This window comes from Aulostomus chinensis, chromosome 11 (assembly GCF_037954235.1).
Source record: "Aulostomus chinensis isolate RoL2024-O1b breed Wild chromosome 11, RoL_Achi_v1.0, whole genome shotgun sequence".
Taxonomy (NCBI): Eukaryota; Metazoa; Chordata; class Actinopteri; order Syngnathiformes; family Aulostomidae; genus Aulostomus; species Aulostomus chinensis.
In genome coordinates this window covers 7,314,161-7,458,339 of record NC_141330.1, presented here as the reverse complement: position 1 = coordinate 7,458,339, position 144,179 = coordinate 7,314,161, and the positions used below count along the sequence as shown (strand labels likewise).

At 40.5% G+C, this 144,179-nt stretch overlaps 1 protein-coding gene across 3 annotated transcripts; it reads left to right on the top strand.

The window, feature by feature from the left end:
• Positions 1-35,336: 35,336 nt before the first annotated feature.
• grik3 (glutamate ionotropic receptor kainate type subunit 3) lies at positions 35,337-133,764 on the top strand. 3 transcript variants are annotated; one of them, XM_086218024.1, is made up of 17 exons: positions 35,337-36,181; positions 88,601-88,774; positions 88,981-89,238; positions 89,352-89,533; positions 91,677-91,730; positions 94,762-94,932; positions 96,733-96,876; positions 102,178-102,285; positions 104,388-104,501; positions 106,900-107,103; positions 112,727-112,950; positions 119,746-119,864; positions 123,322-123,539; positions 124,933-125,158; positions 125,411-125,661; positions 126,408-126,767; positions 133,571-133,764. In XM_086218024.1, the coding sequence occupies exons 1-17, from the start codon at positions 36,067-36,069 to the stop codon at positions 133,634-133,636; spliced, it is 2,988 nt and encodes a 995-aa protein (XP_086074150.1). In that variant the 5' UTR covers positions 35,337-36,066; the 3' UTR covers positions 133,637-133,764. The 3 variants fall into 3 exon arrangements, with proteins under 3 accessions (XP_086074150.1, XP_086074151.1, XP_086074152.1); XM_086218026.1 differs by lacking the exon at positions 35,337-36,181 and adding an exon at positions 38,318-38,369; XM_086218025.1 differs by lacking the exon at positions 133,571-133,764 and having other exon boundaries at positions 126,406-126,732.
• Positions 133,765-144,179: the final 10,415 nt, after the last annotated feature.

The following is a 144,179-nucleotide window of genomic DNA, read 5'->3' as shown; positions in this document are numbered from 1 at the left end:
GCATTTAAACCGCCTTTCAGCACGGACCCCACATCACTATTCCATTAGCAAGTAATAATTTCTGTTAAAATACACTTCCACCTTGAGTATAAGGACACAATTCCATTAATGTCATCGGCCTTTTCTTTCAATTATTTCATTTTTATGAATACATTGTTATAATTTTCATTTCAAGTACTGTTATTTTAATGTGCAGGGAGGGACACTGCTGTGTGTTTTCAGTGTGAAGGAGGCTCAGAGGAAAAGAGAACCGTTAAAGAAAATAATGAATACATGGAATTAAATGAAGTAACAAAGAATAACATTGTTCGTGTTACTCACGGCCGTCTTTGCAACAATATGAAACAGAGCCAAAATTAACCATGAGTAAATTAGCCTTGTAAGCACCTGCCTTTTAAGAAATTAGGAGTAGTTCCCGTCCTATCAGGAACTTATACCTACACTTGCAGTCTGACGCCGTCTGAAACTTTTTGCAGTCCATGAAAACACTTGGCTGCTTGATTTGATTTATGAGGAAACAAGGGAATGCTTTTTTGCTTTAATCTTTGTTTTTAGGATAAACAAGCGCCGTCAATTTTTTTTTTAGACCATCCCTCATGCTTCTCTTTTCACGTGGCTTCAGCATCAGCACACATACATTTGACCTGCTGATTTACTTTTTCACCGGATGTTGTATAATTTGGACACTAATCCAGGCGTGCTCTCAGTGGTGACAGTGATGTGCTTCAAGATCAGCAGGGTAGCACCCACCACCTGCTTTCTTATTAGCCTGATTGTTTGCTACCTGCCGACCATACCGGTGCAGAGTCTCTTGACTGTAATGGTTAGCAGGCTGCGTTGTTATCAGAGTCGATGGAAGATTTCATCCTGTGCAACTATTTTGTACTTCATCCTAACCCGTGAATGAAAGCAGTCCAGCAGGGCTGCAAACACAGAGGGTCCTCAAACAAAACAAGGTGAAACTGGATCAATTTTTTTGCTGACTGTCGTCTTATGACAATGGGGGGGCAGATCCGTTCAAACACATATTCCCAGTAGGTACGTTTGTCATGACCCATAATAATAATTGTTACAGGGTTCATTATATTCCGTTGTGACGCTCCAGTTATACAAAAAAAACAAACAGTGAACATCACGTATAGGAATAAAAGACATAAGAATCTTAAATGAAGACATATTTTTGTCAAAAAAAAAGGATATATAAAAGTTAATTTTGAAGAAGATTGTGATTTTGTCAGCTGGTCAGGCTGGGTGTCCTGTCCCCACAGGCACAATAGACACTGATTCTGGTTGTGTGAGTACAGGTGATGCCCTCCCACATGTTAGCCTGATAGGCTCTACACAAGCGGATTAAATACATATCTGTACTGGTGTTTAGTGGACAAACCTGACAAATACTCACAGAAGGTAGTAATGTTTTCATAGGCTGATGGATATATAATGATAATCATGTCAGAAAATGTATACTCATGAATTCATTCATCGTGGTGACTAGGGTGTTGCTGGACTTCTGTAGGTCTAATACTGTATGTCACAAACGTGATGGCTGAGATTCAGTGGATCTGTTGTGATAATGTCAAAAGTGTGGAGCGAGATTTTTTTTTTAAGCTGCTTCACTGGTTCTGTTTTTTCTACCTGCCCTCCAGCATGAACTCAGCCGTTCCTATGGAGGTTCTATCATTATAAATGCTTTGCGCCTGTTGGTTATGATGATTATTGGTTGCAGTGCTACGCTCATGTGATGCCTCCTGAATTCACCCAGTCCATTTTAGCCTTTTTTCAACCACAAAGCCTTTAGTCCTAATAGCCTCATTCCAAAACAACAGACATGAAGTAAGGTGTTTTAAAGGTCATGCTGATCATAGTTTTATCGAAGTACACAACCCAGGGATGTCAGCTTTGGTTAATTTTGTTTTCACAACCTGGACAGTTGGTGACCACAAAGTTGTTTGGTGGTGTTGCAGTGGGTGCAGCCCACAAAGCCCACAAAGCACACAGCTTTTTAGGCTTCAGGGCTCCATTGCAGCAGGTTGGCAGGTGTGAGTCACTTAGTGAGGCTGGACTGCATCTTCCAGTAACCATTAACAAAGTGACAAGTAGTTGTGATGTAGCTTTGGATTTTAAGATTTGTCCAACACTCGGTAATCGCAGCTAGCTTGTTTGCTCAGGCCAGCTTGAGTTGAGCTTATCCTTGTGTTCTTGTATAGTATTTCTGTGTGGTCAATCGCAATCAATGGCATTTCACGGGGACCCGGGTACCTAAATGGCTCTTTGAGTCCCTCGCCCTATAATTTCCTGATCTGCACCACATTGGTCAAATGGTGTTGTGACCTTTAACTGCAAACCAACCACAGATATGTGGTACATGGCAAAAGGCTAATGTGGTAAAATGTAGTCCTCTCACTAACACTATCACATTTCTGGATCAAATGGGTGCACACTTGGATTTAAACCTGCTTTGTTTTGGCAGGATTAGTTTTCATTAGATCAGGCAGCAAGCAGTGCCATTAAGCAGAATGTGTATGTCAAATTACCGCAAAGACACACTTATGCAACCAAACAAAAATATTCACTGCTTTTACATGATTGACAGTAAACTCAGGCAGTAAGAACTACATTTTTTTTAAATTAATTTATATATTTCTAGTCATAGAAAATCTAGTGAATTTGCCTTTTGACTGGCAGGATCACATAAAAATGTAAGATTGCATTGTTACATATTGTATGTAACATATGTATGTGTTTTGTTTTTTTTTTACTTACTGTAAATGCTGCCATATCAAGTACGTTGAACAGCTGCATTTGTGTCACAGATTATAATCTTGAAAAGGTTGCTGTGTTAATGTGTCAAATCGGCGTTTGAATGAGCAAGAAAAGAAAAAGGAAAGTGAAACCTCCTGGCTGTACATCCCATGTGGCCTACAGTATTTATCTGTTATTCAGTCCAAGTTTAACGAAAGAGGTGGTAATGCTGTGGCTATGCTGGGAGCTTGTCCATCCCTACTGTCCTTCTCTCCAGGCAAACCCGGAGGTGTCAGACCTCATCCTCTCCCTTCCTGCCGGAGGGGATATCACCAACTTTGATAAATGATGAATTCCTGAAGGATTGCCTCCAGTCAGTCAGCAGACTGAAAATAGCTCACAGTGCACATGACGAATGTTACCCTACGCGCACACTTCACTTGACCCGGGGAAAGATGGACAGCCTGCCTCGTTGTTATTTTTCCTCTACCTTTTTTAAACAACACGCTCGACTGTCAGTAATGCTAACAATTACCACGTCCACCCACCAAAGGAGTAGATTTTCAGGGGACAGATTTAATTCCTTTAACATACACTGGAATTGATTGTTAGTTTCAGAATCATTAATTAAAACACGCGACATTTCCTGGCAAGCTGCACATTGATGGAGAGCAGATCATTAGTGGGCCTTTGGGTCCTTTTAATATACTCTCTCGACAGTGGGCAATTCAGCAATGACTTGAGTAGGAGGACCCAAACCGCAAATCAACCTCGTTGACCTGTAATTTGCAGTGGGCTGGAAATCAGCTGCACTAAAACTAAGGAGGCAGCTCATGGTGATTTCCAGCTATTGCTTTTATATTATTGCTGTGGAATTGTAATGTTTATGCGTAGCACATGTCCTCTGATAATGTTGATATGATGCTTTGATATATTTCTGCTTATGACAAAAAGATTAAAGTGTAATGGGCAAAAAAAAGAAATCCTTAGGCTATTTAATTAAAGATCCTCGCTGCTGTTTATTTACCTTCATTATTCACTCGCCTGTCTTCCAGAAGTATGTTGATCTGTTATGACTGGCGAGTTGCACTGAGGGCCATGTTAATTCAATAACAATGATCGCCAATCCTGAAATCAATTATGTCCCTACTTCCCTACTTGTAAGTATTGACAGTTTGATGGATCTCATAACTTCAGGGAATTGCATGTAATTAAAATGAGTGAAAAGGACCAAGGTTTTGCATTGCAAATGACCTCATTTTCAGAGCTCATATTCCGGAACAGAGAAAGCAAAACACATGTCACCTTGAGCACATAAAACCATAGGCTAGTGGGATGTCACATTAATGTGATTGTCCCCACACATCATTGAAGGCCTGTGACCTTTATGAGACGAGTGATGGAGAAGATGACATTCTTTCTGACAGCACTATCATCAGACAGGGAAAGGAAAAAAAGAGGAAAAGAATATTTGCAATGAATCAATAGGTTTCTTATTCGAAAAGAGACGTCTCTATAGGTGGCAGCTCCCTTGTGACCCCCATGCTGAGGAGCAGCAAGACTTCAGGTCACAAATCAAATGAAGCTCAGATTGCATCTTCAACCAACATTGATTTCCCGGGTCAGTGGATGACCACAATTCAATGTTAGACCCCTGATTAAACATCGGCCACTTGTTCGACAAAGTAGTTGAGGTTATCTTGTGGTCGCCGGTGGTACCAGTGGGAATCCAAACCCTATTCTGAAGAGGTGGGATTCCTATTACAGTCTTTCTCAATTGCTTTGTCTCATTTCTCGAAACACTCCAAAAATCTCACTCCTATATCGGTTGTATTTGTTCATTTCAGTGTATGATTTCTAAAACAACAGCAGAAGACACTAAATACACTTTTAAACGCACAACACTTTAACATTCCAAGAATAAAACAGTCAATACTGTTTCAGGGGACAACACTGCTCTGTTACAAGTCTGCAAAAAGGTCACCTGAAACACTTCCATCAGGCTACAGAATGTTCAGAACATACAGCTGTTTTATTATTGTTTGAGCTGTGCCGGTCACCGTGTCTTGACAGAAATGTTTCAGGTCAGTTGACTCTGATTGTTTACTACACACAACATTTTGTCTCACTGCATGCACTGTGTATTGCCTTGTGCTTTTTTCTATTCTGTTATCCAGTCGGAGTAATTTTATGCTTTGTCTGCAATATGCAAAAATAATAATAAAAAAAAAGGATACACACAAACACACAAAATTTAACTTTCATCTTTGCCACAAATTGGCAGCCATAAGCAATTATTGACTTTTGCACCTTCACTTTGTCACGATTCCTTACAAAAAGCATTCTGTAAAGTTGATTTGCGGTACCGCCAAAAATATTGCCGTCATTTTCGATTGCGGTTTGAATGTCTCCCAGCCTGATGGAACACTTGGCTACTCCCAAATTTCTTGTACTTGCTGCTGGCTGAATCCTGCTGCTCTGCCTCCAGCATGAGGCTAATGTGCAGCTCACACGCAGATCATATTACAGATGGCATATTGAAGGCAAATGATATTACAATTATTGTTTTCCTATATATATATATATATATATATATATATATATATATATATATATATATATATATATATATATATAATCATTTTCAGTATGGTGTTATTTTCAAATATGTATTTACCTTCTCATCACTTTCTTTATTGCTTTAAATTTAATGCTGTTCATAACTAATTTGCCTGTTTTCCCTGCGGCGTGTTTGAGACTGTGGACCTTTTTTTTTTTTTTTTATTGGGCTCTGACTTATTGTTTACCTGGCAGGTAATTTATGGGGCACCACAAACATTCCCTGTCATGGATATTTATGGAATATAAAGGTTTGTCTGACAGAACTGAACCCATCATTGTGATGACTCAGCTGATGTAAGAAATGATGTCGTGAAGACTACAACAACAGAGAATTAGGCCATCAGTTTTTGGGTGACTGCACAGATCTTTATATAAATACAATTAATAGATGAAAAAAAAAAAACAAATGAAAATGTTTCAAGTCAAAAAGAGCAGCAAGTTGGAGACGTAGATGTAGATTTAACAACCAAGCCCAACAATTAACTATTCTAATTTGCTGTCAAATAAATTTGGAGACGCTGATGTCCACTTAGATCCATAATGGTATAACATAAACAATATATGATTTTATGGCACTAATAAATGATGAGGTGCAGGGTTAGAGTTTTATTAACTGACCGTCAATGACTCAAATGAAATTCCTCACGGATAAAGTTCTTTGAATTGAGCCGAACTGCGTAACTCGATCTCTCGTGACACAAGTTACATTCTGCAACTCCAAAATGACCCAGCAGAGTCCTGCATGTTCCAGTGGACAGTTGCCTTTGGCTGCATTTCTTCTCTTCTGGTAGTGACATTTCCATATTTTCAGCCCCCACATCAAGCTGGCACCGAGGACAAACTGACTAAACTTCATCATGGACCACAAAAAAGACAAATACACACCTAAATTGTCAGACATATTCATTTTAAATTGTAATTCTTGCACCCGTAAATCACAAGGCAAAGATGGATTGACCAACCCAATCTGCCCTTATTCAGTGTCATTATATACTCCTTCATATGTGATTCTTGGTCCAACGGATCAGTACATTCGTAAACACCAGAGATAATTGACCGGTTTTTGCAACCAAATTCAGGAGCATTTGCAATTTGTGACGCATTTCAATTGCAGCTTGTTCCTTACATCCAGTACCTCCAGGATGGCTGACTTCCCGGTGGATGGCGCACCGTGTAAACCCTCCACTGTCCTGGTGTTAGATTGTGTGCTGTTCCTCATTGATTTGCAGTTGAGTGTCTGGCTTGTTTTGATTATTTACAAATTGCACCTTTAACATGTTACAAAGTCCATTAATACTGCCCAACGTTGAACAACTCATGAAAAGACTTTTGGTCAATGTTACATCGTGAATTAGCCCTCTGTATTTTTTTCACCGGATCTGTCAAACCTGGTGTGCGTCCATGTCTTTGAAGCATGCAACTGGCAGTTAAGCTGAGCTTCTGGTCCATCCTGTTCCAAATAAAAGAGCCGTTCTGTCCTTTGAAGCCAAATGAAACATTAGTTAAAAGTATCGTGAATTCTTTGAGATCAACTTCATAACATTATTTGTACCTATCAACATCAAATGCTCATGGCAGCCTTGTCCAACTCCGCAGCAACGCAACAAGCACTAAAATACTGAGACATTGATTATATCAGTTCATAATATCGTTTTTCTCCCTCCCTTTTGATGAAGGATTAAACATGGTTAAACTCTGCTAGGAACAGAGGACCTTTGCACCATTTTGCAGTTTACAACCATGCCAGTGTCCAGTGCCATCCGGCAACTTGCTGAACACCCAAATAAAATGTGCAGTAAGGAGTTTTTCACTTCAAGGAGGATGTAAAAGGATGGGGTGCTCTGCAAGAGTGGATCTGGGGGAGCCAGCCGAGGCTGACTAATCAGAGGGTGCTTGGGAGAGCATTAAGACAGACGTGTGGAGGGGAAATGTGACACCTGGAAATTACACAATGTAATGGAATCAGCCAAGTGGTAAATGTAGCTTTTAAATAGGTTTTGTGTTCTCCATTAACTTGCCAGACACTGATTGGTCCTGACAGCAAGGGAAAGTGACGGTCAGCATGCTGCCCCCTCCCTCCAGTTGGCTACAGCCCCACTGGATTTGTGCATGGAAATGCATACACACAAGCGCACACACACACACACACACACACACACATGCACACACAGCTGCAGTTTTATCACTTCAGAGGACATTCCGTTTCCTCAGTACTTCCAAACGCTAGCCTTTCAACCTACAGTAACTCCAAACTTTTACACCAGGAAGAGAGAAAGTTTTTGAGCTCAGGATTGCTGGCAAGAGTTCTGATGTAATTATTTAAGAGGCTTGATGAAGAGATCAAATAACCATGAAAATTCAAGTTGTGAGGTTTTGAAAGAATTATGATCATTTGACTTGGAATTCGGGTACTCAGACTTGCCGGCTTGTGAGCATTTAATGTCCTTTTAATCTTTTTTTTTTTTTTTTTTTTTTTTTTACATGTGTTTGGAGGACCATCTTTGTCTTTTGTATTCTGCACAGAAAGTGGAAAAAAGCATGTTAATAGTTGTAGACCTGCTGAGACATTCATATCTCACGCCTGCAGAAGTCTGCAGGTGTTTGGTTTTGCTTGTTGTTATGAGCTGCTGTTTTTATTGACAAAAAAATACTCTTGTAAAATTACTGAAGAAAAAAGTCCATGGTACTTATTTTCATTTTTTTCTGAAAGTAAAAGATAAAAACTAGTCAAAAACAAAGGATATCGGCAAACCTCTGACATTTATTTTCAGTGGGAGTGGAATGGATGGAGGCTTTAATCACTGCAACTCTATTTTGATTAAGAGGAATTAAATCTGATTTGGGTCAAATATCAATTGCAATGTAAAACATAAAGAAGCTCAAGCATATGCAATACCAATACTTGAGTTTTTACTTCAGTGTATTTCTCAAAGTTGCGATATGAATTGGGCCACTGGGTTGTGTTTGCTTTGCCTTCTCTCAGTCTCTCAGAGCACTCACATGTTCGCCAACATGGGAAACAATGAACTGGCTCAATGGGGCCCACATGGTGACTATACACACACACACACACACACGCACACACACACACACCCTGCAGTCCTTTCCATGCAAATGAGAGAGGAAAAGAGAGGAGGGCTTAGCCGGGTATGTTCCGTATCTGCCTCCCTGCTTTTGCATTTCAAATGAATAAATGATAAAAGCCCACTTTTTAGTCAGTTGGTGACGGCCCTCTCTCACTCTCTATCCCTTTTCATTTATTGAGCTCACTCACTCTCCCCACCCCTCGTCCCATCCTTTCTCTCATTCTGAGTTTACTGTGACTTTCCCCTGACTGTGTCGTTAGTCTCCCTCTGAATATTAAGTTGAATTTGCATAATATGTAAAGCTCATATTAAAACGCTTATTTGACCGGTTGTTGAGATTGTTACTCTGGCGATTAGCTTCATTTATTTGAGGGCCCCTGAGATTTACAACTAGCCATCAAAGGCAACAGATAAATAAATATTGAAGGCGAATCTCTGTGAAGCCATCAAGGATATATGTGCAGAGCAGCCATTCTTGAAATTGAGGTTTTTACAGTGGTTCCCTGATGACAGGCAACAGCCACCCTCTCTACCAATGTTTGCACCTCTGCACTTTAGCTTGGCAGCTGCTGGTAAAATCTATAGTTGAATCGAAATAATGGGCCATTACTACTTCTGTCTCTGAAGAAGACTGGAGTGCCGTGATGCTAGAAAAGCGGGAGGGTTTGACTGAAACCATGCCCTGCCACATGGGATGTGGGGGTGGGAGAGAGTATGGTGAAGTCAAACACCAATTACCGTAGGCACTGAACTCCAGATAATGAGCAGTAAGTGAACAACAGTAACAAATTTGCTGCTTCTGATTCAGACATATTATACATAAAACAGATAAAATGGTACCTTTTATGGGAATGAAATCATTTGTAGATGAAGCTGAAAATGAACATTACTGTGTTGAGAAAAATAGGATGTCATCAAATTAATATTGTTGTTCATCACATTTACCGTCAGGTACAGTACAAGATGTAAAGTAGGGTTCAGGGGTAAAGCAAATTTTCGACCGGATGTACTTGTGCAAATAAAGTTAAACAGACTAAATCGGTGGAGCAACACAAGAAGGCGCTAATCAGGCAATAATTTAATTAGATTTTTGATAATTAGCATCGGGGATGTGTAAGGAATTACAATTTCAAATGTAGTAATCACTTCAGTTATTAATTCCGGCTACTTTGAAATGTCTGTTTTACTTAGAGTCAGAAGCACAGCTGAGGCAAAGGAAAAAAATAAATGCAAGTTGAACATATTTTACCTGAGTTTTAAAAAGGATATATCAACTTATCACCTCCACCAAGCTTTGTTTATCTGTCTGTGAGCAGGAGAACAGACAATGTTGACGATGGACTTCCATGAACTTTGGAGGGCTGATAGAACAGTTGAATCGATTTTTGGAATCGATCCATATCGGACCGCATCATAGCACATTGGCGAACATCTGTACTTTGACTTCTCAACCAAATTACTTTCTAAATGTGTAAATGAAGGGAGATACAGAGACTAGATGAAGACACAGATGGAGAATCAAGCTGTCACATACATTATTGTTGTGTATGCTGTTAGCTCGTTCACTGCCAACTTTAATACATTGTCATCAGACTGCCCTCTTAGTCAAACCAGGCAATCAACGTGGAAACAACGTGAGGTTGAAAACTCACCTGGTGTTCTGTTCAACACAATTTCTCAGAAAAACCAAAGTGTTCTTCAAACGTGTGGTTGTTTTTGTGGAATGAAATACATTTACATCAGTTTTAGTTGCTACCGCTGCTGCAAACGTGGCTCTTGGTGTGTCACAAAGGTGACGCTGAATCTTAGACGATGCAGTATTTTCAGATACTGAAACTTTGTGAGGTCTCATCATGGGATGCATCACCGATCTCTGATCCTCACGTGTGTACTCTGATGGAAATGTATGATAGCGTGAACCCCGGCTGCTGACCAGCATATTCATATTTCAACACAAATTCCATTTAGATCATGAGAACAAGCTAAATACTGCATTTTTAAAGTATTGACTGCAGAAGATTGATTGTCTTTTATTATTGATATCAACATGAATGCGCTAAGAATTCTACACCATTTGAGAGAACACATAATGATGAAATCACAACCCCCCCCCCCCCCCCCCAACACAACATATTTAATTTTTCAGACGGGTTTGCAACCAGAAAAAAAAAAAAAAATCTGGGACAAATTCATTCATTATTAATCTGGCTTTTATTTCCACAGTTTCTCATTTGATTATCTGCTTTCTGAAATAGCAGCGATCATTTGCCTTCATATGTTAATAATTTATACTGGTGTTCACATCCAGATGCTTGCACACTTGTGGTGTGGTGTAAGAGAGCAATTTTTCGTTTCCACAAATCCCAGTGAGTTACCATTAGACACATTTTTTATGGTGACAATTAAGAGCACATAAATACAGTAAGTTTTCTTGTTGGTGTTACATTCACGCAACATATTGAGGCATTTGTGATCATTTAGGGCGGGAAGAGTCTGACTCATCCTGATTAGAGACGATTCTGAAGAAGGAAGCCAAACTCTGACGCATTAGTCAAAGGCGTTTTGCTTTGCATTAAACCTAAGAGTGGTCTTGCTTTTCTGCAACCTACAGCATTTTATTTCTTTCCAACAACAAAAAAAAAGCACAACATCTATGGCCTTTCAAAACCCCAAACTCAGCACTCTGCTCGCCGTTTCAACTGTAGCTCATGTTGTCTTTCCACACTTTGCTATGTGAGTAGAAATTCTATTAGGCTCAACATTTACCATATTTAATCTTTAATGAGACTGGTTCTAATTTTATCACATTTCCCTTTTCCAAGCATCAGTCAGAATCGTCCATGCTTGTGAAAAATTCTGAAGCCGTGATGCGAGACGAGTCTTATCGGGGAAGACAGATGGGATTGTCGATAGTTGACAGACATGCAGATAACGGATTTAGTTTTATCTCCAGTCACTTCATAGGGTGAAAATCCTGACAGGCTGCATCTTCAAAGCCACAAAAGGCCAGAAATACTGACGGAGTGGCTGTGTTTATAACCTCAGTAACACCGTGGTCCAGCAATGACGCCAGGGGGCCAGAAAGGAACACACTGTTTTTCCTTCCTTGGTTTTTACATCTCTGATGTTGCCAAGGTGACAACATCACATTATTTTAAAAATCCAACAGAAAAAACAAAACAAAAACAGTACAGAAGTACTTTTGTTTCGGGAATTTCCTCTTTGTTTGCTTGAAATTGTTATTTTGATGCACTCAGATTTAGCTGCTACATGGTCATAAGTGGGAGGATTCTCCCTGTTGCTGAAGGCGATGTGTGGAAGTTGACATGACAGGCTTTTTGTTTGTGTTCATTATTCGCTCACATGCTGCAGCAGCCTTCAAGTAAATGCAGTCAGGTCAAAGCTATTGGTCTTAAGTGGCGAAGCTCAATCCATGTGACGTCTCTGCAGCTGCACTGACATCTCACAAGCTTCAGCAAAGCTGCTTTAAGTGTCTCTGTGACAGTTGGGTGACGGAGCCACATCTGACCACACAGCGTTAATGTGAACTGATCTTATCTCTGAGCGGCGCACTGACTCCTAATGTCAACAGTCATGCTTGTTTTTCATTAGCATCATGAATCGCTGCCTCAGTGCATCATTCAGTTGCTCCGATGACTCAGGTCAGCTATACTGAACATCCCCTCAACAAGTCCTGAATATCTAAAAGAATTTCACACACACACACACACACACACACACACACACAAGTGCGCGCACTCCTCCATCACACACCATATTGCCCTTAGACAAGGGAAATGTAGGAGAAGAATGGAATATTGACTTGCCATTGATAAATAATGAATAACTCTACCGGCAATTTGATTTGAATTGCAGAATGGCTGAACTATGAGCTTCTCAATGTTTAATGTGAACACTGTTTAACAGTGTTGATTGAGCAGAGACACAGAAAATGTCAGATAATTATTTCCAGCCATTGGCAGTGCCATTAATTTGACAGAGGGAACAAGGGATGGGAAAAGGTCTTTATGCTGTTTGTGCTCCTGTTCCCATTTTCATTAAAGTGAAATGGAGGGAATTTTTTGAAGGGATTCGTCTGCCCCCCCTTTTATCACCGCATAAATGTGACATACATTCACAATCTGGTGCAAATATTTCAAGTTTGTATCATGCAATATATTTATCATAGACTGATCAGCACAATCATTAAAACCACTGACAGCTGTTGTGTTGAGTGTCATCCGACAATCCCGCTGCCCTCATGAGGATTGCAATGCTCAGTTTCTACTGAGTCTGCGCGAAAGAGGAATTGATTTATTTTACTGGTCATTTTGAAGGCTGTTATTTGTGGTGCCGTTGAACTATACAGATAGGTGTACAGTATTGACTGAAATCGACACATTATTAGGGACAGCTCTTAATTGAAGCCTCACAACAGCACCACAAATTATAGCCTCCAAAATGATAGTTTAAATAATTATAATTCTCTCAAATGCATTCAATGAAAGCTAATTGTTATCCTCATGAAAGTAGGAGTTACTGCAGGGCTGTTGTATTATGCTCGATATGAGACCTGTCAGACGTTTAAATGCTATGGCTGATCTGTGTAGATACCAAGTTTTAATCTCTCTGAAATAAGTTGCAAGATTTCAAGTAGTTACATTTATTTGACTTCTTCTGTTATATGTACACAATAAATCATCATATCTTTATTATACAATAAATAAAATATTTTACACTCATATGGTAGTCAGACCCGTGTTGCTTGAATATAAAATGTGCTGTGTGTGCAGTCGTACTGCGGTTTGACAAATGCAGATGGAATATATATGATCCACATCAACATCCTACAGCAGAGAAACTGAATCCCAAATGGCCCTCAAGGTGTTGAAAGGCAGATGAATTGACTCGCAGAACAAACAAAAAAAAACCTGTTAGAAGAATTTCCCTACAATAAGAAAGTTCTTAATATTTGCTTGATTTCTGTCATCCAGTGCTTCCCCCTGCCCACTGACTGAATCCCCGTTCCAGGGAGGGAAGGAAGTGACAGGTTTGTTAGTGCCATTGTTGTGACTGAGCCACATCTACCTCAAAACACAGTGTAGTACAACCTGCCCCTAAAAATAACAGCAGACGGCTGATGAGCAGCGGGGAACCTTGGGCTCAATCTATGCACATCTGTCAGGGAGGTTTGAGGAAAAGCGTTCTGCATTATTAATTACACACCGCTTGGGGAGAAGCTGGAGGCCAAGCCTAGAGATGACATCTGTCAAAGAGCAGCACATCTTTCCAGCCTGGGCTAGTCCAGATTTGCAGGAGGGATGGGGAAGTGTGTTCACCAGAGGCTTCTTTTAGGTTGACCTTCAATTTCCTTAACCCTCTATTCATTACTCATTGTTCCTCATATTTTTTTAGGAGTCAGAGCGGTTCTATTCAGCCTTGTCAGACAATACACTTGAGGCTATTTTAGAACTCATTAGTTTAATTGGCAATAAACTGCAATTATTTTTGCAGCTGCAAACTGCATCTCTAAGCTATTCCAAACACTGTTGGACTAGCAAATGAAAAGAATGGCAATGCTTGTTTCTTCCTCTTGGTCCTGCGTTGTAAAGCGAGATAATAATTACAGCTGAGAAGGTAGGAAAGTTCATCTTAAAAGTTCTCCTGCTCCGATGGAGTCAATTTCTTTTCCTCTGCTTTAATAATGATACATTTGTGGGCTTGTCTGTGGCTTTCCATGACTCAATAAAAAAAAGATGAATAAATAATGAGCTCAATTGAAGGCAAGTGGTCGACATTCATGCTCCAGCTTCTTCTCCCTTACACAGAAACCTCCCTATTCCCTGCTCACATGCATTATTCATACATTTACAGAATGCAAGTATGTGTGGTTGGAACCCTCTATGATAAGGAATGGTGCACACAAGAACTTGAGTGTGCTGAAAACACACTTTTTTGTAATATGATTCTGGTGTTTATTGATTTTAAAATTCAAACAACATCTTGTCAGGCTAAGTCTAAGATAATTCAAATAATACATGCAGTCTAAGATAATTCAAATAATACATGCAGTCTAAGATAATTCAAATAATGCATGCAGTGTAGGGTCAGATAAAATACAGGAGCATGACTCAGACTTATGATTTCAATGTAAAATGACACTATTTTCATTACTGTCTTCCACAGTTACTGAGATATTTGGAGTTTCACTGTCTCCAAAACCAAATCAGCGACGTGAAAAACCAGAATGTATCGGACCCACAGAGCGCGCGTGTCACTCACAGCTCTTTCCTTCTCGGCGTATCTCAGCGAGCACTGGACCTTTGATTGACTGGTTTAACAGTGTGCTGTGTGGCACAATTGCCAAGCGGGAATGGTCTCCTCTCTGAGTCTAAAACATGCCACATGAGTCAGACAACCCGGCAGACAGACTGATCTTATGCATCGGACGTCAGGCTGCAAATTTCTTTGTCATTATTTAGAATGAAGGCAACAAAAACTGTGGGGCTGAAGCCCCTCGGCAGCCCCTAAGCTATGGCTATGCTTGTATGTCACCATGTGTAAAAGATAACGCAGCTACAGGCTGCACACAGCTCTCTCTGCTGCACATTAGCAAAGACTGGACTGAAATGGATGTGTTTGGATACCTAACAGGGGACACTTTGGAACAGATGTCTAGAGGAACCTAGCTTCTCTTTATTTGACACAGGCATCATTTTAATCGTAAGAATTAAGTGTCACTCACTTTGGATCCATATGGATTACATTTTGTCCCTCGAGCCTTCGTCAAGGTCAGAAATCATAGTAGGATCCAAGCGCTGAGTGTTATATAAGCCACACCCCCATTCACACATCTGATGGTAATTAGATAATCATGTGTCACCACAGGGGTGAGAAAAAAACATTAAGGGGCCTTCAGCGGATGGAGCATCAAACAGCATGCCAATGACTTCCAATTTATATTCAATGTTTGGGATAATAGGCTATATTTTAACAATTTAAACAAAGGCTACAAAATGACTTTTCAAATCTCACGATATGGGACACTGTGTCTCGGAAGAAGTTCTGAAAGAGCCTGGAGGACTTTTTTTTAATTTAATTCACCCAAATGGTGAACCATTCTGATCTAATTACTGGTCACTGATCCAGCACATGATCCATACTATCTCAAGCAGCTTAATACTTAGATTATCTCTCTAATGAAAATACATGGCCCTAACAAAACTGCATTAAAATACTCACATTCTTATGACATATTGACCATAATAGCAAATAACAAATAACAAATCCAGAAAACAATCGGCTTGATTTCTGAAGTGCACTTCCAATGATGAGTACCTCACTACAAAAATTCGACATGTAATCTTTAAAATAGCAAGGTTCAACATGAGACGCATGACTGTCATTTTGATAAATCATGTTAAAAAATTACATGTATATTAAGGTATAGATTTATAGATACACTGTATATGTAAGAGGTGGTTCCAACAAAATATTCGCGAACCTGGGAACTTTCTTGCTTTTTTTTTTCTAAAATGGAACGTAAATGTGAGATCACCTCGTCAGTCCAGATCAAAGCTAATTTGAGGCCAGTTAATGACCATCTAATCCAGCAGTATAATGTAGCACAAAGAACTACAAGGTCCTGTTCAAGACTGACGTGTCAGAGGTGGTGCAATTAACCTCAATGAATGTGTGGTGGACTACTGCATGAATGGTTTGTGTGTATGTACATCCTCCTGTGGATTTGTAACCCCCCCCCCCCCACCCCCATGCATGTGTGAGTATATCTCTCAGGCAATGAGACCTTGGACAGAGGAGTAATTGATTCAGAGAATCTTCAAATCAATTCTTGGACAGCTGGGGCCGAGGAGATTAGAAGTGAAGCACAAGCAGCCTGGAGTGCAGTCAGACAGGCCCCAGAGCAAACAGTAATCTCAGGATTATAGACCTGGGGGAGACGTACCTGTATTCTCTCATTTTGTTCGCGCTTGCTCTCCCAGCAGCGACAGTCTATCCACCGCTAACCACTTTCTCCCCCAAAAAATGCTGCACTGCACTTCTATCTATCAAGGAAGACAAGTAAAACTTTGCTGACATCAAAGTACGAATTCAGTAAGAGAATAAGATGGCAATTGGAAGTCGTTTAGAGTGACTGGTTTATGGTCAGATGACTTCTAACCTTTTTATCATCTGCATTTTCCTTAAATAAAGCCCACTGCAAAAGTAGCCAAGTCAGAAGCGAGTGCAGATTATCTGGCTGTGCAGCTCGAAGAAAACCACTTAACCTAATGAAGTAAATAAGTTAATGTGCTCAAAGGTCATTTGTATAATTGTTTTGGTTGGAGTGAGAGCGGACGAATGTTGCAGACCTTTGTCCTATCCTGTGGCCGGAATATATCTCATTGCCCTTCCAATTGATCAAATTAAATCACAAGAGTAAATCTGTCATCTTAATGGTGGAAAAATTGGCCTTCGAGGGAGGTGAGGTGGAGTAATTTTAAAAAGAGCTCGAGCACAGACACACAGCTATGGATGACACAGAATAAGCCCTCATAACTTGCTCTCTTTGCCATATTTGCAGTTTGATTTCTGACTGCTTTAAACTCTGGTGCAGCGCAGCCATGAAAAATACAGTATATAAACCTCTAATTAACTAAAGCTTGTGAGGTCAACTCGGTGCCTCTTTGTGTTCTAAAAATATGGATCTATGTGAGAAGGGAAGGAATTCCAAACCCATTATGCCACCTGCAATATTTTACAAAGTTTTAATTGTTTCTCTGGGGATTTTAATGAACAGTGCCACAGCTGAACATGTTAGTGAGGTATCGCACACTTGACAATCACTCACACTGAAATTAAACAGAAATGCTTTTCTCTCTCAAAGTTTAATATTTAGGGAATCCATGCTTTCTCTGGATATTAACATTTAGCTTCACATCCGCCTCAAATGAGGAATAAATACACCTTGACAATGAGTCTATTTAGTTCCCGACCGTCTTAATAGGCTGTTGGAAAACTGTTTACCACCAAGGCATCGCAGCATTTCTGGAATATTGAGATAACGTGCCTGCAAAAAAACCAAAAAAACAATCCAAATGCAGTACAAGTGAGCTAGCAAAAGGGCAGTTCCATAATGTAGTCTTCTGGGAAAAATGAGCCTGAGATTTAGCAGTCTGTTCATCAAACTGTTACCCATCCATTTGGCAGTGCAACACTGAAAACAGCTCTGTTTTTTAACTTGTTGGAGTGGTATTTTGGACGAGCTTTTGAGAACATTTCCAAACTTCAGCAGAAGTTGCAGGACTTGTACGAGCCTGTTGGCACTGACACAAGTAGATAATCAATCACACAGCTGATCACTGACAAGTAATTAACAAACATTTTTATAATGAAATTATTGTCCTAAACCATTAAAGAAAATACACATTATAGATATTCAGATTTTAGAATATAAAATATGCTAATTTTAATGTTTTGATTGTGAAAAACAGGTGTATGTCTAGAAGCTAAGCTACATTAGTTTAGGTGGCTAGTAAAAATGGCATGTTGGTGTGTCTTGCAGTTTGCCGTTGTTAGGATGTGTGTGCAAACATAAATTCAGTGTGTGTGTGTGTGTGTGTGTGTGTGTGTGTGATGTAGAAATAGAGGAACGGGAGGCGCCGGGGCCTGTGAGTGGGCACTGGCTGTACTGCACCACTGTATGTTCATTGATCCAAACAAGGGAGGGATGGGATCAGGATGAAAAATTAAAAGATGTGCAAGCTTTACACTTGTCAGAAGATGTAACATTTGCAGCAAATGTAACAAACTGGCAACAAAACACAGCCAGTGGGCACTGAAGGCAGCTGATGTCCAAAGTTATTCTTAGATATCTTCAAGTATCATAAGGGAATAGAGTTTGAATGAGTGTGTCATTGTCGCTGCTGGAGGAGCTCTATTACTCTCCACAAAGAACAATTTGTGGGGGTGAAATTCCTGCCTCACTTGCCTGTGGCAGTAAAAAAAAAAATCAATACCTCCAAAATAATACTGCTGTTCCGCCGAATCCACTCTGATTACTCCCACGGCACCAATAACTACTGCAAAACAAACTGTCCTTAGCCACCCTTCTTAGATTAGCTGCTACACGCTCCGTGATGACCCACATGTGAACAGTCACTCATTTTAGAAACATGAACCTGGAAACACACGGAACACATCCGACTCTTCTTCATGCCAAGCTGTTTCACAAACAGAATAAATGCAGCCGCTGATAGCTGAGGATTGTTCTCTCGCAGACGTCTGTCCTTTTTAACTCGGGTCCCCGTGCAGGACAAGTAGTTGGCCTCAACCTGAGCTCTTTCAGTCACGTTGTGGGAGACATGGGTTTAATCATGTACCTGGGTTTCATCACGTAGCTGTTGGTGAGGACTCACTAGTGGAATGTTGGAAGGCTTTGTGTTGGCTACGAGAGGCGTCAGTAGTTCAAACAATGCTGGGGACAAAAAAAAATCTTAACACTTTAAATGATCATCTTTTGCATAAAATGGACCTTTCATGAAAAAAAACGTACAATTTCAGTCACAGTAGCTTATTAAAAGTGAATAATTCTGTAATAAATTTTGAATTTTTTTCCCCTTTACCCCCCTACCCCTCGAGCTCCCTTTTTTTCCTCATTGGAAAGGAAATACAATTCAATCACTTGATTTAGTTTTTTAATTCATGTATTTATTTATAGTTCTTTCTTATGGCCACACATAAGTTAAATGGAGGAGACAAGTTTGATGGTTACAAGTTAAATCTTTTGTCATCATAATGACTACATTGAGGGAACAATTTATGTCTTGTGGCCACAAATTAATTAAATTGAGGGAACATATTGTATATTGTTGCATTAAAATAACCAAAGTGTTGGAAGAACTTAAATCTTGTGGCCTTGAAATACCTAATTTGTGAGAACAAGTTATATATCTTGACCACATACTAACTATAGTGAGGTAAGTCCTACCCTGTGACCTCAAAATAACTGAATGGAGGGTGCAATTTGTATTGCGGGCCTTAAATTAACAAACTGAGTTAACAAGTAATCTCATGGCCCCTTTTTTTCTTCCTCTCTTTGTGTCTATATACATTTTTTTTCTCTCAATGGCGGTTTAACAGTGAATTTTAGAATAGAATAGAATAGAATGCCTTTATTGTCATTGTACCAGGTACAATGAGATGCAACGCTGCTCCTTAGGATGTGCACATATAAAAATATACATAGACACATATTTACACTACTATACCTACTATAGGACTAATACTGACATAACTGTACATAGACTGCAAAGACATAAGGACGTATACTTATACATATAAGATATATACATAGACTGTACAACTGTAAACAGGCTTGTGCAAGTCCCACTGTGGATACATGTGGGAGTGGATAGCAGCTTTAAGTGATGCTGTGGTGCATCCAGGTGCACAGGCACATTATAGTACCAGATTCAAGGTGGCTGTGTCATCAACAGATTGAGGTGACATAGCATTTGCAGTGCAAACATGGCAGAACAGTCCTGGTGATAGTGCAAAACATGTAGAGGAATTTTAGATGGACTTTTCAGTTAAAAAGACCAAATCCTGCGAACACTGAAACAATAATTTGATTACTGAAAAATACTCCCTTTGTTGTTGTCAGCTTTTAAAATGCTAGCACGTGAAGTGCTTCCCACCACACGATTCCACGAGTTCCTTTTTATTCAAGCGGCCTCCTTTTCCAATTTCCATCGTAGGGACCACATTATCATGATTAGCAGGTGGCCCTAAATGTTGATTAATGTGATTTGATACAGAGAAATAATTCTGCCTGGTGCCTAATTTATAGCTGATCCAAAAGACAACGGACATTAATTATCGTCATTACTAATGCTTCTGGCATGAAATGCTCTCATTACCTATTCCCATCGAATTTAACACTAGGAAAGGCAGAGGGAGATGGAGAGAAAAAGAAAGACATTGACTTGGTGAACAAGAGAGAGAAAAATACAAATCAGAAAGACAAACAGTAAAAAGTCACAACGTAGATAGATTGATCAGTCAGGAACGATCGTCTGCCCAAATGATCCTCTAGTGTGAGGAGTTCTACATAATTAATCTGACTTTCCCCCGACTGGACTGGAAGCAGCCCAGTTTTGAACTGTAAATATCAAACAGGTTTGTTATATTCCACTGAAACACTCCCAGAACCCTGCAACAGCCAATGAGCGGGAGGTCAGTGGGAAGTGCCACCAAAAAGAAGTCTGTTAGCGTGGAGCGGCAGCTAGAACTAGCCCCCTTTGAGACAATCATGTCCATCAAATGCTGATTCCTCCTTCTAAGCCATGATTTTCGACAGTTATGTCTGTATTTTAGTGCACAAGGGAGATGGACATCAGTCCCCCTCCATGTTGTTTTGTTTGTCATATTAGCACCAAGATACTGGACGTCGGAGACTTCCACCTACCTAAGTCTTGGCATCTCTGACTGCCAGGTAGCTGCTTGAAGGGTGGTGTGAGCAGCCGCTGACAAACCCACACTTATGACAGCTGTCAGTGAGAAGCTTTAAAGTAAAGGCTCACAAACTGTAGATGGAGCAAAAGGAGAACTAGTCCAAGATTAAAGTTGTTCAAATTTGTCATTACATCAGTGGATGCCCCCCCTCTGGAAATCATTGTTCAGTATTGAAGTATTCAGTATTCATCAGAGTCCACTGAGTGAAATTCTGATTAGTTCCTCCCACCTTCAGGGTGCATTTGCATATGTTGCAACCTAAATCAGAGAGTGTGTGTCTACTCTTACTGGTCCTGTAAATGATAAACATCTCCTCTCACGCTGAACATCCAAGGATCTCGCCATACTTCTCTGCCTGTGAGCGAATAAACAAACCTTGGTAGGTATTGGGATGAGCCTGCTACTATCTTATTCTGGCTCTCTGCTGTAAAGTGCCCTCTAGAATATGACCTTGGTCAATCACACAGAATAAGTTTGGAATGTGAAAAAATACTTTGAGAAATCCCCTCACGTGCACCCGTCTGGCTATCCTGCAATGATCTGGTGGAGGCCGCCTCATTCTCGACATCACTTCGACAAATTTCAAACACAGACAACGTTCCTTTTTTTTCTCTGTGAAGCCATCAGTTCAGTAACCAACGGAGGACATATTTCAATCCTGTAGTACAAGACATTTTGCTCTGTTGAAGTGAGATCCTTAGGCAGACCTTAAAATCTTGCTCGCCTTGAGATGATAGAAGACGAGTGTGATGGTTCCCTCCAGCATTCAATGGGAAAACAATAAACAAGCCTGGAGGGAAGACGGTGAGATTGATAGGCATACACTTCTGATCACTCAACCAACGGAAGTTCACTTTCCCGCTTCTGTGCTTTATGCACATTTGTGTTTATGAAATTGCAATTGATTATTTCCATTACATGCACAGCTGGACCATGGTATTGTTGCAACTGATGTGCTACTCCGAGTCAACCTTCGTAAAATCCATTCAAGTCGTAAGTGGTGTAAAAACCAACTTCTTTTGTCCTACTATACTTTCATCTTATCCTGCTGTTCAACCTCAGCGTTAGTTGGTAAATGCTGAACACAAGTTCACCTCTGAACACAAGCTTGGGGTTTATGACATAAAAAACCAGCATTTCAAGCTGACACTGACTTGAAATTAGACTTCTCTGCCGGGGACAATCTTTCCCCATGACAGAATAAGGAGTTCAGTGAATGGAAAGGACTTTTAGGTCATGCTGCTGTAGGGGGTATTCCTTGATAAGATTCATGACTTGCCAGAGAGATCACATTTTATTGGAGCACCTTGGTAGTGGAGGTGTTATAGTAGAAGAACAAACAAATCTTTCAAACCAAATCCTCTAACTTTACACACTTGATCAGATTATTTTTGAATTGAAGTTACCATTTCAACCAAAAAGTGAATTCTTCCTCTCAAGTACTCACAAATGCATATCTTGATCTCATGAACAAGCTTTTGCACCACAGCTGAACCCTGAACTAGGCCATAGATAAGCCTAATTGTAAAATGACCCACTTCTCAATTCTGCCTCCATGGAAGAAAATAGTCCTGACTGAATTGTAATTAATTGCAGTGATTAAGCTGCCTAATCAATGCTTAATAATGTATTTATGATAGCCACATTCTTTCCATCACCATGACCATTTGCTAAGTAAGTATATTGTAGACATGGACTGCTCATCAGTTTTGGATTCTCTGGCTGGGAGTTCCTGTCGAAAAGATTGTGAATATGAAGAGCGAAGGAGAAACCGCTCAAATCAAGTGGAACATCTGACTGTTCTTGCAGCCCATTATTCTAAACACAGCAGGTTCAGAATACGGAAAATGTTTCAAGGTTGTTATGCCTACATTGCTCTGTTCTTATCATGAGATTTTGACTTCCATCAATTGTACTAAACATAATAAGCCTTAAGTCCCCTTTTGAGTGCTTCCCAACCATTATTGCAATTGTATTGCTCTTCATAAAGCGATTGATGCAATTTTGGTAAAACAGTGCTACCCCTCCAGAAAACTGCAAATAACATAGCTTAGAGCACTAAAGGCACAGTAGTAGTGTGCTGCCCTGCCAACAGCGTAATACTTTACCAGTGACAGGAGGGCAAAGCAAAAACCTCTTTACGGATAATACGTGAACCTATTTTGGCATGTAACTCCATCAGGTAGTGCACTGTTAATTACTACTGCAGCACCTTTGTTGGATTACTGTCTACTGCACATCATTTCTAGGTTCATGCACACGCTGTCAAACAGGCTCCAGATAATAAGTTGGTAATTAAATGCTCTTTCAGGGTTGTAACTAGAATGCAATATGAAGTAAATTAAATCACACAGTGCTCCTGGATTTATGTCCTGCTCGTGACAAGGCTAGAGGGGGTGAAGGTTATTCGATGGCCCTCTCACAGGGCAAAAAAAAAAAAAAAAAAGGTTTTACTTGGCTGAAATGTCTTGGAACTTTGAGGGTCCCAATTCGGATCACGTTTAAATATCGCACCATGGTTTTGCCAAGGCCTTATTCTGATAAATTCAGAGGAGACTCAGCTGGTTGTGGTGCTTGCTTTTTGTTAGTAGCCAAACTCAAACATCCCTTCATCTCTTGTCTGCACTCTATCTCAGCAGTAAATTACTTACTTTACTTCGGCCTAGTGTGGCAGTCTAATGGTGTGCCTACCAGCATAGGGGCCACTGGGATGGTTCCTGATGTTGACTTTGGCTTGGCTGGGTATTCACACAAACACTTGGCCTTCGCCAAATGAGGGTGCATGTCCCGGTCACGGCACTGGCACCTCCTCTGGTCAATCAGGTTGCATATTCAGAAAGAAGGGGGGCTGGAGTGATTGTGTGTTTTTACTAACACCATCCATGATATACAGTATGTATTATCCTGGTGTCAAGATTGCATTACCCTCTCATCATTTTGGCTCATGCATCTCTGTGTTGTTGGACCTGCTAGGTATGATAGCAGTCGAGATGAGCTCAAAAGGTCTTGATTTTTGGGTTGTGAGTTATTAATGTCTACTTCATGGCCTATGGAAAGATGAATGATTCTTCAGTAAATGTCCCAACATATCAAGAACGCTGCCTTTTATGCCTCTATTCACTGTCTGAGTTGTGAATCTCTGATATTCAAATGAGACTTATGCATTCTCTCTAGCCCTGAAGCAAAGGTGGATGAGTTTGAGTCCTGTGTGGAATGTCTGTTTAACACCCGTTCACATACCATTTGAAACCAAAAGCTCAGACTGTTGGTTTTTTTTTTGTGAGTTCTTGTTTTGTGTTCAGGATTTGTGAAGATCTTTGACACTGAACTTGTAATTAAGGGCAATAAATTAAAAGTAATTCAATTAGAAAGTCCTCATGGACCACCTTCATGTTCAACATGTCGAGTTCAGTTTATGTCACGACTAACAAAAAAAACTAACTTGCCAACAACACACACACACACACACACACACACACACACACACACACACACACACACAATCATGCACACAAGTATTGTCAGTTTGCTGAGGTAGGACTAAGGTGTTAATTGAAATTTCATTGACTGTACATAAATCCCTGGCCTCTAATCCCCATAATTCCACCATATTGTATTGTCATTAACCACTCAGTGGCTGGTAAATACAAATCCTTTCACCTTTCACTTTACAGTCGGTGGATAATTGCTGTATCCACTCCTCAGAAGCTTTCCCATGGGGAAGGAAACAGGCACATTCGCGCTTGACACTGTAATATGGAGCTACAGTAAACCGGAGCTCTCCTGGCAGTGGAAGGAAGGGCCTTGTTCAAGTCTGCCATCACTGACAAAGCCGACACAGTGGCTAATTAAACCTTTGCAACCTCCAAGTGCTGAAACACTTAAATGTCTTGTCTTTGAGATGAAGCTCCAATCTTTAAGGAAGCTCCCTAGAGCCACTACTCAGTGGTTTATTGAACAAAATGGAGGATACTGACTTCCAAACTTAGACTCCGCCAGTTTGAAAACAGAGAAAATGAAACAAAAAAAATACATTAAAATGTGTGGTGTAAGATATGTCATCATGTATGACATATCTCACACCACAAGTTAAAATGTGGAAGATATGTCATGATAGTATTTGAAAGACTGATCAGACCTCAGAAGATGCAGTTCCTTGTCAATAGTAATAAACTGCTTTCTATGTCGGTTCAAAGGATTTTGAATATTACCGCATAGAGACATGAACAGCATTGTGCTTGATTAGACAAAGTGTCTGACTTCAATAAAATTTACATTCTTGTCAGCTCACGCCCTCTTATTGACTATGTAAGTAAAGTAGACGCTTGCACACTCATTATTTCCCACACGGCCTTTAAGTGATGTCACCATGAACAATATAGGTTAATTAATTCCCGGGAGACTTGTACTGGTCCATGATGACTATCGTAAAGATGTTTATGTAGTCACAGTACACACGTTTTAAAAGCTCGGATATTAAAAAAAAAAAAACCTGAAGTGTCTGTGCATGCTTCATTGTTTTCTCACATAAACCTGAGCCAGGAGCATTACATCAGAATATTAGCGGTTGTGTTTGTTATGGTGAGATGTTGAGGCTTTTAAAAAAATAGACAGTTTTAGCCAGACTTGGACATATGCAACTTTTTTTCTGGCAACAAAATTGGGTATATTTTGAGAAGATGCTGGGACATTTGCAGCCATTGTTTCTGGCTGTTAGAAACAAAAATGAGTGTCTTTAGCGAAAAATCGGGACTTTTGCTGCCGTTGTTCCAGAAGCCAAAGTTTAGCGAGATGACGGACCATTTCCAAACACTCGTTTTGACAAAACGTCATAACAATTCTAGCTGCTGTTGCATTAATATAACCTGGTGTTATTCAGTCATGACACCTGCAGCATGCCTGTTCTTGTTTAGCTTGAATAGATATATAGGGATATAGATTAATGTACTCTTATTTTGAAAAATATGTTGTACTGAAGAAACTATCATAGAATATTGCATTTCCACTACAAATGAAAGGAATTTTCAGCCTTTTTGTTTGAGGTGGGTGCTGCAGGTGTTAAGCACACTACCCGCTTGTGTACAGAGACATTCATAGGATTACGCACAAAATAGTGCGCATAACTTTCCGTTAGGTTAAAGGCATCACATGAATGTTTCATCAGAATATGTTTTACAGGACATTAATATCCAAGGGGTTGTAAATTAGGCATATCATCCCATCATATCTGCATTTATGCACTGACTCTCAAACTAATCTTTAAAACACTTACATTTTGCATATCTGCAACATCATCATCATCATCATCATCATAACACCACAGTCCTATAATCAGTTCAAGATTACGTTCCAGTCCTATACAGAATCAATGCAAAACTTACACTGATTTGAAGGGAGCTTTTGATGCGCTCAAGCACACACAGATAACATCACATGCAGCGATCAACTGGATAGACTCTGTGGGAGACTGACTCCTGCAACTCAATATATGCAAATGTCAGCCAGGCACGGTTCACTTGTAGCTATTATCCATGTACAAGATCTTTGATTAAGACAGTACAGTGTTGTGTATATTGATTAAAAGAGCACATCTCCAAATGACCCCTGTCTCTCCTTGTTTTTTTTTCTTAACCTAGTCAGTGATTACTTCGGCTTGGTGTGCTTAATGTATACAATCATAACCAATCAAGTGTTTTTATTTATGCAGAAGACCAAATTAACTCGTAATCATCATCACCTAATAAATATTGATGTCTCGACGGAGTGTAATGTGAAAAACTCTCGAGTTCCTTACCCAAAACCTCATGTTGACTGCACCTTCATGGTTTCATCATCATGGTGTTACATCAGCTCCAACCCAAAGGTCTCTTTAATCCTCTCTGGAAAATTGGACTCATATCACTCAGGATGTTGGCTGATTAAGAATTTCTGTGGGGAGGAAACCACACCAAAAGGAGACTTGTTGAAATACCGCACATTTTTGAAGCTACGTCTTTACATTATGCACCCTGGGAGTATCTGATAAACTACTGAAATAAATGAGCTAGTAAAGTTTTGATAGCTGTACCTTCTGGCACAAGAGCTGCATGATGACAATGATTTACAGCCACAATGAGGACAAATGCAAAGTATTGTGTTTGTGAAGCAAAGAGCGCAAATAATTTCCAAAATGATGCATTCTGATTGCTCATCTGCAGTTAAAGATTCAGCACAAGTGGGATGATTCAGTCACAAAAGCTGATTGTGGGAATGTTAATGATACGCTGGCCTTTTTTCAGCTTCAGATGTGTCATTTGTTACATTTGTTTTACTGCAGCTTCTTTTGGCACAGCAAAATCTTGTCACGATAAGGGGGCGTGGCCTTCTGCTCACTCGCGAGAAAACTGCGGTTCTTTTGACTTTGTTGTGCTTTTGGCATATGTGATGTCACAATTTGGCAACTTTTTTTCTTCCAGTTTTTGATGACTTGTACCAGTTTAAGGGCGTGTGTTCTGCTGATCAGGATTTTTTTTTTCCTGAAAATTCTGACACCGTATGAATGCCACATAGCTCACATAGCCAGACTTCTCTCCACCAGCAGACAGACCTCTCACCACTCGGTTTCAGTACAGGAGAAACTGTTGCCACAATACAAGTGCCTCGCCACAGTACAGCAACTATTGGTCCATATCTATCAGTATATCTGGATATAATTTTTGTGATAGGAAAAGTGTCCCATACATCCATTCATGTTAGAACTTCCAATCACAATGCACACAGCTGGAGACAGTGTGTGTCACGGCCTGAGTTTGTCAAATCAAAGATATTCAGTGTTTATTTTTGCAACATTTTGGGTGATTGTCCTTTGTTGAAAGTGAGAAAACGTGTATTTCCTTGTATTGATTCTTAAAAATTTACCATACATTGTATTGATTCTTAAAAATTTACCATACATTGTACTGATTCTTAAAAATTTACCATACATTGTACTGATTCTTAAAAATTTACCATACATAGATATTGATGTGTTGGTTGTGCAGCTTGTTCTTTGACCCAAGTGTGACAAGAGGGACTTTGCGGACATGAAACTGTGAGTGACATGCTGCTGGTCGGTATATGGTTCACCTCACACTCATCTGCTTCGATGATGATGGACAGCACACACACACATTTATCTCCACAGGGAGAGATGTTCCAGGCATAGGCCGTACAAGACATAATGATCCACAGTGCCTGAGGAATATGTTACAGTAGGTTCACTCATTCAACTTGTCAGTGCTCCTCTGCTGTTCCCCTTCAAAAAAAAAAGAAAGAAAAAGACTTCGGCCCCCATACTGTTTTTCAGCTCCTGTAAGTATTTCACAGCCCTGCCACACATTACTTTTAAATTCCTTATCATACATAACACAAAGCACAATGCCTAACACATCAACAAACACCATGCAGCGAGTTTATCTCATAAGATTAATGTTTTCATGATTTCGAGAAGCTATAGCCCTCGTAGAAAATCCGTCTGAATGTAATCATTCAAGACTTCTGTGGAGATATTAATTCAGGAGAGCATGAGCACTTGGTAACATAATTAAAAGTTGTCCAGGGATAGGGACTGCTGCAGGGTGCAATTACCAACTGCCAATGTGCCAATGTGATAACGTTAAAGTCTGCAGATTATGTTTTTGTTCCTGCATTTTTACCCATTTCAAATGGGTGAGATGCTTTCTTTCACATTCATGTGTGTATGAATGTATAAGACTGGGACCGATTCACGTACAAAGACACGCGGCACTGCACTGTACACTGAAATGCCACCTGCACATTTGAGGACTCTCAGATCTTACCAGGTTATACAAAAAAGATAGGTAACCAAAGACATGTTGACCAGTTTAAACAGTTCATGAACCGTTCATCATAAGAATGCACGCACCACACAATTCAGTCAAGATGCAGGTATACGCATGTCACATGTGAAGTCATCAGCCGCACCTTTTGCACAGATACCAAGCAGCACCAGAAGGGATGTGGTATGCTGGATTATCATGGCATTCTCCTCAGTTCCCTCCCCCCCCGATCATGAACCTTGGCCAATCAGAGGAGGTACTATTGCAGCTCCCCACCACAGACACAGCCAGCTGAGTTCAAGCTGGAGGCATTAGTGACCTAACCAGTGTCTCCATGTTGCTAGGCAATGCAGTAGTCCTCTGCGCTAACTGGGTACCTCAGTCCAGTTGTTCAACAGTGTGCACCCAGCTGAATGAATGTGTATGTGCTCTTAAGCCAACTTGTGTCAAACAATAATTTGTTGAAGTCAAATGTAACCAACCTGAAGGTTTCTGTTGCCATGCAAAAACACAGCACAGATTTAATTTTCCCTTGAAATATTCAACAAGCTGCCTAACGCTGAAGTTAAATCAATGAAATACCCATGGAGGATAATTATGTACAACAGGAACTCAGTGCTTCCTGACGTGCAGACACCTGTGTTTTCACAATACACATTTAATATTGCTGGCTATTTTTTTAATGGGCCATTGATTTGGCAGATACAAACGGACACGAGGTGCAAACACATTCAAAATCATTTATAACGTATTTTTGAAGCCGCTAAGCTTGTCTGGGTTGGATGCCGTATATAATTAATTTCTCATTGTTTGTTTTAGACAGGGTCATTGAGGTTAATTGAGTCTTACTTCAAAATTCTGGCTTGGAGCCACACGTACAGTCTTTACGGTATATTCATTTTAATTAATATAAAAGGAGCAGGCAGCCAGCCTTGCCAAGCCTAATGATGGGCAAACGCTGTGTAAACAACAACAAAGGCTGGCCCTGATCAACTGCCTGCACAATATTAGCCAACACAGTGTCTAATCGTACTGTGGCTGTCACCACTGTTCCCTTGCCGTCGCTGATAGATAGGCCACTCGAGTGAACTGAGTGGGGAGTGAAGATAACCTCCGAAACAGAGCCTTCTGGGTATTGGCTGCTGGAGTATTTGCAAGGCATGTCATGATACTGGTCTCTCTCTCTCTCTCTCTCTCCCTCCCCCCTTACTTTGAAGCACCTAACTAACCCTACAAAGATAGTAAACACACTGAAGGTTGCTTTCCTGATGGCCTTTCCCAAGTTCTGAACAAAAAAAATCCATCATTAGCGGTCTGTTTTTTTGGTTCAGCAGATTCTCATTCCAACCTAATATGTTGAATTAAACTCAGCACAGTTACTGGTCCCAGTCTCAGGGTGAAAATGGGTGATTACGGCTGGGCTGCGAAGATCTGCGTGATCGTATGGACAATGAAGAATAACAGTGATGAGTTCATCTCACGCAAACGTTTGATAACATTTATATCTTGATAACTCTGTCACTGTTGTACTGAAATACCCAGAGCTGAAATCATGAGTTGTGCATTCAATTTGTCATTATTCCAATAAATAAGTGTTAAATCCGTTTCCAAGCACATTATCTCTGCTTTAGCTTCTAGTAGCCTACATATATAATAATATGGCATATGATTGTTGGTCAGGCAGAGCAAGTTTGTGTTTGTGTCATTGTGATTTTGGATATTAAATTCAAATTAGGTTCCAACACTGTGTTGCTATAAGAAAAAAAAATTGAATATAAATTTGATTGCGTCGCTAATGAAGACATTTTGTCGATACCAATATCAGCAACTGCTCAAAGCTAGATAAATGAAAGCAGGCAATGGTTCAATCGTGTCTATCCATGCGAATTCCATGTTGTACTATGATCAACCTACATAATTGAATGTCTTCTTATAGATAATAAAAAGAATAAAACCAGTGAAGAAAGTTCAAAAATTGGCTTCAGTCAAAGAGGACAGTCTGAGTGTAGGTCAGATCCTGGGGTGAATACGGCACGCATGGGATTCAGGAAAACCACAGAATATTAATCACTCCCTCATTGCACCATAGGTTCTCAACAGCAGGGTTTAAGTGTGATTTTGAATCCGCTTGACTTCCTTGACTTTAACTTCCCCTTGAACATCAAGGACCTGTTGGTTAAGGATTGTGCTGAGGTACTCAACGACCTTGGACTAAATTCCAGTTGGACCGTTGTTCTTTTCCTCTTGTATCATGGTAATTTGGACATCTGTCACATTTTTGAAGCGTTTCCTCACTTAAATTCCAAATGTAGAGATTCTGATCAAAAGGAACAGTTTTTAGGATTCAGTGGTGTCTACAGGTGAAGTTGCAGACTGTCAAAGATGACAATTCTTTTTGTAAAAGAAGGATAAACACACAACTTTGCCATCTCCCATTAGGACACAGTAGCATTTATTCTTTTATTGTCATCACCTGTTTTGATTTTGTTTTGACTCTTCATGCTTTTACTTCTTAGGTGACAAGCATTCACACTCCTTTGATGTTTCTTATTGCAAATGTGATCCCCATTAGTCAAAAATTTGTGTTCTTAAAATTTTTTTTATCTTCTAACTGATGCATTTGTGCAGCAAAAAAAATCAAGGTGCCTTTAAAAAAAGAACATGAAAATGCAAAAGGAATGAAAGTGTTTGGCTTGTTCATTCAGAGCCGCGTACAGAGTTATATTTAATCGATAAACCCACATGTTGGTCAGTGGGTCCATCTAAATCCTACACACTGGTCCTTTAAAGGTCAAGAAACGGAGTTTGCGGTCTGTCTTTTTTTTCTTTACACGTGTACAAACTGCCTCACAATTGTAAGCTGGCATCCCGTCGTTATTGAAGATAGATGTTGGGGATGATAAGGATGATAACACTAATAATTCAATTGATAAATCAGGATGGTCAGGAATCTATTATTACTCTGTGCCTTCCTCATCTATAACCAGTGGCTGAACCCCGCTAGCAGTCATTTCCCATCTCACCGACTGTCTGGATGACTGATCAGGGTTGTGATTGTCCCCCCGCCCCCCATCCCCCTCCCCATCACGCCACCGCCACATACGTCAGCAGGAGCGCATACATCTTGAGCAGTCTCTAACTCCAAACCAGAGCGGTCTAGAGCTCCAGTAAACGTTGCAATCAGGACCAGAATTGGGCCAATTTCTCATAACCTTGTCTGCACATGGCACCTTGCCTTGAATCATAAGACCGTGAGGCAGTGGCAAGTGTTCAATCTGTCAGCAAAGCAGCTGTATAGCCCCAGTACAGTTGAAGAGGCTAAATCGACATTTAATTATCTGTGCTGGATGGACATTGTAGACCTGATGTAATGGAGCTGCTACAAACCCTGTCATGGCAGCAGTTAAGAAGCTGCTCTGTCTTACTTTCGTATGTCTGTGTGGACTCACGGCAGCAGGTATTTTGAACAAAGCCTTTTGAAATTCAATGAAGGCCAGTCACAAAGTAAAGAAACATGAAACAGACAACGCAAGTATACTTTATTCCAGGCACAACAAAAACACAAATATGGAATATTTATTTCCAACTATCAAGCTTCTATTGTGTGAACCCTATTTTTGATTTGTCACCATCTTTTCTTCTCAGAGATCAATACAACTCCCTCATAGTTTGAAAAGTTGACTCTGTGGCCTTTTGATGAAACAATCATTTCTTCTTTTAACAAAGCTAAAGCTTCACCCTTCAAGAAAAAAGTGAACCCTGCCACAAAGACAGCAAGAAGACATGTAATTTATAACCACGTCAGACTTAGAGATGAGGTCCCATTGACCCATTGTTGCGGGGAGATGGTCGATCCTTGGCATTGCATTGAGAGTGATGGCACAGTTCTTGATATTTCTCTTGAAGGGAATGGCAAAATCAATTGTGAAAATGTTTCACACTTCATTTTTAAGGCTTAATCGAAGTGCAGCAATTTTTCCAAAATAATTATAAACAATCTAACATCTCGGATTGCACATTTTTTAGCCTGATCGGTGTATAAGCAAGCACTGAAAGGCACTGTGCGGGAATTGATTGTCTTCTTTCTCTTCTCCCAGAATCTCCCCCCCCAAAAAACAACAACAAAATGTGCTAATCAATCCAGTCAACTAAGTACACCGCTTGTCAATGTCTTTAGCTTTACAATGGAGACTTGATGTTTCTGGAGCCGATAGTTATGACCAACTTGCCAGACAAGGCATCGATTGCTGGGCTGTTGTAAATGCAACAGCAATCATTTCACAGGGGAGGAAAAATAGGCTTGAGTGCTGTTGTATATAGACGTGTGACTTGCTTAAATGTGTCCACTTTAATTACTTTTTCAATTTACTCAAAGTAGAGACTGGGATGGGTTATTTGAAGAGTTGTTTGATTTTTCTTTCATGTTGCCAGTCAGTGTTACTTCGGTTTCTGCTATTGGTCTCAGCACTTTAAAGTGAGTGTAACACTATTCAGATATGTAGCAGCTTTAGCAACTTGCTTCAATCCGGCTAAATTTAATGAGGACTTAAAGTGATAAATTGCGTCATGCTATGAGTAAAATAAAACAATTTAAAACTGCAGCATCAATGTGCATCATTTTCACGGTCCTTCCATTTACTTTTCATAGCTCAACGATCACACAAGACACTCCAACAATAACGTCAGATTTACTCGTTCTACTACTCACACTGATGTGTGTCTGTATCATTGAACCAGCTCTTACATTTGAGTTTGATGTGCACTTTGCCCAAGTAAAATTTCGAATAATTTTCTTTTTTTTTTTTTGAATTATTTTAATTGCTGTGATTATTTTACAAACCAAACCCATCACAAAAACAATTTTTCTCTGCAATTATGAGTCGAATGATCACCATAATACTTAGATATATTAAGATGTTGAAGATTCATCTCGTCATTTTCAAGTCTCTTGTCAGTTTGTCTCCCCCAAAATTCTTTATTTAAGGGATTCTTTTGCCCTTCTTTAGTTTTCTTGCTTTTTTATCTGCTGAGGTGGAAACGTTTCTCTGTGCTCACCTTAAATTTTGTACAGATACATTTTTTTTCAAAACAAAAAGAAATGGAAAATTAAACTAAGCATGCTAAAGAGGGTTAACTCAGCCAAACACTATCAAGAAAACTAGAAACTACATTGAGAATGATGTATGGAGCAAAGAGCAACTTGCCTTTTATCAGTTATGTATATGTAAAATGAGAATGGGTCAAAAGGTCGAAGAAAATGAATACAAAATTAAGTCGGGGCACATTTCCTGGGTGCGTCACAGTGGGGAGTTTCCCTGCTCCACTTCCCAGCTCAGGTGATTGAGAGCACAGACCACCATCTCTCTATAGAGGGCACCCACAGACCCGGAATGTCTTGTTTGCTGGAGCTGTGTACATTTTGTATTTGAAAGAGCAGCAAGTCAATGAATCTCGATAATGCGAGAGCTGGGCCACATAACTCACGTTGATAGTCCTTACATTGTGCCAAGAGGCGATAAATCTGCTGTGGGAGACATGAATATGCAGTGGCAGTCAGTCTGGCTTGTTCTTGCTTGCATGCTCCCCGATGCACAGTTTATTCCTCTCCCCCATTCCAAACAGAAAAATAAAACCAATGAGCCGCAGCACTATCTCATCAACAGTGTTCCACTGAGCGCAAAAAAATATAGCTTTGTGTTTTTGAAAATATGCTTAATAATTGCAAATCGTAAAAATGAAAAGGCAATTTGTGGAGCCGACTTATTAGGAACATAAAATGGGAAAAAAAATCAAGATATCTTTGTCAAATGGGCTTATTTAGGAAATAACAGAAACTCATCTATCATTCTAGCTATCTATCTTTCTAGCTATCAAGCTAGCTAGGATTTAAACCTTAAACTTGATTGATTGCTTATCATTTTCAACAAATGATTAATGAATAATACTTAAATATGTGTCATGAACATATAATTCCACACTTTCAGTCTGGCTTCATCCACTGCAGTAGTGAAAGAGACATGAGTAACCCCTCTGATTGTGTATGTATCATACAACCTGTATTTGAAGGCTCTTTGTAAGACTCGAACAATGGACAGCCAGATAGGCACCAGGCGGTTACAGGGGTCTAACATGCTCATTCACACAAAACAGACAGCCTGAAATATCAGCAATAAGAAGCCCTGCATTTCCAGCAGCCCAGTCTTCAGCTGATATTATGTCCCTCATGCTAATAAGTCATTTCATTCACAATAGTGGGCAGCCTGGAGTTTCCCCTCGTTTAGCTTGAGGCAATTATTAAAATGTCAAGTTCCATCTGAGTAAATATGGTGAAATCTGCATCTCCAAAATCACCAAAAATATGTAAAATCCCTGATCTCATCGCGTTAAATAGGAAGAGATTAAATGGAATCGTAATACAAGTCGAGTAAAATACAACAAGTGAAAGTGGACATTTGGATCCCTCTCACCTCCATAAAATACTTCTTGGACATAAGTTGACGACTATGCGTAACGACGCGTGCCTCTAGTGGCACCGCGGTGAGGGGGGTCGTCAGACGCACGCAGATGCGAGGCTTCCTGCACCACCTTGCCACCCTGCACAAAGTAGACGGTTTACAAAATGAACACTGTGTTAGAACGAGCCTCTTTGAATATATGAATAACCAGACTCGTGCCATCGCCGTGCGCAACTGGAGAGCAGCGTCGCGGAGCGGGGTTTTCCTCCTTGACTAAGTCGCTCTTTTTCATATGAACAATTTTCATGACTGGAGTGTGGAACCGGGATGATTAAAGCTTTTTTTGGAGTGTGTGAAGTGCGCACAGAGTCCTCAGCGCTCATCGTCTAACGCCTTTCTTTGTCTTACTGGCGACAGAATCTTTCGAGGCGACCCAAAGTTCCGCAGGCGCAGTTTTCCTCCACGGGGGTGCGGGAGTCCTGCTCGGCTGTTGGCGTGGTACCTGCTCGTAGACAGAGCGCCTCGGCGGTAGGAGGGGAGAGACACTCCTGTAGGCTAATTGTAACACCCTGCCTTCGCAGGTGTATCCGAGATCCGTCTGAGAGGAACTGGAGGCTTCAGCCTGATCGAACCGCGCTCGGACTTGTGAGTTAGAAAAAAAAACAAAAAACAAACCCAACGGAGAATGTTGCACCAAGTAGAATGAGAGCGGACTTGTCGCAGCCACCAAAAATCCATATGTGCATTTATGCTGCGAATTCAGTCTTGATGAGCAATTCTGAGTCGTCGTTGGAATTTTAAAAAAGTGGATCCCGCGACTTTACAACCATGCGAAATAATTGGCTGTCTCCCCGGAGTGCGATTTGGGAATACTGGACATCGCTGATGGCATGTCTCTTTTGGATTCAGTACTCTTACGGGATGCCTCATGTCATTCGAATAGGTGAGTTGTTCACATTTACATCTGCACTGTAACCTTGAAAGTTGCTCACCATTCAGCTCCGTTCCTCATCCGAGCGTCCACAGTGGCAGCCGTCAATTCTCGGATTATATGAGCAGATTCTTGTCATTTACCTTTAGCCTCATTTGGGTCGTGTGTGAATTTTCATTTAACACCAGCAAAAGGTAACAGGAGAGCAACAGGAGATCAGTGCAATAATGCGACCTATACAACTGAGGATGCCCTCTCCATGCAGCGAAATGCTGCGAGAGTGTGTGACCTCTATGCACTCCGCTTTGTTTATTCCATTTTCTGCAGCCAGCATGTTGAGTCACCAGCTATATTCAGGTTCACTGCCATGCCCTCTGGAAGTACATTGACAGTTTTTTTTTTTTTAAGTACAATCTACTAAAGACTTAATTGAAAGAAGAAATACATCTCAGTCAGAAAGTTTCTAACAATGCACTTCAATTTACTAAAGTGAAGTTTGATCTAATCAGAATCAGACATTTTTATTGATCTCCGAGGGGGAGATGGGTGCACCCATTCAAGTGTAGAAAATACATAAGTAATAGGTCGAATACAACTAAAGAAGTACACACACACACACAGACTAGGCTACAGAAAGTATTCTAAATGAAGTTGCCTTTTTCATATCATGTCCTTCCTCGTGAACTTCCACGTCCAGTGTGTGAGAGAGAAAAGCAGCCAGGTCTGCGCTGCCATTGTCTCCCTCCAATCACTCACTGAGGAACAATGTGAGAATTGTCATTCGCAGGCTGCCGAAGTGATGAAACATTTTGTGCCGCCAGCAGACAGGAACAGAATGAAGATCAATACGGTTTTTGTCGCGAGGCAAATCGTTTTTGACATTTGGCGGAGAGCCATGCAGGACAATTACTCAAAATGGCACTGGCCCACATTAACATACCACTACAAGAAGCCTGAGAGCACGCAGGGAGTGAGAGCATCTTAATGGCGTGGAGCTTTTTGCCTTCCAGGTCTAAATGAAAGTCGGCTAATGTTAAAGATTCCATATTCTTGCACTCTCAGTGGCCCAGCCAAGGCAGTATCAGCATATCACCAACATCTAAAACACAATTCTATGGAGTGAGTGTGCGGTCAACGCAAAAGCACATTAATTCACACTGAAGTTATTTGAGTTCAGTAGACTGAACTACATTTTATACATGGATCAGACTATTAAAAGAGCTTGAAGAAAAGCCCGCTGCATTCACTGCAGGGTAATGTTTCCTGCTGAGGATCATGTGCAGCTGTCAGATAGGCCAGTATGTCCGAGTGCTGCACTCTGAAGAGCCATGACTTCTCTGACATCGCTGTGGACCAACTTCAGGAACTAGATAAATCCTTAAAGCTCTTTCTACTGATCTGAATTGAAATCATTGGTCAAAGGGACAGTTTTCTTCTTTTTTTTTTAAGGAAACTGTGGCAGCAGCTCAAATGAAGACTTGAAAAAGACTTGACAGGCTTTGTTTTTTTCAGAAAAAAGTCAAAGTGCTGAGACAAATTTACCTTGAAATGTGGCACAGTCGCACTATTGCTTTTTATAGAATCTTATGATTGCTTGTAGTGCGGCAGCATTTTTTTTTTTTGCGGATTCTGACATGTAAGAGAAGGTTGCTGTATTTGGCTCAATGCCAAAAATACAAAAATCAAACGTCATCCCATCATTTATCATCTTTGTAATGGGTACGTGTGATTAAACTTTATTTCTATGTTGATTTTCAAAATCGAAGATGAAATTTGAAGTAATATTCTGTAGAATTCCTGTTTGATTTTGATTGCTTCATCTGGAGGTTGGTCAAATATACGTGTGTATTGTTTGAGAAATACTCTCCTGTGTTAGAGGGTGTTACTATTCAGTCTCTCGATTCGTGGAGGCCTTTTTTGAAGAGCGTCACTTGGACCTTGTTTCCCTTTTTGCTGTGATTTGGTACTTTATGTGCAAGTGCGTGTCATCCACCTTGCTAAAACCAGCAGAGGGCCCTCTTATAGTTAGTGTGCGGTGCTTGATGTTGTTCCTCAGCACTGGTTACTTACACAAACCAACCAGTGAAAATCCTCAAATCATCTAGGTGGGTGGTGGTATTTGAGCACGGCGCTCTCTGTGCTGTGTCTGGTCTCGGTTAGGTGGCCTGTGCCGTTCTCCAAGTACACCATCTGGGTAATGGTGAGCATCCAAGGTAGAGTTGTTGCCATTGATTTTACTGCTTTTACAGTGCATTGATCTAAGTTGAGGCCAGATGGTCGCTCTTTCTCATTCTGCAGATTCCATTTGTTGGAGAGAATAAAAGACAACGCATGGTGTATTTGTGCTTTTGTACACCGTGCTGCTCTTTAGCCTCCCTCAGCCTGCCTTTCGTAATTATTTCTTTTCTTCTGGCACATTTTGCAACTTCTCATGTAGAAACAGTTGATAATGCAGCGTTGTCACAATAAAGGCAAAGGATGTAGATTTCTCTCTCAGAAGATGTATTTCATGGAGCCACTGGAGATCATTTGAATGTTTGCCAACATGGAATTAAGAAGCATATTAAAGTGGCAGAGTGATCATTTCATGAATGTGATTATTCTGTAACCTGTGAGCAGCTCATTCATCACCTCCTTCTCCATCAGATGTTTAGTTTTGGATTATGATCAGATACAAAAATGTATTAATTACTATGTACATTTATATAATACGTTTACTGTTAATGATACAGTTATGAGAATATTATACAATGTACCTTTCATCTCTGGACTGATGAAACTAATTCATCATTTGTTGTCTCCTATTACTCAGTGAGGTTATTCAGTGCCTGACAGGGATTTATTGTTTAATCAATTACTTTATCTACCTAATACTTAGAGCACTTTATCAGTGCCAGTTAATCAATCTCCCTCATGATTTCATGTTGATTTCATTTCCTCAGCTTCTCGCTCTGCCCCTACAACACCTGGTCACATGCATTTTTCATTTAACTCCTCTAAAGGCTCGTGGCAGCCAGGACCCCAGACTTAATTACTGCATGTGAAACGGCACTAACATTTAAACGTAAGCCGACAAATGTGCAGCACTTGAAGCTGTTACACGGTGTGACCACTCAGAAGCTTTAGTGGGATAAACAGGGTTTGTGGTCACCACTTTGGTTGAAGTCTTCAAACACAGAGCCACTTCAGAGACTTGTCTTTATCCCCACACCAGCAGTAGCACACAGAGGGGGAGAGAGAGGGAGACAGACAGACAGGGACGGAGACAGAGAGAGAGAGAGAGGGGGGGACTGGGAAGTTTTCATGTGATTAACTCTTCTAGCGAGCTATAGCGAGTGCACTCACCGCTCACATGCGCTCCAGATCCTCTTCGTCGGGGTTTGTGCAGATGTCTCATCTGAAATGACTCTGGCAATATTTCAAGAGACTGCAAAAAGCTGTAGTGGTACTTTGCAATTCTACTTTTAACAGTCCAACACAAAGGGCTGCTTGGATGAGAATTACCAACAGGAGGATGGTTGGCAATGAGAAGGAAGAGGAGGACATGACAATAGCACCACGCCGAGATGTTGCATCGGAAGCTCGATGACATTAAGATGGCCATCAGTTGCTGAGTGGAAATCAAAATTTCATTTTCATTCAAATTTAATCTCTCCCCAGACAGCGAGAGGAAGCAGGGAGAAGCCTGCTGGTGGAGGCTTAGGGTCCCGGAGTTGTCGTTGTGAATATGAACAAACGCTGTTAGAGGTCACCGAAGAGTTGGATACATGGAGAAGCTCCTTTGATGTGCAATTCCATTATCTGTTATCAAAAGCAGAGATTGAAGGTGGAGGAATACAAGGGTTGTTTTACCTTCGCTAACACACTCCCCTTCATCCACTTGTATAAACATGGAGGGATAAACCAACTGCAAAGAAACACAGATCTATTTTCTGCCTCTCCCACTCGCCGGCATTTCTGTCTTTCACACACTCACACATTGGGACACACATACTATTTAAACTCCATCCACAACATTTTCCAAAACATATGGCTCGTCTCACCGGGCCTCTTGTACACAATCCAATTCCATTCTCTCTGTCAGCATACTCGTGGCTCGTCATTAGCTTCAATCTCACTGATGAGAAACGGCAGATGTTCATTTTGTCAAGCAGAGGGCCCGTCTCTGAATGTGCTTTCTTCTGTACTCATTTGTGATCCTGGTTCGTCATTCTAGAAAGGAACTTCCAGAGAAATATGTGCTCCAGGTGTGCCGTCGTCTGCATTATCGGATGAGCACAGCCTGTTTTTAAGTGAAGTCCAAATGCTCAAGAAGAAGTATTTCTCAGACAAGATTCAAGAAAAGCTCTAAAATGGGCTTCTGATCACTAACGTTAACAAGCTGTGTCCAAAAAAAAAAATGCAGGTACTTAGCTGCTTGCTCAGTCACACATAATGATGATCATCCAATAATCCAAGCCACTAGGGGCTAATAGGGAGGATCTACCAACCAGTAAGATAATCCTGTGACACAGCAGGGCCCTATCCAGCCCCAGATAACTTAGCCTAGCCACTGCTCGTACACCAGATGGTGTTTTCATATCACGCTACAAAGCGGCTTCTCTGCAGCGAAAGGTCTGCTGCAAGCATATGCTTCTGATGCCTATTGAAACAAATAAGGCCAAGACCATAAATTTAAGGTTTTTTTTTTCATTACATTATGAGGGAATCCCTCTGTTGTCATGTGCAGATTTGATGTGTTAAGTAAAATATTTCCTTTTCTCAATGTTTTTAATCATTTCAGGGGAAAAGCAGGCGCTTTAAAACATGGCACACATGTCCAAATATTATAAATGCTTTCAGATATTTCTAATTCATTCAATCCATTTGAAATGCAATTCACATCATGATGCAGACAGTAATGTACATATACTGCCAGAATCAGTGTGTAATGGCAGTGGTTTTGCAGAATGTATTTCAGATGCTTCATTTCCATAAACTCTTAAATGCAGGAATAAAATACATTAAATAGCACCATATTAATTTGCAACATTTCAAGATTTGTCTTGTACCGAACCCGTTTCAAGCTGCTCCCCATAGACAGCGTTCTGGGATGTGTTGTAAATGACCGTGCAGCATCTCGGTGAGCTGGAGAGATCTGAAGGATGGAAGCTGAAAGGATCTTTTAATCAAATCATGCAGGTAGAGGCGATGTCGACGTTTAAAGACGCATATAAAGAAGGATTTATGAAGATGGAAAATATTTCCAAACCCGAGCAAATGAGGCAGAAATATCTCATTGTGCATCAATGTATGAACCAGTCTTTTAAACAACTTCACACAAATGGACTTCGAAATGTCCATCAGAACAGTCTGATTGATTTGGTTCTCAATCTGCCTCTGTCCCCCTGCAGGCCTCTCTGGGACTAAATGTCATTACAGCAGGATGTGTACTATTTGGATTTGACAGTGTTTTGAAATTCATGGCTTGTCAATGTTGGCTATTTCCCTGTGAATGTTTCTGTACCAGGGCAATGAATCAAATTTCATGCTCTAGCCATTTGTCTTTATTACGTGCCCTTGTCCTTTCCATTTGACTCTCCCATTTCAGCCTCCTCGGGGCTCTGCTAGAAAAGTCAAATAGCATCAAAAAAAGAGTGCTTGATCACGGGGCATTTCTCTCTCAGGGTCACTCTAGTAATAGAACATAGTTAATTAGAACAATCTTGTTAGAGGTAATTTTGATTACTTTTTGCATTTTAGAACGAGGAGCAATTTGTCTTTCCTGACAAACTGTACATGTTGGCAAACCTCATATGCAGATATAGGTGCACAGAGCAGAAGAGACAGAGGGAAGGAGAAAAAGCGAGGGTGGATGCATGGATGAAGCTTTGGGACTCTTATTTAGCTTGTTAATTAGCTTGAACCTTTTGATCCCAATTTGAAAACCCACCACGTTGCGACGCTGCCGCCTTTTGTGTGTTGCCCCCAGCCAGATAAAACCGAGCTTTATTCTTATGCCTTTCAAACACTGGCATTCACTGGAGCCGTATTAGCACTGCTTTCCCACCCGGTGTTAGCATTGCTCTTATCTGCTCACTGATGCTCTGTGTGAACTTGGTCACCTCAGTTACATACAGTTATGCACATGGATTACAATTATAAAAACTTTCCTGATGTAGTGCAATCAGAGAATTTGGAAGTGGTGGTATCAGTTGCAATACACAGGTTTAAATCCTGTGTAACTTGGACGATGAATAGAGGGTGACACTGTCTCATTCTGCCCTTTTAATCAAGCACCCATTGTTATAAGTGCACTGCAAATGTCAGGTTGTGTGATTCCCTCAAATTGCTGTAGGGAGATGCGTGTGCGTGAGGGTGTGTTTGTGAGTGGAAGTGTGAGTGTGTGCATGACAAGGGGATGTATAGGGGGAGCTGGCATAGAATCCCTGGAGCGTAGGGGTAGAGCAGGAGTAACTAATCAACTGTGAGAGAGTAGGCTTGAGAAGACTCACCCTCTATTTCCCCCCAGAGAGAAAGAGAAGGAACAGATAAGACAAGCCTCTTCAGGCCAAAACCACTACAAATGAATGGCCATCACCAAAAATATCAAGGGGGAACCAAGATCCCTTCTTCTGCTTTCTTCCTCACGCATCGTTTTTTTTCTCTCCTTTTCATACCGGCACTAACAAATGCGACAACTACCGCAGGAAGTGCATACGACTAAGGAGGAGAAGAGGGGGGTTACCTCCCTAGCCCCTACGCTCATCCCTCCACTGATGGATAGCCAGGAGGGTAGAAGCCAATGTCAATTTAGTTAACACAGCCAATACCCAGAAGATTCCACTCAGCACTCGAGCTGTGTGCAGGCAAGACAATCTGGAATGGTCTCTCCTGTCTCTGCAAATGTTTTACTGGCTGCCGATCTACTGTCCAGGTTGCCCCCGGAGAGCACTGCGGTTAACCGCAAAATGTTCCCCCGTGACTCATCTGAAGACAGCTTGTCTGCATGTGACCAGTTTCAGATATATGGAACAAGACAGAGATTACACATTGACAGGGAAGGGAAGCGGAGGAGAGAGGTGGTGGGCGGCTTGAAGCTGGCAGTACATTTTAGTAAAGCTATTAGTGATGCTTGTATGAATTAGAGCCTTTAAAGACAGAAATGTTAGTGACTGTCCTGTTGGATTCCATCCTTTTTAGATGTGCTTGAAGAATTAGAGATGGCTGTCAACGTAACCACAGGTCATAGAGTTGGCAAGCCGGAAAGTGATTGGTGCTGATTAACGTGTCTATCATCTAAGCAGTGTCTTTTTTCCAAATCAATTATCCATCCTGGAGAGCACAAGCCTCTGGGTAATTCCACTACCTTTACTTTTAATGTTCAATCTTGTGTCATTGTCATTTTAAGTACAATGGCTTTATCCGATTTTATCATCTGTCATCAGTGGCTATACATGCATTGACCTTTGTATGGTAAAAAAAAAAAGAAAAAAAGTGTATGTGTATACAATTGCATATTTTAAATAACCCTGATTTATTATGATGCATTGTGAGAGCTTGAATCTTTGAAAAGATAGAATCAAAGCAATAAACAAAACAGCATTTTGCCAATATATCAACAGTACAGCATTTATGGAATCACTTGGATTCAGTTAAGGCGTTTGGTCTACACTTAGAAGAGGGAGCCAGAGTAAATTATTCAAAATCTCATTTGTTGCTGTAAAAAGGAATCTGTAAATGAACTTACACAACTCAGTGTGAGACTTTCTTAAGATGATATGATTCTCTGTTTTATTATGACTAATTGTGACTTTTGACGTTAGCTTTTATACCTCCATCCTCCACGTCTCTGGATGTAGGTCAGGATATTCGTGATACTCACTGCTGTTCGCCATATTTTGCATAATTTTTTTTTTTGCTGCAACGTCCTCCATTTTTTTCTAATGAAACCGAATCGTAATCCACACTTGATGATGGCAATTCCTTTACTGTCGGTTCACTTTTGAGGAAATGAAAAGGAGAGATGTGGGTGAGGGCGGAGAGAGAAGGAGGGAAGTGGCGGCGGGTATTGTGTCACTCAGAGTGAGAGAAGCATTGCATGGGGAGAGAAAACAGAATCAACTGCAGTTTGTTGATGAAAATATGAAGAAAAAAACCCCAAATATATGCGCATTCTGGTGAATATTTTCAACCCTATATCTCAGTATAGAATACTTGCATCACAACTATGTAGGAGATATTGTCTGGAATCTGGCAAGAACCATAGTGGTGGGATACTCTCACCACTCCCGGGATGGGGGTGGGGGTGCGGAATTTTAATGCATGGATGGGGCTTTACGGGTTAATGAGGACTTAAGTCTCTGGACTAATGTCTCTAGTGTTCCTTCACTGTCAATCTACAATGTTTGTCCCTCTTCATATGTTCATGTTATAGTTGTACTGTTGTCTCCTATTTTTATATTCCGTATTTATTAATTAATCTGTATATGAAGAGAGGTTCAAATCAAATGTCACGAGCCAGATCTTCAGGTGAATCAAATCTGGATGAACAAAGAAAAAAAATACTGTGTAACACAAACCTCCTTTTAAACCCCTCTATCTCAGAGTGTGGTTTCTACTCATCCAGGGAAATAAAGGAGAATTAATTCTGTGAAAGCGTCCAATTTTCTGAATAAAAGCAGGCAAACTTCGAGCAATGCTTCTAATTGCCTTTCACCAAAAGTGAACATAATACTATGAATTTCCCAGCGCCAAAACAGTTTGCAATCAGCGACTATTATCTAGTTTCATGAAAAGGATCAATTCAAGTCATGCTGCAATAATCGGATGCAAATTTAATGAAACATCTGCTGTGTGTTAAACCTATTATGTTCATTGTAAAGCAAGTATTATATGTCTCTTACTTGTCTTTCTATTCACAATTCCCTGATCATTGATATTAAATATAGCGTGGGTCATGACTAGTATGTCTGTCATTTAAGACAATTTTGTACCATAGTGTTTTTGTAGCTTCTGTGGCCACTCCTAAAAAAAAAAAGCTGTTATGACATGTCAAAACCTAGATTCTGGTCTTTTATGTGGGAGGGAGCACAGTTTATACTGTGTTAGAGTTGTCACACATCGTAGCGAGGCAGGAAGGAGGTTTCTAAATGTCACATATTCACTAAGAATGATGCAAAATCTACAATAACCACAAATTCTCTTCTGTTTCATTTGGATTCAAACAACCAAATTCCTGTTTACTCTTTTGTTGTGGAGTATCGGTTTTGCATTTACATCTTTTGTCAGCTTATTTGTTGCAACTTCTAAAAATCATAGCATTGATCTTGTTATAAAATAATTGGCATCATGCTGCTATCATGGATATAATGCTCGCTTAATGTCCTGCACTGCCTCCCTCAGTATCATTCACGTATGGATCGCCCGTCTGCTAGAGGGGTAATTGCTTCAAATGTGCTCCTACGAGAACAACACGCTATACAGGAAAAAAGAAAAATCTCTTAATGAAGGAATGTAGAACACTGTGGAAATGACAGTTAGGTGACCTTTTATTTAGTTAAAGAAAAGAAAATTATTTGTGCTATGTGATGATTTTTAGATGCCATTTAGTTTTGAGTTTATTTAGCTAAGTATGATTATTTGATTGGCCCACTTATGAGAATTATACAGTCTGAAGTCTGAGACACAGTGGATTTCTTTTGACATCTGTTGGCTGGTTGCAGCTTTCTTGCTGTAAATTGAGTCATCCTTTACATCACTACGTCTACTATTTTTAGCCAATGGTCAGATTTGGTTCTGGCATTTTACCATTTAGACTTCTCAGTTTTTCAAGGTTAAATAAATCACCAGTTTATTTAAGATAACCGTGATACTAAAGCTAACATTTGAAGCTCTCATTTAAAATAAAAGCCAGTTTTACACAGCCAACTCAAAGATGTAAAAAAAAAAAGAAAAAAGGAAATGATTCATTGTATGAATTCATCATTCTCTATTGTAAGATGTGCATACTTCCCTTGTACTCAGCATGGAAATCAGACATAAAATGGAGGGAGGCATTTAAAAGAGAGGATTTTTTTTCTTTTTATCGGGCCTTTAGGAGGCCAGGGGGCAATCAGTGGGATTTGTGAGCTGAGGAAGCCAGTCTATAATGATGGCGGGGCTCAAGCCCAGATAGATCAGAGAGTTTAAGTTTTATGACAATATTCTGCTTAAGCATGGGAGGTTACTGTGAGATGACAGGATGATCCTGGTGTGTGAACGTATGAGCTTTTCTGCATGCTACTTGTTAATGAGGGGAATCTCTCTAGCTGCTGTCGAACCCTAAAACCGTGGCCAGGAAAAGGTGTTATGTCCGACTCTGTGCTGTGACATTAATCTGTTTTCTTTCAATTATGCCTCATCTTCCTTTCCTTGATAGAAGACATGAAGTGTGTTGTTTTCAGAGGCTAAAAGATGAGTTTCGGTTTAGATTTTGTTAACCTCCTTTAACTAGGCAGACGCTATGCTAACATATGCTTATTGTGTTAATCCCTTGCAAAGATAAAATGAGAACTCCTTTCTCTCACCTTTCTCAACCCATACCTATTCTGTATTCCTAACACACTGTGCTACAAGACATACATTTTAATTTGCAAGCCAAATCACTGAGATCTAATGAGCTGCAGGCTGGAAAGCAATTGAGCCTCATTCAATCTGTTCCCTTCATGTTCCCAACCCCTATATGATTATTTAAGATATTAAAGAGCCTGATCAAACTGCTTTCACAAGTGTTTTCTTTTTTCCCCTGTTCTTTCTCCTCATTTTTACCCCCACGCATCATTTGATTGTACCCACGGGCAACCTATGCTTCTATCTAGTGCTTCCCTGGTCAACTGTGCACCTTGATTTGAGAGTCAAAGGCAGGGGGTGGGGGCGGGAAATAAACATCACATGGAAATAGGCCGGTGATTGCTTTCCTCCCCGCGTGGTGATGGAGGGCTTGAGTGATCGTGCCCCTCAAGCCCCTCCTTGGTGGTTGATTAGCTGTAGAACCCTGGAGCTCCAGAGTGACACACTGGCTCATCAGACCCCATTCAGCCTGCCAGGGACCCTCTTGATTGCACCGTGCTTCGTAATTGTACCCCATCCTGCTTTAGTGTCCAGTGTGCTGCCAACTATATGTCAAAGAATGCAAAATGTCATGCTCAACTTTTTCCTGTTACCTCTCACAACGTGCATATTGGAAAGGTTTCTGTATGTCATAGAAATCGACCAGGAGTTTCTATCACTGACAGTTTACCACATAAAGATGAAATTATTGTCAAATGCATCTTTCATGAATCTATTGCATACATGTAATTTCTCCTGCGCCTTAAAATATTTCAAAAGTCAGTGTTTGGTCACTGAAAAAAAACACATCAAATGATATGACAAATTGCGTGGATGTAAAATCAACAGGTTATGAAATATATGATGTGTGCTGTGTACTGCATCTTCCTCCCTCTCTTTTGCTCAGTTGCTGCAAACAGGCTCAGACTAATGTCTATTTTAGAAAGGCAATTGGAAAGGAATTGCTTATAATCACTGAGTCACTAGATCTCCATGAAAATGAAAGCTGTCAGGATAGAGAACTCTTGGGCCTGGGTTATTGATCCATAGGGGTGACACTCATCAAATCAAATCAAATCAAATCATATTATAGACTACGCTAATTATTTTTATGCGTCCACCTCCAAGGAGAGTTGCACTTCTTGAGATTTATAATGGATTTGTGATGCTCAAGCTATGATATCCTGGCTGAAGTGTGATGCCAGGTAGAAAACTACACATCATTTCTTAAAGAAAAGCAGAGGCAACCTGTCCAATGAGGCTAAAAATGGACATTTAGTCTTTGGCAGAAATGTGGCTGCACAGTCCTGAACAGTCGGATGTTGAGTTACAGCTCAGGTACGCAAGTAAGCGTGAAGTTACAGTTGTCCAGGCTTGATATGATATTCTCTGTAATTCTAAAAGGTAAACCTTTTCTGATGTTGTTTCTGTGTGGAAATTATCTATATAGAAGATTTGCAGTTCATTTTGGGATATCCAGGCTAAACTAAGCAGCGATGAGGTTTTACCAACTTGTTGCACTCTGATTAATGGAGAGAGATTAATGGCGTGATGTAATTCTGTGTCATCAGCAAAGGGATAATCTGGTACTGAGAGGGTAAAGAATAGGGTCAAGATTGGATCCCTGAGGTATGCTATACGTATGTAGTTAAAGTACATTTTGAACGAGCGCACCCGTTAGTCTCCGCTTTCCTGAGTGAAGTAGGTTGCGATGGCTTCCACAGAAGCAGGGTAAAAGTTCTTTGGACCACCAGATCTGGTATTGTATTTGCCTTTCTTTCCAAGCTGTGTTTGCGCGTGATAGGGCTGAGCAGCCACATTTCACCCGAGCAAGACGATTCAAATATAAAAGATAACCTCTGTGTTTTTAGATTAACTTCCTACTGTTGGGGATGTGTGCGTTTGCATTTAACTGCATTTTCTAAACAAACCAAAGACTGTGACAGGCCATAAGCATATTCATGTCCCCTCCTTGCCTCTGTACAAAGGCTTCCTGTCATCAAACTTTGGGATAAAATAGTGGTTTTTTTTCTGTGTTTATATCCAAGTTAAAGTATGTTTCCTCACATGTTTTTTTTTTTTTTTTTTGCTCCTCTACCTCTTTGTTGTTTTCTATCAGCATTTAGTCTTTTGCTTTATTCATCCAACACAGATTCACTTTCTTCTTGTTTACTAAAGACGAAAACAGGATTTTTTTCCTTCGGTGTTGCTTTGAAAGAGACTGCAGTGCCACAGCTTGCAAATATAATAGGACTCAGTGTCAGCCTTGCACAGGGATGATATATTCTACAGCGCTGGAGGAGACTTGTATTGGAAAGTACCCACCCCCATCATGTCCAGTGCAAGCATTTACATAAGTGAAGCATTGTGTCAGATGAGTGGCTTGTTATAACGTAACACATTAGTTCAGTCAAAAAATGAGTCAGGGGGAAGCCTCCGAGAAAATATTGCCTCTGTCAAGGGTCCCTGAAGAATGCTGTTACCAGGGCAGAGATGACATTTTGGTTTATACCACCTCTCTTTGGGTGTCAGTGTTATCTGTCTGAGCTAGAGTGCAACATGAGGATAATGAACATACTGTAAGCGATAGTATAGCTTTTTTTGGGCAAACTGGCTGGTGAATCACTCGCAGCATTTTATTTGATGTTGTCACCTCTTCCATAGCTTCATGTGGCACGGCTGAGCGTTGTGTGTGCAGTTTAATTGGCACCAGGAACCACAGCTTTGTAAGTGCAGGGTTCCTGGTGATTGAATCGCTTGACATCCGAGGCCTTTTCAGACTCAGCTTGTACCGCTTCCTGTCTGTGTGGGAAAGCATTATCAGAATCACTGTTACTGCTTTTAATATTTTTACTCTGCTCTTAATGGCGAATTTTCATATGGATTATAAGGCGCAGGGATGGTATGTAGTGAAAGCACAGCTCAGGAGTACAAACATAGTACATACAGAGAGCCTAGTTTAACCTTTAGCTACTTTTTGAGGGTGAAGCTGTCCCTTAAGCACTTCAGGGGTAAGAATAAACACTACACAAGGGAAACTTTCTGCAAGTTGCAGAGAACTAGGAGAATGCACACTTTCAGTTCTGATATGATTCCGATCTTGTGATACTGATTCACATACCAGAGCACAATGCTACATCACAAGGTTGTAGGAAACCATGCAGCACAAAGGCATTACATTTGAATATACTTCAATCATATTCCATGTATTCCAGTGTGTTGTTTTAATTGTATGTATGAGTCGTGACGTGTTGTTTTACATCCCGGTGGTTCACGATCCAACACGAGCTTTGGGATGGAATCAACACCATCATTTTTCAATCTGTGAATGCAGTCAGTTGATCTGTGAGTGATATCAATTCCAATACCAGCACCTGATTCCAATATTCACCTTGGGAGGGATTCAAGGCTGATTTTCAGAGCTGCAGAGACATGCTCTCGCAGCTCCCTGACAGACAGGGGGTCTCTGATCCTCCTGCAGGTGATGCAAAATCAGTCGTCTTTGAGAACAGCCAGAATGATTGTGTTAATGCAGAGTCTACAAACCTGTTGGCTCTGCTTGGAGAATTGCAGGGAGTCTAAGAGTGGATCTGGGACACTTTTGAGGTGGGACAGCACAAGACAGACTTAATAAAAGTCTTAATAACCACAGTTCAGGGAAACGGCCCATTAAGTTTAATGGTTCTTATTTTTTGGGGGGTGTTGGAGGTATGCGTCATGTCTCCAGTGACATCTTGCACTGAGCTTTTTCTGGTGTCCTAACACAACAATACTGATCATCACAAATTCAAATTTAAAATTAAAACATTGTTTTTATATTTGTGTAGACTGACTCGTTCAGTTAACTCACCGGTCTCATTCACAAACATAATGGATCTTGAAGGAGGCTTGTATCATGTCGCGTACACATGAGACAAACTCATGCAATTGTGCTTGCAACTTCTCAGTGCTCGGTTGACCGCACACAAATGGGAGCTTGTGGGATGGGAAAGGAGTTAGAAGCCACTCCCGTGTCACCCTCAAGTGAGCATCCGCTATAGACTCCCTCGGTAAACAACTCTAAATAGGCTCAGCTACTTGTGTCAAATTCTTCAGCATCGAAGAAGAGAAGAGACAAAATTATTTTCATATAAACATATTGAGCGGTTTAGACCTGCAATTCTGCTTGAACTGGTACAACCAGTCAGCAGGTCTCTCCTAACAGAAGACATGGTGCTGCCCTTCCACTCTCATTCAGTCCTACCTATGAAACGTGCCACCACTTATATGATTGCTTTCTCTATTAGTGTCCTGTTCTTGTAATTTCCTCAAAGGTCAGCACCATATCAACAACTTCGTTTGGCTACATTGCAAATTAACTGCGAAAAATTAACTTCCCCATTGTAAAAAAATCCACTTACATTACAGATTCCATTGAAATAACTTTTTTTTTATTATGCTGTAATAAATAATAGTAAATAAGCGCTATGAGATGTCGCTTACCATGATACTGTTGTGATATTTTCAGTTTTGTGCATCTTGAATCATCATGACATCACTGAAGGCTCCTGTTTTTAACCAGACCTCCAAACAGCTGTCATGCAGCTGTAGGAAGGTAATTTGAGTGAGCCATTTTAACCCCATAAAACTCAAATACATATGAAAAAAAAAAGAAAAAATTGCGTAAAAATCATGTCAATGATTAAAGCACAATACAACACAAGCATGCTGACAGGAAAGGCGTAGGCTGAAGTAATTTAGAAACACTCTGCTTGCACAAAGATGTTAACGTCTATTAATTTAGCACTGTCATTTGTTATTCTGGTTGTTTATAAATAGTTCTGTACTGTACATTAAATTCATGAAATTCAGGTTAAAAAAAATCTGTGCTGATCCTCACGTCTCACCTCTTTTTGTCATCGCTCATTATACATATCAATCATCTGATTCATTGAGTTCTGCGCACAAATCCACTATTATATTCTTACAAGTAGTCACATTTGTTTTTACAGTTGCACATTAGCTTTTGTTTTGCTTGTAGACATTCTGTCTACATTTTTCGTCAGCATAGAGAGTTCTTCTGTTGAAGTGTTTTAACTGCATACTGTCCTTTATTATACTTTTGAATTCTTCCTCTGATTTGTGTGTATAATTACAGTGTAGTTTATTATAGAAGTGATTCTCAGGATGAGTGTCAGAGTTCATACATTTTGGGATTCCATCCATCCATCCATTTTCTTGTTGCTTATTGCAGGGGGGCTGGAGCCTATCCCAGCAGCCTTCAGGTGAGAGGTGGGTTTCACCCTGGACAGGTCGCCAGTCCATCACAGGGCCAACACATATAGACAGACAACCATTCACACTCACAGTCACACCTACAGTCAGTTGAGAGTATCCAAGTAGCCTCATCCCCTCTTGATGTCTCTGGACTGTGGGAGGAAGCTGGAGTACCAGAGAGAACCCACACAGGCACAGGGAGAACATGGAGACTCCACACAGGAAGATCCCGTGCTGGAGCCGGGACTCGAACCCGGAACCTTCTTGCTGTGAGGCGACAGTGCCGACCACTGTCACTGCCATTTTGTGATTCATAAAGTCAAATATTTTTAACTTCCACCTTTCATAATTTTCATGTCAGATAATAATCCCAAAGTTCGATGATCAGGTTTCTCGGAATTCATTGTCATCTGTATCTGAGTCATCCAGCTTCGGTCATTATATGTATTCAAGTACTTCACAAACCAAGATAGCTGTCACCTGTCCTTCAATAACAGTTTATGCCAGTAACTGATGTATATGTCTGTCTGACTTCTGTTTCACTGGGTATTGATCTTGCTCTGTCAGTTCTCTTATCACAAGTGTGTCATAAGCAGTTTCAGGAGGCTCATTTAGAAGAGCCATCACTTGCCAGCTTTATATATTTTGTTCTTTTTTTAAAATGAGTTTGTATTTAATAATGTTACTGCAACACAAGAAAAAAAAAAACAGATTCCTCTGGAGATGTTGCCTGGTGCTCGATGGTATTAGCAGGCATTTGGTTGAAATATATTAAGGAAATGACAGAGTATCTCTTCAATGCCAAATAGGCTGCCCAAAATAAGCATGGATCTTATTTTCAGCATGTGTTGGCAGTATCAATAAAACCTGGAACAGATAAGCTCAGTAAAAGATGCTTCTTAACACGATGGAGGTTTTGGCTGCAGTCAACAGATTCAATCAGAGATGCTGAAATCTAACTAGTACAGTAAGAACCCCTTAATCTGAATAAACCTCTATATTTATGTTCTGTTTAACAAAAAAAATCTTTTTTTTTATTTACTCAGGCTGAGGGATGACACATAATGTGAAACATGAATGATAGAGTACAGTATGCAGTCTCTTGTCTTGCAAAGCTGCATACTTTCCTGGTAATGTGTCACAGCTAGAGACAGATACACTCACCTCAGTTCAAAGGCAGCCATGTCATTTTGTTGTCAAGCTGTAGCTGGGTGCCGGTGAGCATGCTTGTGCCTGCAAAGACATGGAAGTGTGTATTCTCTCAGAAAAAAAAAACAAAATCAGCACGGTGACAGAGAGGCTGTCAGTGGTGTGTGTGGTGCTCGGATCACTTAAGTGGAGCATCGTGATGCTGCTGCAAATCAAAGGCCAATTAATGATAGAGCCGGCGCAACGTTCGACAGAACCCGTGGAAGCTGGCGCTGTGGGGGGTTGCAGGGAATAAATTTGCCCAACAATAGGATGCCATCAAAGGATGTATCTCAAAGATATATCATTCACCCCGAATTAAAAACAGGAATGATTCAAACCTGTATCTTAGACACAAATTCACTTCTGCTAATGTAACGGTAGCTAGCGGTCACTGGATTAGCACATTTCCTTTTCCAGTTGGTCGACCTTTGAGATTATGATTCACACAGAAATTGAGCAGAATGATGTGTGAGCGTGGTTAGTGGCTGATGAGACGTCTTCAGCAGAGGCAGGATTTTAAAAAAATCAATGAAATTGAAGTCTTTGTTTATCCTCTTTCCTATACTTGTGTTTTTGAATTGTGTGCATCCAGGTTAATTGCCTTCTTGTGCACGCACACATATAGCCTCGTATGTAGAACTGAGAAAATATGCAAACGGGGGACTGCTCACGAAATATTCCTCCATAGTTTCACTGGTAGCAAAGAACTCTTCAGACGTTTTTTTTTGGGGGGGGGGGGGCAAGATGCACTAAACTGATGTCAATGAACTTGCATTAATGAAGGAAGAGTTGCTCCCATTATACCAGATAGGTTTATGTTTAGGCCAAAAAATTGCATTTTACACACCATAGAGCCTTAAGCCGATAGTCAATTAGCGGAGTTGCGTAATGCAGTTAAATCAAACTGATATGTTTGAATAAAAAATTGGCAAATCTGGTAATTTGGGAAAGATGGTGAGGGCCACAGCCCTCAGGCTTGTCGGAGCATTTGTAATTGTAGCGTCTCAGCAAATATGTGCTATGTTCCATATGCTCATGTTTTGCAGTGCCATTTCTATATAATAGCCATAGAAGCAGGTATTGGTTTATTGTGCTGTCCTTGCTCAAGGGCACGTTGAGAGTAGTTTTTGCAGTTGTCATGACTGCAGGGGATGATACAACTTTGTACACCTCATCTGCGGGCATGAAGCCATATGAATGCTGAGCAGCGCCCGTGGTGATTGTGCACCTCATGGTCTTGCTGCTTGCGTGCAAAAGGTCAATGTTGCATGTACAGTTAAACTCCCTAATGTTGCATAACTTCTCAAACTCTGTAGCAAAAAAAAAGAGAGGGGGAATCCATAGGGCTTGATGTTGGTATGTGAGCATTTTGACTAACTTGTCCGGAGGCCTGAAATACCAAACACTGAAGTTGTGTGCTCACTTGAGGTCAGGAAAAGATGTTGTCTTTGTTCTCTGCACTGAGTTGATAGTCACTGCTCGTGCTGCAGGCTGTTAACTCCTACATTTCAGATTTTTGCCCCTTGTTGCCTCCTTCACTCTGGCCACGTTTACGCCTCATGTTCAAGGCATCGCTCTTATACCTCAGCTTTCTGTATTTCGTGCATAAAGATGAGGAGGAGTATGGGGGGTGTATTGGTCTGCCACTTAACCAACAGTGGAGTCAAAGCACCAAAGCAACATGGGCATATAATTGACAGCTAGAACGCTCTCCCTAAACCAGCTTCTGTGTGATGCATCACGGCTAAGATATGAAACGCCAGCACGCCATGAAGCACAGGTCGCCGTTCTATGTTCTGGTTCTGCGTAAACAAGCAAAGCTGCATACTGGGTTCACTTTAAGGATGGTGTTGCAGAATTTCTGTGAAAATCGTACATCACCAAAACACACACCTTTTTTTTCTTTTGAAAAATGACCTTCAATTAAAATGCTGCCAAAGTTGTGTCAATGTATCTCTAAATATAATCGGTGGGAACTTTGCTGTCTCGTCACTGCTCTTTAATTAACAAAAGGATATGCATTACGTTCTCTCTCATATCACCTCATGGTTGTCATGCTCCTTGACAGAGTTTAATTGAAAAAGTTAATGATCAGCACTGATCATAGAGTGTGTTGATATGAAGTGAAACTTGCCCCAAAATTTAAACAACCCATTTTTATTCCAAACTTGTCAAAGACTGAAACTTGGTTGGTGGCTTTAGCTTAGGAAAAAAAAATTTAAAAAAATGACACCCTTCCAACCTCAGATATGCAGGACTGTTTGCAGAAGATGGATTGATTGGTTTTATAGCGGCAAATACAGAATCTTATTCAATATTTATTACCACACAAAATCCCTGACAAAGATCCCTCAGGTTAGCCCAGCCTCTTTCATAGCTTTCCTGTCAAGTATAGCAGACAGTCTAATGTGAGAGGGCAAGCACAGAGTAAACAGTGGACAGATTTTCGATGTTTCCCTATAATGGAGTAATTACGCGTCAGTGGAGGACTGCACTGTGCTGCTTTCAAATCCTCAGATTTAACAAAATCAAAAGGAATAAAAAAATAAGGTATAAAAATTTCATTACAAGCAGCCTTTTGCCACGTAGTTTGTTTAAGCACAAGTCAGTTCATTTCATCATCCCTGCAATTTTCCCAGGCATCCCTGATGTCGAACATTTCGCCTTCAGTTGAGTCTGTAACATTGTGGTACATGAATATCTTATAATAGGGTTTTTAACAGCTGATTGCAGTTCTGGGTTTCTCCCAGGTTGCCAAATATCTCATCAATAGTTGGCAAGTGATCCAGCCAAAATGGCAGTAAGTTCAAATTTATTAAAAAAAAGGGATGTGAGTGTATATATGGACTACAAACATTTGTCAGAAGTAAGATATTTTGTACCATATCTCTACATTAAAACCTTTGGCAGCTTCTATCTTAATGTTAGTTTTTAACAGTACGAATGACTTCTTTTTTTTAAATCCCACTTTTCAAAACAACCAGTTCATACTGTACAGTAAGTCACACAGACAAATAAAAAAGAGAGGTCAAATTAACAACCATCTACCTTTGGCGAATATACCATAAGTAAAAACAGTTTGTTTTATGATGGGCTGGTGAATAAAAAAATGATCTCAAGTAGCTTAATCCAACTCTGTGCGGGGCTTTAAAACTCAAGAGTAACATTTGAAACTCTAGTGTAAAACAGAAAGGCAGCCAATGAAGGGATGCTAAAATAGATGTGATGAGCAGCTTTTGGCTTTCTGACAGTATATTATTGTGTCAAAATGAGGTTTAGTCTAATGTGATTTGGATCAAACTAAAAAAGCGATTTGTATGTGGTTATGTTTTCCATTTGAATGTTTTATTTTGGAGCAAGCACCCCAGTTTGCTCACCCTGGTCTCCAGCTATAATAATCTTGTATTTATTGTCTCCATATTTTGTCATAAATCCATTTTTTGCTGCATCATCATTTTTGCATTCTGGTCTGTGTCAGCTTGGGAATATTTGAATGTCATTAGCAAACCCATACAGCTATAAATGCTTCACAACAAAAACCCTTAGTTGGGGTCAGGAAAACAAAATGTTCGGTTCAAATGAGCACGGTTGTGACGAAGATGCGGCAACTTTCTCCGTTCGGTAGCCTCAAACACGAGTCCCTTGCACCACAGTTGCTGATCTATGCACCCATCGCTCCATCCACCATCTTATATGGATCGCTCAACTTTTATTGATGTCTTGTAACCCCCTACTTTTGTTTCGCTATAAATATTTTGGATAGAAAACATAGCAATTACACTTCCAGAAAAAAAAAAAAAACATTTAAGGTAGGTGCTGGACTAGAAGATGATAGAATAAGAAACATCAAACCATTGTTTACAAGTTGTCATAATTGCTATGGCCACTAGATGGCATCTACCACTTCTAAATAGCCATTTATAAGGCAGGTTTTTTGTTTTTTTGCCACCTTGAATATGTGATTAAGCCTCTCTTTCTTTAGGGGTGGACAGGCTGGTTTTATCTCATTGCTATCCTCCATTCTTTACCTGTAGCGTTGTTACCAAAGATTTTTTTGTTTGTGACGCCTCTTCATTCTTGTAGTCGGCCCATATAAATTTTATTTACTGCGTGTTTCCCTTGTTTTTAGTTAAACTTATTTACCAAATGTTAGGGTTTTGAGGATAAAGGTTTTGGCTGCCAACCCAATGACTGATAACACCTGAGCCACCCAGAGTGTATGATTTTGATAGAGTATAAGATAAAAAACACTGGAGCAACAGCCCCTGAAAATAAGTAGCTCTATCATAAAGCAATTGTCAGGACTTTGGCCAAAATCAAACAGTGGAGTTAATAACCAAGTGGCACTTTTTCATCTGACTTTTTCTTTTCATTGGGAAGCACGCATTGGTAGGCATGGAATCATTCTGGTGTTCACAGTTTGTGGTGGCAGCTGTACTGAAAAAAGCATTATTAGATTTAATAGTATGTAGAGGAGAGAAAAGCAATGAATAAATAAGAGGTTATACAGTGGTGCAATTCAAATCAGCCTTGGATTCAATTTGTCGATAGAATGGTAATAGGAAGGCCGGAGAGAGGAGGCAGAAAATGGCGTGTGATTTCCCCCCTCTTGCTTGCATCACAACATGCTAATTTGTGTTTCATACTCTCCGAATGCAACCCAAACTACAATTTCTCCCCTTCAACTCTGTCATACAATTCGATATTCTATGAAGTACATCACTCATTTATAAATCTATTTTGTTTCATCAAATGCTGGTTTTGGAAATAATTACAAGAGCTGTACAGCTGTTTAGTAGTCTTTCACGAGATTCCGCTCAGCCCGAGTGGGAGCTCACTTTTCATTTTCATGATTCCTACGTAGCCTTGTTCTTCTCTTCAAAGACCACAAAAAAAAGTGTGTGAATAAGAGAAGCGCAGTGTAAATGGCCCTCCTAATGACTCTCCGCAGGACTACTCCTTGTATCTTTTATGAGCCAGACAGAAAGGCGCGCATCATTATACAGTGCCCATCTGAAATCCACCAGCAGCATGATGCTCAACAAAAAGAATCCCCTCCTGGCATATCGGGTGTAATGGGACACATTAGCGTATCGTTAGCCTGTTAGTGTGCCTGGAGGTCAGACACTGGCTGCCAAAATCCTGCTGCTGTCGAAAAAAGAAGTACTGGCTCTAGATGTGTGTTCGTTCGTTCGTTTGTGGATGGATTAAAAAAAATGTGCAGAAGCATCTCCACAAGATTTTGAATTTTCTGTTAGTTAGTATTTTGGGGAATATACTACAGGTGCTTTTTTTGTACATGAAATCAGTCAAAGCTTTGCAAAAATGAGTTTACAGAGCATAAGAGCTTTTTCAATTGAAGCTAATCATTTATATGAAGAGGGTAATGTGTGCGCGCATGCACTTTATAGATATTTATAGAGGGATCAAGAGAGAAGAGTGATTTTGATCCTAATGAAAGACTGATTATTTGTTTGAACTTAAGAAAACAGCCCAGTGAAGAGTTGTGCTGTGAAATTTCTCCACCTCTAACTTGTAGATTCCACCTGCGGACAGGAGGAATGGTGTTTACAACCTAAGTTTTGCTCATTTGTTCCATTTTTGTATTTTTTTTCTCCTTCACTTTAGTGTAGTTCAGAAACATGAACCCGTCTGTTTTTCATGTCCAAACCTGACCCGATTCTGATACAATTCAAGGTGAAGCACTGAGTTTGTGCAATCATGTCTAGAGTTTTAAAGAGACACACACATCCAAAAACAGGTAAAAACAAGGTGTCTTAGAGCCTCACACAGACGTCAAATGAATTATAAACAGAACAATGACACACCGCTGCACACCAACATTCTGCTACAGAAAACAAACAACTCTGTTCACAAAAAAAATTAAAAAAATCACCAAATTAGACAGATAAGCATTAATATTATGATGTATGCAGCAGCTGAAGCCGCATTGTGTTCATATTATGTCATTCCAAAAAAATCCCAGCAAGTTGCAATCCAATAGGAACACCTTTGTAATTTGGTCTTTACTCAGCTGTTATATTTTCAGTTAAAGTATTTGAAAGCTTGTCAAGTGGGGAAGCAGAGCTGACCTGACAGAACCTAAAATCAATTTTATTTTTTCCTGACTGTTTTAGCTCTACATGGAGTTTATACTTTAAGTGCTGGAGTGTTTTTGCTCTTTATCTCCCCATGAAATCTCTGTGTATGTAAATATTTTCTGATCTCTAAACTAATCATGATATTTAGAGGCTCTATGATTCAACTGAATTGTGCCAGTGAGTCCATTTAAAGCACCACAGATTACAATTAGATGGATGATGTATTGCGCTGATTATGAAATCAACTGCAATTGTAATACAGTAATCATCAATTATCAATGCACAGCTTGTGTTTTCTGTGCTACTCTTACCGCCATAGACACATTTGCACCTCACTGAAGGAATCATGGTGCACGAGTGACATTCATTTGTGAAGGAGCACAAAGGACTTGCATCACTGCTCTACAGGACAGTTTGACAGAAGATGGATGGAAACCACAGCAACAGATGGAGATGATGGCAGAGAAAAGGGAAAGATAGATGTTTTTGGTCAGGGAGGAGGTTAATATAGAGAATCAGAGAAAAAGTGATGAGGGCTGTGACTGCCTTAGGTGTCATCTGTCACTCATTCGATGGCACCGTGTTGATGGGACCGAGCCCCAAAATATCATCCAATTCAACTCACCTTCAAAATGATACGCGCCATCAGAGGCATGTACGCTGTATTATTGGAAAATCATTTTTGAATCGCAAAACAAATAGCCTGCTGGGTTCCATGATGGCGTTACGTGGTATAGAGCAGGAGATGCTTCAGTTTCCAAGAAATGATAAGCCATGATTCAATACATCACTGTGGAATCTAGTAAAATAGAATGGGGAATGGTAGGCTAACAAGTGCAAGGGCTAGTCAGCAAATAATGGGAAAGTCATCTGTGAGAGATGACCATAAATTAAAGGCACTTAAGGCGCTAATGATCAGCAAAGGCTTCCTAATGAGGATATGTGAAGGTGGGATCTCATCTCTTGGAGTCAAGTGCAGAGTTAAGATTCCAGCAGTATGCTAAAAGTCGTGAAGGGACACAGGCCCACTCATCACACTGTCAAGGTCATTAGAAGCTGTAATCAACTTTGCAAGCACTGTTTCAGGGAAAAACATAGTTGCTTCACTTAAAAGCAGCGATGGGAAACCATGTGCTCTGGTACAGCAGGTGATTACACTAATTAGTTCCTTCTGTCAGCTAGAAGGCATGCTAATCAGTGAAATCACCCTGTGTAGTGTTTGGTTGAATTAAAACCTGCACACTCCCGGCCTGTCCCTGTCACACGCTTGCTTATCCCTGTCTTATAATGGAGAATTGGACACAGTGAGCTAGCCAGTTTCCCTTTTGGCTGCTCCAATATCGATGTACTGATTGAAAATAAAGGCTGGCATTTTATGGTAATCTATACAACACATTACTACTAAACACATTCATTCTGTAATAGGTTAAAGCAAAAAGCATTGTTCAAATTGCAATTTTACATTTTTTCTCAAGACACTTTTTAGCCCAGATGGTGCTTTGCACCATGCTTTTGAGGCTAAAACTAAAAGCCAACCCATGTTGTTTTGTGCTCTCTAAAGGGTCAACCTGCACCGTCTGACTGCTTCGTGACCCACCTCTCAAGGTGTGAGGGACGTGGGTCAGACAACATGGAGATCTGACGAGATATGTCATAGCTTATTTGTGATGTGGGTGAAACAATGTATTTGATGAAGTGTTCGGTGGGTTAATCATCACACAGGTGCTGGGTGCTTTCAAATCCATTCAGTGGATGTTCACAACTGCTATCAAATTCTATTGTGTTGTCAAGTGGCATTCATGTGTGTAGTATTCAAATCGAATCAATGTTATTGTTGTAGGATTGGTAAGAGTAACGCAGTACAAAGAGCTCACAAAGGAATATTCATGGAACATAACATAGTTCAGAATCCTCTCGGCAGCACATTGTTACAACAGTTTTAGTGCTGTATTGTGACATTGTGTGTCCAGAACCTTAACACGAGAACAATAGCATGTAAAGTGTGCAAAATCATCCTGCAAGTTCAGAAAAGACTGTTAAGTATACACAAAAAAGTACTGTATGTCGAAAAAAAGTACACACTCGTGTATCCTGTGATGAGCAACACGTCTGATTGTGGCAGCCAGCTATAAGGGGTCATACCTACCTTTCCAGTGGTGGATAATAAAGGGATTCTCTCACTTGGTTGCTGTGTACTGGGAGAACAACAGTAAAGCATTGAAATGGTCTAAACAAGCGAAACCCATGGACTAACTTGGATTGAATGAGAAAGGAGTTATTACTTCTACATCTATTGTCAAAACCTTATGTGGAACTTGATTTGTGTAATAGCTCTTTTAATCAATAGTCATAGCTGTTGTAGCTTTCTGATTCCAGTTTTTGTTTCCCTCTTCTAACAATAATATGATAAAATTGTTCCTGTAATTTTTCAGGAAGTGAGTAAATGAGCAAAGTATGTACAATGTGGATTGAGTTTGCTCTTCCTTGGTTTTAGGGAGAGAACATTGTCTGGCCAGGAAAGAGCATGATACAACTGACACCCACAGTCTGAGTCCCTCTGGGTATTTGATTATCACTGTAGCAACCTGCCCGCTGATGGCCCCCATTACCTACAAGGCACACAAGTCAGACACATTGACAGGAAGTACAAGGCCACAGAAAAGGTGGAGAGGCTAGGAGGGGGTCTTGGACAACAATGGAACCATCTATGTGCATTCATGGACTGATTCATGTTTGGTCTGCTCCACTTCATACTGTACTTCCTTCCCATGTCTGCATGGAACCGAATTACTCATTTGAATTTAGGGCGTATTGGAAACGGATGAAATTTCTATCACACAGCTCGTTAGTGTCGTTAGACTACCACTAAAGTCTGTAATAAAAGGTGGTCAAGCTTCACAGAAACCAGAACTGAATTTTGCATCATGGGATTAAACTATAGTTTTCATAATATAACTATTTTTAACAATGTAAAAAAGCTTTAATGACTCATTAGCAGGTTTCACATCTGTGGTCAGTTGGTTTGCAATATTGTGCAAAATACACAGGACCATATTTTTTTTGGTGTGTATAAAAGATCGCCTCCTTCTGTTTTCTTGGCGGCTGCACGCTGGTGCAGTGGTTAGCACTGTGGCCTCACAGAAAGAAGGTTCCTGTTTCGAGTCCCAGCTCTTTCTGTGTGAAGTCTCCATGTTCTCCCTGTTCCTGCGTGGGTCCTCTCTGGGTACTTCAGCTTCCTCCCACTGTCCAAAGACATGCAGTTGGGGACGAGGCTGATTGATACTCTAAATTGACTGTAGGTGTGACTGTGAGTGTGAATGGTTGTTTGTCTCTATGTGTTGGCCCTGTGATGGACTGGCGACCTGTCCAGGGTGAACCCCGCCTCTCGCCTGTAGCAGCTGGGATAGGCTCCAGCCCCCCGTGACCCTAAATAGGAAGAAGCGGAAGAAAATGGAAGGATGGATGTTTTCTTGGCAGCCATGTCTTTCAGTGTAATAATGGTGTGCTCCACCATCAAAAAAAGTGCACGTCAGTATAGTTTTTTTTATAGCCCTAGTTATAGGGCACCTCCTGCTGAGGGTTTAGAAGGGTTATCATAATTCTCAATAGAAGTGGATGGACCCAGTAGCCCAGATTTAAAGTTGGACTTAAATTGAAAGGTATTATTGCAGACTTACTACCGTAGCTCTCACCAAGAAGCCAGACATCTCCAGCAGCACCTTGGTCAAAGTTCAGAGCAGTTCAACTTTTGTGCACCATAGAATCACCAGCTATGTTTCATTATTGACATGTTTATTGAAACCTTTATTGAAATGATGATGGTGTGATACTTTGACACACATTCTGTGTTTGGCATATTTTGGTTTCGATACAACTTCAGCACGATCTCAGTTATGACTGTCTTTGGTAGGGAAGTAGATTAAGATATGACACCTTGATTTGCACAGGGTCGCCCAGCACTGCCGTGACAAATCCCTCTTTTATTTCTTCTTATTAGTCTGCTGAGCAATCGTACCTGATTACAGATGAAAATCATCTTTGATAAGTGCACAAATTTCAAATGATCAAACTAATACATATTTTGTAGAATGTCGTTCTTCTGTTTCCTAAAGGAAAAAGCTTTTCCATCATCAATATTATTAATATTTCACAGCATAAAAGGCAAGTTGGCATCAGAGCGTATTGATTTATTTTTATTTAATGGTTGAAAGCACTCATTTTGATCTTCCCCAAGAGCACTCAAAACTTTGACCAAACAAAAACAAGTTGTATAAAAATAGTGCTGAATAGAACATATGTTCTTAAATTCCTTTTCATGTACACTTCAAGTTCATGTGACTATGACGAACATGATAGTTCTCCTTCTTTTGTGTGTGCATCAAGCAAAGGAAATAAAGATTCTATTGATTCTGGAGCTATTATGAATATTTTTCTAAAATTCAAAAGAAAAGGAGCGTTATCTGTCACAAAGATATCGGACTGACATTTTAAGGCCATTGTTGTGTGGATGCATGCTGTCAACGTCCAGGATGGTCTACTACTGTCAGGGCGTTGATGCCACAAACATACCAGACAGTTATTTCTCAACAAGATTACACATTTTTTCTTGGAATTACTCTTGACAGGTTTTACATTTACAACTATAGCTACAGTAGTGGTCATGCTATTTGAAGACCTGCATTATTCCAAGAACTACTGTCCACCAAGTTATAGACAGGAAGGAGTTGCAAACGCATCACCTATGACTTTTTTATGGGTCGGACTATTGTGGTGGTGGTGGGGTTTGGAGGGATGATGCTTGAGCAAGATAAAACAAAGGAAGGGAGCCTTGCCTCCCCTCCTCCCTCACCGAAGGAGGAGAGGTGCAGTGTGACCAGTAAAATGTGTCTTACAATAGTTTTTTTGTGATGAAAACAGCACACAGGAGGAGACAATTTTCACTACAATTATTGAGGTCAGAGGAAAGATCAAGGTCATTCACATTTATCATTTGACAGCATGATTAATCGTTTATCGGCCCGGCACAGATATTGCACTTCAGGTCACAGCATTGACATTCCCAGCCCAAAACAGAAAGATTCTCAATGGAGCTTAATCGTATGGAGAGCCTTCAGTGCGGAAAATCAATAAAACTTGGCCATAAATAAACAACTAGGTACACGCATTATTTCAACTTTAGCAAACACAGGAAAGACAGTTGTTTTCTTGAAAAAGCTAACAGTTCAAAGTCAACATCACGGCAGTCTACAGAGAAATAAAACTCCACTGGTAGTAAGAGAGTTGTACAAACTGAACTGCAGTAACGGCTCCTGTATCGGGTTCTCAAGAGAAGTCCCGACACCCTCCCACACCTGCCAGGGACAGGCCCTCTTTCGGCTGCCGATCTCCTCTTCCTCCTCCCACTGGCAGCAGGGCAGGCGGTAATTAATTTCCGCATTTTAACTGGAAGGCAAAACGCTAGTGTCCTGGGACTGAGGCACGCGCCACCAGCCTACACTCTGGATTCTAGGGATTAGGATAATTAGCCCCCGGAAGAGTGGGCAGACAGATGGAGAGAGGAGATGGTGGCACCTCGTGGTCGGGGGACGCTGATCCCCCCCTGTTTTCTTCTCTAGCTTATGGAGGGTAAAAAAGCTGTAAACAATAGTTTTCTAAATGAGAAACAGTAGAAATTAAGCACAAGCAGATTGCCAGAAACTTTAGCCTCAGGATAATCCATCTGATAGGCTTTTTTTTTTTTTAATGTGGCCCATACATACATTTGGCTCCAATTCAAAATCCTCAGCTGTTTAAAAAGATGTGCTAAGATGTGAACTTGCTGTAGAAAGGCAAGGAAGAATGAATGAAGGATTTGGGGATTGTGTGTTGTCCCTATTTATAATCACAATTTGTGTTATTTCTCAAAACGCGCGCTAGCATACGGGCCGGGGCTGAGCTTTTTGACAGTGGCTCCGCTCTCTGCTCTTCTCTGCCTCCAGGATCCCTCAGTCACTTAATGAAAAAGAGAGTGGACTTGTTGCAAGTTAGTGATGCAGAAACCAGATTAACTCAGCTGGGCTGCACTTGTCCAATGTCATGTACAACAAAAGCATGTGCGGGGTATGAAGGGAGAAAGAAAAAGGGATTGAGAAAGGGGAAGGAGGTTAATGCTAGCAAGGTAATGGGCCTATGGGGCATATGATGAGTTATATCAGCAGTAAAATCACTGTGACTAACTGCATTCCTCTCTTATACACTTTATTAGAAAGCCGTGTGTAAAACCAGAACCAAATTTCATTTTTAATGCTTTTCATATTTTTTGATTGGAGTAATTCTTTTGGAAAAAAATATAATTGTAAAACACTTGTAGATCAACCCATGAAGAGGCTGTTACTGTGCATCAAATTTGGCCTCTTGAGAAATTTTACCATGCACTGTATTCACTAGCTAGTAGGGCTGTGCGATATTGTGATACATATCGTAGTATGATGTAAAAATGTCTATCAAAGGATATTTATGTTTTTATTTACGTATGCTTTAATGATTTCTAGCGCTGGCTGACAGCTTCGGCCGTATCTCATATCACACATTTCACTCCCTCTCCTCATAAGAAGCACAAGGAAAAATAAGTGACAGTTACCTCAGGAGACTGCAGCACAGTGGTGCACTATGTCTCGGCTGGCATCTGACAGACCACAATAGGGGGTCTGCAATTGTGAAGATTCTTGACTGGGGAGGCAGGCTTGCAGAGACGGAGGGGAGCCTGCAGTCCAGTGGAGGCTTTTGACAGGTAGACGGTATGGATATACTTGTTCTTGTGCAGAGTGGGAGGAATCTTGAGTCAGGTGTCTCGTGCAGTCTGTGGTTGTAAAACTAATTCAGTTATTTGGACTGAACTTGGCCCCATCTTTCCTTTGTCTTTCTAATTGTAATAAATCCGTCCGGCTGTTCCAGCTTTGAAGGCTTCACTCTGCACGTTAAAATGCCAAACTATGGTTTTATTGTTCAGCAGTAATTGCAGCAACCTGCTACAGCCATTCTCTCCACCCTTCAACTGTGTTAGAAAGGCAGGGAATGAAACACTGTTTGAGGTCAGTGAAGGGCTTCTGTTCCAATTCTTTAGACTCACATAATTACAGTTAACACCAGAGTTAACAGCCTAACATGAACTAATTAATGTCCAAGTTAACTCTTAATCGGTTGACCTTTTGTTTGAATTCAATATACAAGTACTGTTTCAAAGTAGGGGGTGGCATGGCTCAGAGGTCGAGTGGCCGTCTAGTAGCAGAGGGGTCCGTGGTTCGATCCTCACTTCCCCAGTGACCATGTCCAAGTATCCTTGAGCAAGATACTGAGCCCCTAATTGCTCCTGATGGCCCTGCGACGGATTGGTGACCCGTCCCGGGTGAGCCCCGCCTCTCGCCGAATGTCAGCCGGGATTGGCTTCAGCCCCCTCCCCCCCACCTGTGACCCTTAACAGAAAATGGGTGGATGGATGCTTCAAAATAAAATAGATAGGTTTTGCACAATGTCTATTTAAAAAAAAAAAAAAAAAAACTTACAGCAAAAGTAATGAGTTAACTCAGGATTTTTCTCACATTGTTGTTTGATTTGTTCAGTGATGGGCTATCATCAGTTTGTAAATGTGAGATAAATGCTGAAACAAGCATTTTCCTCTCTTAATTTCATTTTGCGTGAATACTCTCAAAGGCAAATAAAATCTGCTGTTGGTGTCAAATTTCATACGGTAAGTTCACAAATAATTTTCAGGCTTAATGTGGGTCACCATAAAGCAACAAAGGTGGATGCTGAGTGAGCTTAATTGCCTTGTATCTGTTAAGGTCTGAAGGGGAAGAGGCTAAAAGCTTCCTTTCTGTGTATACTGCATCCATTGCAGTACTGAATCTTTTTCCGACCAGCTACTTCGACTGCCATCATCTTCGTGGATATTCTCACTTTGACTTCCTCTCCAGACACGTACAACATGGCTGATGCTGGCTGGCCTGAAAAGGACAATTACAACTTGCCCAACTGAGACAACGTCCTTGGGACACCTCTCTAATTTCTTTGCTGGTACATGGTTGGAAATTGTGTAGATAATTTGTCTTTTTTGTTAATCGGAGCAGGTCCAACAATGAGGGCTCCTTCTATAGGAATACCCGGATCACATTCACACCTTCAAGCGGCTCAGTACAATCACAGCCTACTCTGTTAGTCACTGACCTGCACCACAGCAGCTGGGCTTTAGGTTACATGTCTCAGGAGGTAGAGTGGCTGTCTAGTAACCGAGGGGCCGCGGGTGTGGTCCCTGTTTCCCCTTGAGTGTGTCTTATACTAAATCCTTGGATGCTCCTCATGAGTAGGTTGGAGCATATGAAGGGGTGAGTGAGGAAATGGTGCTTTGTGTGCCGTTTAGGTGGGTTTACGAATAGAGCCTTGCTCAAGGGCACCCCCCACACACACGCACACACACTTTCATTTATAATTAGCTTGACAGTTCATTGGAAACGTACACTTGTGTGTGTGTGTGAAGCTCTCCCTCTCCTACGTTCACTCAGCGGCTCACCTGTCGTTACAAATCCAGCCCCCAATCCATGACCTCGCCAGTGTGTTCAACACTCGTGGTTTGCCAGTGAGTCTTTGTCAGCAGTTCTTCATCTTCACTCAGCTCTCCTTCTCTCAGCCTTCCACACCCATCACCCAGCCGTTCCTTTCTTCACCCTCTTTGGCAAGTAAACCCCCTTTTCCTGCTGCCCAGCTGTCAGTGTTTGCTTTGGGTCCAATATTCCAACAATACGCTCCAGTTGAAACTTTGTTAGTTTCCTTTTTGGGGGTGGAACCTTTTTTTGTCTTAACGGCGACCGGCAGAAACCAGATAAACCCTGTAGACAATGCTCTGTACTGCGTAGCTTGAAAGAAGAATAATTATGTCCAAATTACCTGGTAAGCAATCATTTAATTCTCCTTGTCACATTGAATAAGGATTAATTTGCAGGCAAATATTACACAATGAATTATTGAATAACTCATCTCCCAAGCCAAATTAATCTTGAGGATTGATGGTGTGGATGTAACCTGTGATATGAGGAACATATTTCATGAGTCATTGGTGGCGTTCTACACATTCACAAGGGCATTGCCGAGTGATGACTTCATTTCCACCGACTGCCCCTGTTCTAATGCAGGTAACATAAACAAACTGGTGACACTGGTTCAGCAAAAGGCCAGATTATGATAACAAGTCATTCAGCTTTTTTAATTAACAGATTATGACAGTGAAACATTGCATTGAATGCGGTTACTCGTGAGCTGATTCCTTCAGACACCCAAAGTGATCGAGTGTGGCCCTTAAAAGTTGACAGCGAGGCTCCCTCTATGTTTAAGATCTGCGCTCAGCGATGCAAACGGCTGCATCAGAAAACTGTAAACTGATATTATGGACAAGGACGAGCAGTTTATTAAAGTCATCTCATCTTCCTTTCTTAATTTATTTTTTAACTAAGGTTTCATCAGGCCATCTCTGTCCTTGACTGCAATCAGTAAATGGATATAAATTATCTTACATTTGAAATTTCAAGTGCAGTTGGACCACTATTGCTGTATGAAAGTCCTAAAGGTAGCAGGAATGCGGCTGTTTCTCAATTCTCTAGTCTCTCCCTTTGCCACACTGTTTAATGTCTTAAGGCCAGGTGCTTCTTTTGTGGTCTTGATCCCTTTAGCACCCCTGAGATTTGCCAGCCGGAATAAGTAGTTTCCTACTGGCATATGTCTCTTGTTAATCTGTTTGGTTGGCCAGAGGAAAAAAAAAATACACTTATCATCCTACGATTGAGGCAAGGGCACATTCATGTTATCTTATGTGTTTTATATTTATTATAATTGAAGGAGATATGCAGCTTTCAGTCACTGCTGCCTGGATTTAGCCTGGAACTCAGACCACTGTGTGAGCTCATGTTTATTTGTTCTCACAGATGGTTGTAGCCCCCCCTCTGTTCAGACAGATTTCCATCTGACCTGGAAATGCACAGGCCAATTACAACTGTTTATCTGAGTATGGGTGGGATTTGATACAGTAACTAACAGAGTAGTGTCATTCAAGCATTTTTTGTAAACAAATAAAATGGCTGCTGATGTGGAGAAGAAGAGATAAACGACTGTAGATGAAGCTGTTGTTGATAAGGATGATGTGTCTGTGCTAAGTCACATGTTTTGCTGCCATGGTTAGTTGAAGGTCCATTTATCCTCTACACTTGGGAATTAAAAATTGACCTATAGGGTCCCAATTTGTCTGTAGTTGAGAATTGATTTGGGAATGCCAGGTTATCCTGGATTATGTTTTCCAGGGTACATACAGTAATCCATCTTTTGCATTCTTTAGTGTCCTATTTTTAGCCTGATGTTGGAAATACCACCAGACCCATTTCCATCACATTTACTAGATGGTGGAGGCATGTGCTTTATGGAGTACTGTTTGAGTTTTGTATTTTAGTACAAAGCTGCAATCTTTCCTTTCCTTTTCACTAAATGCACTGAAAAACCCCTCTCCTCAGTCTGTACATCTCATCTGCACATCTGCCCCACGAACCTCATCCTGCCACTGAAAAGCATTTGTCAAATCGTTACAAAAATTTTGTATGTGCTTTCCATGAACTGGACATGTTGCAGCCTGTGCACTTTAATGATGTAACAAAAACACACTTGGCTCGATAGGTAACAGCAGCTATAAAGGAAGCTTGTGGGGAGGGGAAGTACAGGATTACAATCACAACCTCGATTTGACATCGAGCCACCAGGCTTGTGGTGGCCAGACAGAAACTGCAGTGTGTGCTGTTATTTTTGAAACCTTATATTAGTGAAACACCTCATATGAAAAGCTGTTAGCCAGGTGTTTTTTGGTGGATAATGAACTTGTCAGCTCTAAGCTTTTAGAGTTTGTTGGCTTTGTCATTTTATGTTATTATTCAATTCAGCACCTTGGGCGCTCCTGTCCCCCAACTGATTTCCCAAGTCTATGCTCTGTTTCTTGTTTTGCTCCAGGAACACATTTTAGCTTTTCCCATTGGACACAAGCTATCGAGTTGCCTCTCATTCAAAATAAATAATGCGGTCCCATAATGCTTCTATTGGGTATTCCCACAAATGCTAGGCAGCCAAAATGCCATTGTAGCAAAAGGATTTTCTGTTTTTTTGCAACTGCCCATCAATGGTATTAGGCCTTAGAGATAAACACACTGAGACTCGACTGCACAAGAAGGTGAGGTTTGTATTGGCGATGGATTTGCCTCAGTCCCTTTTCACTTCATTTGAGATTTTGTGTTTTGTTTTTTTTTCCATTTGACAGAGGAAAATGCCATCAGTTCAGGTAGCACAGATTATGTTTGAAGTGGGTGGGATGCCTTCTTTATTCAAGCTTGTGTGGCCTTGTGTTACTTTTGAAGCAAATTCACTGGCAAAAAGAAATAAAGCCTCCTGATTATATGACAATAGCTGCCTCATCGTCACAAAATAAATGCACTGTGTTGTGAAAGCAACATGGTGCAGGATTTTCTTCTTAAACTTAATAGTTCAATCATCATTTAATGCTGCACTGAATTTGGAATCGTCAAAAGTCTTCATCTTTCATTACTCGCCCAAATTTCTAAATTCATTTCCTTTCACGATGTATTCGGCACAAAATTCTTGCTAGTTTGAAGAGCTGCTTTCAACCCCTTGACATGCCGCCAGTCCAGCTTCGGGCCATAAATAGACAAACAATAAGTCACGCTCACATTCCCACGTACGGGCAGTTGAGTCTCCAATTAACCTAACAGCATGTTTTTTGCATGTGGGAGGAAGCTGGAGTACCTTGAGAACTCACTCTAACATAGGAAACATGCAAACTCCACACAGTCCTGGCCCACCAGTGGATTCAAACCCAGAACCTCACTGTGTCAGAGAAATCCCATTTGTATTCATCTCATTCTTTCAGTCTCTGCCCAAAGCTTGTGTCCAAAGGTGAGGATTAGATCCTATGACAGGACGAGTGGTGCTAAGACTTGCCCCACATTGCTGCTGGTGTCACATGATCCAGTTTTGTACGCTCTATTTTACCCTCACTTGCATACAAGACCCAGAGATACTTGGAACTCCTTCAATTTATTATTTCTGTTTATTTCTGTCATCTTATGATAAAGGTGAACAAGTTGCGGGTAAAATGCGCAGCATGAGGTGCTAGCAGCTTAGCAAAACAATATAAAACACAGGATCATGAACTCATGTGCCAGCCAACATCTGGTGCTGTGCATCCTCATGCTATGCCAGTGATAAAGGGTTTCTTTCCTAATGGAGGATGTGCATGTATCAACAGGAACCGGGACTCTCTTTTCAAGTTGGCACCCACGTATGCTTTATTTCTAATGTGAGAACGCAAATTAAGTCTTTCCAAAAAGAGCTCTACATAAGCCCTTTGCAAGCAAGAAAAAGTAAACAAACAGAGAAACAAAAAGCAGCTGCCATCTTGATCTGGAAGTGTCCCCCATGAGAAGAGAGGATCCAGGGTTGATATTTACATGAGGTTGGTGTGAAAATGTTCTTTAGCCTTTAACGTCAACTGACACTGGATGTCCAAATCTAATTTGTGATGCCACTGGTAATCAACAGCTGTTAATGTTGGTGAAAAAAAGGCAAATTTATTGATTAGCTGGTGAAATGAAATGAGGAAAGATTTATCTTTTAAGCAGCTTTCTCTTTTATATTTGCTTTCAGTTCAACTGCTGGATTGACACAACGTAACAATATCCCCAAGGGCTCTAGACAGTCTTAAAGACCAGGCTAATAATCAAAAAAACAATCAAATGTTCTGACCAATCATTAATAGTGATTATTATAAGCTACAGACCTATTTACATGTATATTGATAATTTTGGCCTAAAAAATAGTGGCTTACAGTTCAAAGAGCGGAAACAACATTATTATGAGCAATGATGAGCAGCCGATGTGCACAGTTGAACAAGGTCAAATACTTAATAATGTGCCTCAAGTAGAAATCAAAGCAATAATAAGGCCATCTCTCTTATTTTTAAATATTATTATAGAATATTTTCAGCCTCAGTGACATCTTGACTGGTTGTTTTACCTCTATACTCAGTTTGAGTCACATTTATTTAAATTACTACAGAAAACACAAAGGTTCTTGAAAAAGAAAAATCCAACTCATAATTCGTGCATATGGCAAGAAGATCACGAGTCTGTCAGACAGGTCAGTATTTCTACTGGTGTTTTCAGGTGAATGATCAGACATGATTCGCAGCCTCGTCATACAGGAGATGAACACGTGTGTGTCTGCTGATCATCAGTACTCTACACGGAGCCACTCTAGTAGCGTGCCGTGTCCATGTCAGGGATCAAAGAACAGTGAAGACAATTTATGCTGTGCAGTGTGTGTGACCATCACTCAGAGGGCGAGGGGGAAATAGAGGTGATGTGAGAGCGAGTCACTACAAAAGTATGAGGAGGTTGCCAAGATGTCGGTGTTGTAGTTAGCATGCCCCCCCCCCAACTTCTGTGGTTCTCAGGTCACGGTTTTAGTTTGGCTTGTTTTTTGGTTGGTTTTTTTTTTTTTTTACATGAAGGACAAGAAATACCCTGTTAGCAAATGACAGTACAACACAAAGACCCTCACACTGAACTAAGATGAATAATGAACATAACTCATCAGAGACGCTGTACTGCATATTGCTGTCATTCATGGTAGCCGCGTAGTTCTAGCATCTGTACTCTTTGCACATTCTCAGTGTGGGCGGAGCTGATGAGCTGCTTATATAACCTTTTTTTAACGTGTCGAACCAAAAAACACCAGCGTGCATATACAAATTAAAATTTGTGTCGTGCATTTTTTTTTTTAAATGGGAAAAGGGTCTTTTTTTTCAAATTTAAAAAAAAAATTCTGCAGTGCACAAATGCTGTGTCTTTTTACAATGTCACTTTGAAGTGTTGGTCTTTTTTTATTTGTTAGTTTATGTTATTAATTGGAAAAACATTTGTTTGTAGTGTAAGTAACGTAGCTGTAAAAATATGCTGGAACTGCCTTTTTGATAAAACATTTTGGCCTGTTCATTCTAAACACTTATTGTTTCCCCTCTTTATTGTTGAACATTTAGTGTTAGGAGGTTCAGTTTTGCATCCCTTGTGGCTTTCAGGTTCAATTACAAAATACCAAATGTAGTAAAGCGTCACAGTCTCAGTGCACAGCCAGCAGAGGAAAACAAATACGAAATTGTAGGAGTGGTTTCACAGTTGTTGCTTTATCTCAGTGTATGTGTAATGAAACACATAACGGGTTTGTTTAAGGCCTAATGGTGTTCTTGGTCTGTGTCCAAACATACTTAGAGAGGCAATACAGAAATCATTGACACATTTAACTTTTGGCTGTATATTTTTGTCAAGGACACTGATCTCATTAGAATTATTCCCCTGTGTCATTGACTGATGTTACTTTTGTGCTTTGGCTTTTTGACTCACAAGTGTTTCTTTGATTTCGATTTCACTGAGATCGGTGGTGCGAGGGCTCTTGGCACTCTGAACAAAGATCAGTGATGAGACTCATTGCACCTGTCAGAGTTGACCAGATCAGGTAATGAGGAAAGTCCCTCAGGATGTTAACGAAGCCATTAAGCAGTCATGTGTGAAACTGCTAGGAAGCAGGCTTGTTAAATCGTAGCAGCCAAATTAAAATGCACTGCACATGGCAATGAAATGTAAATATCCTGCCTTTGCAAGGATGAGCTGGCCTCCTTCTCCGTGTTTTAATCGGCTTTGAAAAGACGGAGCAAAGTGCTCAAGAATAATGCTTATGCTGTGTGATAAAAGGCAGGTTTTAATTTAAACCTACAATAGTCAAGCCATGTTTGAAAGAGAACTAAAATAAGCTCCGAGCTTGCACAATGACAATGAATGGGTTTCATTCAGGACACAGTAACAGTTTTCTCACACAGTGTTTCTTTGTCTTGTCATTATGTTGTGTGTTGTCATCTCCATGACAACCTTGATGTGTCTGGAAACTGTAGATGGAGAAACTTTACTGAAGAAGTTGAACTGGAGATCATGAAGAAATGAAAATAAAAACAATTGTCTTCCTGTCTGATTCAAATGTAGAGCAGCCTTTAAATATCCACGTGAAGTATCTATTTCATGAAAACAACAGAGTCAATGAAGAGTGTGTGTTTACAAGAGGGGTTTCATGTCTGCTGTCAATCAAATTGCTGCAGTCAAACATCTTGATTTACATAAAGTCGTGAGGGACTGTGCTTCAGTGAAACACTGAGGAAAATCATCAGTGCAAGGCTTTTAAATTTGATAGATTTTACTGCTAACACAGAAAAGTCTAGCTGTAGTAACTTAAATTTAGGTTCTATAAATGTCAAATTTTGTTCAGAAGGGGTATCAGTTAATGTCCCTCGGCTGACTGGTCCTCCACACTCATCGCCTCATGCTCCCTGCTAATCCTCACGAGTACATGGCCCTCTACGTGCCCTGAAGGAATAATCTCCCTTCCTCATACCACCAGAAAGTTGGAGAACCTGGATAAAAAAAAATGACTGCCTCAGGCTTCAATTCAGATGTGTTAAGATTGGTCTTGTTCCAGAGGAGGTGAACGCTCTCACAGATACACTGAAGTTAATTTCCATTTGAGTGCCTCCTGTCCCAGAAACTAGCCAGAGGTGTCCCAAATGATGTGACCTGCACCTGCCTCTCATTTGTCTACATTAACTTTGTGTGTGTGGTCCATCCAATAATAAGTGGGGCAGATTTATATTTAGCAGTGCATGCAATGACTTTGAAAAACAGGGTGACTCTTACCTTCAGACCCTTGTCAACTTCTCTGCTCGAGTCCTTTATTCATGGCTGGAACATATATTAGAGCTTATTTCTCATTTTGGCTTTATGTATGTAATATTTTCTCTTTTTTTTTTGTCATTGCAGTAAAGCTAGAAATGTGTAATGCACTTTTGAAAAAGTGTGACAAGAGATCATAATGTGTTATTTTCTCTGTATACCCCTGAGGAAAGGTGGGTTGGAGAAGATGAGAACTCAAACCTCTCATTAGTAGTAATGCAACTAAGTGCTTGCAATCCAACACAGTAATAAGGCAAATTAAACAGTGCCAACCCAGTTTTCTTGACTTTGAAGCAGCTTGCAAGGATAAACAAAAGCATCAGTAATAATTTTGCTTTTTGTCATCTGATCCATCTCTGTCACACCTCTCATATTTGTGACCCCCCCCCCCTCCCAAATAGTCGCCAAACCATGTGCTTTCCACTTAAGAGACTACATCTGTGGTGTGTTACCCTAAGGATAATCTATTGGCAACAGGCTTGTGATAATAAAATTAAAATGTCTTCTAAAGTGCTTCTAATGAAAATTAGAAGCCCCCAAGTGACCCATCACAAAGAATGTGGACATAAAACTCTACGATGAAGCCTCGAGGTACAAGTTCTCAGCCAGCACATTGATCTCCTTTGAATCACTGTGTAATGTTTTCTTCATGCAAAATTGTTATTTGCATGAACATGTGGGTCTCGTCCGAGTGTTTTGTTTGCAATTAAATTGATTTAACTGTCAAACATTTGCCATTTTACAAAAAAATAGTGGAATTGGCATGTCAATTTGTCCACTTATTTGCATATTTCTCTCATTTCTGTTGTGGATTTAGTTTTATGCCACATATTTTCCTTCCAAGGTCTTTGCAGATTTCTACATTTACTGGTCTGAAAATTCTCAGCAACTGTTATTGTGCCTAAGTAGTGTCACAGTTATCAGCTCCTTCATTCACACCCACGTTTCCCTACCTTGTCAATATGCACGAGCAAATAAAAGGGAAAGAGATGTTTGTAAGGAAGTAACTATCATGCTTGACAGCTGGTTTGAGTAAAGAGGGCACAACATTGTTTTGCAATGACTTTAAAGAAATTATTTCAAGTTCATTTGCGGGTCAAACTGGAAATCTTGGTCAGCAAATTAAGGCTTAATCAGCATTTTCTTTATTTTATCAAGCTAAAACAGATGAAAGAGCCACACTTGCTGATGAATCCACTTATATCCTTTTCACACTGAAAAACTCGGTCAACATGGGTTTTGGACCCGCTTTTGCTTGGCATTAGGGCGCATTCAAGCTTCCAAAAGACCTGGGTCTGAACTCCCACTGTGAGGGCTGCACGCCTGTGCCTTTCTCTCTCGTACGTCATCGCGCTGACGTCATCATTTCACATAAACGTGCGCCGGAACACTGAGAGGTAAACAAACGACAACGTGGACATCGCCGAGTCGAACAATAGGGTTAGCGTTGTCGTTGCGTGCATTGCAATGTTGTCTCTTTTGCAAAGCATCCAAACTCGGGGCAGATTGGAAAATGTCTGAGCGCTAATGTAGCGAAGGAGGATGGAGGTTTTGGCGAGTCTGGAAGGGAGCCGAAGAAGCTACAGGCGAAGCCTGACAGGCGGCACAGTGACAAAATCAGGATGCGACAGGAAGGTTGCATGAAATCTGAGATGACTCGAGTTGCCTTTTTCACACTGCAGGCGAGCTGAGCTGAGCCGCTAAACTCCCGGGTTGCTTGGCGAGTCGGTCGACGCGGGTTGAAATGCTGAGTCAACCCTTTCAGAGTGCCGAAAAACCCAGGTTGACCTGCGTTTTTGGTGCAGTGTGAAGGGCTTTAGTTTTGGACTTGATGCAACTTATTATTGACTAATGTTGCCAATGATCCCTTCTAATAAAAGCATATTGTGTTTCTCTTTATGAAAGTCCACCTTTTCATTCCACACACTTACCGGTACTTGAATGTGCACATTCCATGCTATTGTTTTATGCACATTGTGGAGCATTCTGCTGTGGCTGCTGCTGCTGCTGCTGGCCACCTTTGTGTTCCACTATGACAAAGTGCCAAGGCTGTAGGTCTGCATAATTTCTGCCATGATATGTGGACAAAGAAAGGTGGCAGTGTGTGATGAGATAGACAGGGAAGGATATGGTGATGGACACAGGTAGCTGGGCTCGGCTCAGATTCCCCATCCAACTGGCATTGTCTCGCTCCCCATTTTCCTGACACAGCCTTTGAGGATTTGGCATTGGGAGGGTTTTACCTCAATGACAACAATGGACCATAAACAGGGAAGGTGGCTGTCTGCATTGTGCATTGTGGAAGTTCTCCCTTCATTGTGCAACGTTTCTGGAAAGAGATTTGTGGTTCTGAGAAAGGGCATCTGAGTCCAGCTGATCAGTTTGCCCAAAACATTTCCGTGGCCATGCTGGGTTGTTACAGAATTGCCATCATACTGTATGGAATCTAACTGACACAGCCAAGTTTTTACAGTATGCAGCCAGAAAGATATGCCCATTACCTCTAGCTTGGTTTAAAGGGGGGGAAAAAAGCATTTTTATTGCAAGCACGCTCGGCAGCCCTAATCATGACCGGGGTGCCCTGTACGGTGCTGAGCACCGGCTCCTGCCCTGACAGATTATCCGGTGTGAATGTTTGGGAATGATAATGAGATCAAAACACCTCACTAAGCTGGGAAGAGAGGGTGGAGACTGGAGAGGGAGAGGTAGTAAGGCAAAGCGAGCAGGAGAGGGTGAGCGATAGCTGCGATAAATTGCAGAAGCAGAACCACTTGAGCATAAAATTAGATTTTACAAATGTGTTGTTACCTGACAGTCCTCTGACAGAGGAGATATCACAACATTATAGGGCTGCATAAGTACTACTAATCGTATCAAATAAATAAGAACGCCTCTCAGCTGTGATGGAGCTAGATGAAGATTCAATGTGGACAGTGAGTTAGAGGGAGACAGAACATAATTAAAACAGCCTTTCTCATTACGGACAAACATTAGACGCCTAAATTCAATTTATATGTTAATATATCACCCTCTGTTAAAGCTTCACATGTTATGAAACATCTTTTTTTTAAAAAAGAAGAAAAAAAAAGCTGTGACACGTAAAACACCGTCATTGACTGCAGGGCATTATTTTGGAGTTAAATCATTTTCTTATGTAGGTTAATGTGAATTCTTTTATCAGTGTCATATCTACTGAATCGAGTATTTGCATCGTGTGCTCCTTCATCCCACGAACAATCACTGATTTTTGCTTATTTTTGACAGAAAATGTCTTTGCTATTGTCTTGAGTGGACTCATGGTGAGGAAGCACTATCTCCCTCAGTCGTATTTGTCACCGTCAGTATATACAGACTTGGTTGGTGCGTCCTGTCACAGTGAGAAACATAAACAGTGTGTCTCTATAATGGATCACTAGGAGGCAGATTATTTGAGGACACAATTATTTGCCACATAATTGGTTGTTACAATAGTAAGTTAAATACACCATTAAGAGAACAATGAAGACTGCATGAATCAGTCTAAATGATGAATGGAAGCTTAATTCAAGTCAGTTTGGCAGAAAGAGACGGTGTGTGTGTGTGTGTGTGTGTGTGTGTGTGTGTGTGTGTGTGTGTGTGTGTGTGTGTGTGTGTGTGTGTGTGTGTGTGTGTGTGAGAGAGACAGAGACAGAGATACAGAGATTTCTGTATGTAGAGAGGGAGAGAAGTCACTCAGCCCATTTGTCTCCAGTGGTTGTGTGTTTGTGTGTTAACCTGCTGCTAACATGCTTCACCAGGAAGGATGCTGTTTTGGTGGCAAATGTCACAACTCCGTTTGTTGTGGTCAAGATTGTATTGTAATATAACCCAAAATTTTTGTTTATTTATTTTTTTACAACTAGAATTACCAGAGGGTTTGCAGCCTTAGTCCTGCTGTTCATCTTGGGAGAAGACAGGCAGTGCTTTAACTCTGAGATCCAGTGTGGAAAGACTGTAACAAACACAGTGGTGTATCTCTTGGCCAGATCTTTATGGATCGCCTGTTTGATTTCTTGGGCCATCGGTGTGTCACTAGAGAAGCCTGCATCTGTATCGTGTAGTAAACTTACACCGGCTGATATCTGTGTGCTATTTTGAGATATTATGTTGGTTTTGGCTCGAGGGCCTTCGCCATTTCTTCTCTGATTCGGGGACATCAGTTTCATTCAATGTGCAGATGTCTGTCCCGCATCCTGGAGTGAAAGGACAGCAGTGCAAACGGCTGTTGCTGGAGGTCTACCATTTCAAATGTGCTACTCCATCTATTCCAGTGAATTCCTCCCCAGGAGATGTGACACAGGCAGCAGCCTCAGAACACTCTGTGCAGCGAAGTTGATAGTGTATAGTCCATCTGTGTAGCTGCTACCATATTAGCTTCCTTCTTGCTGTCATGCCGAGCAAATGGGAGAAGTAGCGAAGCTGAAACCAGCATGGCGCCATCTATAGGACTGGTGGTCTGATGTCAGGTCAAGAAAAAAAACAGAATATTGTTACAAGACTGAACATGAATATATACATGTGGTATTTTTGAGTCCGCAGGGAAAGTGAATCCATTTATTAGCAGATCACTATTGAATCCATAGGCAAATACTTAACCTTATATTTATTGCATACTTTTTTTTCTCCTTTCTGTAGTTTATTACCAGTTGATCTCATGTTTTTGGAGTAAATGTGGCATTTGCAGTAAATTTTTTAACAGAACAATCAGTTGCATTGACTCTTAAATTTAGATAAATGCTATTTTTCACAAATGATTTGAAGTTCTGCTGACACTCAACAGCGCCTGGCTTTTTTTTTTTTTATCCTAGCTTTAAAACTGAACAGAATGTTCAGTCTTCCATAGTTAATGGCTCTGGAGTATAATGAAATGGTTTTAATATTCCAAGCGCTTCCAATATCAGGCTTTGCTTTCAAATTATAATAAGCAAAGACAAAACAAAGATTGACAAAACACACTCAGATATTTCCCAGTTGTTGGACACAAGTGTGTCTGAAGTGTTTTACAATGTTTCAATGAATAATGAAATCAATGTCCAGGTTATGAATAAGCAACATAACCCATCTCCACAGTGACATGTTGAAAATAGGCCGGGTCATTCAGGCCTCATTTGAAAGGCTAATATTCCTATCCTGGTTTGATTAGGGCAGTAAAATAGGATCTTAGTTGATTTTATTGAGACTATATTCATATAATTTGAAATAACCCGTCATAACATTATATTTGCTGTATTAACTAGGGAAGCAGTTGCAAATGGACATAATAATCTTTAGTATATGTCAATAAAGTCAACGGATGATATTTATTTATTCAATCAAATAATTTAAACCGGTATTAATATTGAAATATTTTGATAAAAATGCAGTGAATCTCACAGATAGACAGTTGATTATTTTCCTTTTAATAAGTCATTTGTAAGTGACACTTGATGATAATTTTACCAAAAAAATAAACAAGCTTTTAAAATGTGTCTGAAGATTCCCAGGTATACCTGTATCCACTTCCTGCTTCACTCAACTGCTTACCAATTCATGGAAATGTGAGATTGGATTTTCAGACTGTCAGTGCTCAATCGTGGCAGTTTAGCACACACACACTAGAGAGGTGTATGTGCTTGCTTGAGGAAAATGGATTAAAAGAATTTATATATATAATATAATATAATATAATATAATATAATGATTAGAGAAAAAAAAGGATGGGATAAGAGTCCACGGTGGGAAGGCACATGTCAGCTGATACGGCCACGGATGCATGCAGGTCATGCATGACCTGCTGTCAATGTCGAGGCGGGATTCCTCCTGTATTGTGCTGACAAAAATTTTGCAAATCGTCTTGTATTTTCCTATTATATTTTTGGAATATTCATTCTCAAAAGCGCTACTGATCAAAATGTAATGGCAAGGAAACATTGTTGTATTTTGACTGTCTGCTAGAAAAACACCCAGGATGATATGCAGATAAATGTAGCACTGAAGAACAACAAATCCCTGATTGATATTGATATTGAGGTATACTGAATTTTGCTTTGCACAGGAAGAAAGAGGGGGTTCCTTAGAATACATCATTGTACAAAATTATAACGTGTTATTTTGTAGTATTATCACTGCAGCTACAATATTTTCAACGTTTGCTTTTTGGAGACTGATGTGGCCAAAAGAAAAAAGAAATGACTAAAAATCGAATTAACATACTTCCTCTAACAATCTGATGACACAAATACACACACACTTACAAAAAAAAATCACCTGCTTAATTATTATTCATTCATCAGACTCATAAATCATTTACACCATTAATAGTCATTTGTGGCATTTTGCAATTACTGTGTGCAAACATGAGCTTGTCTGTGCATACGGCTCGAGCATATGTTTGATTTATACCGTATCAACAGAGGGAACCTTTTAATAATCCAAACATTAACATTTGAGCCAATAGACACAACATGAATATGTCTGTAACTATTCTGCACCAAATTTACATGCCATTAATCACACAACGTACATGATAGCAATGAGATTGTTTTATGTTCACGATGTGTTGTATTGGATTTCATCATTTTGTCCCTTCATGAAAGATTTGACTGTTATTTCTATATCGACATTGATTTGTAACATGTGTGTTCATTAAATACATGGACTCCCTCCCCCTGTTTTTCTCTTATACAAAAACACACATGCTGCTTTTGTTCCCCTGACCAAACCTTGTTCATTACCTAGTGTGCTCCGTCCTGGTTGTGGGCCAAGCTGTGCATCAGTTTTGTGCACTGCTACACCCCAATGTGTGTGTGTGTGTGTGTGTGTGTGTGTGTGTGTGTGTGTGTGTGTGTGTGTGTGTGTGTGTGTGTGTTCCATCAGAGCAGCTGAATATCTCAGGCGCTTGTCTCTCATTTTGCTTGAGTTTTAATCATTATAATAACAAGTGAAATAGCCCTTTAACAAAAAAAACCCAAAGAAATCTACTTGAATATTATTTGAGTCTTTATTTTTGTATGTGCAGTTCAAAGAAAGCAACTTATTATTGAGTCTAGTAGACCTGCAACAGCCACAGTGCCAGATGGACAAATAAGTTAATTTCCAACCCTGATTGCCAGTCAGTGAACTATTCTGCAGATATATCTTTATGCTCTGCAGTAGCTTGCGTTTTTTTTTTTTGTGGGGGGGGGGGGGGTAGCAGAATTGAGAAGAAAGACCTAACTTGGTCTGTGGGAGGAAACCTGAGCTGTGCGATGAAACCCAACATGGTCAGACAAAACCAAGGCCAAGATCAAACCCAGACCTTTCTCACTGTGAGGTTATGTTGCTAACTAATGAGCCAACATTCTGCCTGGCACCATGACTTAACCGGCATTGTTATTTTCCTCTCATGATACTCACTATTGATTCAGTGTTACAGATTGCACTATTGGCTAAACTAAATACTGGTGTCATTATTGCACACTTAGGTACACTTAATCCCCAGTGTTGTGTTGTTACCCATAATTACAGAGCAGCATATTGTTCCTGAAATTGGCTGCATTTCCAAATGTTAATGTTGGTTTGTCTGTGCTTTGTCCTGGTCATTGTGTGCTGCCATTATTGTGAGAACAGGCTGCTGTTGCACATCGAGGGGAAGACAGCAAGCCATTCACAGTGAGATTGGGTATCCCACCAGAGCAAAGAAAGCACAAAAGAGCAACACATAGAAATGCAATAGGCAAGCACATATGTACTGTATCCAAGAGCATAATGAGCTAGTTTGAGTGTTTGGGTTGCTTCTGTGGTTTGTCTGGTGGGGAGGAGTTTACTGCTACAAGCTCCATGCATCATACAATACAATAGAGGACAACAGAAATCATTAATCCATGTGCTCAACATGGATAGAGGAAAATTCCCTTTTTCTTGCGGCTGTAGAATGTGATCCTAATCTTTGTTATGCCCCAATTTATTGATTTGATTAGATAAAAGCCCCCTAAAGGGTTAGCCAGGTTATCAAAGGACAAGCGAGCTTATGGACTAATATGCAGTGTTGATTTAAGCGTGTCGTAAGGTCAGAATCCAGAGAGGCAGGATTGGCACAAGTTGAGGGTGCCGGTGGAAATAAAATGACCTTGCTCTGCTTTAAATTGCAGGTGCTGCATCCATTATGAACACCACATTGAGGGAAAAGGGAGGATGAGGGAAAATAGATTTACTTCTCATATAAAAATGTTCTGATTCCTTTAAACTCGATTGATTAGATCACCTTTGGTTGCACCGTCTGATTCTCTGAATTACAACATAACACTTTCTCACCTTTTATGACTGTTTAAAATACAAAAATTGATTAAAAAAAAGATAAATATACATTACCAGTAAGTGTGAATTCACATGTTTGCGTGTAAGGTTAAACAACGGTCCAAGTCATTTTGAAAAGCACCATGTCACATTCTTCTCTGAACACACAGATGCTTTGAGATGAGGTTAGGTCAGTAAGTTCAGCTCAGATGGTGTCATGACTGCAGCGTGTTCCTCTGACACACACACACACACGCGCACACACACACACACACACATATACAGTACAAACAAACACATATACACAAACCGGATAGGAGGTGAAGGACATTCCAGTAAGACAATGTATAACTTTAACATGCTGTGGTAAACATCATCAAACCAAAAAATAAAAATAGCATAAACAACCCCCGGCATCATTCTATTTTAATGTAGCTTTGTTTTGGCACACTGTCATCCTGTCACTCAGATCTCACTCTTTGAAGTCGGAAGTCTGTAAAGGCACTCAATGTTATAAATAAGTATTTGCAGTGGTAACCAGATGATTCCGGGCACTCTGCCACGCCGCTACAGCAGAGGCTGTGTTTATGTTTGTGCACGCTCCCATGTTGTTTTACGGGTACGTAACAGGTAGGGTATTAATGCTCCATGTTGTTCTTCAAGGGCATTTAGGGCTAAAATGGGAAACTTCTGATTTCCACTTGCCACAGCATGTCCCTCTTAGCTCCTTTGAGCCTTGCAGACTTCCAAAACACCCACAGTTAGTGTGTAAAAAAACCAACAACTTCATTTTCAGTCACTCCATGAAGTACAGCATGTTTGCATTTGCATTCCAATTGAGCAGTTAATTAATCTATCATTTATAATACCATTTAATTGAGTAATCATTTGAATTATATACAGAACCTCCTCGATAACCCTTTACAATAAGGGCTCATTAATATTTGTGAGTTCATACTTAGTTTTCTATATGAGTGCATTACTTACACAATATGAAGCATTTTTTTTAATGGTGTTTGTGACCTGTATGCCTTCACACTTCACGCTTACCCTTCCAACTCCACCTCAAGCTCCTCCACCCATCGGCTGTAAGCACCTACGTCAACATATAGATCATTAGTAAATTATCTTATTACGGCTTATCCTGTGAAGGGGGGGGGGGGGGGCTGTGGGTGAGAGACGGGGTTCACCCTGGACTCCACACAGAAAGATCCCAGGCTCCAGCCGTGGCTTGAACCCAGAACCTTCTTGCTGTGAGGCAGCAGTGCTAGCCACTGCACCACCGTGCCATGTGGCAACAGGTTCATCAAATTATAGAAACATATTTCATGTGCTGCCCATAGATTGATCAAACTATTGGACAAGTTACAACTTGTGGTAACCAACATTTTGTCTCTCCTAAGTAATGTCTCCTCCTACTATTTCACAGCAGCTCCCACAGTTTGCTTAAAAATTTGCGTGGCGATTCAACAGGAACCTTTTTGTTCCACTGTCAGAATGAATACACACTGTATCCTTTTCCTTTTTTCATGTCGTTGGTAGCCAGACTTTCCTTATATGCCACATTTTCCTTGGTACCTTTACTTTGAGTAACTAGATTTGAAAATGTGCTTCACAAATATGTCACATCTAATTGATACTGGCAAGCCTTCTGCCACCACTGGGATGCACATTATCAGCTATGAATGTCTGTCTCAGGCTGCAGTTTATTTTATTTATTTATTTATTTTAACTTATTTAACATTGAGCCTTGGGGTAAAACCAGCAGATTTGAATAATAAATATAAGCATGGATATAGGAAATTATGCTCCTGCATTAAAACTGAATTCAATTTGACACTACATGACTAAAATACCATTTCAAAACTCCATTATAAAGTACCTCTCTGCCACGTCTACTGTCTCTGATGCATATCTGTAGGTATAATTTTGAGTTTGAGTCTTGAGTGCAGCTGATCCAAAAGTCCTCAAAGGGCAATTCATGGAAACAGTTGCAATTAGTGGATGATTTATACATTGTGGTAGGACCTCAGAGACTCATTAAAGGCCATTATGTTCTTGCCTGTGGGATGACGTGCTGATTTTAAGCCTTTTTGACTAACATTCACACGAGATCAAGGCTGAAATTCATGTATCCATTATTATATCCCGGCTACAATAACACTCACTCAAACTACTAAAATGAGAATGTGTAACATATTCCATAATATTTCAATTTTTACATCATTAGAGTAAAGTTTGTGTGACGCTAAAAAGAAGTGTTTATCCCACCGGAGTGGGAGCTTTTGTACATTAAGACTAACTATTGTGTTTATGGCAGGATTCTAAAGAAAAAAAACAAGAAAAAAAAAAAGGAAAAGCAAATTATCTACAGGATTTTCCTCCCAAGGAGCAGGTTTCCCCTTTTATTAAATTTGTTAAAGTGCTTCTGAGCAATGCGCATTTTATCCTCTTAACAGTGAAATTACTATATACTCCAGCAATTACTTAATGTACTCTAATGAGATTTCCCCATGAAATGGAGGGATTCATTTATTTTAATGTGACACATTCTACCGAGCGGTTTATGCATTACATCTCCTCACAATCCACGGAGGCTTTGAGACATAAATACTAAGATGAGCTCGGCTTCCTGAATTGGCCCTCAGCCTCTAGAGCAACAGAGGTGTGTGATCCAAGCATTGGGGGGAGGTCTGCTCAGGGAGCATCAGCAGGTCACAGGTACCTTTTCAGAGCACTGCAACCAGATATTCTTACGGATTAAAGAAATAATAACGAGCTGGAAAGTTAACTTCCCGCATCTTCCCTGCAAGATGGCGGATATAGCTGGGACAAGAGAGCAGCCACAACTCGCCCAGTGACAATAATTCCTCAAGACCTCTCCATTTGCTGTGGGTAGAAGTCCAAGATGACCAATTCGTCCTCCTGTTTGTCACAACCCTGCATAGCATTGCCTAAACAGCCAGCCTCAGACAGAAGTAAACACTGTGTATTCTAGTTTATTTGTTCCAGTCCAGTGGATGGAAATGCATCAAATTTGAATTTCCCTTTTTGTAAGTTTGGATTTATTTGAAATATTGTTTTAACAGAAACAAACCTGCTGTCGCTTTCACGTCCCATGCATTTGGAGTTTTAGGTTGTGTTTAAAAAAAAAAAAAAAAACAGTGAAATTAATTATTCTTTTCAGCAGGATTTGATCGTTTGACACTGTCTTCTAACAATGCATTGGCTTGTGTCTGGGTGCTAGTAAATGTAGAAAATGTGAATGGTGGCAGCGATTAGCTGCATTTACTCAAATCACCAACTGACATTGTTTTGCTTCAGATTCTACACAGTTTTATAACCAGTTTGAGTTTTTGGTGCCGTATGCCACACAAGAGAAGACCTTAAGTCCAGCGATATTTAAGATTTATCTTAGAAGCTTTGAGGCTTCAGACACAGCAGATCTCATTTGCAATCAGCTTTTGCATTTATTTAGAGGCAGCATATTAACTGCAGAGGCATCTATACTGAATTGATTTAAAAAAAAAAAGTGTTTATACTCGATGCCGGAGACGTTTTGCAAAGTCTCTGCCGGAATGTACGACTGTGATTTCCTTCAGAATTGATGGGAGACATTTTCGCTTTGTTATTGTGATAAATAATGTGATGAGAGTGGAGGTGGAGGAGTCAGACTCTCTGGGAGCCGGTGTTGCTATAGGCAGCTTTTAAAACCCTGTCTAGACTGTCTCCTTAAAGGTTTCAGCCGAGCCACAGAGGAACTTTGTTGTCTTACACTTGACAATGCATGTTCCATTTGATGACAAAACGACAGGAACTTAGCTTTAATGTCAGATGCAGAGGACATGATTTCCAAGAGATTAAAAAAGTGGAAAAACTCCTCGTATACTGGGTTATATATTTCCCATAATGCAGCCAATAGCCTCATTTGTTTCACCCTGATGCCCATGTCTTTTATATTCCACGTCCCTGTAACAAAGCTCTCTGTTTTATTACACTCTCAAAGTCCAAGGTTAGATAAGGTTGTTGGTTTTTTTAATGCTAAGATGATTCCTTTCACCCATCGAGTACTCTCCAGTACTGCTTCATCATGTTCAGTTAGTTTTTACTTCACTTGGAGTTTTGCTTCAGTCATGTATGGAGCGTGGGTTTACAACAACTTTGAAATAGGAGCCAAAACATGTACGGTCATCCTAAGTATTACGTGCACGTGATGCACAGCGGCCAAAAGATCATTTTCCAATTGAATTGCGTTGTAAAAGAAAAGGCTTTAAAATGGTAGGTAATGTTTTAGCATCAAAACTGAGACCTTTTTTTTCTCTTCATTGCTGCATCACTTCTTTTTGACCCCCGCGTACACAGAGGCCTGCCCTCTTATAACCCTGTCTGAAATGCCATATGTCCTTTTTTTGGAGTGAACCACTGATTGATATCATACATCTAAGAAGAGAAGAGCTTCAAGACCTAATCATGCTAGTTCTATGTAAAGACAGAGCTTTGGGCATAAACGCCATTACTTTGACGAGTATTTACCTCACTATTCGAAACTTTGACAGACATTATAACGGGTGCAGTAAGGAAAATTAGGTGGGGAGAGGAAATTGCGACAGCAAAAAAGAAAATTTTTCCTCTCAACTTTTTGCAGGATGCAGTACGGAAGTGATGGTCATACACAAGCAATACTCCACTTTGATGTTCATATAGACATGTTTTTTTGAATTCTGAGCAGTCAGTCCAGCCCATCAGGAAATGGAAAATACTTTCCTTTGAATTTTATGTAAAGTAAGAGGGCCCAAGTCCAGTTATCTGCTGTGCCAATGTGGTGTTCTGGTGAAATAAAAGGACATCTTAATGGAGAGACAAGCGCCTGAGATATTCAGCTGCTCTGATGGAACACACACACACACACACACACACACACACACAGACTCCTTAAATCCATAATGGCTTTAGACTTCAAAGCTGATATTGTTTTTTTTTTTTGGAGCATTCCGTGAAAAGGGAGAGGGTTGCGCCATGTTAGCTGAGCAAATTTAATACCTTGTGTTGTGTGCAGTGCTCCCTCAATACCATTTCTAATCACAAATATCACTCTATTTGTCTCCATTTAGTGACACCTGGAAGTATTTTTGTCTCACTCTTTCTTTTTATTGTTTGAGACCAATTGAAATGTGTCCCTGTTGTTTTTCAGGTGGGATTTTTGAGCAAACGGATGGACCTGTTTCACTCGTCAGTGCTGAGGAGCTGGCCTTTAAATTTGCTGTCAATAACATAAACAGAAACAGGACTTTATTGCCAAACACAACATTAACATATGACATACAGAGGATTAATATCTACGACAGCTTTGAGGCGTCAAGAAAAGGTGAGTTGTCTCCATCATGCTTATTCAGGGATTGGGATTAGAAGGTGGATGACTGCAAGACTCTGCTCAGACAAAAAAATTAGAAGAACCGTGACTGTTCTTAGCTCTTAAATTTCACTCTTAGATTTAGTGTGAAAAATTAAGATTTTTATTGAGTGTGACTTCCACATATTCTCCTCAAGCTTTTCTCTCTTGCTTCTTTCTAGCTTGTGACCAGCTTTCTTTAGGTGTGGTTGCAATATTTGGACCTTCACATAGTTCATCATCAAATGCTGTGCAGTCTATCTGCAACGCTCTGGAAGTGCCGCATATCCAGGTGCGGTGGAAACACCATCCCATGGACAACAGGGACACCTTTTATGCCAATTTATACCCGGATTACTCCTCCCTGAGCTATGCTATCCTGGACCTAGTGCAGTTTCTCAAATGGAAAACAGCCACTGTTGTATATGATGACAGCACAGGTGAACAGATTTGATGCTATTACTACAAAAGAAGCAAGCTATCGGAGACCAGATCCCAGTCGTCTTAACAACACTATTTATTGTTTTTTCTTGTTTGTTTTTTGTTTTTTTAGGTCTCATAAGACTACAGGAGCTTATAATGGCCCCATCCAGGTACAACATCAGGCTAAAGATCCGTCAGCTGCCCATTGACACGCAGGACACCAGACCCCTCCTCAAAGAAATGAAGAGGAGTCGGGAGTTCCGCATCATCTTTGACTGCAGCCACAACATGGCTGCACAGATTCTTAAGCAGGTCAGTGTGAAGCTCACAGAATGGCGCCTCCAACAGAGAGAGATGCAGAGATGACGCATTTTTTTGAGGCCAACCAGGAAGTGAGCATCACCATGGGTCTCCTCGACCAAAAGCTAAAGGGATTTTTACATTCAATGTTAGATTATTTCTGAAAACAGCCTGAATTGTTTCAAACCAAATTGGAGGCACCTTACAGTTTATCTCGACACGATCAGCAGGTTTAGAGATGTCTATCAAGTAGGTCTCAGTGGGTGACATGCACATCCCGAGCTATCGGTGTCAGATACCATCTCTTATCTGATCTTTTGTGAACTAATTTATGGAGCCAAGAATTTGGTTTTCAGAACACCAAAAAAGCGAAACAATTAATGTGTGACTCTGTATAAAAGCCCTAAATGTTTTACCTAACATAGTCCTATTGTTAAATGAGTAGAGACAGACTGTAATGCAACGCCGAGCTTTGATCAGTAGTGACACGCAGCTGTTCACTCTCTCACCTTTATTTTGCAACCGACTTGTATGTTGTAAACCTGCGTAATGTGAAGCTCATTTGTCATTCGGTTTGTTTTTATTTACATGAATCATTGTCAGTCAACAAAGAACTGTCAGTATGACACGCAGAGATTGTGTAGGTGGTCTGATGTTCTATTAATGTCAGACACGCTGCTGCCCCCCTCCCCCCTCATTCAGTTGGCTGTCAGTTTCTGTTAACATGTTTGCCAAATGCATCGTCTCCTCCCAAGTTATTGAGATGTAAGGTGACATAAATCTGCTCACGGTCAGTCTGCACACCCGCCACGACCACGTTAGACTCCTCTTGATAGAAGAACCGAGAGAAGGTTTGGAGGCACAAATGCTCATCACATTTCTCATCCCCGACAAAACTATTAAAGTCCTACGGCACCGAGGCACAACTTTTAAAAAAAAAGAGAGGACAGGTTTGGTTATTGATGCCAAGAGTGTTTTTTTTTTTTTTCAGGCATTACCAATAAATCTGGCCTTTTTTTCAAGCTATCGTTTGAGCTGCAAAATATTAGAAAAATGAAAAGAAAAAAAAAATCCACTGCCACATGATATGTATATGTGCGTTTGTGTGTTTTTATATTGTATATATTTATATATACACACATATATATGTGAATACATATATAGGTATATATTTGTATATGTATATATGGATCTATCTGTCCATCTCTCTATCTATCTATCTATCTATCTCTCTATCTATCTATCTCTCTATCTATCTATCTATCTATCTATCTATCTATCTATCCGTCCATCCATCCATCCATCCATCCATCCATCCCCCTCTCTCTCTCTCTCTCTCTCTCTCTCTATCTATCTATCTATCTATCTACTCCATGTTTTATTCCACCTCAGATTTGATGGGAGAAAGTTGTTTTTGTTTTATTTTGAAATGTTGTGTTGTGACCATTTGTGGAGGCAAGAACTTCTGATTTCCGTAGCTACTCAGCTACAGGATTTTGTTGCATCATACTGAACATTCGTCCCCCAAGCCGTGAAGAAATTACCTTGATCAATGGAAACTCTGACTTCTGATGGCAAACATGACAGAAAGTTTCAATGTCATGTATTTGGCTTGATGTCAATAGAAGGAAAAGCAAATTTGCCTCCACATAAGCATAACATCTTATTTACATAACCTTGGCTCCCCCCCCCCCCCCCCTCACAACAGATGGTACAATTAAATAGGAAGCATGGCCGCCATGGGAATGCAGTGTCTTTGAATGTAGATTGAGTGAAACAAGTGGCAGTGATGGAGTGTTTGGATATGAGGCACATATGACTGAGCTCTTTTGATTGAAGGTTCTTTTCTCTGCTGGGACGACGCCTCGCGCTTCAAGCCAGTGCAAACTATTTAAATGCACAGAAAAGCATCTGTTGTTGCCATTATGTACTTCTTTGGACCACATATGGTGCAGAAATCCCTGCAAGAGACAACACAGAAACCTGCACCGCGTTAGTAAACCTGGAAATTGTTTCTTTCTTTCTCTGCATCACTCAAACACTGTTTGTTCAGACTGTGCTGTTGATTCAGCAACAAAATGACTGCTTTTTTCCCCGTCCGGCATTTTTACTATTTCACACCTTTCTTCCCATCCTCTGCCTCTCTTGCTCCCAGGCCCAGACCATGGGGATGATGACAGAGTATTACCACTATATCTTCACCACTCTGGTAATGTACCATGCTTGTTAAAGCAAATGGAGTCTCGTTTGTTCTCATGTCCCCACTGCTTGGGTTTTTGATGAATAGTGGCTAATTGCGAATAGGGTTTGGATCCAGTCCATTATATCAATTTTGTTTGACAAGCTGGAGGCATAATGGAGTCTTGTGAGCGTTACGGTAAACAGTCCTCTTTTTTTTTTTCTTCTTCTTTTTTTTTTTTGAGTCAACAGAAGTCTGTGAGGTAGAGGCATAAAAAAAATCCAAAGAAAAAACCTCAGCTTGAAATTCAAAATTAAATGCGACTTTCAGTTTTTAAAATGAAAGACGACAGACATTGGCCTTCTGGGAGGTTTTATGATTTATATAACCAAAACAAATGCCATATATTACTGCAGTTGAAATAGTAGCACACAAACGGCAAAACTGAACACATGAAAAATTCCAACAAACCCGAAATTACTCCAAAACTGAGGGAAAGGTTGTTGTTTTTTTTAAATGGAGAGTGGTTTTTGTTTTTTTTGTTTTTTTAAGAAACAAAATTAACCGTCTAAAAGCAGATTTCAGATGAAGAGCTGGTCACGTCTATAAAAGCAGGTTCACAACAGATGTATGCTTTCATGTCCGAAGTCACAATTGAAGCATACACAAACATACGTTGATACAAATTAATGATGTATCAACCCAACATATCATCTAATTGTTTGACTGACACCCCAGGAAGCAGAAAATATGCCACAACAAATTGACAGTAGTATTTACACTTTTGAATTTTTCAAATAAACAATTTATGCATTTCGTGCACAGACAGGTTGGGGATGCCAAAATATTACCGGACAAACACGCGATAAACAAATTTCAAGATGATTTAATGATTGTATTATTGTCATGATGATCAAATTTTCAAATGGCAATAATAACAATAATAATGATAATGACAACGATAATAAGAATATGGCCACAATGATGGTCCAGTAAAAACCAGCTCATTGTAGCTTTCTTTTTCACTCCCATTTTGAGCTTTTGAAGTTCTCACTCTGATAAAATAATTTCATCTGACGAACACAAGCAGAGGCAGCAGGGAGCTGATGCTGTTCCTCTCTGACATGCTGGTGATCTGGTGACAACACACACTGACTGGGAATGAATACCAGCATGTTCTGTGCTGTTCCTTTCACTCTCTGTTATTGTCTCTGTTTCTGCCTCTCATACGCGCGCACACACACACACACACGCACACACACACACACACACACACACACACACACACACACACACGCTGTCTCTCCAGTCTTGGACAGTCTGTGGCGATAATACGATGTGACATCGAAGCCCAGGCATGATGTGTGTCATCTTTCATGCTCAAAAGCGTGGCGAATGACATTGTTTTGACATGCATCATGATTTGGTTGCATCCAAAAATCTCTTTTTATTGCCACTGCACTTGTTTATGCTGTTCCGGGTACCAAGAGGATGGAAGAGCAAAATGTCTAATTCAAAATAAACTTTTATGTGACAGGATTTTTCTACTCCAACACTATTTTTCACACGGAGGCAGGCTATCTTTATGGAATCGGAGTGTGGTATCTATCTAGAGCTGCAATATGCTGTCATATTGATAGACACACCATTAAGAAGATTATACCTGGCGGCTTGATTTGATCCAAAATGATGAATACTTGTATGGCATCCATGGCAATACAATTTCCTCTCGATGGATTTCACCGATGTCTGTGTTTTATCTTCTGAGGTGAGGGAAATGCTGGCTTATTAGAGCGTGAAAAGGCGGCAACAGCAGAGTGGTATGGTGTAATAACTTCCTTGTCCTTTGAAATGAGTCTGTCATCGCTCCTACCTTGCTTTCCTGCATCTGAAAAACCCAAAGCTGAGAACTTTGTTATGTTTGCCACCTCCGTAACACTACTGTACACGCTCAGAGATGTGCAGTGTGCTCTTCAGTGCAAAACAGGATTATAGATTTTGTGTTATATGTAGGCAGCGTCGAAAAATGTGAACTTATAATTGGAACAAGTTGCTTTTCTGACATTCCAAAGTGCTCTAATAGAAATGAAGATGTCACCAAAATGAATAATAATTCTACAAACAATTCTGTCCCAGTTAGTTTGTATTCTTAGCTTCAAAGCTGAGAGACCTGATCTACTTTACGGCGCATTTCTGAATGTCATATGGAACAATAGTGATTTACTTTGATCTCAGCTTATAAAAGAGAGCACTCGACTGCAGCCGGAGAGGAAAAAAAAAAAGAGAGAAAAATATTTCAACGACGAGCGACGACAGTTTTTTGTAAGTGTCTTACACGCTCTCGTTACCCCAGCACTAACCCCACAGGGTGCTAATGAAATATCTATGTTCATCCAAATGTCTTTTCCAAGCCCCCTGGCCCATTCCGACACGACATGTGTCAACATGTGACTTCACACTTCAGCTACAATGGCTGCCCCAGAAATTACAGCGGCTCAAATTGAATTGCTTTTTTAGTTTCCAAGGGAATGCAAGTAATGAATTATTAATAAGATCCAACAGAATCGGTGTTTAATTTGCTCCCTTTTTTTCCAGCTACAAACAACAAATACAATCGTCTCAATTTAAAAAAAAAAAAAACCATAAAGATACCTTTAAATTTACATGATTTAAAAAGAGAAAATGCATCCTGACCTTTTGTTTGCTCAGTATAATTCAAAATCCATTATTATGTTGATATAAAAACAACAACAAATGTCTCTCTTGGAGAAGGATTTACACACAGAAATGCAACTCAGCCACAAGAACCTTTTCAGAATCCATTTATCACAGACACTGTGTCACACAGCGTACTTAAACCTCCTGATTTGACATTGAAAACTACTGTATTCCTCTCTCCTTTCTCTTCATTTGATCTTAATATAGTATCTCCTTAATCAGAGGCTGCGTCATCTCTTTTCATGTCAGGAGAAAACATCCGAGATTAATATTTAGAACAAAGATGCTCAGTGTTGGGAGACTAAATGAGAATCTATTCTTCATTACTGGTGTCTCTCAAAAGGACCTGATGGCCATTGACTTGGAGCCGTATCGCTTCTGTGGTGTCAATATGACTGGCTTCCGCATCCTGAACGTGGACAATCCCCAGGTCGCATCCATTGTGGAGAAATGGTCGATGGAAAGGCAGATACCACCTAAACCTGACTCGGGCCTCCTGGAGGGCATCATGACGGTATGTTTTATTACTTCTGTGCTCTTCTATTTGAATTCACACATTAAAATGTCAGTATTATGTGATCAAATCGCTTTCATGTGGATTTCAGGTTTGTTGCCTATGGTACGTAATGGCGTTGACCCTGGTAGTAACCCCTAACAACCTTCAAATCAATAGCAACCGCTTCAGTGCCCCTGCTGATATTCACCAACAGCAGTCCCTTGCAGAGGGACAGCTCTTATATTCAAATCCTAAATACTTCATGAAGGATTTTGCCAGCACGGATCAGACAGTACTTTAGCTAAATGTTGAATGGGAACAATGCATATTTTAGATGATTTCAAAAGTAGTTTGACAGAGGTATCATCCTATAATGAAGTGGTACGCTGGGATTTTGTTTTCCCCCTCTTATTCAGCAGTTTTTTAAAGGCTTACACATGTCAACTCATTAGACCATGTAGGTATGGAAACGGGTCACAGAAAAGACAACCTGTCAACCTAAAGAAATTGAAGACGAGTAAAATGGAGCCAGGTTTCGATGATTTTTGACCCTCTTGTGCGCTGATGCCAAATCCCTGGTTTTGTTCTCTTTTTGTCAGCGCGAGAGACAGGAGTGATATAAGGGCATGGAAACATTTATTGAGCCTGCCAATTATTCTTGCAATGCGGCAGGCATTCTAAACGTTATATCTGACCAGGTGCATCCTCTCATAGCTATTCTTGTTCAAATGGGTAGCTTATAATGAATAATGCACTATTGTCTGTGTGTTTGCAGGGGAATTGTTGCATATCTTGCTCCAGTGACCCTCACACGTACACACACACACAGGCAGGCACACGCAAACACACACACACACACACACTCTCAAGTAGAATCCATTTGTGATGAAGCAGTTCAAAGCAGGAATGTGACACTCAAGTCAAGAACTTCAAGTCTTTTATTGTTTATGAGTTCATACGTTTGCTGCTTGTTACAGAAGCTCTGTGTTGCCACATAGACTTGGAATAAACTCTCATTACAGAACAGGTGATGATGATGGACCAGATTGCCAGAAATCTGTCCATCTCTGTCATAATGCCAACAGATAACTAATTGGTTTTGTAGGTCCGACATGACAAAATATTCCAATTAAATGTAATAAAAGGGAGGTTGTTTAATATAATTCTTCCTATCTTATGCCCTCTGCCTAGAACAGGTTAGTCTTTTTCTGCTAGCAAGATCTGACAAAAAGGAAAACAGACCAAATATCCTGAAACTTGGCGGAAGGATTGAGCATGGACGAATGAAGGATCAGCAGAATCTGAGGGAATGAGTGGAACACTCGTTTCAAATAAGAAAATGTGCCCTCTAATGTAAATAAACAATATAGCTAATGTGCTAAAAGCAATGTATGAATTAGTCACAGAAGAATGAAAACAAAATTAAGGTTTGGCACATTTTTTTCAAAGATACTCAAAAATCAAACAAAAAAATGATGTCACGTGCAGTAAATAAGAAAAAAAGGATATTCTGAATACAGATTTGAATTGATAAATACAATAATTTCAACAGTTTGAATTTTTTAATCAAAATACTTTTGCCTTTAACAGGAGTCTGAAATCTCTTTGGAATAAAATGCAAGATTGAATAATTGACCTTTAAAGTCACTGACTGCACATAAACTAATTGCTTTAAATATTTTAGTTTATGATTTGAAATGAGGAGTGTGATACTTTCTTTGTTTCTTTTATTTCAAGAACATTCTCCTTCAGGATCCGTGTGTGGTTAAGTGTTTTTTTGCAGGCACCAGCTGAAATAATGTTCACCCCTTATTCCAGACAGATGCAGCTCTGACCTATGATGCGGTCCACATTGTGTCCGTCTCATACCAGCACGCTCCGCAGATGACTGTCAACTCGCTGCAGTGCCATCGACACAAACCCTGGAGATTTGGAGGACGCTTCATGAGTTTCATCAAAGAGGTGATGGGAGACCTTTGGCCTGTTGCTATTTGATTTAAGTGTTATTTATATTAGAGCATACTGATGGAGTGGTGAAGGGAAGTGGAGGGAGAGCAGTCATGGGAGTTCAATATTTACCCAGCAAATCAATCATATCCACATACAAAGCAAACCCAGCCTTGATAGACACATCAAAGCAGCATTGTTGTCGGCTTTATAAATTCCCCCGTATTCATAATTTTATCTTACGAAAGCATGTACTGTAACCTTTTGAAAGGACAACTTGTGTAATCTGCTTCTATTTTATCTAACATGAGAGTCTGTCAGTGCATCAGAATACACAAAAAAGCCTGTGGAAAAGTGGCAGATTAAGGGTGTGGATAGATGCAAGTATTTGTAGCACGAGTTGTTCAAACAGCAAGATCATTTGTTTTTGTTTTAGGTGGTGTGGTGTAGAATTTGGGGGAAGTGAAGAAATCATGTTGTTGCTGTTTTTGTTTTGTTTTTTCCATTTGCACTCGTGATTGTTGCAAAATCAAACGATTAATTTCCAGGATTTTTTTTTTTTTTTGTATGCTAACATCACACTATAACCGTCTCTTGTGAGCTACCCTGATATTTCACACCCAATCACAAAGGGTGAAGGAACCACACTCAAAAATTGAGGTACGACACAAGTATGTCAATTTCCTTACAGGTCCATTGAAAAAATGTTCCCTCAAAAGTACAATATTTGTCTTTAAGTTTGTACTTTTTCAAAGGGTAATGAAAAGAAAGTAAGGACCCCCAGTAACAATCCTAATGAGGTTGATACGTTACAACTATTTTTTGTTCTGTTTGGGAGACCCTCTCTTCAATCATATGTCTGTAGAAAAATCCGCATTTGGCCTCTCTGTCCACATTGAACAGGTCTCTGTGACTGAATGACAGTAGTTGTGTTTAATCCACCTTAGTGCTGAGCATTATATATGCTATCCGCTCACCAGCGAGCTTCATGGGCCTCCTAACAGAAGCTTCACTGTGGTAGCGGTGGGACAAACTCTCTCTGTGTGCTACTGTCTCACTCCCTCAAGTCAGAGTAAGTCGTCATTGCGGCTGAGCTGTGCAGCCCACTAAAAGCGTAATCCTTTTGTCGGACTGTACTACTGCCATCCCTGCACTTTACCCCCAATGAGAGAGGCAAGGGAGCAGCAGGTAGCACAGAGAGGTTAGAGCGGGTCAGCGTTTGGGACCCCTAATGTAGTCCATATACATGATTGAGGAGACATGCAAGGTGACCCCCGAAGCTCATTTTGACAACAGCACCCACTCTTCATCTAGCCTGTAGTTCAAGGATGCAAAGAGCTAAGAATGTTCTCAAGCTCTGGTGGCACTTATACCAATGAAAATTAATTCACTATAGTTTGTATGTGACCCTCAAATTAGTGAGCCAGGAGCAATATAATGTAGCATTATGTGACAATATATATAGGTTTCCCTGAGACTTTTTTAATAAACCACAACCACAGTCTGCACCTAACCATAACCAAGAGGTTTTTGAGCCTGTGCTTAACCAGACCTTGACTGCAGCCTTGTCAAATCACTGTGGTGGATGTCGAATTTTCCACTGGAAGAAAATTCATTTCTGCCGTTTATTTGAGGTTCTTCAAGCACAAATGTAACCTGTATTACGTGCACGTCTCACATTGACCGTGCCCTCAACATCAGACACTTTAGCAGGGAGGCCCTAAACCCTGGATGCTAGTGTCTGTCACTAGCTCTTGTTTAGGAGTGACTTTTACTATGAGCCCCTCGGCTAAAGCTTCACATGTGCACATTTTGGTGGTGGTGCTGGACAGTCGCAGAGTTATACACAAATAATTCCACTTAACTGTTCATAAGATATTGTACAAATATGTCATTAAAATGTGTTGTATTTCTTGAGTGGTAAGCAGTAGTAAAATTAAGGCCATCTCTAGAGAAAAATACAGGCAGATAAGGAGTTTGAATCCCATGGTCATCACTTCTGCTCGGAGGTTCCCATTTAGCAGTTGGTTTCCCTCAGAGAGCAGAATTTACCACAGAAACACAGCTAATATTCACAACTGTTGTTCCTCAGCTCACTTTGCTGATAACACAGGGAACCAGTATTATTATTGAGCTGTACAAGTAATGCGAGATATAATTCTTTCCAACTGTGGTCCTTCGCCTTCTGTTTTGGAGAACTGGTCTGCGTAGGTGTATGCGGGGCTCCACGTCTGTGTCTCGCTCTAAACGCCGACACAATAAAACACGAGGGTTTCTGCCAGCCACCATCTTCACTGTCACCAAGTTATGTCTTGTCTCATCTCACCTTCTGCCAATGCTGTCTCACTTGGCCAATCCAGCTAGGCAGAGCTGCACGCTATACACTGTGACTTGATTTTTCTGATCATCGAGGTTGGTGGGTGGGTGGTGGGGGTGTAGAGTTGTCATGGCTTACTCAGAAAGCCACTACACGCTTGATAAATGGAGAAGTCCACGTTGCCTGCTCTGTACTTGGGCTCTCTAACAAATTGTCCCTGCTGCTCCTTTAATGTCTGCAGCCTTGTAAATGAGGAAGGGAGCCAGTACCTTGAGGTCTGAATCAGATCAGTCTGGTTGCGTCCATCGTAGCAGCTCCTCCGTTGGTGGGTGTGTAGCTGGTGTAGCTCCCTGGTCTTTTTCATATCATATTTCATTTCCATTATTATTAATTAGTCTATTGTAGTTCCATGTTGAATATGAATATTGGTTATCTTTATTTACAGAGGCAAAGTTTCCCAGCTAGGGCTTTCAACCATTTCTACCTTTTAATGTGTCTTAATTGAGCAGCTATGGTAACGATATGTAGCAGTCATGATGAAAGCTAGTGATTATCATGTCGTCCTTATACAAACGTGTGTAAGGACAACAATGTTGTGCTCGGTTGTAAAACACTTGCTGGGTTCTGATTTACGCTTGCATCAAGAGAGGCGTCTGACATGTTCTGAAGGTCGAATTGGCTCTTTGGATTTGATATGGCTGAGGCATTTATGTCACTCCCTGAATCAGAGCTGTTTGAACGAGCCACCCACCTCGGTGGCGATAGGCCAGATGGAATGAAGTATGAGGGGGCTTGGAAAAGCTCAGTGCCACAAATTTCTCCTTGAAGCTTCGATCTTCTCACGACAAGTCCTGGCAAGCAAAAGGGAAGCAATGAGAGAGCTATAGCCTGTAGGTTTGACACAGTTTGGATTTTAAATATCAGAAAAGTGCTGCTGCTCGACTCACGATGATGGATTGATGGATTCTACCACGACCTATTAGAGAGCTAACGCCTGAGTTACAGACTGCCTGAATGAGTGACATACAAAGTCAGTTTGTACTGACAGACAACAAAGTTAACACATAAAATGAAATTCGTAAACAGTCTTCAAAGAACACACACTGGCGTGGCATATAATGAAAGTCCTAAACAAATTAAACAGACAAAAACAAGAACAGTCAGGTAGGAACCCCCAAGAACTGGAAGAGAGTCCCTCACTTGGCATTGGGGGGGTGAACAGGTATGTAGCAGCAACGACATCTTTGTTTGTGTCTTTGGAGGTTGTGGTTATCAGGAAATCGTAACGGGGGCAGTTATGTGTTTTTCTTCCTCAAGGGCAATCAGGCAAAAAGAGATGGTTGTTAATTAACTGTAGTCTGGGAGGGGGATTGGAGGCGTTGAGATGTAAAATGTAATTAAAAAGAGGAAATGCAGCCTGGACGGTTTGTGTTGTTCTGAGCTTTTGGTCTTTTGGTGTGTGTGTGTGGGTGTGGGTGTGGTGTGAATTTCCTCTCAGTGAGAGATAGAGGGTGATGTGGCGTGAGCTAAGTGCATTTGCATGTTTTGTTGACAGCACCTTGCTGTGCTTATTTGTTAAATGTTGTTGTCATGCTGTACAGTTGCCCAAAAAAATTGCCACACGCATTTCTGTTCTACAATTGGTGCGACAAAATATGTGTTGCACATTATAACTTAGTATGATGGAACAACATCATAAAGTAGTGAATGAACCTTGAGAGAATGAAACAAACACGCCTGACACTGTGTGATGATACGAATGGAAAGTATACCTTTTGTTTTCTTTCTATTTTATAGATTGAAAAAAAGGTTCTCATAGTTTCCCTGCTTCCAGTTTTACAATGCATGATATAAAGCTGATGCATTTAGATTAAACACAATGATCAGCAAAAATAAGGGGTTGAAACATTTAAATAAATTTACACATATATAAGTAATGTGCTGGAACTCTGTAAATGCTTCAAAACCACCCGGTTTATTGCAGGATTAGTGTGTTGGATGTACGTGTAGGGCCAGATTTACAGATGTACAAAAACATTTTTTTTACCTTTTTTTTTTTTTTTACCGCTGGGATTTACTTTATGTGAACATTCTAAATTAGTGCTGGGAAGGTGGACACAAATATTTTTTTTTTTAACTGATTGTATTGCATAAATGTTTGTGGGAGTTCCATTTTTGGGGCACAAAGTGGAGAGATGGTTTCGCTTTCAGTGAAGAGGGTATTTAAATTAACTACACGATTAAGATAGCTCAAATGTTTGAATACTGGGATTTACAACCAGGTGAAACACTCCAATGTCCCAAAAATTCAACTGTCATGGCTGCTTAAAGTTGCTGCACATACTAATCGCCATGGCTTGCCAAGCCAATTAGTGGAAGACATCAAAGACGACCTGGAACTTGCGTTGCCATGGTGCTTCCTGAGAAACCCTCAATCATATAACGTTTGTGTAATTACTAGTCGTTGTGTACAACAGAAGGTGTGGGCAACATGTGATTCTGGTGAAAGACGATTGAAAGGAAGTTAGCGGAACACAGTGGCTTATTTATTCCAGGTAGACAGGAGATACCTGTCTGGACTTGAACAGCTCCAGGTGTACACTCACCCGCGGAAACCCCTACGCCTCCTACTGGTGTAAAAATGTAACAGAGCAGTTTCTCAGCATCCAGCACTTTTTTTTAACATACACTTCTTTCATACAGCACACGAGTAACTTGCTGAAACTGTGTTGTCAGCACATTACCTGCACCCTCATCGGGTGTCCCTATGCCCTGAGCTAAGCTAAGCTGCTCTTGGTAAAATGCTTTATTCCCCTCATGCAAATTTGCACTATTTTGTAAGTCCTTGTAAGTCCTAAATGTACATTTAAGCATTTGCTGCTTTGGTTCCATGACATACAGCTGAGAAAGACTTGTATTATTGTTGTTGAATGTGTAATTTGATTGTGGATATAAATATGTAGATTATTATGTCGTTTTGTTTTTTTGTTTTCTTTCAGTCCCATTGGGATGGTTTGACAGGGAGACTGTCTTTCAACAAGACAACAGGTTTACGTACAGACTTCGACCTGGACATCATAAGTCTAAAGGAGGACGGACTTGAAAAGGTAAGAAAAGGAAAAAAGTTGTTCTTATAAAGTTTTCTTTGTTGGAATCAACTAAAAACCCAAGAGGAACCTGCACTGCTTATACACAGCTCTTTGATGCATGTGTCTTCTAATAACATGAACATTCTATGATGACTATACCATTAAAAAAAAAAAAAAAAAGTAACCCATTGTTTTTGGTGGAACAGATAATGCAGATTTTACAGAATCATTTACCTCCTAACAAGGAAGCAAATTGGCTGTTTCAACATAAGCATAAGTTAGTGGATCATAAAGCAAATTGGAATAGGGTACACATTAGGGTGTTAATCGCCGCCTCTCTTAATGATAATTTTACGTAATGCCCAAAATGCTGTTTGGTGGTAATGAGCTGTATAAATATGTTTAAAAAAAAGGGGGGCGGGGGGGACTAAAAGGTTGTAATGTATAACTTATTTTATTACACTAGAAGGTAAAGTACCCCCTGGACTATAACAGCCTTTCTTTTCTAGGGGGCTTTCATACATTATGAATATATCAAATAGGCATAAGTCTCATTATGACTTCTTCAAGTACTCCCTAAAGGCTCAAGACTATGTAATAGCAGGGGCTTTTCATCTTGTAACCCCTCGGTTAAAGAATGGGACGCTCCTGCTTTGAACTGATTCTTCTCTCTTTCTCTGGCATTTTGTCATCTGTGCGGTCATTTAAGTTGAAGCCCAGTCATCTTTGCAAAATATTTGATGCCACATTAGCATCTTTTCATTGTGTCTGACAAATCCTATGCTCCAGCATGTTAATGTTGTTCCAGCAATGTGCTGCGGCTCGCTGATTCTTTTCTCTCTCGTATATCCATGGAATCGGCTTTAACTGTTTGAGCCTGTTAAGATGTGGACTTTTCTCAACTAATCCGTTGTAATTGAATATTAGCTCAAGTTTGAGCTCATGATGGAATTATGAACAGGTTCTCGGAGCGCCACTCTCTCTCAGTGCCGGCATGTTCAGGAGGGTGAGATAAATATAATGCTCTTCCTGTGGTTGCATGAATAAGTCACTTTTGAACCAAGTCTTCTGGCTAATCATGCTTAATGAATTGAGCTAATTGTAATTGGGTACAATTAGAAAGAATTTTGTAAACCGGAAAACCTTCACAGATATTTTTAATTCTGTCTCCTGAAGTTCACTTTAGCTGTGTGAGAAGCTGTAACTAATGCTCTTTTCAAATTCGAGCATATGCCTCTCGCTGGATTAGACGAGGAGGACATTAAGAGTCTTTTCATGGTTTTTGTGCAGGGTCGTGTGTCTTTAAGTGGAGCCACCTCAAAAACAAAACGTGGTGAATATTTAAAGCTGCATCTGTCGTTAGACATCTGGAGGAGTGGGAGGAGGCTTTGGTGGAGGGCTCAGGTCACAAACCCAGATCGCTACCGGCAGCCACAGGACGATTTGTGTTAATGATATGTTCCACAAGCTTTTTGCCAGAGGGTTTCTCACATGTGTAACTCTCTGTATGTGGCTTATTTTACTTAGACTGCATTAAAAATTGACTTTCGTCGTGTAATCCTGCTGGCACACCATCCTGTACGTTTATTCATTTTAAGATTGCTATTTTTAACCTCCCCGAAGGAGTTAACATGATCATGATGTGTACGGTTAAGGTTTTGATGAAATTCGGCGGAATCTAAGAACTTAGTTAATCAATTAGATGCTGAACCATATCCACATCTGATGACGTCTTATTACAAGTGCATACTGTACCAGCAATAATATTTCTGAGGGGTTTTTTTTGGGCCTTCATTCGGTCCCACTGTCAGAGAATACATTCCATGCCCGTTTGCAGACCTTATCTTGAACTGTTGTGACACATCATCACCTCTTCCTTTCCCGTTTCCATCCATACGTTTGGTTTAATGATATATTCCCATTTCCTGGGGTGAGAAACAGCTGGGAAAAAAATGACTTGCTCCAGCTTTCCAAAACTCCCAGTCCTGTTTATATAAAGTGACTAAGCGCATCATCTCACGCTACCAGAGATGTGATCAACCTGGCTTGGGGAGTCTGCAGGGGTCAAAGTCCACCAACAGACACAGAACACTTCACCACATGCTTTTCATCGTCTACAGGTGGGGAAGTGGAGTGCGTCGGGAGGTCTTAACATCACCGAAGTGCCCAAGCGGAAAGGGATGAACATCACTGATTCTCTGGCTAACCGTTCCCTGGTCATCACCACCATCCTCGTAAGTCAGACCCTTTTGCAGTGTCCTTCTTTTACTGCCAGTTGGTTGTAAAACAGTAAAAAGAAGATTTTTCTTTTTCTTTGGCCAACTCATGGAGCTGATGTTACCTATAAAATCCAATGATGACATTTCACCTGTCAAAGAAATCTACTCATCTATAATCAAGCAGTGTGATAATCTACCACACTGAAAGTTTGACTGACGGAGTTAAAGTAGCAGTGTGGATCATTTATCATGTCACTTCTTTATAAGCAGGGAGACGTTTAGCATTTACGAGAGAGGTTGTATAACATAATACATTTCTCCGGAGAATACATAATTTCAGACAGAAGGAACTAGGTGATCTCTCCCCCCCTTTACAGTAGCTTCACGTTAATTTGATCCCATGTGTTCAGACTCACTGCTGTCAATGGACGTCAGGGTCTTTCTTGAGCGATTGTATCAGGGAGCTTCTGACAAACATGTTCCCATCTACCTGTTTAGGACATACAGTATAAGTTACAATCAATACTGTCATCGGAATAGACCTCAATGTTATAATTATGACTAGTGTGGTCGTGCCCACCAGGCATGTGGTATCTCTGTTAATTCTTCCTCAAAGAACATAAATGGAACGAGGGTTTAGGTGGTGGAACATTGAAGTACCGTACTATGCTACTTGCTAGGTTTTGCTGATGTCAGTGTTTAAAAAAAAAAAAAAAAAAAGAAGCAGTTTTATGCATTTCTCAGCATGTAGATCAAGTGTCTCAATTGCATTTTAAGTTTCCTAAAAAACTTCAAGTGCGTTTGAATATTTCTGACATGTTCACTGATTTGCTATTTCGTTGGGAATCATTAGTTTAAGGTCATAAAACTGTCTACTTTGAAATTGGTGAAGAGAATTTCAACTTTAATATCAATCTCTCCTCTTAGGGTAATAACATCGCTTCAAACTGATTTCAGTGATGCATGAACAAGACGTCTGACAGCTTTATAGTGATAACTTTCTCGAAGAGATTAAGGCACTTAATGTGTTTTCCCCCTTACATTAATTGTTTGCACTCCATTGCCTGTAATGTCTCTGCGCAGGCCCACCTCCCTCTTCTTTCCGTTATGCACACCCATGCTGCGACTGCGAGGGTAGAGCTGGTATAAACACTTTGATTTGAGTCCAAACCTTGGGGAATAGCAAGAATTGGAAGGCTAGAAACAGATGGTAATGACTTTTTCCCTCAACATGCAAACTTTTTGATCAAGTTAATTGGACAACTTGAGTAAAGTTTGTGGCGAAGCACTTGCTCTCTAAATGCATTGTCATCAAGTATTCATAACTTGTTATTTATTTAAGAGACTGTCCTAATTGTAGTGTCCAAGTGGCTTCATATTTTGATAGCAAACAATTTAAGATCACTTACTGTGGGTTTTTCTAAGCATTTTACTTATTTATGAAATAGATTTTCTTGATGTTGGCTTAGTTAAACCCATTGAAGAGTCCGTGCACACAGCATACAGTGTAACCAGTGTCTGCATGCCACATATATGCAATTTATTCCTCCTGAAAAACACTTTATTCTTTGCAAAACAGTTTTGCCCTCTTGATATTATCTTCATACTTTGTGTTACATAAGCTGCAGGAGAGAAAAGCGTAAATTGAGAGGGTCACCTTCACTATTGAATCAATTATTCGGCATCTGAGCTCAGTTTGTAAATTATGTACCTGGCTATTGAAGGTAATAAATTGTTTTAAAGCTCCTGCATAAATGGACCAGTATGTTTTAAAATGCACAGCAGGATATGCAAGTCTATCAGGCAGGGAAATGGTAAAATGCACCACATAAAGGAAATCATTTATGAGCTTCTTTGTTAGTCATTGTCACTGCAGGCATCTGCTCCTTTGCTTTGGGGGTTGGTGACAATTGATGAAGGCAACATTGCGAGCATGTTCCATTTCACTGCTGCATTCTGTTCCTAATCAAGCTTTTATGCAGCCCAAGTTATTAGCAGCCAGCCAGGATATTACTGGCCAGTAAAGAGAGTCAGCTACCTGACCATAAAATGAACCGACCTGTGCACCAGCTATATAGGTCAATGCACACCAGTGTAGGGGAGACGGTGGGGTTAGTTTGCTCAATCCTGCAGGCACATTGATAGTGCAAACATTCATCTTGGATGGACACTAGAAAACACCAGGCAAAGCTTACTTTTGCTAATACATCCCCGTTGAAAATACCTCAGCCCTCTTACATATTGGAATCCTCTGTATCAGCATGCGGAACTTGAGTCTGCTGTCACTGCTTGTAAAATGCAACGAGGACTCATCAGCTCAGATCACTTCGCTCCAATTAGGTGTATGTGCTGAAACAAATTGTAAAAGCTGACTTCGCCATTGCTTTTCATTTGATCTTTTGGGTCTATACAGGAGGAGCCATACGTCATGCTTAAGAAGTCTGACAAGGCACTGGTTGGGAACGACCGCTTCGAAGGCTTCTGCATCGACTTGCTCAAAGAGCTGGCCAACATCCTGGGCTTCACCTATGAGATCCGCCTGGTGCCTGATGGGAAATACGGCTCTCAGGATGACAAGGGCCAGTGGAATGGCATGATCAGGGAACTCATAGAGCATGTAAGTTTTAATGTTCACTTTTCTGCCTCACATTTTTAACTTGAAGGAATGTCTCAGAATGCCAACAGTTCGATGAGATTAATGCACCCAAAGACGCTGAAGCTTGGAATTTGGTTAGCATTGACTGAAAACAAGTTGCAACCACTTGCATGAATCTCTCTAAATGTAAAAATGTCTTCCAACTTCTATCTCTATCGCTGTCAAGCTACTGACCACAATTGCAAGAGCCAAACTGGTTGAAATCTGAAGTGCGTCTATGTCTTAAAAATGTCTGTTTATAACAAGACAAGTCATTGTGGTCACACTGGAGTCATGCATCAGTGCTGTAGTTTGCCCTTAGCATAAAGTTAACCGTGCGTTTGTATGTACGCCTCTGAAATAAACTTGGAATCCGTAGCGATGTTAACTTTCAGGCTGGCCTATAAAAATACGTCATCCCTGCAACATCACCATAAACTCTTGCTGTTTTACATCATCATATACACTTACAAAAACACAACAGAAAACTGGATGACTTCTTCCATGTTAACTGCAATATAGATTTAATTGAGCATATGACAGAAAGCCTTCAAAGCTGGCACAATTATATCAAGGTTGCCTAAAAGTTACAAGTGAGAGAAACCTTGCTTCTTTCTGCTGGATTAACCAGAGATCTGGGATGGGCATGTGACATTGCGTAATGATGCACAAGAACACATAGCAGTCATCTTGCTGAGACATAGTGGGCAATCACAGCCGTCTATGTCAAACTCAAAGCCTCAGCGGCCATGAAACAGCCTCACATTGGAAGTGATGGTGGCAATTCTCTGCTGGCATTTCCTAAGTGTCCCTGTAAGTGCTCTCTCTTTGTCCTCAGCAGCCCCATCGGGTCAGCGCTGTACTCAGCTGAAAACTTGTAATAGCTTAAATGGCATTTAGTGCAGGGAATCGTATGGCAGGAGTCAATGGCTTGGTGCTGAAAGGGTTGGGAAAGGTGGGCTACCACTGCAGCACTTTATTTCCTCATCCAAGCTTTTTGCTATACCCATGTTGATAACAATAACCTTGAGGGGAACAAATGGATTACTGAAGGCAGCAAATGCTGGCAAGAGATGGAAGATGCATGACCCCATCATTTAAGAGCATACGTGCTCTTTGTGTTAGACCATTCTTTGGTTTAAAGGGAAAGGTAAAGTTGGAACCGAGACTCACTTCATTATCTTACAGCCTTGTAGAAAAAAATGCGAGGTTTACATGTGTGATATTTAGCAATTGAAACCACTAGACAGAGCATAAATACAAGTAAATGAGCAGCAGTAATTAGTTGTTGGGTGAAGATTGGCAGAGATGATAGATAATTTGTGCTCAAGTGCATTTTTTTAGGACATCTCATATATTTAACGCTGATTTAGATCTACTGCTGCTACAGCAGAGGTGAAGATTAAAATCTAGTTATTGCCTCTTCTGCTCCATACCACATGACCGAGGATGCATGGCTTTTCTTCATGGATTTTAAGTCTGTTCTATTTTGCGGTCTAGTGCTTTCCTTACCCCTGTCTTCACGGATAAGCTGATCATGATTCAGCAGACCTGAAACATAAACTTTGCGGCAAGTCCATGTCTGACCTCGGATTGCTGCAAGAGTGTACTGTGGTTACAGATTTCAGGAGAGAAAAACACACCATGTCATCGCTTCAGCAAGATAATAAGTTTGGACAATATTTTGTCTATCGAAAGAAAATAATGTTTATTGAAGTTATTTTCCCCCAGCATATATCTGTTCTTTACTAAATGCAAGAATTTTCAGAGTAGACATCAAATAGAAAGAGATAAATAAAATGCAGCTGTATAAATTTCGATTCACAATACTCTCAAATAACCTCTTAAATTGTAATGCAGATAGATAAGGTACCTGACTGTTTACTGAGTATCCCTGCCTTTACCTCAAAGAAAAGGGATCCCAGAGTTTGATATGGTGTGAGGTGTAAAAATAGGGAAAACAGCAGCTGATAAAATGGTGCTGTAACTCGTGGCTGCTTCAGCCGTCCTGTCAGCTCACATATAGCACTCTCATAAATCAAAGTTACATTTCCAAATTACACAAATCGTTTGACTGACGTCGTTTTAAGAGAACAAGATTTCGCTTTATGAAAATCAGTTGTAACCATTCATCTTTGTAGTTCATCGAGATTTGTCACAGAGAGCAGAAATGACAGCAGCAAGTAAAACTGCAAATTCGTGTGCGTGTTTGTCATGTTTTGGATTATGTAATTTGCAACCGATGCTTTTAAATAACAAATTGAAATGATGCCAAGCGCCAACGATTTAGCGTTGTGTAATGTACAGCCTTTTATTTTCCTCCACGTTAAACCCACTGCAGTGCCAAAGGGCATTGTTTAGAAGGTGCTAAATGATGCAACAGGCCTTGTTAAACTTGATTTAGTCACAATAGATATCACTTTAATCATGCTGTGATGCAAATGCTAATAGCGTGCTTAGCACATCATTTGTTCCTGTCATGGTAATTAATCTTTGCTTCGGAAGATGCACTGGAAGGTTATAGCCAGCCTTCATCCTCTGTGTCAACACAGAGAGCTGCCCAGATCGAAGTCTGAATGAAAAGCTTGTTGTTTATTTGTTAGTTTGTTGTGTAACTGAGGGCAGCCTGTGCCTGTAAGTGGATGGATAAGTGTATGTTTGATTGTAATTGGAGGCAGCAGGTTGACCTGGCGGTGCTGGGCTGACCTGTAGCTGGAGGGAGCACGAGTTCAACTGTCGCCAAACGTCTCTGTCCCGCCTTCCGAACCACTTTGAGTAAATCACTGTTCTGTGCCGCATCTCTTCTGACCTGCTACTTACATAGCAATTTCTTGTTTGATTCATGAATACACTGTGTGTACCTCACCATAAACCCTTTGTGTAAATTCATAAAAGTAGGTGTTTTTCTCCATATGCACTCCTCTCTGTGGGTTGTGTAAAAGCACGTGCCAATCAGACATTTTTGCATTCCCGTTGCATTTCTACTGCAAACCCACTCTGCTATCTACAATTATAGTTCAGCAAACTGTTTCTGCTACTACAACAGCCTTCACAAGAAATCATGTTCAGTTTACCGATTCTGTTTGAGAAACATGGATTTATTTAAATGGGTGGTTTTTTTTTAGGCGATTCAAATTTGTTGTGCTGTTTGCTGAAGAGGTTTGTACAGAGAACTGTTCCTAATATTTTGTCAACTTTAATTTGTATAAATGAGGTGCAAGATGAAGCTTCAACCCGCGCTGCACATTGATCAAATGTTTTTGTGGGGTGAAAAAGATGTAGTTGTGTGACGTATATAATTTTAGCCTGAATCACGAGCAAATAAAGATTTATGCGCGATGTATTTCACATGAAAAAAATTAACAAAAGACAGTTAAAATTTAAGCTTATAAAAAATATATTTCTAACCCAATAAAAGTTGCAAAGCAATTTTAAGATTGACTCTATCTGTAAATGAACTATTCAGATGTGCTCAAGTTCGTCCTGTCTAGGTACACACAAAAAAAGGACAAACTCCTTAAATTCTAAGTACATTAAGTGTTAAGGCAGTGGATTAAAAATGCATGGATCATGTTAGTTGCAACCTCACGAATCCTCCAGGCTGTGATCAGGTGAGGAGGTCCGCAGGGAGACACTGCTAAGCCCACCATCTGCAAACCCAGATAACACCAAGCCATGTGGCCCGCAGCAGGGCACTGTTAGGTTATTTTGCTCGTGTCTAGTTTGTGTGTCTAAGCAGCAAGCAGAACAGGAAGTGTGCAGCATGTATATCAGCTCGCTGAAGGGACATCTGGAATTGCATGCTGGTCGATCTCCCGGCTGATTGGCAGGTTGATTCAAAACTGCAGCTGGCGGCAGAAAACAGCGGGAACAATATGTGATGTACAAATTTGAATAGTTTAAGAGAAGCAGCAGATGCACTGCAGGACGTAGTGTTCTCTCACTTACCTCCTTCAGTTGTGCATTTAGTCACCGTGTTGCTTGCCACAAGATCAAGTAAAAATGGAAGCAAATTCAAATTCCTGATAAGAGTAAGAAAGATATAATATTTGAATATGGCTTTCATTACCCCGAGTGAAATTTCAATAATTCAGAATCAAAGTATTCAAAATATTGTAATATGTTGATCATGAAAAGAGAAGCAGCAATTCCTGCAACAAGTTTGCAATAAGAGATGAAGAACTCACCAAATAAAAGATGTCTAAAACAGTGTAACTGACTTCAAAACAGAGGGAAATTTAAAAAAAATTAACCGAACTTGATTTTTAAAAAAAGCAACAGCCACAGGGCTCAAGCACAGTATTTATGTTGTGATGAACCTGTAAGGTGAGGTGTTTTATGGACAAACTGCTTCCCCCTCTCTCTGCTCTCTAAGTAGGAAGTAAAGAATACCTCTCTTTGTGAGTTGTGTCATTTATTAGAGGAAAGAGGTGCTGAAGCGTGAACCCAGCAGCTGGTTTCATTAACCCTCTGTCCAGCCATGATGCCGGAGAGGGCAGCCGCTGTAAATGGTAACCTTCTGAATATGGACTCATAGTCTGTGTCCATGGCAGAATACTGTATGGTCCCATATGTCAGTCTAGTGGCACCAGATAATTGCTCCGTAGATGAGACGGCATCTGTTTTCACCCACTGAAATGATGTGTCTACCTTGTTTGAAAGGCATCATCATAACACGGTTCACGTTGTCAGTTTCACGAGGAACGTCACAGCTGTAAGTTATTGCGCATCTTCATATTTACAACAAACTAACAAAACATACATTCTTTTGTGAAAATAATAAATCATTTTGGTCTATCTTTCTTTCTTTCTTTTTTTTTTTTTTGATTGAGACACTTAAAAATTCTTAAGCCAGAACATCAAAGAGGGTGATTTCAAAGGCAGGGTCAGTCCAGGTAATGATCTACACGTTACAGCCCAAATTATATATCAAACCATTCTAATGATGGCGTAAAGGGAGCGAACAAAGGGAATCTCGCTCTCTACTTTGTCGTCTGTATGAGGCTTTCTACTGTACCCATATAGTCTGTAGTTTATTACTGTAATACACAGTCTAGCAGGTTGACCCTGAACGTGAAATCATGGGTCATGGTTGGAGAGTCAGGCTGATAAGTAGCAACTGCTTCTCGCAGGATTTTGAGGCGATCCAGAAATACGGAACGATAATAATTTGTGTCTTTCATGAACACTATTTGATTTAAAAATCAAATTAATTTAGAAGAATGAGGCGAAATTGCACTGTTAAGTGAATGCGTCAGACCTCAGCGAACATCCCTGTTATAATATCAGTCACGGGGACATGACCAGACTTGTAGCTGATCTCAACAATCAAGTGCATCACGTTTCAAACCTCAAATCGGAGAACCAGGAAGTTGGGGTTAGCGAGTAAACACTCATCCCCTAACAAATGGCACCTTTAACCACAGACAACTGAGGGTGATGTGACAACCGTTTTCTAATAATACTGATAATAAGTATTATAAAATTCAGTCCAAAAGTGTTTCTACTAGATGAAAAGTACAGTTAACCTGCGTTTGGATGTACATCATCTGGTGTGTGTGAATTAATAATAAATGTCTATTTCTGTTGGCTTCTTGGATTACAGAGGGCGGACCTGGCGGTGGCTCCCCTCACCATCACCTACATGCGTGAAAAGGTCATCGACTTCTCCAAACCTTTCATGAGCATGGGCATCAGCATCTTGTACCGCAAACCCAATGCCACCAACAACGGCTTCTTCTCCTTCCTGAACCCCATGACTCCCGACATATGGATATACATTCTCTTGGCCTACCTGGGTGTTAGCTGTGTCCTTTTTGTCATTGCCCGGTAAGTGGGGAAGTCGCCCTATCAGTCCTTGATGTCCCCATGAGGTCTTTCGACAGACATAGTCATTTACTCTGTTATCACTGCAGGCTGTGAATTGAGTACGCTAGCCAGTTTCACATACTGTGCTAGCTGCTGGGTAGTGATCAAGGCAGTTATGTCTGTATGGGTTCTCTTTACCCGGCAGTGGTGGGAGGAATAAAGAAAAGCCTCCATTCGAGTTGCCACTCAGTGGACAATTGCTGTTTTCTGTGCAGCGTCTGTAGAATTGGTGATGCAGCTCTAAGTGATGCACCTTTAGATCAGCATTTAGAAAAAAGGTACACTTCATCAGAAAAATATATTCACACCTGAAATGACATTTTCTTAGAGTTGACTATTGATAGTGGATCATCAGCACTTACATAAAAAAACTATCTTGCCGGCAGTAATAAGTCATAAAATTACTGTGGATTGAGATTATCTGTCTGATTGCCTGAAAAGTATCTCATTTATACATCGTTTTTGGAGGGGGGGGGGGGGGTTTTTGGTCATGAATATGATGAATATGCTGTTAGTATCATTTTTGGTATTTCCTGCTGCTTCTCATGCAAAGTGGTGCTTCAGGAAGTTCTAGAAAAAGCGTCTTTGAAAGGAGGCTCGAGAGCAAACAGCTGCACACTTCTATTACCATTTGGTGGTGTGAGACCAAACAAATAGTCGAGTGGCTTCACACAAGTACAAAATTATCTTAAATTGTTGTATGAATGTGTTTGAGGCCAGCCTAGATAGCTAAGAAGCTAACCTAAAAGTGCATCGTGTGAGCAGGATATGGTGATCCGTAAGAAGACGCATTTCTTGAAAACTGGGCTGAACTTTCTAAGTTGTTACCAACAACTACCAGCACTTGGCTTGACCCTGAATGCTTCTGTGCCATAGTTATTATGTTTCGCAGTAGACGTATTTGACCATTGCATATTTTAGACCATCACTTTATGAATGAAAATGCCTCTATCCTTATTTATATCACTAATTTTGTCTTCTTTTGGTATTTTCTGTACTTCATCCTGCTGCCCGTCCACATAAGCTCTCAAAAATATTTTGTTTTAGTCTCATGGCAACATGAGGTAATTGATATCTAAAGGTTAAATTAAATTGAAATAAATGCTACAATTCAATAGCTTGTACTGCATCAGACACTTTAATGGACATAAGGACTGGAGATAATCTAATTTGCCTCATTTATTCAACTCATAAGGCATGAATACATCTGAAGAAACTTATCAAAGTTCCTAATCTGCTGAATGCAGACTATAAATAGATATGTAACATGTTGATGAAGCATTTTGCTGCATGAAATGTGAAATATGTAAAGTTCATATTATGTTAAGTAGCCATATAGACCTCATCTTAAATTAATTTTCCCTGACACTGATTAGTATATGTGTCGCTGTGCATGCATTAGCAAGCATGTTACACATTATTGCATTATAATCATTTTAAAAAGCGTTTCAAATGACACATACTTTGTGTTGTTGGAGTGAATAAGATATTTATTCAACTTTTATTGTGAAAGGAGACTGTGGGTCTTACTTTCCAAACAGCCCTAAAACATTAAATCTGTCATCCATCCATTTCCTTCCGCTTATTCCTGTTAAGGGTCGTGGGGGGGCTGGAGCCTATCCTAGCGGCTGTGGGCAAGAGGCGGGGTTCACCCTGGACAGGTCGCCAGTCCATCACAGGACCAACACATACAGACAGACAACCATTCACTCTCACAGCCACGCCTACAGTCAATTCAGAGTATCAATCAGCCTCGTCCCCTCTTGATGTCTTTGGACTGTGGGAGGAAGCTGGAGTACCAGAGAGAACCCACGCAGGAACAGGGAGAACATGGAGACTCCACACAGAAAGATCCCGTGCTGGAGCCGGGACTCAGACACCAAACCTTCTTCCTGTGAGACAACAGTGCTGACCCCTGCACCACCGTGCAGTTAAATCTGTCAGCGAATCAAAATCGTGGATTTTTTCACTTGTCGATTCCAAATAGTAATTAGGATTATTACTACTTTACAGATACATTATCCCTCAAAGTTATTTTGTGGATGAAAATGACACGAGTGATCGGATCCATGCATAATTAAGTTCATAAACCATGAGTTTTTGTAAATCTCCTCCTATTTATGCTCAGATGTATAACATGCAAGTGTGTTTTCCTTATTTTTACATGTGTCAGTAGTGACGAACCATTTATAGAAATGTGATGTAGAGTGGAAGTAAATGTGATTTTACAATGATCAGACGCACTTAAAACTTTAGATGAGTGTGCACGTGAAGTCATACAGGCATGATTAAAAGCTCATCCATCATATGACTCCGTTTGGAAACACTGTGCTGTTGTTATGTTGTGCCGGGATGTCGGACTGGTTACAAATCCCCTCCTCCGTGTGCGCGCCGTTCTCTTGGCCGACAGTTGATGGGTTTTTTTTTGGGAGACCGCTTAGTATAAGGACGATCAGCATACACTCTGAAGTAAGATTTTGGCATGGCTTGCCAGCACAACCTTTTTAAAAATTAGTGGACGACCAGAGGTATTGAATCAGAGCTGTTGCATTGTGCACAAATTGCACTCAAAGTACCGGTCGTGAAAAAACAGTTCCCTCTTATTTGTGGTGTTTGTGTGGAGTATGGATGTGTATAGAACCTCCTTTATTTTCCGTGCAACTTCACCATCGCATATTATTTTACCATGACTTTCAATTTAGCGTTAAAGTAAAAAATAAAATGAGACGGGAGGAAATAATTGAAACGTTAGAAGGGAGTGCCTCAAGGTCTCGCTGTTGTCTGCAAATTTTATTAAGGCCACTTAACCCTGAGAATGTGAAAACAAACCCTTTGCAATGAAAAGGGTATATTTGACAGTTTAAAGCACAGGAAACAACAGGAAGGCAAGCCAATATTGAGAGCAAAAGCACTTTTACTTTTAATCATTTCCGATATCTGATTGCTTAACTCACTGGTGCTGAAATAAAGAGACAGCCAGACTTTGAACGCTGATGAAATCTCTCGACAACCCCAAGAGTTTGGAAGATACACACAAAAAAAAAATCATCCACCATCTTGGAAAGATCTCCTGTTATTCCATTATTTTTTCATTGTAGATTTGACAGTATGGAATAGGGCTGTAGCGATACACGAATCTCACGATACGATACACAGTATTCAGCTCACGATACAATTCAATACACTTACATCTTTTTAACAAAGTGCTTCTGGTGACATCTTGAGAGTTTTCCATTGTCTTGGATTGAATTAATTGAACTGAGAGCATCAATTACACAGTATATGACTCTGACTGGCAGATTGCTGGACAAAGTGAATCAAAGATGTGGTGAGAAAATTAGTTTAATTTATTTAAACTGAGTGCAAATAAGTAAAGTGAAAAATGGAGAGTTTAAGTGCAACCAGGGGCCTTCTTTGGCAGCTTTTATAGCTTGATACTGAACATATGAGGTAGCTACGAGCCAGTCTAGCCACCAGGTTCACTAAAAATAAACCATGGCAGCCAATAATCAATTCGCGGGTGACTATAGCATAGTGGGGCTCCATCGCGTTCACCATGCACCAAAAGCTGGTGTTTTCCACCACTGAATAAGGTCGCAAATCCTGACAAATAAAGTAGGCAATGGACTCCGTAATTTTCTGCGTCCTCCGTGAAGAAGATGGGAACTCATGGCAACCACCGCCATCACTGTCCTGCGTGGTTTGGGCTCGGTCTCGGTTAGCATTTCCTTGTCCAGATGATGACGTTTTATGTGGGCTCGCAGGTGGTATTGTGGCGTGGTATTTCCAGAGTACTTAACGTTTGTGTGACACAGCTTGCAAACCGCCTTACTTTTGTCCAAATTGTCACTTTCTTTTTTTTTTTGAACCCAAAATGCTCCCACACATCTGCGTTGACGTATGCAAGCGCTGGATTTTCACTCTCTGCCAATGTTCCCTCTAAACTCGCGCACCACTCGCACATTCTTAGCGAACAAAAAAAAACTATGCTGCGCATGGACTCGGTGAGTGACAGCTGTCCAGCCAATGATACGATACGGTTCACTTCGGCTACGCAGCCAATCATAGCATTGACAGTGCTTGCGTATGTGCCCTGCCCATACGCGCCGTGGCACCGTGCAGGTTAGCTAGCTCACAACAGTGCTGCAGAGATAAGAGACGGCGACGGGAGGCCAGTGGTTGAGTTGTAAACCCCCGAAAATATTAAAAGTAAACTAACCGAAATTGCTGCTGTTATTTGATTTTTTTTTTAATAAGCCGTGTACCTTGCTATGCTCCCTGGTGTTGAACAGGTATGATAGTGGTGTGTGACCACAGCGTGCACAACTGATGTTGCTGGCATTGTTCGTCAGTGTGTTCAGGGAGCTTGTGTGTATACCCAGACACAATCTCTCAGCTCTAACCGGATGAGAAAGGCGTCGGTGCCTGGGTAACTAGAAATGCTGTACACTAGCGTCTGGCAGACCTATTTGCTGAACACAGGGATTTGAATGGGGCTTTACGTATCGATACTCTCTGGGGAAACAAAATATCGATATATATTGCAGAATCGATAAAATTGCTCAGCCCTAGTATGGAACTCCGGAGGGGGTGGCACGGTGGTGCAGTAGTTAGCACTGTGGCCTCACAGTAAGAATGTTCCGGTTCGAACCCCGGCTGTGTGGAGTCTGCATGTTCTCCCTGTGCTTGTGTGGGTTCTCTCCTGGTACTCTGACTTCCTCCCACAGTCCTATGACATCAAGAGAGGACTTGGCTAGCTGGACACTCTTGACCGTAGGCGTGGCTGTGAGTGTGAATGTTTGTCTATGTGTGTTGGCCCTGCGCTGGACTGGCGAAACGTCAAGGGTGAACAAATTGTGCCTTCTGACCAAACAATATTTCTTTCTCTCTGTAAGGCTGCTCTGGAACTCAGTAAGAAAGTCACGTATTTTGCAATTGTAATGGTTTTCTTCTTGAATGAAGGGGAGCTCCATTATATAAGCCTTCTTGACCTCTCTTATTTTTCACCAACTATCTTTCACTAACTATTTAATGTGTGAGCAAAAAAAAAAAAGGGAGGGGGCACTCATTTTGGTCTGGAAGCATCCTGATGAGCAGATGAAATGCATTTTTAACCATACTTGAGATGAATAGAATTGGAAAATTAGGCTGAGTTTTAATGGGGATCTATTACATCATCCAAAGTTGGACGCTGCTGGTTTAAATGAGATCGTGAATATTACTAGATAGGAGCTGTTTTATGATTAATCGTCAGTTGTGTGTCATTAAACATACTCCTGACTTCTTACAAAATATCTCTGCAGCATGTAATTAGACTGAAGAGCGTCCATCTCCTCAGCAGTATAAATCTCAGGCAGTTCAATCTTTCAGATTATTCTCGCCATGATCCTTCAGAACTGATGATATCCACTCATAGATTGACTGGGTGCCTCTACTGTTGTGTTGCTACGTATCTGGATTTGTGAGAGAAATTCAGCTTTTCCTCTCATTAGCACTTAATAGTACGTCTCATCAAAGAAATGGATTCCACATTTTGAGGAGATTCTGTCAACAGATAAAAGATCCGATGCTTCTCTGAGGCAGATAACGATTTTTCATACAATCCAAATAAATCTTACAGTGGGAAAGAAGTGACATTTAGCGTGTTGTATCTGAGCCCCTCCCTCTGCAAACGACTCGTACAAAAAGGGTGTGCAACCGTCATACTAAATGGCAGAGAAATTGAAAGATGCATGCTTTATGGATTCTCGTGACTTTAAGAGGAGCGTGGATGCCTCACATTCACAAGCATGACATTTTATACCCTCTGAAAAATTACATTTTTTGCCTCGTTGGTCACCTTTAGCTATAAAGCTGAGAAGCAGTAGCTGAGTGGATTCTTAAAGGTAAAGGCTTAACCGGGACCAGTTGAATTTAAAAGGTTTTTGATGTGACAAAAAGTCAATCAGTTATACTTCTGCATGTAAACAACAAAATAGCTTAAGGGGATGACAATGTGATGAACTCAGTGAAATTATCAACCACCTGTGCAGCGTCTCTCACTTCCATTGTAGAGTTTTAATGTTCTGACAGACTTCTGACTGGCTAACCTGCTAACATCTGGCTTTTGTCCACAACAGAAAGGGGTTGAAGTGCATTTAATCCAAAATCATGGGTATTTATTGCCTCTCCCCGGGATTATTTGTGTTTACCTCTGTACTGATCAAACTCCAACATTTTCCACTCCCCCTATACGATGCCTTATCAGAAATGTATACCATGGAGGCAATAAAAAGCTTGTTATTTCCTTACATTTTTTTTTCTTCATTTTAGCCACAAATTCAACCCGACTTCATTTCAGCAGTGCTCGGTTCAGTCTGTTGAGCTTGAAGAACAGACTGGAGAAAAAGATGAAAAAAAATAGTAACCACTGAACTGCCCTCCATGCTGCTTCTATTGAACTGTTTGTTTACCCTTTTGTCAAACAAGCAAAAATCAGAATGCACCTCATCTGCTTGCAATGAGAAAGGGTCGCTTGGCTTTTTTTCCGAGTGTGTGCAGTGGTAAAAGGGTACACGTTGAGGTTATGCTGCTAACTGCAGCTCTTGTACGCTTATCAATAGTTCTGCTACTTTCCTCTCCAAACCTCCGAGCTCTAAAATAGCTCCTAGAATGGCTCTCTGTCTCCACTTGAGGGGGAAACGGTGTTTAAAAAAAAAGAGGATGAAGAATATATCGCTACAGAACGGCTTTTTAAAATTGTTTTCTTCTTCTCAGGTTCAGCCCATACGAATGGTATGACGCTCATCCTTGTAACCCCGGCTCAGATGTGGTGGAAAACAACTTCACACTGCTTAACAGCTTCTGGTTTGGAGTGGGTTCCTTAATGCAACAAGGTATGACGGTGCACACGCCCTCTCCCCAATCAGAACAATAGTCTCACACCTGCCCTTTCTTCTCCGCACTGCTAGCTTTCAGTTTCTGCCTCTTTAACAGACAAGCTCAGTGATTTCCATTTCATGATTGTTTCATAAGGCATTTACCTGTCATGAACAACTGCAGAGCTCAGTCTTACATGACAAAGGAAGGCTGTTGTCAGCTACCTGCTGTTTAAAAAGGCGAGAGCAGGTGCCAGACACTTGTCAGAGATTGGCAGGTGAGGATAGGGAATGTTGCTGCATGTACTTCCCCATAACACAGTGGCTGGCCCTGCTCAAGAGCTTTCAGGATGTTGGGACAAAAAGGGTAAGTTGGGGGACATGTTTGACAAATGCCAGCTGTCAGCCCCGCCAGAACTGTCTGGTGTGATGTCTTCAAGGCTGCGTAACTTGAACTGAGAGTGACCTGCTATAGGAAATCCATATGTCACTACTACAACTGTCAAACAAATCACTTACTAATTAATTGTCGTCAGAGTTTTGTTTGAATGCAAATGTATGCATTTGAAATGAGGGCGTTCCTCCTCAAGGGAAAGAATTTAGCATGTGATGAATGCCCACAAATAATATAATAAAGACGACTGTGCGGGAAAAAGACCCAAGTAATAAAATGCTTAACCTCAGAGTAACAAGACAAATCAAGGAGGCTTAGTGAGACTCTGCAGTGGATCTTTGCCCGTCAGACAGCAAACACATTCAGCAATTCATTAGGCACAGAAGCTCCGCAGCACTCTTGTGAAACTGCACAGCAGCTCTGCCAATTTGCCGGAGCAGGCAGAGGGCTACGAGTGTATCACCACTGTGCCGGGGAGAGAGCGGGAGAGTCACTACAAAATGAGCTAGTTAGTTGCCTATATTATTAAACTAAACAGTTGAGAATTCTCCATTAGGATTTGTACTGTGGGCGCAATGTGCGACTACAAGCAACATTGATATATCCTGCTCACACTGTGGGGATAAAATGCTGGTTTTAAATCTGCAGTTTCCATTTAAGAGCGATCTTAATCGTACACCTTATTCCAGAACAGAACTGATACAGAACGATTCTGACTTTCTCTGACACCCATTTGTGCTACATCACCTTGTGACACATGCAGCACGGTGGTATTTGCAACAAGGTATGTTTTGTCGGTGTCACACAAACAGACATCCTGTGCTTGTCTGCCAAACACAGTGACAGCAGATGAGACGGAAGCCATTTCCTTGACATGTTTAAAATGCAAATGGTTGTGTTTGAGGGGATTTTAAAAAAAAATCTACCAGCTTGTCTGTGGGAGTGAGGTGTCAGAGACAACACAAAGAACACAAAATATGAAAAGGTGCAAAAGCAAACACTTTGTACTTCAAATGTGGTCCTCAGTAGGTTTTTGCTCACAACAAACATATGTCTGATTGTTTGCTGTAACTTGGTTCCCTCATATAAATAAATGTTGGTTGATTCAAGTTGGTGAATTCCTGATTTTTGTTGTCTTACTTCTTCATTATCTAATAAATGTCTTATTTCAATCTTTTTCAGCATAAGATTGCACAAAAACAGAACACAGGAAGAATCAGCCATGCATAGTTAGCTCGAAGCTAATGGACATGGACAGCTAACAACAGCAAAACGATCCAAAAACGTCTGTTTAGAAACTCTTAAATGCATCATCAGTATAATCCAAGTAGTCTTTATCCAGCCGTATTCTCAGTAATCCGCAATCAGTTTGAGGTTAAAAACACAATACTGTGTTGTGTATTTTTCTTATTACTTCCTCTCCCCGAGTCACATCCGTCTCGATCCAAAAATTAGCTTAGCTGAGAGAAAAAAATACATGAAAACTGGCTGCTCTATACAGTTGTAAAATAATAATTCCGCGCTTTAAAAGCCCCCTCTTTTGGTCAGTTTTTCCTATAGAATGTAGCCTTGGGCAGGAATGTATTCTTAAACGGAGTCGTACTGCAGTCACTGAGAACGATGGGAAGTTTTGGTTCCTGAAATAGTGTTGGTATCGCTTCTGGTGTAAGAATAAATGCACGGCATATTGACACCATTTTATTTCCCTGCCACCGTATGACTTATCTACTTTTTGTATTTATTAGAGTGATCTGATGCAGCGCCGTATACCCCTCCCTGCTGACAACAGCACTCTGTAGTGTGGAATTCAATTCAGTTACCCGTCGCTTCAAGTCATTTTAGTGCAACCAGAGAATGCATCTGGATCATCCCTCTGTGGAGTCATAGTGAATTAAGGGATGGCAGCGTCTTCCCTTGTTTGTAACCATGTAAAGTCTTTGTCAAACCACAAAGGACAAACGCAATCAAATTTGGTGGAAGAGGTTAAAGAGCTGACCACTCTGCCCCCCCTCCTGTGGGCTTGTTACTCTTCAGAATTGCCCTCATAAATCTTCTCAGTAAAGTAACAGAGTGCACGAAGCACCAAGGGTATTATAAAGGTTGTCAGAGATGAGATATAAAGTAACTTTAACACCAGTCAGTGAGCCATTGTAAACATAGTATTGCTCTGCAGAGGACCACTCAAAGTCAAGAGTGATGCAGAGGTGTCACTCTGACGGTATCTTACTTTTCTGTTTTACATTTTGCAGATTATTTGTTTGTAATATATTTTACTCTACTGACAGTAAATCTGATTAAATATGTCATAACAGACCCACGGCTGGAAATTATGTCTATTTTAACCCTGTAAATCACACCTGGTGTAATAAAGTGATTTAGAATGTCTTACAGAAAGAGCCTCTCAAAACTTTGCTCCTTTGTACTTGTATGTCACAGCTTCACTTGAAAACTGTGTTGTTATTTGTACCACTTAGATTTAGACATCCCGCATTCAAAATTTTATGCATCCTTTCAGAGCAGCCAAGAGCCGGAGGCGTTATGTTTTCAGGTTATCCGTCTGCATGGTGCTGATTCTTGTTATATTTCAGGGATGCCTTGAGGGAATTCTTCAAATTTGTCACAAACAAACATTCACTTGGACTTCAGGATGAGCTGAAAAGATTTTGTTGGTCGCAGGTTAAGGTCATTGTGACCTGACATTCATCCCAGTCTCATGAACAAGATATCTCAGGAAAACCTTGAGGAAATTTTGTTACATCGAGTAAAAACATAATTGGTTTTATGGCAGGTGCACATTGTCCTGGAAAATCGTTCCTGTTGAAAAGACTTGCGCATGGACAAAATATGGGAAACAATATAGGATCATAATTTATTTTCAGTAAGGCAGACATTGTGTGCGCAAACTACAGCGTGATGATTCTAGTTGTTGGATTATGATATACAAGCCTCAAGTCAGTGAGTAAGGCACTAGAAGTCAGGGTCATATCCTGCCAGCGAGCTAAACTACCAAACCCTCTCTTTGCTCACTGACATTCAACATAACTCGCCAATTAATCCGTCATCTCTTTCTCTTGATTTCAGGCTCAGAACTGATGCCCAAAGCTCTGTCGACCAGGATCATCGGCGGGATCTGGTGGTTCTTCACACTCATCATCATCTCATCCTATACAGCTAATCTAGCAGCTTTCCTGACTGTGGAGAGAATGGACTCACCTGTGGACTCAGCTGACGACATCGCGAAGCAGACCAAGATTGAGTACGGTGTGGTCAAAGACGGTGCCACCATGTCTTTCTTCAAGGTAAATCTTGGACGGACAAGAGTGGCTGTGATTACGTCCGATGTGATCATTTTAGGAAATTTGAAAAGACCCATTTTATCATTTAGTGAGGGAATAATTATGATAAGACACTATTATGATTTTCCAGTTGCAATTTATTGGAATAATAGTAAAGCCCTGTTATAAATCCTTCTTTCATGAGAATTATTAGGTTTAGTTTTTATTAACTATGTTGGAAAAAAGGTGTTGATTTCAATTCTTACCCTAAAGACGCATTTTGTTCCCTTTGTTGCTGCCGCTGCCCTGAAGAACACGTGCACAAAGACACCGACTTGCATGTTTGTTTGTTTTCCGTAAGAACGATGAAATTGCTGCACGTTTCTAGTGGAAACAAGTGTGTGACATGATGCCTCATTGTTAAGTTAAACACACACACATTTTCAACAAAACAGATGTCTTGAAATTGCCAGCCAATGTGACAAGTAAAACTAGAGAGAGAGAGATTTTGAACATATCATGTGCCACCCAGGGTAAAGACGTTGTGGTAGCTCTCATGTGAAGAGCTGTTTTGTTAGCATTGTATTGAGGCACTGAAGGGCAATCTAGCAGTACTCAAAGAAAGCAGCTTTTCCCTTGTGCTGGAAAAACAGTTGGTCATGTTGTCAGTGTTTCTTTCTGAACTCTCCTACGCAGCGAGCGAATGTAACACGCCATATCTTCCATCTAATTGATACCTGTATGTTTTTAATATCAGGCTATCACAGTTTTAAGCAAACAGACCAACGCTTCGACTGGAGTTCCACATAATGGAGGGCCTCTTATAATACCATCTTTCACAATTTGAAATGGCTTATAGTCTTTAGACAGTAATTATCTAGGATTAGACATGGCATAAATGTGACCTCGTATAAAACGGCATGAAATACCACATAGCCTGATGCAAGACTAATGGAGAGGCTGCTTATCGCTGCTTCAGTCGCACTCATGAGAATAGATGTGCGCACGGCTTCAATTTACTGGCCTTAATCCTGTGACAATGGAGATCTGTGGATGTAATCATGTAAATCCATTTGGCCACTGACTGAAAGATCAGTATTCTCAAATGTTTTAATGTACAAATAAGGCATGTGTCACCTTTCCATGATCCAAAAAAAGATCCCTGTGGCTGTAAAGCTATTCTGCCTGTCATCAGGGCTTCTGAGGAACCAGCAGGATTTTATGGTTAGCAGTATTTTCGGCTTCAGGACCCTGGGCTACAACATTTGAAAGTTATTTTGTTCGAGCTCAACTCTTTTTAGTGTTAAAAGCATTGTATATTTTTCACCTACGCTTTCCTAACCTGGAGCAAGGGAGATTGTTCAAATGAGGTTCAAAGGCACTCTTTTTTTCTTTTTTTTTGTCCTACCCCTCACAGAAATCTAAGGTTTCTACCTTTGAGAAGATGTGGGCCTTTATGAGCAGCAAGCCAAGTACGTCACTGGTGAAATCTATTGAGGATGGGATTCAAAGGGTGCTGAAGTCCGATTATGCCCTCATTATGGAGTCCACCACTATCGATTACATTACCAGGCGGAACTGTAACCTGACACAGGTGGGAGGGCTCATCGACAGCAAAGGCTACGGAATTGGGACTCCCCTTGGTAAGACCGCTAAATGACCACAGAATGTATGTTTTTTTAATTATAAAGTAGAACATTCAAACTACTTTCTTTAAGTGTTTCCCGAAAATGGATGAAGGTTAGTTGGCTTTCGGACAATTCTGCAGCACACAGCCTTTTTTTGTTTTGAAACTGCTAGTCAGACTGTATGCCACAACGTGTTTATGAACCTCATTATCACAGAATCCAGCTGGCGTTCCATCCAAAGTAAGACAGACCCTCTGTTGCTTCCAGGCTCCCCGTACAGGGACAAAATCACCATAGCAATCCTAAGCATCTTGGAGGATGGGCGCCTACACATGCTGAAGGAGAAGTGGTGGAGTGGGAGCAGCTGCTTGGATGAAGAGCGGCGCGAGACAGGCCCCATGGGTATCCAAAACCTGGGTGGTATATTCATTGTGCTGGCATCTGGCCTGGTGCTGTCTGTTTTTGTGGCGATTGCTGAATTTATCTACAAACTGAGGAAGACTGCAGAACGTGAGCAGGTATATGTCCACATAAATCACACGCGGAAGCGGCATGTTTTCCTAATTTGATTTGTGCTCAGTGGTTTAACCGGATAAAAAAAAATAATCCAATTAAATCAAGATTTCAGTTTATTTCACCCTGATTTTAGCAAGGAAGTTGCTAACCATGCCTATTTTCTTATTTTGCCTCACATTGCCTCTAAACCAAAGCTGTGCTCTATTCACAGCTTTTAGTTCAAACATGTTATAACAGGATTTGCATGGCTTTGCCTAATCCCTGGGAATACTTGTCCACAATATTTACTTATTTTAACAGGCGTAACTGCAAATTGGAGCAAAGAGAATTAATCCATTATTAGACGTCAAAGATATCAGAATAGCATGAATCCTTTACTGTTGTAAATCACTAATTTGAGTCATGCTAAGTGAGTGAGTTGCATGCTACATGCTCATGCTTGGTACTTGTTCACTCTTTCTGACACGGCAGCGAAAATGAATCATATGCAGGCTGCATGTGATGGTGGTGGTGGTGGTGGTGGTGGTGCGATTTGACTTTGCTGACAGCAATGGACAAAATGGACACACACTGTACGCACACCAGCATTAGCACAACATGAATGTAATGTTCTAATGCGTTTTGTACTCTTTAGACTGTCGACACTCTCTGCTGTCAGAACAAATTAAAGCTAAGGCATTTACCCCCCGTCCCTTTCCCCACTTCTCCTTCTTGCTCTCCTCCCCGCATCCTCCCTTTTTGCCCAGAGGTCTTTGTGCAGTGCCATGGTGGACGAGATCAGACTGTCGTTCACCTGCGAGAGGCGGGTGAAACACAAGCCTCAGCCTCCAGTCATGGTGAAGACGGATGCAGTGATCAACATGCACGCCTACAACGACCGACGTCTCCCAGGAAAGGACAACATGAGCTGCAGCACTGGGATGACCCCCGTGTTCCCGTGACAATGTGTTCTCCCCAGGGCAAGAACCTCCTGAGTAACGTTTCGGGGGCGGTGCCAGAGACTAGAGACAATGGCATAGATGGGATCATCCGATTCACCATTAACCATAGTGACATGGGAACACTAACAAAACACGGACAACTCAAAATGGCAGCATCAGCCACACAGGTATGACAACATTCACCACTGTATTCCAAAACACAAGAGGGAAAAGAGATCATATTTGGGGGAGATTCTGGAATTTTTGATTTCTCTATATTTTTTTTTTCTTTTTGTTCCTGAGAAAGGAATCTGTATACCCAAATAATCAGTTTCAAGTCTGATGTTTACGTGTGCAACACAAAAACACAAGAAAATCCAGTGAAGGAATCCTGAATCAGTGGAAAGACTCAGAAAATATGGACTGAAGACAGAAGAAAGTTGAGAGTGGCAATAAATAACAGGTATACTGTCATTTATTATTATTTAGGTCGTTCAGGAATTTCATATCCGAATGGACTTTGACAACAGAAAATAATGTTACCTCAAACATGTTGTCCCGGCTCGAACTGTTATCTTTGGATATGAGACAGGATCTCGTGAAAAGTTCAAAGGGACACATGGTAACATAGTACCGGTTCAGTATCTGCAGTTTTGTTATTGTGGGAAACTCTGACAGATACTGTCCGACAGTAAATATACTTTAATTTGTGATGTGTAATTTTACTACAGTGTTACACGCAAGAAATTAATTGTTGATGCAAGATTTAAAACATGAGATTCCAATAGACAATTGTCTATGTGTTGTCCTGGAATTAGATTTATTTGAGCAGAAGTACATTTTATGTCAAAATGATTTTGTATTTGATTGAATTTTAATCCGTTTCAATATTTGCTGCCAAAGATGTGACCCATACACAGAAGAGTACAGGCCAGGATTGCTCACTAAGCTTATTAAAAAGCACCCTTCTAGTGTTCAATACTAAGCAAATTAAAGAGGTCTAAATGGGACTATTAAAGGATCTTGCTAGAACAGTTTTCCAATGATGCAGGCTAATATGTATCCAAAGTAAATTGTATTTGGCACAGTCATAGTATTGCATTTGCTGGTTTTTGCAAACCACCTCATCACAAAGCATTGCTAACTCTGTAATGTAAAACAATCACTGCTAAAAAGAGAAGAAAAGGGAAAACGTAATGGCTGGAATTCCTGATCTCATGCTTTTCTGAAACTACGACGTTGGCGCTGTTGTTTTAAAAAGAGTGAATACAGGAACATCAAGCAGTTACAAGCTTAAGGGCCAGGCTGCTGTTCAAGGTGTTTCTGATCATGTTTGATCGAGAAAACTTTCTTATGACTGTGAATTTATAATTTTAAGCATTTTGTCATGTTAAAAAAAATTCAATGTTTCGAACAAGACATGAGCCTTTTGAGGCTTTAACTGCCTTCATATCTCTGTCTTGTGATCCATGAATATCCTTCACTGTTGCGTGTAGATTTGGGGAAAATGGTGGAATTCAGCAGCCTGGTTACTGAGAGAAAAAGAAGTAAATATACATAAGTACATGAACTATATCTTACTACTTGGATGTGCTAAATGTGACCAAAAGGTAGTTAGCTATATCCTAAAAGTACCATACCACGCAAGGTATGCTCATTATATTTGTAAAGTTCCTTTCTGAAAGATTCATCACCTAAAATGATTTCATCTGCCTCTAAGTCTCATCCCAGTGAACCATGAAAGCACCGCTTGTCGACCAAACGTCCAGCAACAGCAGTCGTCACTGGGACATCTGGTACGGAATTTTATCATTAGCGCCTTCAGCGCTGCGGCGGCGAATTCGTGGCACGCCTGGGATGCTTATGTACGAGATGAGATGAAGGGCATTAGATCGGGTGTTTGTTTCGTCAGCTCAGTAAAGAATTTTAAGTCAAAGAGGGGGAAAAAAATAGGAGAGACTGCAACTGCATCCTTCAAACGCTTAATTTCTGTTTCCGGTTTTGCAAAGTAATTATTTTGCATTAAGTGACTTCCTAAAACTGGGAAAAGATTTTTTTTTAAAAAATAATTATTTAATGTTTATTTCAGACTTGAAAAACCACAAGCCTTTTGTTTTTCCACGTTTAACTTTCCTGATGTGGACAATGAGCCCATCCTTGTAGTGTGAACATGCTGATCGAAACGTGTGGTGAATAGACAGAGACAGGTGATGACTTTGTGTGTTCATGTTAGATGCCTATTGAGTTCGTGTATATCTTCAGCAAGTGTCATACCGTAGGAAGATACAAGGAGTCTTCAAGCTGCTGTCACCTGGGACCTGAACGAACAGAAAACCTCTGTGAGGTTTACGTGGTCGATATATTTAGACGAAGAAAAAAAAAGCTGAACTATCTATGATTCAAGGAAAATCCAGTCTGTAAAACTTAGCGTTGGTTTGGTAGAGATTCATTGTATAATTGTTTATCGATTCCCTTCTGCAAAATAGAGTATGTAGATAAGATCAGCAGGAGAAAATGTATTTTGCTAAATTTATACTGTTATGAATTAATTCAGTTCACAGTCAGATATGTTATAGATGCTATTTATTTCATTAGAGAGTTCACTTTAACCTACTTCCTCACTTTACCCCAGATCCACAGCCCCAAGCCTGGTTTCTTTATTTAATGGAAATACATTATATAATGGTATACTGGATTGCCATCATTCAGATGGGAAAGTAAATCCTCTTTTATGGTGAAGAATATATTTCTACAAGGTGAATAAATATTGAGCTTCCCCCAGGAATTCGAGGAATTTCTCCGAGTAGACTTCCTCTTATGGGATCTTGACTGCTCCTGAAAACCTAATTAGGACGAGATCTAGAGTCCGTCTGCAGCTGAAACATGACTATGTTACTTTTCACCCTCATATGTACTGTAGCTTTTCATGCAGGCAATTTAAATGTTCGAGTTTGCTTGAATTTCACTTCTGTAATATGTCAAAAATAATTGAGGAGTCAATCATAATCAAATTAGTTGGAACAGGGTTTCTAATTTGGCTGATTCAGTCAGGTTGGTTATTGAACATACACATCCTTTTTTTAATAAACTAATGTGAATAATGTAATTTTACACGAAAATTGTATGAAATGTGAGAGAAAAGTAATGAATAATGTAAGCTACATAACCTGTGTTCCATTAGCAGTGTGTGATACGATAGTGCGTTCAGGCAACTGGGAATTGTTCTCGTTTTGGTCCCAGGTAGGAGGGTTAACATAACAAACAGGCGCCATAGTGGAACCCAGCACATCTGCACTATTTACCACAGGGCATAAACAATTGTGTCATCACTCATTTGATGAAACGGAGCTCAGGAGTTCAAAGTTTCAACTGCTTCCTGTCAGAATGGACAGGTAAAGTTAAGCAGCTTTACGTTAGCTACATGGAAACTTACAACGAAACAGATACATGAAAGCGAATAGCTTCTACTTTTATAGAAGTAAAGTACAATATTTGACATCACAATCACCCGTGCAAATGAGTTCCACATAAATGAACAAGGAAGTGACTTATTTGTGCTTGTAGATTTCTCATCCTGCACCACAAGTGATGTCAAACCAACTTTTTTTTTGGAGCTTTCAAAAAAAAAAAGTCCTACTTTGGTGTTCAGTGTGTTCTCCCACCTCGGGGGGGGGGGGGGGGGGGGTCGCTGGAATGTTCCCAGTTGTTCATGAACGCACTATGAATTTTGATTTTCCAGCCGTCAGAACGGTATGCCTTTTTATGTATACCTTCTTTTTGAGTTGCACTGCTTCTATCATTTGGCAGAAAACCTCTCAAACTATACAATAAATAAGTTGGTGCCAACCAGGGTTTTCTTTGTGGACACGCAGAATTTCTATGAATATAGTTTTTGTAAGGTTTTGTAAAAAACAAATGGGGGGGAAAAAAGTTTTTTTGTTTTTCTTTTTGTTTGTTTTTTTTTGTTTTGTTTTGTTTTTTTTCCTAGTAGCTGTATGTATAAAGAGAACATTAGAATAACCACCTGAGTGAAACATGGGGAAATTCAACAAAATTATTCTAAAAAAAAAAAAAAGCTAATGAATTATTTTCTTTTTAACACACTGTGAATAATTCAATTGTACAGTTTGCTGTATGGGTTATATGAAGTTTTAAATAAAAAGTACAAATCCTATCTTCTGTCAAACTACTGATTAACTGCTGTTACGATACTTTGCTAAAATAAATGGGTGTCACCTTATTTGGACAGTGCGCTGTTAGTATTGATCACGTTTTTGACGTAGATTAGAATAGAGCTCAAGTACGGCATATAACGGAAAAACAATACAGTAACTTAGAATTGGTGATGTGGTTATGACAGTGGCAGGTCTTACAGTAAGAGACCGTGTGGGCGTCTCCAAGCGCTCACGCTAATCCAGCTTCATTTAGGAATAGTGGCGAACTGTGTCAAGTCTGAGACAAAGGTACTGAATATAGTTCAGCAGGTGTGAGGATGAATCAATACGCTCTCAGCTGGTCACATCGGAGGAAACAAAAAGATTCAATAAATGAAAAGATTTTTCTCAGGAAATGTAATCTGGATGGTGCAGTGTAAAGATTCAAACACAAACTGGAAAAATTGGCTTTGGTAGAAATCAATAACACATTGCATTTTTCTTTTTTTTCTTTTTAAATTGAAAAAAATCGTTCAATTGATGTCACGCATCAGTTTTTGCTCCGTGATGCATTCAAAGACATGAAATGCCACTTTTGCTTTAAAAAGGTCACTGACATACAGGAACAAGCAGCCTGGATATTCCAAGGTCTGAGAATTTAACAAGTAAGATTTGACCAGTTAACTTTGTGCAAGTGTTTGTAGTTATTATTTGAAGCAGCGTGATGATTTCAGGTGATTCAATCAAGGTTAACAGTGGGCGGCTGTGTGTAATGGCACTACACTCAAATCACGGGCTTCAAATCCTGCTGCCCTCACATGGCTGCAGGCGATTAATGAGCTGACAGGGGAGACTTTCATACAACAATGAATCATCCCAACAGATCAGGTCTGTATATAGCAGTGCACTCCAAAATGCAGAAGATCTTGCTTTAAACATGTGAAATACTTTGATCTTATTTAAACATACCTCCGGACTGGAGAGGCTTTCGTTGGGAAACTTAGTTGAGTCGGTTATGGCAGCGGATTTGCTGCTTCTTCTCGCCAAAGTGATGTCGGACTGATGTTGTGCCAGACACAGATGAGGATTTGAGGCAGAGTTTCACAACAATGTTGTAAGAGGCAGTAGCCACCAAAATATCAACAGCTGGATTTGTGTTAACTCATTTAAATAAAACCCGCACCACTTTGCATCTCTCCTCCCATCGGCGAGGGTGGAGGCCGCTGATCTGCGCTCGACGTTGCACAGAAAACTAGACCCCATAGCGCCTTTTGTGACCGATGTCACTCTGACGGCACAAACCAAAACAGATGGTGACACATTGCTGATAATAGAAGATTTTTTTCTGTTTAGTTTTCATTTGTCAAAGGTCCTTCATTTTATTTTTGACATCCTGTTTTCATTTTGTCATGTCTGAGAAAACCCCTACTATTTTAGTCAATAAAAAGTATTGATCTTGTCTCTTTGCTTTGAGGTGAGGCTTATGATTCACCTTCAAGGTTTGGGGTTTTTTTTGGGGGGGGGGGGTGATTTTGATTTAGTTTTTATCTTTTTTGATTGAAATACTCAAATCTCTGCTCAAACCATCTGCTCCAGGGTAAAGCAGCTAATGTCTCAACTCGAGAGGGGACAGAATAAACATGTCTTCTTGAAATGGTCGTCATGCGTGAGTGGCTGTGTGTCATGGCATGAGGTTGCCGATCGACGGCAATAAGGAGAGATTAACCTTGCTGGCACTGAGATGGCAGACGTGTGTGTTAAAATAGCAGGGAAACCCCAGGCCGCGGCATTGAGGAGCAGCGGGCGCATAATGAGCAACGGGCAGGGGCCTTGCGCCTAATGGGAAGATTTATTATCTCTCACTATCAATTAATCCCCTCGGACAGACTGGGGCCAGCAGGAGTGCATCAGGAGTATGTGAACGAGGGAGGGAGGACAGGAGCCAGCCAGATGAAGAACGAGAGATGTGAAAGGACCTGAGAGGTGGAGGAATCAAGAGAAAAATGAGAAAAGATGGGGTGAGAATCGGGGGGGGGGGGGGGGGGAACACCTAAAGGAGAATGAAGGAGTGTTACCTATTTGAGTGCTTTGCAAAATGGAGGGATGAGAGGAAAAAAGTTTTTAACAGTGAAAGAAGAAGGGTTGTTATTAAAAAAGATGTGACTGAGGAAAGGAGAAACGATGGATAAAAGAATGCAGAAACCTTTAATGGGAAACAGAATTTGGAAGACTGATTCTAATTGTGCATTTCAAGACGAGCTCTACGTTCAGCTTGAAAACCTGCTGGACGGGTGTGGTAATGTAGATTATCTCTGACATGTAAGAGATTAGATTTTTAAATAAATGAGACTGTTACTAAATGGCTTTTAATGAAAAGAATGATTCCCCTCCAAGGCAGCTGTATATGGCGCTGCACAATTATGCTAGAGTGGCTTTTAGGAAACGGGGCATTTTCTTTTATGATGGAAAGTCTGTGTTTGATTTAATGTTAATGGGCTTCAGTCTAATGTATAACCATAAAGTATTTATCGAGAGTGGTTTTACATAGCATTCCTTGAGTTGTGAATAAGCAGTGCAACAAAAGACATTCCTATTTCAGTACCTTAGCGGATTCGATCTCACGTTCACAGATTTACTCCCACATATTTTTACTGCACTGTTCTGTGTACTTTTAAGTGCAGCACGCCGTATCGCACTTCCAACCTTAAAGCAGTTCACTGTCCTCTAGCGTCTGCAATTATGGGGGCCCGCCTCGCTCTGTTGCTCGTGCACGCTCGCTGTTTTCTCACTCTGATGGCACATGTCCAGACCAGTGCTCTTTTTGATGACCTTGACAGGGCTGTCTGTGGGTGATGTTCTGCTTGACACTCCAGGGCGATGTGACCCATTTGGGAGGGGGTTGAATGCCCTACCCATGCCATGCCCATCTCTGTGGACCCTAGGCCTGAGACTGAAGCTGCACCGGAGGAATGGCTTGACAGGAAGGCAAGTGAGCCTTATTATTGGCAGTGTCAACATCCTAGAAAACAGAATTCCCTCTAGAAAGCAAAGCAGTGTTGTTTTTGGCAGGCATGTTAGATTTAGTTTTAGTCTCAGTCTTTTGGACTAAATGCTTCTCAGTTTTAGTCACATTTTAGTCGTTTCTATCCTTGATAGTTTTAGTCTAGTTTTAGTCGACGAAAACTCAAAGGTTTTAGTCAAATATCAAAGATACCTATAAGTAAAAGATATATGTGTATGTACTTAATAGATACAATACAGGTGTTAGAATGAAGCACACTGAAACTGATCTAACTTTCAAAGGTGAGTTTTTTCCCCTCTTTTTCTTTCTCTACCTTTTACTTTTATTTTGTTGCAGATGCAGACAACACACTGGCACACAATATGAGTATTGTGTCACAATAAAATAAGATTAAACAAAAAATAAAAGCACACCTGACTTCCATATGAATGACCATATGTCCTACATATTGGCTTTAGCTGCTGTTATTGGTTAAAGCATCCACGTGTGTTGCTTAGATAGGAAAACAGCAGCAGGTCTGAAGACTACCGTGTTTCCCAGTCCCACAAACACGTGTCAAAGCATTTCACTTGTCAACCGTCCACAAATGGACAGGGTTTTATTCATAACGTGCTAAATTAATAGAAGGGCTGGTTTAAACGAGCCAACATTCGCGGGGCCCCTGGCAGCCCCATCCATTCTAGCTTTAGCATGTAGCACTAGGAAGCAGTCTCTGCACCACGGGGGAGGTGTAACCACCGCCACCACCACCACAAAACTTTAGGCTTAATACAAAAAAGAAAATGCATCACAGGGCTGGCCTAACATAGACTAAAGCTATGCTTTAATCATCCCTCTTTTTACGGCCACCCGACACTGCTGCTGCTGCCGTGGTGTGTGTCTCGTCCGCTGCAGACAGGCCCAGACTCGTCTGTGTGTGTGCGTGTGCGTGTTCGTGTGTGCGCGAGCGAGAGGCTTTTAGTGCGTGTGTACTGATGACGGAGGCGTGGCCATTAGGACCAACAGCTACAGCTGGCTCCAATCTGATGTTTGAGCTCTTGATTGACATTGCACGCATGTTATACTTGGTGGAAAACGCATGTTTTGAAACTTTGATCAACCACCCACGAACAATTTAGTCTCATCTCGTTCTCGTCAGACGAAAATGTATACAATTTCGTCACATTTTAGTCTTTGCAGGGCTATGGTGACGTTCATCTTAGTCTCATTTTCGTCATGGAAGAAAGGGGTCTGACGTCGTCATTTTCATTTTCGTCCAGCGTGACGAAAACAACACTGAAGCAAAGAATACCTGCAAAGACTCCAGCTGAATAAAAAAGTGGTTCTGGTGGAAAGCAGGTATGTATCAAACTATCAAAAACTACAACGCAACATCACAAACCTCATTGTGGAGAGTTGAATTAGTTGTTCATTTGAGAAAAAAAGATTTTTAAAAAATAGATTTTTTTAAAAATGTAGATATTGGAAAAAACAGGGAACATTTCTGCATAAGTTTCATGTGACAATTAAATAAGTAGCTTGAAATACTGCATTATGGTGGTGTATGCATACTTGGGCCTATCACAGGGACCTTGACCTTTGACCAACAAACTATTTTCCATTCAAAATCAAGTGCCAGTGGACGTTCCTGCGAGTTGACCTTTGATCACCCAAATTTATTGATTGCTTCCTCAAGTACAAGTTAACATTTGCGGCCAATGTGAAGAGACCTTCTTATGCCATTACGTTCATGTGAAATGAACCAAAAATCTTAAAAAAAAAAAAAAAAAAATTCATCCTTCAGTCCCAGTAAACCTGTGCCAAATTAAAAAAAAAAAAAAAAAAAATCCCTTCAGGACCTTTGTGTGATATCCTGTTCCTGAAAATGGGACAGCTATTGCACTCATATGAGGCGACAAGAATGGGACGGACCAACCTGCCCACGGGATGGACCAACCTGCTGTCGCTGGCTTAGCAGGGGAGAGAGAGAGCAAGAGAGAGAGAGAGATGCTTTTGAGTCCTTTGAATAAATTGTCAAGATTAGTATTATGTTATAATATGTGTGCCAGAACTGGATTACAAGATTAATAGCAGGTCAAAAAGCACTGTCCGTCCCAATAACATTAAAAAGATGAACAATTAATGAGTGTGTAATTACAGTACACCGTAATGCTCTAATGAAGTGGCACCACAGAGGGAATACTCATGCACATTCTGCTCTCCGTAATGAGCTGGGCACTTACATGTATCATGTCCACATAATGAGAAGCCATATGCGGGAATGTTGGGAATGAGTGAAAATCCATTGTTTGCCCCTTTCATTACAAACCCCTGACTATACTGTCAGAGCTTTATTCTCCCTCCATCATCCATTTGACTTTAGGTGAAGTAGCCTGATAGAGACATTCCCCTTAGTGACTTGCTTTTGCTGTACTGTCTTTGAGCCTGATAATGACTGAAATAGAAGCTCTCCATGAATATAAATACTGCTCTGGGTAAAAGGCAATTTTTCCCAGCATACTTTTTATTTATATACATATATACATATATATATATATATATATATAACACTCTTGAACCTTCAATGTAAAGTGGTGGCGGTCAAGCAACTGTACTGTTGTGCACTTGCCGGCCATTCAAATGTTATTCATTTATATAAATCTCACTTCTCCTGAATCATATGAAAATGAAGCTGGAGTGTAACACACACCAGCACCGGGGCAGAAACATCCAGCTGTGGCTGCTTAGATGGTGTGGCTCTGTGTCCATCTTTGTTAGTGGAGCTCACGCTAACAGCACCTGGCTTGCTATCACCATTAGCGGTGTCAACGGTGTTTCTGGCCACTAGTTTAGCAGAAGCGTGGGCCGTCCAGAGGTGCTTCATTAAATTGGAGTTGCTCACATTGGACTTTGACAACTCAGTGTCCCAGTTGCTCTCTCTCTGGGACGACATAATGTACACTCCTGTACATTTGTACCTTTAACCTCCACGAAGTTAAAGTAGTGCCTATATTTCCATCTTGAAAATGCTGTCTTTCCCCGCGACTCCGAACTCGCCATCTCTGATAGTTTGTGTGTGTGTGTGTGTGTGTGCTGCATGCTGGATTTGTGTGTAAACACCCACCCACCCGATGTCTCTGGTTGGCTCAACATGAAATCTTACTCTATCTTAGCCAATCATCGTTACTTTGGCGGTTATCTCGCCGGAACTGAGAGAGACTTAAATCGCAGCATTGCTATTTTACCATCTGATCGCTGTCACTGTTGCTTTCAAGCACAGTTATGAAGACTTTTTTTGCACCCCTGTACTGTCCATAGACCCCGCATATGCTAATAAACCCATAAGCGCCCACCTACCTCCATCCTGGTCCCATCAGGTGACAGTTTGCCCATGTAAACAAGTTGGAGCAGCCAAATTTCTTACAGCAAAAAGTGACAGATCAGGAAGTTTTCTACTCGGAGCAGCTCAGGCACAGTAGCTGTCACAGCAGGTGCAGGCAGGCAGTGGATGGCCTGTTGACTTGGTTGGCCTTGTGCTTCCCATCATGAGGTCTTGTGGATGTAGTTTCTGATACACAATCAAGTCTACACAGTGTTTTATTTTGTAAACTGCTGTTTTAATGTTATTTCTCTGTCTGACTTCCTGCCAGACTTTTAGTAGAGCGCCAAGTCACCACTTCTGAAATGTGCCTCAGCACTCCCAGTGGAAAGTGAGTGTTGTCAAGGACTGCCATGATTATCTCTGGCGGTCCTGTTGGAGCCCGACGGACCCAGTAGAATTTAGGTTTCATCTGATGGATTACAAGCACCTGCTAGTCATTTGATAATCTTTGCAAATACATGACACGGTGATGTCGAACTTTGTAAAACAGCATCTTGTGGTCAATCTGTCAGCTAAATGTGAGATCATTTACATCGACATCAGCAGCTGAATCCTTGACAGCAGCAATGTTACTAAATAAAATGGTCATTACTTCATAAAGACTAAGTTTTTTGTGTAATATAGTCTCTCATCTTCAAACAGGAACTCCAGACTTCTTTGCTCTCACGTCTACCTGAGGAGATGGTGTCAATTCCTTATCCCAAGCTTGCCTGCTGCCTACAGCAAAGCTGTTTGATGTTGGCGCAGGACTCCACTCCCTTCTGTTCCAGAGGGGGATGAAGTTCACCAGTGGAGGATTTGCTATTCTCTATCAAACTCCATCCCCACATTTCCATCTTTCAGCTTGGAAAACTGCCAATGCTTCCTGCAATATTCTTTCAAGTAAACTTCCCTAAAGCTTCCAACATACAAAGATGAATAAAAATCAAGAGTGCAGAGGAGCAACAACAACCATAAATGATTTGACTTAGCCTTGACCATAACAGGTGAATGGATCTGTGCTGGTTACGCTGCATATAAAGCCTTGTCAATTCTACGCAAACAGAACATTTTCAGACTTGGCAGGCGGCAGCTCCCCAGGCTTGGCATATTCACCGTAATGATTTGATCATGATGATAAGTTTAATGGAGGCTCTCTTTTACTACGGGAGGATGAAGCCAGTTTTGCTTGACTGTTCCAGAGATGAAGTAGTTACAGCACAAGCTAAATGAGTGTGTCTATTCCATGTCTCTTTGCCTTGGAAACTATTAGACAGGCTCTCAGTTCGCTTGCTCATGTCTTTGTTCTTTAAGAGGACATTATATGGCCTGCTTACAGGGAAGGTTCTAGAGGGTGTTTGGCTGGCTGTGGGGGGAGGGGTACTTTATGGGCTGTGAAGGCCAATTTGAGCAGCCTGCAGATGGAGTCCATAACGGTCGTTTCACCTTCCTCCCTCTATCGCTCTGAATGTCAGAGAAAAAAAACTCTGTTCCCCAGAAAACAAAATTCTTGTTCAAAACTATTTTGGGGAGGTACTGGTGTGGTTTGAGGTACCGGAAAATGGCTCATTAATATTAATGAAGGAAGTGACAGTTGGAGGGACTTGGCATCCCAGCAAGAGCGCAGGAGATGGCTGGGCGCTTTGTTTTAACCAGTATGCAGTCGTAAAGCCACGAAGACCAAGTTGCGGGAAATGGTATCGGGAATGTCAAGATATTCGCAGCGGGTGACAACCGCCTGATTCCACGTGTGGATTTTACATCAAAATGTACAAATTCAATCGTAATGTTGACCTAACAGATACAAAGTTTTCATGCATTTATTTTAGATGAATCAATGTTCTCATTTAATGCTTCAGTATTCAACAGACTAGATATCTATGATGCTAGTCATGATTAATTCAGTGTCTTCATTATTGTTTCCTTCAGATCAAGTCTTTGAAATCTGACAATCTAAAATATGATCTGTGTCCTAATTTAGGAGCTGCGCCCTTATAAGGTTTAATTTGACACACCAGATAGAAGCCTACATCGACTCTGGCTGATGGTGAACGCTTCATGATCAAACCACATGAAAAAAATTATCGTAAACCAGTAAAAAAAATATTATCATTATAAAATAATTATTAATTATTAATTATTATTATTATTAATTATTATTAAGTAAATTTTTTTTTAAAGCCAATTACTTAACTTTTACATGTCAGTATTTGGTTTCAACTCTCCCTAATTATTACAAGTGAAAAAAAAATTCTTAAATAATTAAAAAAAAAAGGAAACTCTTTGAACGCCCCATTTTTAGTTTAAATGATAAACTAATTTAATTTAATTAACTAATTTACAAGGTTAATAATGTGGCGTTGCTATGCGACAGGACCAGAATTATGCGATGCAAAGGTGAGGACAAGTGATGCAATAATTCTCCATAGAGAAGACCAAAAAGATCTTTATAAGAACAAAACTCATCTTACATCATGAAGGTAAGACACCTGGATTGTGACCATACATTTGTTAACAATTTTTTTCACTTTTTATTTTCTAAATCTGGGTTGTGTATTAAAAATAAAAATCAGATTATCAGATTGGTTCGGGCTGGAATTCATTTCCTAGCTGATTTAATGTCTTTTGGAGCAATTGAGTGATTTGTTATCCTTCGTTTGAGACATTTAATTAACATTACTGTAAACTACTCACTGAATATCCAACAAAGCCTTGCGATGCAACTGTAAAGTGCATGATCAAAACATGTTTTTCAGCGTTTATGGTAGATGACTCCTGTTCTGCTCGACCAGTTTTAATATCTGCACACGGCTACAAAAATGTTCATGTTTCGCAATTTATGCCTCTGTTTGTGCTTTGGTTTTTGTGGCTGGTTGTTCCTGGTGTTTATGAGTACAGGCAAATATAAAGTCATGTTTAATTAGAGCATTATTGCTCAATGAGGCTTCGTTAATGCAGGCTAGTGTCTCACATATAAAAGATAAAGCGGCAGCACCTGCAGTCGGGAATAAATGGGACACCTTGCTACTTTTTTTCACTGACATGGATATGCTGAGTAATAATTCAATTTATTCACATAAGTGAATGTGGAAGACATTACAATGCACGACCTTTGTTAAATTTCATAATACACACTTTTATGGATATGTAGGAATTAGCATGTCAGAAAATGGACCCAAAAACCTGCTTATTCAAATCTTCAATCTCTTAATAAGGAGCCTCCAGGCTAAATAGAGAAGCTGAGACCCTCAGCAAGACTCAAACTCATTGCAATTCCCTGCATTTGGATTCTCCAACTAAAAGACCGTTAGGAGACGTTGTTTGGCATGAAGCAAGTGGCACAGGCGTCGTTGGCGGTTTGTGCCATTGCATATGAGAAGTCCTTCAATGTCAGCCGTCGTGCTGCAGGCGGCATTCTAATGAGGTCATCAATAACCTGCAACAGCTGCTCAGAGAGAGAGGCCTCATCTGTTGAGCTCTAGCCACCAGTGACTCTGGTCTAACTGAGCAAATGGTTCCAAAATAATGAGACGCATTGTATGGACCATACATAAGTACTTCACCAAGAAGCATTTATTGATGGAACTGCTGTGGATTTATAAGCAGTGACTAAAAAGGCTGCAAGTGCATTCTTTAGGGGACATCATTTCAGTGTGATACTTATGCATGTCACAGTCAGGACACCCCATTGTGACGATTGGATGTCACATCTCAAATGCTACGATGGAGCAGCTCAGTGGCAGATTAGAATAACAAAAAAAAAACCAATAATAACTGATGATTGTGAATTTTTGGTTGTTTATTTTGGTGAATATTAACCATTTTAATCAGAAATACAGCAAAAGCCAAATGTGCACCCCGATTCTTGTTGTTTTTTAAATTTTTTTCCATTTTAATACTGTTATTTTTAAGTTTTGACTTCTGGTCAAGCTTTATCCTTGAATGGTGAACCACCATCTCTGTGACATTGGACAACATGAATCAAATTTCTGATAAGCCCTGTTCTCTTTGTAGCTGTGCCAAGATGGCTCACACGCAGAGGCAAGTAGGGTGCCGGCAGAAGGAGTACAACGAGGTTATATCAGAGGCTCCCTTGCAGTATGGTACACTAAGGATGGCAACACAGGTTCGGCAGATGCTACTGGAACTTGGCCACATGATCACAGATTAGTTATGGAGGCGACAGCTAATTATAAGAAAGACGGCAGCTGACAGCCGGCTCTTCTCAACACGAATGTAACTTTCAGCGGATTTCAGAAATAGATGTATGTTGTCTACTCTTAATGACCATCCATCCATAGAAAAAAAAAACCCACATGAATTTCCTATTTTTTTTTAAATGTACCCATATAATCTCATGCAGCAAACATGCGATCATGTGTTCGCAGAACACGGGTTTCACACATTGCATATGTGCACGACTGCATGTTCCACAGCTATTTTCATGGAGCTGTTCCACCTTAACAGCGGTCACTGCACTTCACAGCTTTGCTGCATTCACACACACACTCACGCTGATGGTGGAGGGTATCATGCAAGGCTGCAACCTGAGTATCTTATCCTCTGCACCCTCAAGGGTCTCCAAACCAGCAACGCTTTTGTACTAGATGATGGCTCCAAATCCTGAGCTGTGACAACCAGTATTGTCATGAACTTAATATTCTTTTTTTTTCTTTAAGGCATAATAAGCTTCAATCTACTTTCAACCACTGGACAGTTAAGAATACCCAATTCCTCCGAGTATTAAGAATCTCTGCTTTGGCAGTTGGATTTTGATGGTTTTCCTGTTCTTCATCTTTCAAGTACTCGCCCGCATTGCTCTCATTGTTGGATTTGTGTTCTTCCAAAATGTCATTATTATTCACGCTCTCATCAGAAATGTTTCATTCATTTATCTCACGGATTCTTTTGTTTGTGAACATGTTTGAAACCTCGTGAACTAGATCCTCGTGCCCTTCCCGCTTAGCTCCAGTTACTGTGGATAAGTTTAACCGATAAAAACGAGTGATCAGGGTTCAGTTTCTTTGCGCAGATTACATGATGAAACACTGCAGCACTTTAAAAACACGCCTGAGCCGAGGGTGAGAGGATACTGTATGCTTAGATAAGACACTGGATGCATTTGAGTTGGCAAAAAAAGTGCATCTAACATGCAGTCTGACCTCTCCTTGTCTCTCTGTAACTTCAGCAGTACTTAACATCATAATGCTACTATTTATGGCACCTGTTAAATAAGGCAATATCTCAGGATTGATTTTGCTGCCGCTCGGTCTCCCCTTTGGCAGTCTCTTCCAAGACACGTAGGATTTGATAACTCAAGCTCTATCGATTTTTCTATAAGCAAAAATAGTGTGCACAGAGGCATAAACAAAAATATTGGATGTGTCCACGTTTTTATTTTTTTTCTAAAGATCAATATTTAAATGCTTTTGTTTCTTTTTTGAAATTGGAAGCTTATACTGTGGTAAGCAGTGTAAATGAAGAGAGAAAAGTAATTTAGCGTTAAAAAAGAAATGTAAGTCAGTCACAATCACAGCATTTTTCGACTTGCAAACAACCATTTCCAGGAAATTATCTGCAATCTGGCTATCATGACCTTGCATGTTTTAAGCATGACAGTGCAGAGTGTCACTTCTCCAACTGCAAGATAGCCTCGTATACAATTCTTCTTGCTGAAGGTGTGAAGGGACATGTGTTTTTTTTTTTTTTAGGGATGTTGCTGATAGAATGGTGAAATGACATATAGGGAGATTACTGCCCAGACATGAGTAGAAATGCACAGGATAATGAAAAGTTAATAGTGTCATGCCATTTGGAAAGGTCTTGGAATCCCCCCCCCCCCCCCCCAAAAAAAAAACCTGCAGGAAAAATGGAACGAAGTGGACCAAAATATTCAAATGGTAGATTCTTATCTAGTTTGGGGAGGAAGTGACAGAAACTGATAGATTTCTGTGCTGGGTGTGATTAAGAGGCTGTGCTAAAGCTGAGATAATGTGCTGATATCTACTGAGAGCTGCTTGATGCTGCCTGATCGTAATCATTGGAGCCAAGACAGTTGAGGAGCCACTCACCTCTGCAGCTTGACTCTACCTCAGGTTGTTTCTGAAGAAAGACACCCATGGTCTCTTTAAACTAACCATCAAAATTCTGATTTAGTCGATATGAGAGTGAAGTTTAATGGAATGTATAGAGACCAATGTACCACTTTTCAACAACTTTTTCAGAGCTCATTGACGTTCGATGATATAAATGTTATAAAGATGTCGGTGACTGGAGAAGCAAGAATGTGTCTCCTCTGTCTCCAATTGGAATGGCTCTATATAAACCACGATATATATGAGCTTCTGACACTACATGGGTCATGGTGCTTGGCGCTGTCGTGCAATACAAACATACAAATCTACGCCAGCTGGTGGACACATTCAGTACAGGATGAATAATACAAACACGACAGTTCTTTGTGGTTGTTTGGACTGTAAGTCAGGATTTCACTTACAGTAAATATGGTATTGCAGAGCTGAGGATTTGGCTGGGATCAAAGTCTTATCTGAGGCTGAAAGTCCAGTCAGTTCCAAGGGATGTCGGAGGATGTCTGCTATCGACTCTGGTGCCGGATATGCAAACTGGTCGAACACGAGGAGTGACGATCCAGATGGGATCAAGGTGGTGCCTGATGTGGGAGCAGGCAGACTGGAGACTGGGTGACTGAATGATCTGGAGATGAGCGGAGGAGTGGATCAGTCTTGAATACTGCAGGTAAATGGTACTTCAAGTATTACTACACTCTGAACCTCTTATGGCTCTGTGAATACATTTCCACCAGGACTGGGGTGAGAAATAATGTCAAAATTAATCGAGTCCTAGTCTTGCAAATGTGACCCTGCGAGATCTCCCGTCTGTGCAAAATCTAAAAGCTCGGTGACTTTTAACATGCTGTCTGTAGACGGAGGGGGGGTGCCAGACTTTAGTCTTTTCAAAGTACTTTCAAAGTCGTCTGCTGTATTGCAAGCATATATTGTCATGCCCTTAAAACATTGATTAGTGAGAAAAAAAACTTGAAATCTCATTTAGCAAAGGGAAATGT

Excerpts from the sequence above, each read along its gene's own strand:
- grik3 (XM_086218024.1), top strand. The coding sequence starts at position 36,067 with ATGCGAAATAATTGGCTGTCTCCCCGGAGTGCGATTTGGGAATACTGG. Across the intron at positions 94,933-96,732 it reads TCCTGGAGGGCATCATGACG|ACAGATGCAGCTCTGACCTA; the intron begins GTATGTTTTATT and ends CCCTTATTCCAG. Across the intron at positions 119,865-123,321 it reads GGGTTCCTTAATGCAACAAG|GCTCAGAACTGATGCCCAAA; the intron begins GTATGACGGTGC and ends TCTTGATTTCAG.